The following is a 144179-nucleotide window of genomic DNA, read 5'->3' as shown; positions in this document are numbered from 1 at the left end:
AGTGTTTATCCAAAATCTGTTGATGATATGTGCTACCAATGGTCTTCCATGGTTAAAGGTAAGCAGCAGAATCTCTCATGGCATCTTTTTTTTTTTTTTTTTCTCATGCATTGTTTGGAATCTTTGGCTTCACCGGAATGATGTCATTTTTAATGACCCTGCCCCTAACCTCCAAATCATTTTCTCCATGGTACGCCAAAGTATTGTTTTATATCTGAGGCTTGATTCCAGCTCTTTAGAGCTTAATATAGAAAATGTTCAGTAGGGAGGAGTTCTTTTCTTATGATTTTTTCGTTCCTCTTATTTGTTGCGCTCCCTTGTTTTATGCAACAACTTTTGTGCTTTCCTTTACTCTGCTTGCTCATCAAATATAAGTTAAACTATTATCTTTATAACTTTTTTTTAATAAAACTTTCTACTATTATCAAAAAAAAAAAAAAAAAAAAGGTCCTGGTAGGGGTTTAGTCCGTAGGAAATCACTATAAACCTTATCAAAGTTTAGTTCGTAGGAAATCACTATGAACCTTATCAAAGACATCATCTAAACCTGCAAGAAAGTAAAAGATACGATCTTTCACGATCTCCTCTTGACGGACTTTGATATCTTGAGCACACACCGTTTTAATTGGACGTTGGTGATCAAGTTCCTGCCAAAGATGTTTCAATTCAGCGAAGTATACTAGAATCACTCTACCTCATCGTTTAATATTAGTTGCTTGACAACGCAATATTCATAGATTTGGGCCTCACCAAATACATCAAAAAAACATTTGAGATACCATGTAGAGGTATAAAAAACTTCCTTGTATTATTCTGTACAACTAGGATGCACATATATACAAAGTTCCTATACCATCTAGGAAATTAGTTAAAAATGTATTTTGTTTTGAAAAATATTATGTTATTTGTTAATTATATCAAATTTGATCAACAAACTTTTGATTGTTATATATTTTGTTTTAATTTTTTTTTTTTCAATTTCATCTCTTAAAATTTGATTTAATTTGATTTTTATATCAACTTCAATCCTTATTTTTATAATTGTTATTTGCTTTTTTCTTATTATTTTTTTAATTGAATTTTTTTATTTATCAGATTTGATCCTCATTCTTTTTGCTGATAAGAATCATTCCCTTTTGAGAAAACAAACTTCTGATTTTGTAATTTTTTGAAACGAAATGATATCATCTTTGACATAACCATTCCATTTAAGCAAGACTGATATAAGATGAACTTTTGAAATTTTTATATTGCAAATAGAATGAACTTGGAATACAGGTTAATTTATAAGTCCACAATTGGTGATGAAATTTTAGGATGCCTGGGTGTCGGTACGCGGGTAGAATGGTTCCTTATCTAGGACTGAAGGAGAAGATGTTGGAGGAAGGTCAGAATTTTGTTGGAAGAGAGTAATAAAGGGATAAGATTAATCTATACTTGATTGATTGATATTCTCACAGAAGCTTCTTTTCTTCCCTGTAGGCTGAAGACATATCAGGTTTCCACGCCAATACACACATCCCTATCATTATTGGTGCACAGATGAGATATGAAATTACTGGAGATCCACTTTATAAGGTTAATTGCTTTATATTAATCATATACTGTCTGAACAGCATTTTCGATGAAGTTTTGTATCATTTTGATTGAGCCATAGCTGTTCATGTTAGATTAGTCATGCATGAATGATCTCTGATCTTAAAACTGCCTAAAATAGATTTGTGTCTTCCAGGATATAGGGACATTCTTCATGGATATAGTCACCTCTTCTCACAGCTATGCAACTGTTAGCGAGTTCTGGTACTGATTGTCATTTTTAGTTAAATTCTGGCAGTGATTTTCGAAGTAAAATTTCTATGCATTCATATGGATGATTCCAAGTTCATAGAAATGGTTGCTAAGTTCCTTTCCTGTCATTTACCTGATTATCTGGTTGCTCGTACTGTCCACACTGTTATCATACCCTGTGTTATTTTGACACCTTTGCCTGATGTATGAGTAGGTCAGATCCAAAGCGACTGGCTAGCACATTACAGACTGAAAATGAGGAATCATGCACAACTTACAATATGCTGAAGGTATGTCTCCATTCTTATCTCTTTCTTACTGATATAGAATTTTGTGTATGTGTACCTTGATGTATAGAATTTATTTCAATCTTTTTGAAACTTATTTTGATAGTAACTTGGTTAGGGCTGTACTTCGCATCCATTCAACACTTGCCTTGTAGTTTTTTTTTTTTTTTTTTTTCATATTACATAAATTTTCCTGCTAAAACACTCTACACATTTACTGGAACCTTTAGGTCTCCCGCCACCTGTTCAGATGGACCAAAGAAATGGCTTATGCAGATTATTATGAGCGTGCTCTGACAAATGGTGTGCTAGGCATCCAAAGAGGAACAGAGCCTGGAGTGATGATTTACATGCTTCCACAACATCCTGGAAGTTCCAAGGCAAAAGCTATCATGGATGGGGGACATTGTACGATACTTTTTGGTGCTGCTATGGAACAGGTGTGGAATCTGTTACCCGCTTTATCCTTTCTTACCTGCTAATTCATTCACCATTTTTAATCATTTTTTACTGCTAATAAACCACATTGTTTTATTCCACACAATGCATTTTTAATCCAATGCGGATTATTCCTTCCTTTGTTGCATCTGAAGTTTTCAAATATTTTTAAACTGATGCAGTTTATTCCACTCGAAGCATGTAGGATTCTTTTCAAATGATTTTTAATCTGATGCAGATTAATCCTCTATTCATTGTGTTTGAAGTTTCCAAATGTTTTTAAACCAATGGGATTAATGTCAATTGATGCATGTGGATTTCTTTTCAAATGATTTTTAATCCGATGCAGATCATTCCACCATTCCTCTGCTTCTGTGCTCACAATTTGATATTATTTTTTGTTTCTGACTCTAAAGGAATTGAATCATTTTCAAAGCTGGGAGATTCCATATATTTTGAAGAGGAAGGAGAAGTCCCAGGTCTTTACATTATTCAGTATATATCAAGCTCTCTTGATTGGAAATCTGGACAGATCATGATCAATCAGAAAGTTGATCCTGTTGTTTCTTCAGATCCTTATCTTCGGGTGACTTTCACCTTTTCTCCAAACGAGGTATTTGCTACAATTGATCTATCACAGAAGCATACAGAAGTTAGTGTTACTCTTTAAAGGAGGTCCTTGCTATATATAAAAAAATTCAACCTGGATCCTCCTTGATTAGGAAAAGGAGAGAAAAACACTGCTAAATCTCCTGTAAACTTATTATTATGTTCTTTGCGCAAGAGCTCATAGAATCAAAAGTTTAATAAGGGCTGAGAAAAGGGTAACTGATGATCATAATGGATCAGATTTGTGCAAGGGTCAAGCCAAGCATCTACCTTGAATTTGAGGATACCAGTTTGGACACATTTAGATGGTGCTACCGCAACAATAAACTCTCAGAGTTTGGCTATACCGGCTCCAGGTGTGAAGTATGCTCATGAATCATGACTGTTTATTTCTTAATCTACATGTTTCTCATATTTGATTTAATTTGTTTCGTAAGAGCTAATGGGAGAGCTCGATTGGAACCACCTTTCGATTGGCATCTTCGGAGGAAATCCTGGTGTTGCCTTTAATATTCTGCTTCTAATGCAGGTAGTTTCTTATCAGTCAATAGAAAATGGAGCAGTGGTGACAAATTAAGCCTACAGCTTCCCATTAGTTTGAGAACAGAGGCCATACAAGGTATTTTCACTCGATTCTTGCTTGAAATGTAAAATATTTTTATAATTTCTATAATGATGATGGTCATATAACTGACAAAGTCCTCTGACAACATTCAGATGACCGGCACCAGTATGCTTCTATTCAGGCAATACTCTATGGTCCTTACCTGCTTGCTGGTCATACCAGTGGTGCCTGGAACCTCGCCGGGTCTGTTGATTCTCTTTCAGACTCTATAACACCAATCCCTGCCTCTTACAATGAACAACTAGTATCTTTTTCCCAAGACTCTGGAAATTCAACTTTTGTGTTAACAAATTCAAACCAGTCAATTACAATGGAAGAGAACCCGAAATCTGGCACTGACGCTTGTCTTCAAGCCACATTTAAAATTGTCTTTAATGACTCTACGTCCTCCAAAGTCCTCGGAATTAATGATGTTATTGACAAATCAGTGATGCTTGAATGCTTTAGTGCAGCAAGGAAAAGACAGCAGCCTTGCCGTCACAAATTCTGCTGCAGATGATGGTTCATCTATCTTCCGTGTAGTTTTGGGACTGGATGGAAAAGATGGAACTGTATCCCTGGAATCAGGAAGCCAGGAGGGTTGCTATATATACAGTGGTGTCAATTACAAGTCAGGCCAGAGCATGAAGCTTAGCAGCAAGTTAGGGTCATCAGATCCAGGATTTAATCAGGGAGCCAGCTTTGTAATGAACAAAGGACTAAGTGAATATCATCCAATCAGCTTTGTGGCACAGGGGGACAAAAGGAATTTTCTTCTTGCACCATTACATAGTTTGAGGGATGAATTTTACACCATTTATTTTAACTTTCAAGCTTAAAATGTGTGGATAGAGCTATTGTTTCCATGATTGGAAAATAAAGTAAAGCTCATATTTATTAACAAAAGCTGGCAGTTGTTATCAGTGCTATGCTCTTAGATAAATTGAATGCAACGCAAGTTTGGCCAAGGAAGATGTTAAAACCTATTGCATAGATCTGCTCTTCTCAAGATTTTCATTTTGACATTTAGATCAAAATTTTGGATTTGGAGGAAAATTCAGATGACAGGACTGAGTATGCTTTCAGTTCAGGCAATCCTTTATGGCCCTTGTCTCCTTGCTGGTCGTACTATTAAGCGTGTTTGAGAGTGTAGTTGCTGTTATTTTTTAAAGTGTTTTTTACTCAGAAAAGCATGTTAATAATATTTTTTTAATTTTTAAAAATTATTTTTGAGATTAACATGTCAAAATAATTTGAAAACATCAAAAACATATTATTTTAAAACAAAAAAAAAATTTAATTTTTTAAAAAGTATTTTTTCACCGCAATGCCAAACTTAAAAAATATAGCAGCTGATTCTCTTTCAGAATGGATAACTCCAATATCTCCTGCTCACAATGATCATCTGGTTACTTTTACACAACGATCTAGACACTCCACCTCTTTATGGATCAATTCAAACACTGGGTCTGGCAACAATTCTCCTCTCCATTCATTATTTATTGTGTTTTTGAAAAAAATTGATATTTTTTAATTTTGAAATTTTTTATTTTTATTTTCAAATAGTATTGATGTCAATAATAAAAAAAAGTTTAAAAAAATTATTTTGATATATTTCTAAATAAAAATATTTTAAAAAACAATTTTTTCCAATTACTCATTTTTGCTAACAAATCTTCCTCGAAACCTTCAACAAGTATGGATGTTATTGGCAAATCAGTGATGCTAGAACCGTTTGACCATCCTGGCATGCTTGTAGTTTATCAAGAAACGGACAGCAACCTTAATCTTCAAGTTGCAAAACACGACCGCTCTGTTTTCTGCTTGGTTGCGGGGTTGGATTCAAGAACTCTGTATCCTTGGAGGCTGAAAGACATAAAGGTTGCTTTGTGTACGGTGGGGTGAAGAAACATACAGGTGAAAGCTTGAAGCTCAAGTGCAATTTGGATAAAACAAATCAAATAGAAAGCCAGCTTTGAAATGAGAGCAGGAATGAGCAAATATCACCCAATGAGCTTTGTAGCGAAAGGGGCAAAGAAATTTCTTCTGGGACCATTACTGGACTACAGAAAGGAAACATGCACTGTTTATTTCAACAATGAAGCTAAATTAGTAAGGGTATGCAACTGTACAGGTAAGTAATGTTTTCTGATAGGACTTTCCAAGAAGCAGGAAATACAATTAGTTAGTTTCGGCTCAATCTTTCCTGTCCCTTCCGCGTGATTTTACTTCTATTTTGACAAATTGCTTGCAGTTCGATTATGTACTAACTACGTTGCAGAGAAGAAAAAACAAGACATAGAAGAAACTAACATTGGTTTAAACATCAAGCATGGCCTCTATAGAACAATGGCATGCAAACCTGCTTAAGACAACTGAAAAAAATGACTGCAGGCGTTTTATGAACAGGATTGTTTGAAAAAGAAATAAATTGCACAAGAAAAAAAGATGTCACAATATTACGCAGATGTCAGAGTAATTCATCTCAACTTAGTTTTTGGGATTTCAGTTTCAGAGAAAGTGGCATTCATAGATGACAATCCAACAGTATCAGGACTGTTGAGCTGCTCAAGCTGCTTCTTACCACGGCGAAGCAAATACTCAATGTAGATGAAATTCTTGCGATCTACTTGTTTGGAGTTGCGGCGAAACTCAGCTGAAACAAAGGATTCAATCTGCCGTCGATCTTCAGTGGACTTTGAACGAGCTGCTCGTAAGAAGCCTCGGTACAGAGTAAGCACTTGCTTCTGCATTCCAGAGAGTCTTGTTCTTCCTCCTGTTGATGGTCCCATTGCATATTTTCAATGCACTTCACTGATCAGATTTTGGTCTTCTAAAGCACTAATCAACAAGGAAAACAACATCAGTCAGTTATGCTCGTATTGGCATTTTATCAAACACCATATGGCCATTCGGAGCAGGAAGAAAAAATACTAACGTAGTGAAGAAAAAAAATTGCAGAAGGAACCTTAGACCAGATCAATGAACTGGGTCCTTGTCCTTTTTACCAAGGAACTTGGAAAGCACCTGTGAACACGTATTGTAAGAGAATGATTGCCTCTCGTTTTGATCAACAGTACATAGAATTCTTAGAGAGAGGGATTATTTCTTCACGTAATTCAATCGAGAAAGAAGTGAAAACCGATCACCGGAATTAGATGAATCTGAAACAAATTCCAAACCATTGATAATGGAGCAAGAGTGTAGGAAATGAAGAACAGATTCAGCTAGGATGCGAGAAAGAATAGTGACTTTTTGGTTATAGATTCAGCTAGAGAGGGTGGGGGGATGGTAAGTTTTGGGCAAACCTCGAATGACTCCCCAATGCACCGTACATTTCTGGAATAAATTATTGACAAACCTGGACAAAGGACTCGACATTGGGTCTCAATAATTTTAATTGAAACAGACAATAATTTTGCACTGAATAGGTTTATTGCAATTTAATTCTATAAGAAACCAGACTGCAAACAAAATCTGCATCATGTAAATGCACATTACTCTCTTGGACTTGAAAATCTTGAGTTTAATTAAAATTATTGAGACCCAATGTCGGTCCATCTAAGATTCGTTGAAGGCAAGAATCAGACTTACCAATAATTTAAGCCACGGGCCCAATGGACTCTATGCATTATTATACATGAGGTTCAGGTTCTAAATTAATTGGATATAGATTTATTATATTCGAGTCACGTGAATTAATAGTCTAACAAAAATATATTTGGGGAAGATGAATGGGTCCAAGTCCAAGAAGGTTACTCTCTTTCCCTCTAGTTATGTGGATAATAAAATGAGAGTCAATCAATGCATCGTGAGAACTACAAGGAAAGATGAGAGGTGATTCATCAAATTAAGAGAGAGGATTGAAAATTATAAATGAGAGTCCTTATCCTTCTTATCGGATAAAAGATGCAACATATTAGAATGGACATAAAGAATTCTTGTTTGTTGGAGACAAGATCATATACCATTCTTAAACCCTCCTTCAAGCATGCCGAGTACTACATCATTTGAGTGTGTTTCATTACTAGTCGAGTAATTTATTTTGAATGTAAGAATATAAATATTTAGATGTTGTTAATATTTTTTTAATATAAAAAAATAAATTTAGGGGTTGATTTGATAGATTTGATGGGTCCAAAAATAATTTGAATAATAAATAAAAATATAATTTGATTATAAAAAATCAAGACAATATTTTTTATAAAAATATATCAAAATGACAATATATTAGATTGATTCATGTTTAACCTGTCAAATCAACAACCTTGGTTATGAGATCATGATAGCCTTGTAAAAAAAAAAAAACTGAAACAAACTATGAAATCAAGTTCCTAATCAACTCAATATTTAAAGATGAAATTAAAAAACAAATCTAAAAAACATTTTAAGCCAACGTGAATTTACTTGCCAAACTAAAAATCTAGGTTATGAAACCGTGATAACCTCATAGAAAAAAAATAAAAAACAAATTATGAAATCCAATTTGCAATCAATCTAATGTTGAAGGATAAAATTTAAAAAATAAATCAATTAAAAAAAATGATCCACTTCAACATGGATTAACCCATCAAACTCAACAAATAAAAATAATAAGAAGACTAATTTCCAATAAATAAAAAATTGAAAGATGAAATTAAAAAAAATCAATTAAAAAAAAACATGAATCAACTAAATTAACTCGCCAAACTCATGATTTAGGTCATAAAGCTCAAATAACCTTATAGAAAGTAAATCAAAATAAAATCATGAAGGTCAATCCTCAATAAGCTAAATATTAAAAGATAAAATTAAAATTAAAAAAAAAAAAACAAGTTAACCCACTAAACTTATAACCTAAGCTATTAAAGGCAGAGGTAGAGGGTGGCTAGTAGGGGCCAAGGCCCATGCAAAATTTCCCCCTTGTCTCCCCCCTTGAAAAATTATAAATTTTAGTTGTACAATTAGTAAAATTTAGCTTTAGCCCCTTAATTTTGTTTTTGATTTAGCCCTCCAAATCTAATGTCCTGGCTTCATCCTTGTGGGTCATAGAAAGTAAAATAAAATAAATTATAAAATTTAATCCGAATAAAGTAAATATTAAAAGATAAAATTAAAATTAATAAAAAATAAAAAAGGAAAGCATTATTAAAATGATTAATGTTTTGCTTGTTAGGCGGTGTAGAGTAAACACATCATTTTTTTTTTTTAATATTGTGCTAAACAAGAATTCTATTCCATCGGAGAAATATCATATACCATTCTTAAACACTCCATCAAGCATATCATATTTTGTGTAAAGATAATATATATGTATATGTTTTGAAGCAAATCTAAGCATGCAAGTTGTAATTTGGAGAAGCTACATATGTTGTAATAATTCAGATTCGTTTCCTTCCAAATATTTGTGTGATTGTTTGACAATATTTTGTGTGATATTTTCATTTCCTTTTTACATTTGTGTTGGAATTTGTTTACGCATCCGTGTATTTAGTAAACCTTGGATGATCAGTGATGTATCCAAGGACATAACTTTCTTGAAAATCAGCTTCCATTCTTCATTTTAGATACATCACAAATGTGGCGTTGCGGTAATTTTTTACTCTTTTAGGTATTTGGAAATCAAAAAATAGAGAAGACAAATTTTTTTTGTTTTTTTATTAGTGAAATGATGGAATGAAAGTCGTTACCTAATATTTTAGTCACTAGAAACCGTAATTGATTTTAAAGATTGAGTACGGGGACTGATTGCGTAAAAAAAAGATATTAGCATTCCAAATACGCTCTACTTAAAGTAAGTTGCATTGTTTAATTGTCTCATATATGCTAAGGTGTTATTGTATTTCTAATTGTTGGTCCATCTATGGTTTAAGAAAAGTCCTTCTCGATAAGGAAATTCTTATTTTATCAAGTAAAACCTAACCATTCTAATATTAACAAAAGAGTTTAATATTCATAATATATCTTATGTATAAGGTTGCAACCCCGGATACTAAAAGAAAATAAAATGATTTTTTTTGAAAATCTTAAAATATTGGCTTAGTTCTCGTGACTTTAATAAACTGGTTGTTAAAGTTAAAATGCATGCTAACATATATTTTTAAATTTTTATTGTATGAAAATACAATATGATTTTTTTTTAGACATGACAATAAGCATGAAAACAAGATATATATATGGAAAAAAAAATTTACAACATTTCAGAGATAACTCAAATATTTTAATATCATATTTGTATCCTTATGATATAAAAATACAAATCAATATTAATTAAAATAGTATTAAAAATACGTGCCAAAAATCACAAATTTTTTTGAAAGGATTTATGGGATTTGTTTTTAAAATATACAATATATAACATTATTGGGTTTGGGCCCAAAATAAAACTGGGTTGAGATTGGCCCCAAACAAAAACCAACTTCTTTCTACAAGACTGGACTCAACCCAGCCGAGTGGGCTGGGCTGATGGTCTAGCCCAAAACTACCAATGGACTAGTTAATTAGTGTGCTTGTACAAGATAAACGTGTCCATGTCCAAAAAGATAGCTCTTCCATCTAGTTATGTGAATAATAAAAGAAGGAAAATATGAGAGTCAGTTAATGCATCTTGAGAGTTACAAAGAAAAGGAAAGATGAGAGGTAATTCATCAAGTTAAAGAGGATTGAAAATTATAAATGAGAGTATTTGAGAGTCCTTATCCTTCTTAATTTTATCCTTTTTATCAAATAAAAAGATGCAATATATTAGAACAACAAAGTAATAAAAGATGGACATAAAGATTTCTTGTTTGTTGGAGAAAATATCATTTGCTCGTGCTTTATTATTAGTCGGATAATTTATTTTGAACATAAAAATATAAATGTTTAGAGGTTGCTAAAGGTTTGTTTTTTCCTTTAGCAGAAAAAAATTAAATATAGGGGCTAACTCGATGAAATTGATGGATTCAAAGATAACCTAAATAATCAGTAAAACGTAGTTTCCTATAAAAAATTAAGACAATATTTTTTTTTAAAAAAAATATTGAAATAACAATATATTAGATCGACATGTGTCTAACTTGTCAAATCCACAATCCTTGTAATGAGACCATGATAACCCTATAAAAAATAAATCGAAACAAACTATGAAGTCAAGTTCTTAATCAACTCAATATTCAAGGAAGAAATAAAAAAACAAATCTAAAAAACATTTTAAGCCAATGTGAATTTACTTGCCAAATTAAAAATCTAGGTTATAAAACTGTGATAACCTCATAAAAAAAAATAAAAAACAAATTATGAAATCCAATTTGCAATCAATCCAATGTTGAAGGATAAAATTTTAAGAATAAAACAATTTAAAAACAATGATCCACTTCGACATGGATTAACCCATCAAACTCAACAAATAAAAATAATAGGAAGCCTAATTTTCAATAAATAAAATATTTAAAGATGAAATTTTAAAAAAAACATGAATCAACTAAATTAATTCGCCAAACTCGTGACTTAGGTCATAAAGCTCAGATAATCTTATAGAAAGTAAATCAAAATAAAATCATGAAGGTCAATCATCAACAAGCTAAATATTACAGGATAAAATTAAAATTAAAAGAAAACAAGTTAACCCACTAAACTTATAACCTGAGTTATCAAGGGCTAAGGTAAAGGGTGGCTAGTAGGGGTAAGGCCCATGCAAAAATTTCCCCTTGTCTCCCCCCTTGAAAAATTATAAATTTTAGCTTTACAATTAGTAAATTTAGCTTTAGCCTGCTAATTTTGTTTTTAATCTAGCCATTCAAATCTAATGTCTTGGCTTCATCCCTGTGAATCATAGAAAATAAAATAAAATAAATTATGAAATTTAATCTGAACAAAGTAAATATTAAAAAATAAAATTAAAATTAATAAAAAAAATAAAAAAGCAAAGCATTATTAAAATGATTAATGTTTTGCTTGTTAGGCGGTGTAGAGTAAACACATCATTTTTTTTTTTTAATATTTTGTGAAAAATGAATTCTATTCCATCGGAGAAATATCATATACCATTCTTAAACACTCCATCAAGCATAGCATAGTTTGTGTAAAGATAATATATATGGATATGTTTTGAAGCAAATCTAAGCATGTAAGTTGTAATTTGGAGAAGCTACATATGTTGTAATAATTCAGATTCGTTTCCTTCCAAATATTTTTGTGATTGTGTGACAATATTTTGTGTGATATTTTCATTTCCTTTTTACATTTGTGTTGGAATTTGTTTACGCATCCGTGTATTTAGTAAACCTTGGATGATCAGTGTTGTATCCAAGGACATAACTTTCTTGAAAATCAGCTTCCATTCTTCATTTTAGATACAGCACGAATGTGGCATTGCGGTAATTTTTTACTCTTTTAGGTATTTGGAAATCAAAAAATAAAGACAAGAATTTTTTGTTTTTTTATTAGTGAAATGAGGAAATGAAAGTCGCTATTTAGTATTTTGATAACTAAAAACTGTAATTGATTTCAAAAATTGGGTATAGGAACTAATTGCATAAATAAAAGATATTAGCACTCCAAATACGTTCTATCTAAAGTAAGCTGTATGTTTAATTAACTCATATATGCTAAGGTGTTATTGTATTTTTAATTATTGACCCGTCTATGGTTTAAAAATTTTTTTTTTCAGTAAAGAAATCTTTATGTATTGATAATATGTCTTATGTATAAAGTTGTAACCTCAGATACTAAAAGAAAATAAAATATATTTTTTTTTGAAAATATATGAGAAAGTCATGTTTTGGTCAGATACAACGTTAACAAAAGAATAATAATATTGATTACATGTCTTATGTATAAAGTTGTAACCCCAGATATTAAAAGAAAAGAAAATGATTTTTTTTTTGAAAATATAATGGAAGGTCATGTTTCCAGTTTCGGAGGGAGAGGGGTTGGGAGCAAGGTTGTTAAAATCGCGTTTTGACTCGTAAAATCGTATGATTTTACGAGTCAAAACATGCATTACAGGTTGAATCGCTTGAAAAAATTGAAAATGGATAAAATCGGGTTTAAATCGAGTAAAATCGCAAAAATCAGATGAAATCGAGCAAAATCACGATTTCAGGACCAATTTTGCGATTTTGACAAAATAAAGCCCCGAAACAAAATCCCCCTCTTAAACAGCTGTCAGATTCCTATTGGATTATTCCTGCACAGTCACGGACTATTACCCCTCATTTTACACCCAAAAAAGATAGAAAGAAAAAGACTGAGAGAGACTAGCAGAAAAAGAGGGGCTTGATGAATTTACCGAGATCGGAGGATTCGAGGACTGAAGGTTTAAGATGAGAGTGGAACCAGCAGAGAGAGAATTTGGAGCATCGGCGATTCGGGCTCCCATTGATTAGAGTAAAAACAAAAAACCCCAAGATGATCAGACAGTGAGGAGAAGAGCAAAAGCTTCGTGGGCACGATTTGCTTTCCCTCGCGGCAATGGCCTGGTTGAGCCCTTGTTTGGGTCCACGACCAAGAGAACAGCAACACGACAGCGAAAAGCAGCAGAGCACGCCATTCTTCCAAGGGCTACAAGTCTTCACTGCTCATGGAAGCTTAAGCGGCTAAGTATAATTTGTTTGATTTCCCATTTCTGTAGCTGTCACTAAATTTTAATTCTGATTATGATGCTATAGATTGTGTAGAAGCCTTAACTTTCTTTGAAGATCAAAACCCATCAATCAATCAGCCTTTAGTTTTGTTATCTGGATTTTGATATCAATCCATCATGATGAGAGACGGCAAGTTAAAACAATCTTGCTATGTCCTTCTTCATCAGCAGAAGTAATAGGGAACAACCTAGACCTCGTTACTGAAATCTTGCTCCGTGTACCGGCAAAACCACTCCTTAAGTTCAAGTGCGTGTCAAAGCAATGGCTTTCTTTAATTTCAGACCCTAAATTCTGTGTCTCTCATACTCACCACCAACCACCAACAGCACCCTCTGCTCTCTTCCTGCTCAACTACTTGGCTTCCAGCCCTCAGCTAATTGTCCCTTTAAAAAATGAGCCTATGCCTATCACTATACCCTAGTAGCAACTTCGCTTGATGTTGTGCTGTGTTTGCGCAACAAAGTGCAGAGGGTCTTTTTACTCTCCTTTCTGGTTCAGTTTTCTGGTTTTAAAATTAATTGGATTGAATTAATAGGGTAAAAATTGGACTGAAAATTGTTGAATTTGATTGAATTTAATGCCATTTCAGTATTATAGAACTGAATTAATTAGATGAATTATTATGTATGAATTTTTATTTAAAGCATGAATTTTTTTTTATGTATTTTAAAATTTCTTATGATTTTACGATCTGTTTTTACGATCCGAGTTTGTAAACGGCTTTCCGTGCCGTGTTAAAATCGCGATTTTAACAACCTTGGTTGGTAGCCTCTACAAGGAAATGCCCATTTCTTTATAAATATTTATAAATTTTTTTTCTTGCCTCTATTAAATTATAATTTGCCCCCTAATTTTTTTTCCTTGCTCGGCCCCTGCATGTTTCGGTCAGATACTTATATAGTAATGGCAGCGATTTGTAATTTTTATCTGTCTGGTTACTGTTATTGTTTTTACAAATAAAAAGACTCTGCAAAACCCAAGGCCTCACACCCAACACGTGGCCCGGGATTTGAGCTGCCATTTCCATCCTAACAGACAACAGCTGGAAAAGACCCCGCTTATTGTTTGTGGTCCAGCTGGAAGACTCTAAAAGTTGACGAAGACTTTTAGAAATTAATTCATTCACTTTTATAGCTAGCATTTTATTAAAAATTATTTTTAAGATTTTCTTTTTAACGTGATTAAATAAAGGTAACATTCTAATTCATTAATTCATCAATCCAGATGCAAAACATCAATAAAAAAAAGATAAATAGGGTTGGATTAATTACCTTAGAGCAGGTAATCATACGAACCTCCCACTGCATAAACCTTGCCATGTTCTCCAGCTCGTTAATTTTCACAGATAGAGCCACCAAAGCATACCCTCAAGAGAATGACGAAACTCAGTCAAGTTTTAGCTTTGTAAGAGCGAAAAGTATCTGAAAAGATCATGTGCTAAATAATATAATTTGAGAAGTCTATCCACGTTTTTTTTTTATTCTAACATCTGATCAATTGATATTTGCGTCACGGGATGGAGACTGTTGGGGGGCCACAAATGAGAAGATGACATGTTTCGCTTTATATTGACAAAAAAAATAAAAAAATATTAATATATATTTTAATACGAAAAATTATTTAAAAAATAATTATAATTATATTGTCAAACAAGCTTTATGTGTAGAAGAAGAAGTGACGGTGAATTGTAAATTGTAGCTATGTATGTTGTCTTAATTCAGATTCGGTTCCTTCCAAATATTTTTGTGATTGTTTGATAATAATTTGTGTGATATTTTCATTTCCTTTTTACATTTGTGTTGGAATTTGTTTAAGCATCCGTATTAACTAAGTGATTTGGTAATTTTGACAGGAGAGATCATTCAATTCAACGAGTCACAGGACACGCCGAGATTGTTGGAATAGTAACTTAGCTAGGAATATCTTGTTTGTTTTTATATTTTAAAAATAATTTTTTTAAAATATTAAATTTTTTTATTAATATATATTTTAATATAAAAAATTATTTAAAAAACAATCATATCTATATTTTCATACAATCTTAAAAAAGAAAGGTCATGTTTTGGTCAGATACTTATACGATAATGTCAACTATTTGTAATTTTTATCTATCCGGTTATTGTTATTATTTTTACAAATAAAAAGATTATAAGTGTGTTTGGTATTACAATTGCTATTGTGATTATGATTTTAAAAAAGTTATTTTATAAAATGTACTTTTAGTTGAGGTTAGTTTGAAAAAATATATGTTTGGTTAAAAATTATGGTTGAAATTGAGGTTGAACAAAAAGTAGTTTAATATGTTTGGTTAAAAAAATACTTTTCAAATTAAAGTTATAAAATAATTAAAAAAAATACTTTTAATTTAAATATTGTAGATTTAACTATTATTATTATATCATGAAATAAATAATATTGATATCCAATATTTTTTATTATTCCATTAAACTATATAAAATGTTATCACATACGAAATCTATCTATCAATAACTATATTTTTCATGATTTCTTAAGCACGCAACAACAAAAACTGGATTTTTTGTTACGTCATTAAGCGATTTCCTTCTAATTTTTTGAATAGAACATAATTAAAATAAAAATAAAAACTGAATTTTTTTTAACTGGGTCGGACGCAGCAAGAACATAATTGGAATTGCGATCAAATTCCTCAAATGCTACGTCATCATGTTATATCCTTCTAATTTATGTAGTGTTAGTAAATAATATTAAATACTAGTTTTTCAACTAAAACTCAATTTAAAAAAAAAAATTACAATTTCATTACGTACAAAATTCATTCGACAAAAACTATAATTTTCATGATTTTTTGAGCATGCAATAAAATTAGGTAAAATATTATCAGGAATAAAATTAATATTACAATATGAGTAAATTTAATTTATTTTAAATTAATTTTTTTTAAAAAAATTATATATTATTAACGTTCGCATAAATAGTGGGAGTGAATGAGTTTCTAAAAAGAGAATGACGAAACTCAGTCAAGTTTTAGCTTTGTAAGAGCGAAAAGTATCTGAAATAATTGTTTTAGCATGCGCATTCTTATTCTCAATCATGTGCTAAATAATATAATTTGAGAAGTCTATCCACGTTTTTTTTTATTCTAACATCTGATCAATTGAGATTTGCGTCACGGGATGGAGACTGCTGTGGGGCCACAACTGAGAAGATGAAGAGGAATAATATAATCATGTTTCGCTTTACATTGACAAAAAAAAATTATTTTTAATAAAATTATTTTTAAAAAATATTATTCAATATAATACTAAATATAATTTTTTTTAAAAAAATGTTTTTGAAATCATATTTTTAAATTTTTTTAATGTGTTGAAGTAAGAAATTATTTTTAAAAATAAAAAGATATTATTTTAATATATAACAGCCGTAGTCAACCCCACATGATAATAATACTGATTGGTTGTTTAGCTGCAAAAGTCTACATTGACGAAGACTTTGTGTAGAATAAGAACTGATGGAGAAATGCAGGAACAGAACATTCAAGAAGATTCTGATCAGAAACACTTCAGACCATAGTTTGTGAAAGAACCTAGAGCTACTGAGTGAGTTTTTTGTTTCCGCCAGAAGACCGCTGAGTGTTTTCTCTATATATGTTTTGAAGCAAATCTAAGTATGCAAGTTGTAGTTTAGAGAAGCTATGTATGCTGTAATAATATTTTTTTGAATGTTTGACAATATTTTGTGTGATATTTTCATTTCCTCTTTACATTTGTGTTGGAATTTGTTTAAGCATCCGTATTAAATAAATGATTTGGTAATCTTGACTGTAGAGATCATTTGAATGATTGATCTGATGATTCTCTGTGATTCCGGCAAACATCTGATCAATTGAGATTTGTGTCACAGGATGGAGATTGTCGGAACATCAACGGAGCAGATGAAAAGGAATGATCATGTTTCGCTTGACATTGACAAATTAACAGCGTCTGTGGAAGGGGAGTTGAAAACCTTGCATGCCTTCTCTGATGAGTGTTCCATCTACAGAGTTCCTAAAAGACTACGCGACTCGAAGGAATATGCCTACACGCCTCAACTAGTCTCCATTGGGCCCATTCACCATGGAAAAGAAGAGCTGAAAGAAATGGAAGAGCAAAAAAAAATATACCTGCAAAAGTTTCTTAAACAGAGTAAGTTAAGTGTCAAGGAATGTATTGCAGGGAGCGAGACAAGATCGCGCAACTGTTATGCAGATAATTTTGAAAATATTAGTAAAGAGGACTTTGTGAAAATGATGTTGCTAGATAGCTCCTTCATCATTATGGTCTTCCTGATACGGTTTGACTCTAGCTTCCGAAGCAACAACGACCGTATATTCGGTAAACCATTTATGATAGAAGACATAACGTTTGACACGTGCTTGCTTGAAAATCAGATTCCGTTCTTCATTCTTGAAGACTTGCTTAAGCTTTCCAGAACACTGGACAGATATTCCATGATTGAGCTTACTCGTCATTTCTTATCAGGCGCATTTGGGGGTTCATGGGTGCCACGGGTCATTTCGGAGCAAATCAATTCCTCTGAAGTAGAGCATTTTGTTGACTTTCTAAGAAAGTGTCAGCAGCCAGCAAAACAGCCACAGGCTCTTCAAACTCGAACCACACCAAGTGCAATGGAGCTCCATCAATCTGGAGTCAAGTTTAAGTTGGGGTCCAGGGAAAAAATATTTGACATGAACTTTGATTTACATAAAGGGATACTGGAAATACCACCACTATTTTTAGAGGATGATACAGAGAAGTTATTTAGAAACCTCCACGCCTTTGAGCAATGCCAATGCAGAGGTGGATACGTAAGTGACTATATAGCTATCATCAAAGACCTTGTTCGTGGTACTAATGATGTAGAAATACTTGCTAAGAAAGGAATTATACATAATTGGCTCTGTGATAATGATGCAGTTATGAGGATCTTATTGCATTTATTGCAGAGAAGGAAACTGAATTGCAAAACTGTTATGCAGCAATCTTTGCAAAGCTTAACAGTGAACAATTTGTGAAAATGATGCTTCTCGATTGCTCCTTCGTCATTATGGTCTTACTGAGGACTTCCTTCGAAATTACTGGATGCAGAAATGACCGTATATTCAGTAAACCTTGGATGTTCAATGATGTATCCAAGGACATGTGCTTGCTTGAAAATCAGCTTCCATTCTTCATTCTAGAAGAGTTGATTAAGCTATCCAAAATACGGGGCCTTAGTTCCTTGAAGGAGCTTACCTTTGTATTCTTAACAAGGAGATGGTCTTCATGGGTGCCAGAGGACATTTTGGAGAAAATCAATTTCTGTGAAGCAGAGCATTTTGTTGCTTTTCTGACAATCTGTCAGCAGCCAACAGAGCAAAAACAGCTAAATGAAAGGGAAATCGATACTCTAAGCACACCCAGTGCAATGGATCTCCATCAAGCTGGAGTCAGGTTTAAGTTGGGGTCCAGCAAGAAACTACTAGACATAAAATTCGACGCTGATAAAGGGACACTGGAAATTCCATGTTTAAAGATTATGGATAGCACAGAAACGTTATTCAGGAATGTCCAAGCCTTTGAGCAATGCCATTTCGATTCTGGTTTTATAGGTAATTATATCACGATGATCAATTTGGTTGTTCATGCTTCCAAGGACTTAGAAATACTCGCCAGAAAAGGAATTATAGAGAATTGGCTACGTGATAACGATGCCCTCTTAAGACTTCTCCACAATCTTGCCACTGAAAATCTTGTCGATAGCTACGATTTCTATTTTTCTGATGTCGTTGAACATCTGGAGAAGTATTACAAAAGGCGTAGGCACAAATGGAAGGCAGCTCTGAAACATAAGTATTTCGACAATCCGTGGACCATAATCTCTGTTATTGCAGCTGGAATTCTCCTCCTACTTACTGTCATACAAGCAGTGTGTTCTATCATTCAAGTTGTTTAGATTCTGCCATTTCAATTGTTCTTTTGTTTCTTTTTTTCTGTAAATAAACAGTGTGCTCTGTGATTTCCTCTTCTGAAATTGCAATGTATTTCCTTCAGTAACTAATCCATGTTGGTTTCTTCCACTTCTTGTTTATCCTTCAGTAACACATTAGAACAAACAAAACAAAAGGTAATGATTCGGAACATAATCGACATAAGAAATTCTTAAAGCATGGTGAGTATAAAGAATCCTTGTCCGTTGGAGAAAGATCCGATACCATTCTTAAACCCTCCATCAAGCACAGTGAGTGTAAAGATCATTTACATACTTTACTCGTTGAGTGGATCTTTATCCAATACATGCACTCCGAAATTATTTCAAAAAGAAACTAATTTAAAACTGAAAATGTCAATTTTTTAAGAGTTACAAAAGAGGGAATCATTATAAGTATAACCTTCGTCAACTTAGCCGTCATATGCCCACGAAAAATAAAGGCATTTAATTTTTGTAACCAAATATCCATGGTTGGAACCGACCCCAATTAGGCTCTGCAACTACGGTTGTGTTTTATTTAAAATGTAGAGTGTATTTGGCATTGCGGTAGCTGTTGTGGTTGTGGTTTGAAAAAAGTTGTTTTATAAAAAGTACTTTTAGTTGAGGTTGATTTGAAAAAATGAGTGTTTGGTTAAAACTGTGGTTGAAATTGAGGTTGAAGAAAAAGTAGTTTAATGTGTTTGGTTTAAAAAATGCTTTTCAAATTGAGGTTATAAAATAATTTTAAAAAATATATATTAATATTGATGGTTTTAAATTTAAATATTGTAAAATTAATTACTCCTATTATATCATGAAAAAAATAATACTTTATATAAAATATTTTTTATTATTCTATTAAACTATTTATAATTTCATTACATACAAAATTCATTTGATAAAAACTACAAAATTGATATTACTATGCGAGTGAATTTAATTCACTCTATACTAGTTTTTCAAGAAAAAATTTCGAGAAAAAAAATATTATTCACGTCGCGAACGAATTTAATTCTGAAAACTAGTTTTTTTTTTTTTTAAAAAAAATATAATACAATTAACACATTAAAAAAAAAAAAAAAAACACCAACCCTGCGTACAGTGCAAGTGAATTGCACTGTTCACGTGAACAGTGCAATTCACTTGTGAACAGTGCAATTCATTGCACTGTTCCTTGTTTTTTATTAGCCGCAGAGAACGAAAAGCATGTTTTTGTTGCTTTTCCGTTTCAGCGTTTCAAACGCAAAATTCATGTGGATCCTATGCACGGTAAATCACTTTTCTTAATTACCAAACGGCTGCGGACTGCGTTTTAAATAAAACGCAGCCGCAGCTGCGTAGACAAACGAACTCGTAGTGCGCAACTGTTTGGTAACATATAAAATCAATTTACTGTTCACTAGGCCCCACTTAATTTCTGCGTTAGAAATACAAGAAAAGAAAAGCAGTCATTTCATGCTTTTTCACTGTTCATATTAATTGCACTGTTCAATGAACAGTGCAATTAACATGAACACTGTATTGTGTACACTGTTCACTTAAAAATAGTGAACAGTGCAAGTCTCTTTCACTGTTCACTTTCCTGCGGGAGCTCTTTTTTTTTTTTTAGTGTGTTATTTTTTTAATATATTTTTTTAAAAAACTAGTTTAAAGTGAATTTTATACCTGATAATATTTTATCCAATTTTATTACATGCTAAAAATATTATGAAAATTGTAGTTTTTGTTGGATATATTTCATATGTAATGGAATTATAAATGGTTTCATGGAATAATAAAAAATATTTTATATAAAGTATGATTTATTTCATGATATAATAACAATAATTAAATTCACAATATTTAAATTAAAAATCATCATTATTAATATATATTTTTAAAATTATTTTATAACCTCAATTTTAAAAGCACTCTTAACCAAACACATTAAACTTTTTTTTTCAACTTCAAATTCAACCACAGTTTTAACCAAACACCTATTTTTTCAAACCAACCTCAACTAAAAGTATTTTTTATAAAATAACTTTTTTAAAACCACAACCACAACAGCTACCGCAATACCAAACACACTCTAGTATTACTGCTGATTTTTACTCAACAAGACGACAGCTGGAACCGACCCCTCTTATTAATGTTGATTTGGGGTGCGGCTCTAAATTGACGAAGACTTAGTTTATGTTTTTTTAAAAAATTAATTTTTTTATATTTTAAATTAATATATTTTTAATATTTTCAAATTATTTTAGTATACTAATTTTAAAAATTATTTTTTAAAAATAAAAAAATATTAACATATATTTTAATACCAAAAATTATTTAAAAAATAATTATAATTATATTGTCAAACAAGCTTTATGTGTAGAAGAAGAAGTGACGGTGAATTGTAAATTATAGCTATGTATGTTGTATTAATTCAGATTCGGTTCCTTCCAAATATTTTTGTGATTGTTTGATAATAATTTGTGTGATATTTTCATTTTCTTTTTACATTTGTGTTGGAATTTGTTTAAGCATCCGTATTAATTAAGTGATTTGGTAATTTTGACTGGAGAGATCATTCAATTCAACGAGTCACAGGACGCGCCGAGATTGTTGGAATATTAACTTAGCTAGGAATAGCTTATTTATTTTTGTATTTTAAAAGTATTTTTTAAAAATATTAAATTTTTTTTATTAATATATATTTTAATATAAAAAAATTATTTAAAAGACAATCATATTTACATTTTTATACAATCTTAAAAAAGAAAGGTCATGTTTTGGTCAGATACTTATACAATAATGTCAACTATTTGTAGTTTTTATCAATCTGGTTATTGTTATTGTTTTTACAAATAAAAAGACTATAAGTGTGTTTGGTATTACAGTTGCTGTTGTGATTGTGGTTTTACAAAAAATTATTTTATAAAATGTACTTTTAATTGAGGTTAGTTTGAAAAAATATATGTTTGGTTAAAATTGAGGTTGAACAAAAAATAGTTTAATGTGTTTGGTTAAAAAAATACTTTTCAAATTAAGGTTATAAAATAATTTAAAAAATACTTTTAATTTAAATATTGTAGATTTAACTACTATTATTACATCATGAAATAAATAATATTGATATCCAATATTTTTTATTATTCTATTAAACTATATGCAATGTTATCACATACGAAATCTATCTAACAATAACTATATTTTTTATGGTTTCTTAAGCACGCAACAACAAAAACTGAATTTTTTTGTTATGTCATCAAGCGATCTCCTTCTAATTTTTTGAATAGAACACAATTAAAATAAAAATAAAAACTGATTTTTTTTTAACTGGGTCGGACACAGCAAGAACATAATTGGAATTGCGATCAAATTCCACAAATGCTACATCATCATGCTATATCCTTCTAATTTATGTAGTGTTATTAAATAATATTAAATACCAGTTTTTTAACTAAAACTCAATTTTTTTAAAAAAATTACAATTTCATTACGTACAAAATTCATTCGACAAAAACTACAGTTTTCATGATTTTTTGAGCATGTAATAAAATTAGGTAAAATATTATCAGGAATAAAATTAATATTACAGTACGAGTAAATTTAATTCACCTTAAACTAATATTTTTAAAATATATAAATATATATATATATATATATATATATATATATATATATATATATATATATATATATATATATTGTTCACATTCGCATAAATAGTGCGATTGAAATCACTTAACTGCACTAGTTTTTCAAGAAAAAAAACTAAACTTTTCCTGATTTTTTAAAATAATAATTAAAAAAAATTGATTTAAGTTTAGTGAAGAGTGAGAGTGAATTTTAATTCACTCGCACTTTACAGTGGAGCATGGCTCCATTCTTCAGTGAACATTGGAGTTATTGTTACAGCTTTCTTCTTTCCAAAACCTCCGTTTCATTTTAAATTTTAGTGGATCCTACTAATAAAAAACATTTTTTTCTTTATAAAATAAAAATATATATAGCTATTGGTGAACCTCATCCACAATAACATTATCAAACGACCTTTGTGTGCCAAACTCAAGGCCTCACACCCAACATGTGGCCCGGGATTCGAGCTGCCATTTCCATCCAAATAGACAACAGCTGGAACAGTCCCCGCTTATTGCTTGGGGTCCAGCTGGAAGACTCTAAAAGTTGACGAAGACTTTTAGAAATTAACTAGTTATATACCCCGCACGATACCGCGGGTCAATTATTTTTTGCATTTCAAAAATAGCCAAGATCTAAAAGTGTTAGGTTTTTTTGTAAAGTTATACCCAAGAGTCTCAGTTTGGTTACATCGTCTGATCCAAGAGTAATGTTTATAATATTAATAATAACATTAAACTTGGGTTAACCCTTAGCATAAAAGTGTTTGGACTACAATACCAGATCCAATAGCATTGGACGTGGGTCTGGCTGCAAGGTCGTGTCATAAAAGTGTGATAATTAAATAGATTAGTTAAAAAAAACCAACAGGAAGAAAAAAACTAATGAGAAAAAAGAAAAAAAATATGAATTAATTGGGTTAACCCTTCAAACCAGATTAACTTGTCATACCTTGAATTCACATCATGAAAGTTTGATAATTAAAAAAAACTCGTCAAACCAGGTTAACATGTCAAACCCGGAATCCGTGTAATGAAAGTTTGATAACTAAATAGAAAAAAATTTAACATTAACAATTTAAATTAAATGAAAAAAATTAATTAAAAAAAACAAAAGGCATCAGCCTTTTCACTGTAAACTCCACTGTGCAGTCCACAGTCAAAGGCATAAAAAAAAAAAAAAAACTAATGGCATCAACCGAAAACTACTTAGAAACAAATTTAATATTAATAAACTAAATTAATTAAGAAAAGAAAAAAAACCTCTAAGAAGAAAAAAAAACTAAATATAAAGAAATTTAACATTAACAAACTAAACTAAACGAAAAAAATAATTAAAAAAGAAAAAAAAAAGCAAAAACAATTTCAGGTTAACTTGTCAAACCAAGTTAACCCGAGATCCATGTCATGAATGTCTGGTAACTAAATGAAAAAAAGAGAACATTAACAAACTAAACTAAACAAAAATTAATTAATTAAAAAGAAAAAAATTCCGGGTTACCTCGTCAAACCATACTAACCCGTTAAACCCAGGATCTGTGTCATGAAAGTCTGATAACTAAATAAAAAAAATTTAACATTAACAAACTAAATTAAAAAAAAAAACATTTATGAAAATAATAAAAAAAAAATTGACGGGTCAACCCCGAATTAACTGGGTTCACCCGTGAAACCAGGTTAACCCATGAAACTCGGGATATGTGTCATGAAAGTCTAATAACTAAATAGAAAGAAATTTAACATTAACAAACTAAACTAAACGAAAAAAATTAATTAAAAAGCAAAAAAAAAAATTCTATTAATTCTATTTTAATTAAAAATTAAATCCGGTAAACGTGTCATAAAAATCTGACAACTAAATAAAAAATTAAACATTAATAAACTAAATTAAACAAAAAAATTTTGTTAAAAAAAAAACAAAGGAAGAAGCAAAAAAAAAATCCCAAAAAACATAAAAAAAAAAAAAGCTAAAAAAACTAAGACAACTTAAAAAAAAATGCCTAAGAAATCAATGTTTTACTGTGGAAATAAAAAAATTAATTAAAAAGAAAAATCAGAAAAAAAAAATTGAGTTAACCCGTTAAACCTGGAATGCGTATTATAAAAGTTTGAGATAGAAAAAAAGTTAACATTAACAAAAAAAATTTTAAAAAAATATCCATTAAAAAAACAAATGAAAAATGAAAAAAAAAAAAGAAAAAAGTAAAAAAAAAAAATCTGAATTAATTGGGTTAACCCTCAAACCAAGTTAACCCGTCAAACCTGGGATTCGCGTTATGAAAGTTTGATAACTGCATAGAAAAAAAATTCTGATCAGAAACACTTCAGACCATAGTTTGTGAAAAAACCTAGAGCTACTGAGTGAGTTTTTTGTTTCTGCCAGAAGGCCGCTGAGTGCTTTTTCTATATATGTTTTGAAGCAAATCTAAGTATGCAAGTTGTAGTTTAGAGAAGCTACGTATGCTGTAATAATATTTTGTGTGATATTTTCTTTTCCTCTTTACATTTGTGTTGGAATTTGTTTAAGCATCCGTATTAAATAAATGATTTGGTAATCTTGACTGTAGAGATCATTTCAAAGATTGATCTGATGATTCTCTGTGATTCCGGCAAACATCTGATCAATTGAGATTTGTGTCACAGGATGGAGATTGTTGGAACATCAACTGAGCAGATGAATAGGAATGATCATGTTTCGCTTGACATTGACAAATTAACAGCGTCTGTGGAAGGGGAGTTGGAAACCTTGCATGCCTTCTCTGATGAGTGTTCCATCTACAGAGTTCCTAAAAGACTACGCGACTCGAAGGATCATGCCTACACGCCTCAACTAGTCTCCATTGGGCCCATTCACCATGGAAAAGAAGAGCTGAAAGTAATGGAAGAGCATAAAAAAATATTCCTGCAAGAGTTTCTTAATCTGAGTGAGTTAAGTGTCAAGGAATGCATTGCAGCTATTGCAGAGAGGGAGACAAGATTGCGCAACTGTTACGCAGATAATTTTGAAAATATTAGTTCAGAGGACTTTGTGAAAATGATGTTGCTAGATAGCTCCTTCATCATTGTGGTCTTCCTGAAACAGTTTTCCTCTTTCTTCCGAAGCAACAACGACCGTATATTCCGAAGCAACAACGACCGTATTTATGATAGAAGACATAACGTTTGACACGTGCTTGCTTGAAAATCAGATTCCGTTCTTCATTCTTGACGACTTGCTTAAGCTTTCCAAAACACTGGACAGATATTCCATGATTGAGCTTACTCGTCATTTCTTATCAGGCGCATTTGGGGGTTCATGGGTGCCACAGGTCATTTCGGAGTAAATCAATTCCTCTGAAGTAGAGCATTTTGTTGACTTTCTAAGAAAGTGTCACCAGCCAGCAAAACAGCCACAGGTTCTTCAAACTCGAACCACACCAAGTGCAATGGAGCTCCATGAATCTGGAGTCAAGTTTAAGTTGGGGTCCACGGAAAAAATATTTGACATGAACTTTGATTTACATAAAGGGATACTGGAAATACCACCACTATTTTTAGAGGATGATACAGAGAAGTTATTTAGAAACCTCCACGCCTTTGAGCAATGCCAATGCAGAGGTGGATACGTAAGTGACTATATAGCTATCATCAAAGACCTTGTTCGTGGTACTAATGATGTAGAAATACTTGCTAAGAAAGGAATTATAGATAATTGGCTCAGTGATAATGATGCAGTTATGAGTCTTCTCCATGATCTTGACAGAGGAAATGTTGTTAGCAGTAGACGATTCTATTTTGCTGATGTCGTTCGAGGTCTGAATACGTACTGCAGAAAGCGGACGCGCAAATGGATTGCAGCCCTGAGACACAATTATTTCCATAATCCATGGGTTTCCATCTCCGTTGTTGCAGCTGGTGCTCTTCTAATACTCACTGTCATACAAACAGTGTGTTCTGTCTTTCAAGTGAAATAGGTTCTACCATTTCGATCGTGTGCTACAAATAAAAGTGTGTTCTGTTTGTGTTTCCTGTGCGATTGCTATAATGTACTTCATTAAATGATCAGTGCTAGTTTCTTCCTCGTCTTGTTTTCTCTGCAAAATGGTTTGTATCAATCAACATGCTATCAATTAGTCAGAAAAGGATCATGTAATGAATGGCATTCAAGTGCATTTCAGTATTGCAATAACTTACTTCTAACAAATCAATTAATAAATTTTTATTTTTAACAATACATTAAAAATCAATCACTTAACCTTAAACTCATAATAATCATGAATTAATTTTAACAACATATACTTCAAATCTTTATAAATCTTAATCTTTTCTTTAATCATTTTATAAACAAACCATAATGAAAAGTAATATAAAAAAATCACTTTCTCTCTATTTCCATCTTTCTTTAACTAAAAAACTCAAGATTGAAAATTGAAATCCTTGATTTGATGAGAAAAAGGTCACAACAACCACAATAATTAGAAGAGAGAAAAAAAATTCTCTTACAACTTTTCTTTATATACCTAGGTTATTTTAAGTTGGGTTTGGACTGACTTGAGCTTGAGTTTGGATAAAAAATTTAGGTTTTACACAATTACTTTGACCTAGTTTTATTAATTTAATTAGTTAAAATAAAAATGGTAAAATTCAAACCAATCCCTATTTTTTAAAACTCTAATATTAATTATATCAAAAAACCATAATGTCTCCCTATATAATATCTAATTATAAATTAAAACATGAACTACTTCAAAATATCAATTACTAGACAGTTTCTTATGAAGTCAATAAAATTTTCTTCTTCAGAAGAATTCATTTCCTCTATAAACCATGTAATTTATTTTTAGTTTGAAGAAAAATTTAACTCGTTTCACAACATAATACGTGTTAATGATCTAGTTTATTACTATATTAAAAAATATGTATAATTTTAGTGAGGATTTTCTTGACAAGAAAAGGAATTGAAAATTAAGAAAATATTAATTAACCAAGGATTGAAAATTAAAAAAAATTAATATTGCATTACTTTTTATGATTAGTTAAGAGTAGATGAATCAAAGATATAGAAAAAAAAAGGTTAAAAACAAAATACAAAATGTCACTATTAATTTGGGCCAGGTTTTTTTTTTTCCCTCATCAAAGCCTGCTGAAAGATTTGTTCAGCCTTAAGCTCGTGCCCATCTGCTTCACGAAGCACATAAGTTAATCTCAAATATTCTCAGTTGGTCAAGGCCTAGTCTACTCCAGCCAGCTTTCTAATACTAGAGGTGGCAGTCCATGGATTTTTTAAATAAACATCCTTCAACTTTGCCTTCCCTTATGGCCCAACTAAAACTTGTTCCAGGCTAGAATCGAACTGCTAAATAATCTGAGGCCCAACCCTTTGAGGTCTAATTTTGGGGCAAAGGATTGTGCAGCCTGGTATTGTTTTCTTGGATTTGACTCCATTGAAGTTATTGATAACATAATGTATCGTATTATATTCGTGAAATTCCATTTCTAATTGGACTCAGGCAGGGAATGCTTTAATTTCTAGGGAAAAAGCTACTCTACTCTTTGAATGATGTTCAGTCTTTAAAAATATTATCAAAATGAGATTTTAAATTGAAATAAAAAATACATTAACCCAGTAAAACTCGATTAATCTGACATGGTTTTCTCCTAGCTATCTGTATGTACACTTGATAGCCAGGAGAAAACAACACAGAATTTCCATCTTTATTCTACATTATAGCTTTCTACAGGAAATGAAGCAGTTGAAAGGGTAGACTCTAAACGATTTGAATAATAGAACACACCGCTTGGATGATGGTGAGTAGGAGGAGAAAAGCAGCTGCAATATTAATAACGGAGATTATGGACCATGGATTTTGGAAATAATTTTGTCTCAAGTTTGCCTTCCATCTCGGCCAATCTCTTCCGCAGTAATTATTCAAATCTTCCAGGACATCGGAAAAGTAGAAGTTCTTCCGGGAGACAATATTTTCTCTGGAAAAAATAATGTAAAAAAGAGTAGCCACTGCTTCATTATTAGACAACCAGTTTCCTATAATTCCATTTCGAACAAGAATTTCGACATCCTAAGGTTTCCAAATTCTTTTTCACATTTGCTGCTAATCTGTAAACATGATCTCCCTTATCATTTTTCTCGCTTGATTCTTCGCCAGTCTTCATACTGTGAATGAACTGGGATAATTTCTATCTGTCAGACTCAACAAATTATTTGATGATATTGATAATGAAACAGATACAAAACAAATGTAAAGAACAGATGAAAACTCCATGGATTCTCACACAAAAGAGTCTCGAATAACTATATAAAGCAGGAAATCTTGTTGAACTTTATCATACCCGAATAAAGTCCCCAATAACAGAGTAGTTAGTTTCAAAACGATATTGTTTTAGTGGTTTTTTTGATATAGTAACCAGGTTAAAGGTTGATTTATTGGTTCAAAAAGAAATCAAGCCTGGGTGGCTAGACTTCAAGTCGACTTACCGGCTAGAATAGGTTTGATAATTATACCTTAAATCATATTTATTAAAAAATAATATAAATTATATTTTAAAATTCAGGAATAATTACTAGATATGACGTGGAAAAAAAAAGCATTTGTCCGCGAGGGGTATAGCGTGATGGCAAAGGATTTGAGATTTGCACAGCAGGTCTCGAGTTCAAGTCAGGGCATGCATCTCTTGTAAGAGCATGAGACAGCCGAGGTTTTACTCGTTTACCTATCTCAAAGAACCTCTGCTGCAAAATACAGTACGCTGTCTTATCTACAAGCAAACTTGCGTAGTTTTCATATGCACTCTTTCTTAGGGGCTGTTTGGGATTGCGTTTGAAAAGCGCTTTTCATAAAATTTGAAATTTTTTTTTTTTTTTTAGCTTGGAAGTAATATGTTTTTGATGTTTTCAAATCATTTTGATGTGCTGATCTCAAAAATGATTTTTAAAAAATAAAAAAATATTATTGGCATGCTTTTCTAAGTGAAAAGCACTTTGAAAAGCAACAGCAACCACACTCCCAAACACCCTCTTACTAACCAGAAAAGCGAACTCGGAGATCTTACCGTTTCATTTTCTACAGAACTTTTTTTTATTATTATTCTAACATCTGATCAATTGAGATTTGCGTCACGGGATGGATACTGTTGGGGGGCAACAACTGAGCAGATGAAGAGGAATAATATAATCCAGGATCAAAACCTAGGTTGCTCATGTGATGGTCACTGGAGGATTATATGGTTGTTAATTTCAGGGCCCGCGAGATTAGTTGAGGTGCGCGCAAGCTGGCCCGAACACCCACGTTAATCAAATAAATAAAAAAAGAAATAATATAATCATGTTTCGCTTAACATTGACAAAAAAAAATTATTTTTAAAAAATATTATACATCATAATACTAAATATAAATTTTTTTTTAAAAAAAATGTTTTTGAAATCATATTTTTTTTAAAATTTAATTTTTATTTTATTTTTTTAAATCATTTTAATGTGTCAAAGCAAGAAATTATTTTTTAAAATAAAAAGATATTATTTTAATATATTTTTAAATAAAAATTACTTTAAAAAATTAACAGCTGTAGTTTTTTTTGTAGCTTCAAATGTTAGTTTTTTTATTTTAATATATTAGTTTAGCTTCAAATGTTGATTTGTTGATTTGATAATAATGTTGATTTGTTGTCTAGCTTCAAATGTCTACATTGACGAAGACTTTGTGCACAATAAGAAATGATGGAGAAATGCAGGAACAGAACATTCAAGAAGATTCTGATCAGAAACACTTCAGACCATAGTTTGTGAAAAAGCCTAGAGCTACTGAGTGAGTTTTTTTGTTTCTGCCAGAAGGCCGCTGAGTGTTTTCTCTATGTATGTTTTGAAGCAAATCTTATTATGCAAGTTATAATTTAGAGAAGCTACGTATGTTGTAATAATTCAGATTTGATTCCTTCCAAATATTTTTGTGAACGTTTGACAATATTTTGTGTGAAATTTTCATTTTCTCTTTACATTTGTGTTGGAATTTGTTTAAGCATCCGTATTAATTAAATGATTTGGTAATCTTGACTGTCGAGATCATTTCAATGATTGATCTGATGATTCTCTGTGATTCCGGCAAACATCTGATCAATTGAGATTTGTGTCACAGGATGGAGATTGTCGGAACATCAACTGAGCAGATGAATAGGAATGATCATGTTTCGCTTGACATTGACAAATTAACAGCGTCTGTGGAAGGGGAGTTGGAAACCTTGCATGCCTTCTCTGATGAGTGTTCCATCTACAGAGTTCCTAAAAGACTACGCGACTCGAAGGAATATGCCTACACGCCTCAACTAGTCTCCATTGGGCCCATTCACCATGGAAAAGAAGAGCTGAAAGAAATGGAAGAGCATAAAAAAATATACCTGCAAGAGTTTCTTAAACAGAGTGAGTTAAGTGTCAAGGAATGCATTGCAGCTATTGCAGCGAGGGAGACAAGTTTGCGCAACTGTTACGCAGATAATTTTGAAAATATGAGTACAGAGGACTTTGTGAAAATGATGTTGCTAGATAGCTCCTTCATCATTATGGTCTTCCTGATACAGTTTTCCCCTGCCTTCCGAAGAAACAACGACCGTATATTCGGTAAATCGTGGATGATAGAAGACATAAAGATGGACACGTGCTTGCTTGAAAATCAGATTCCGTTCTTCATTCTAGACGACTTGCTTAAGCTTTCCAAAAGACAGGGCGGATATTGCATGATTGAGCTTACTCGTGATTTCTTATCAAGCACATTTGGGGATTCATGGGTGGCAAAGGACATTTTGGAGCAAATCAATTCCTCTGAAGTAGAGCATTTTGTTGACTTTCTAAGAAAGTGTCAGCGGCCAGCAAAGCCGAAACAGCCACAGTCTCTTGAAAATCGAACCACACCGAGAGCAATGGAGCTCCATCAATCTGGAGTCAAGTTTAAGTTGGGGTCCACGGAAAAAATATTTGACATGAACTTTGATTTTCATAAAGGGATACTGGAAATACCACCACTACTTTTAGAGGATGATACAGAGAAGTTATTTAGAAACCTCCACGCCTTTGAGCAATGTCATTGCGGAGGTGGATACGTAAGTGACTATATAGCTACCATCAATTTCCTTGTTCGTGCTACTAATGATGTAGAAATACTTGCTAAGAAAGGAATTATACATAATTGGCTCTGTGATAATGATGCAGTTATCAGTGCTCTCCATGATCTTGACAGAGGAAATGTTGTTGACAGTAAACGATTTTGTTTTGCTGATGTCGTTGAAGGTCTGAATAACTACTGCAGAAAGCGGAGGCACAAATGGATAGCAGCCTTGAAACAAAATTATTTCCATAATCCATGGGTTTCCATCTCTGTTGTTGCAGCTGGGGCTCTTCTAATACTCACTGTCATACAAACAGTGTGTTCTGCCATTCAAGTGAAATAGGTTCTACCCTTTCGATCGTGTCCTACAAATAAAAGTGTGTTCTGTTTGTTTCCTGTGAGATTGCTATAATGTACTTCATTAAATGATCAGTGCTAGTTTCTTCCTCGTCTTGTTTTCTCTGCAAAATGGTTTGTATCAATTAACATGCTATCAATTAGTCAGAAAAGGATCATGTAATGAATGGCATTGAAGTGCATTTCAGTATTGCAATAACTTAGTTCTAAGCTGAATAGATTTGGGCCTTAATCTTAAGGCTGAATAGGCTTCTGTAAAACAATCTAAGCAAAATTTGAGTACGGTCATGCATTACATTTGTGCTGCTGGTATCTAATTATAGGTACTCTTGCACCTTTGTACATAAAAATCAAACCATTTCTTCAGAAATAGCATTGTAACACATAGTGTTAACCTTACAGAAATTCATTATTCGAAAAAATAATCATTACAACGAACAGGCTAACTGATAATTAGAAGCTTAACATTGATTAGCAAGGGAGTGCAAAGCAATCAGAAGTCGAGGAGAATAACTGCTGCAATAACAGAACACACTGCCTGTATAACAGTGAGTCGAGGAGAATAACTGCTGCAATAAGAGATATTATGGCCCGTGGAGCACTGCAATAACCTTGTTTCAAGATTTCCTTCCGTTTTTTCCAAGGTCTCTTGCAGTATGCATTCAGATCTTAAACGAGGCCAGCCAAGATGGAATTGTTCTGAGAGAGATCATTTAGCTTGGAAATATCGTGAAGAACAGTTGACACAGCTTCATTGTCATGTATCCAGTTTTCTATGATTCTATTTTCTACAAGGATTTCCACATCCTTAGGAGAAATGAAGAGGAAATTAATCATCGAAATATAGTCACCTATATGGTCTTGATCCAGACTATCACATTTATCAAATGCCTGGAGATTCCTGAAGTAGATCTCTGTACTATCCTGTACTCTTAATAGTGGGATTTCCAGAATCCCCCTATCGAATTTCATGTCAAGTAAGCTTTTGCTTGGACTAAACTTGAACTTGACCCCAGCTTGCTGGAGCTCTGTAACACTTGGTGCGTTTATAGACTCTAGTGCTTCTGGTGCGTTCGGCTCTGATGGCTTCTGACATTTCTTACAAGGTCAACAAAATGTGCTACTTCGGAGGCTTTCATTTCCTCCAAAATGCCTTCAGTACTCAACAAAGAATTCCAATCATCTTTAAAGAACTTGTAGGCACGCTTAATCACTGAACATTCCTCGTCGAAACGGCTGGCTATTTCGAATGCTTTAAACAAATCCTCAAGAATGAAGAATGGAAGATGATTTTCAATCAAGAACATGTCAAATGCTATATCGCCTAGCATCCATGGTTTATTGAATAAACCGTTGACGTCTTCGTAACCATTTTTCAGGAAGATCACAATGATGAAGACACTATCCATTAACATATTCCTCGCTACTAAGATCAATGATTTCTGCATAACAGCTACGCAATCTTGTCTCCCTCTCCCCTGCAACTTTAACTAACTCCTCCGAGCATGCCTTGCTGAATTTTTGAAAATCTTGAAAATACAATTATCTTATGCCCTTCCATTGTTTTCAGCTCTTCTTTTCCATGGTGAAGTGGTCCGATGGAGACTAATCATTTATACCCATCTTTAAGCCTTCAAGGGCTTTATTATCTTTTCCTACTCATTTATTTCAAAACATCAGAGTTGTACTCTTATTTATTTAATTTATTTCAAATCAAGTACCCATTTTCTTAATTGCTTTTTTTTTTTTGTTCTTGATCCTTTTATGTATTTGATTTTTTTTATTTTTTTATTTGACTTTTGATTTTTTGGGATTTAGGATTCATGGTCTTTTTAGATGTCTTGTTTCTGGTTTAGTGACTAAGGTTATAGGTTTGAAAAATTAACTGAGATTAACATTATTTTTTTGCACTTAATTTGTTTGATATCATCTTTCAACGTTATTCATTTTAAAAAATAGCCTTCATGATTTTCTTAAGTTTTCTTTCCATTAGGTTATTATAATATCATGATTTAAAAAGCAAGTTTGGTTGGGTAGCTCAAGAATTTTTAGGTGGTCACTTTTTTTTAATATTTTTAGTTTTATCTTTTAAAGTTGGGTTTATTTTAAAATTAAACTTCGTTATTTTTCTTGGTTTGCCTTCTATCAAGTTCTCTTGTTTGCATGTTCTAACTTGTGAGTTTTGGCAGCCTTACCCAAGGTTTGTAAGTGTTTTCTTTTTGTAGGCTTTTTTTTATTAATCAATTTTTTTCTCGATTTCATTATTCTACATTTGAACTATTGGGGATTGACTTTTTTTTTTTTTTCAATTTACTTTCTATAAGGTTGGACCAACCTCACAACTTAGTTTGTAAGTTTGTCATGCTAGCCCGAGTTGATTCGAGATGCTTTATTATTTTTTTTTATCATACTTATTTTATTTTTATTTTTTATTTTTTTCAATTTCATCATTTAACATCGAGTTATCTTGAAATTCAACTTTGTAAGTTTTTTCCTTTTAACAAGCGCTCGTTTTCTTCTGATTATAGTTATGGTATTTTCTTTTAAAATTGTGTCCTTTTAACATTTGTGTTTATGACTTAAGTCATGAATTATTTTTTCTTTTTTAAAAATACACTAGTAGCTCTTGAGCATTGTTTTTTTAACTTAACAAAAAAAATCAGTCTAGCCCTCGGTGAAGTGTAGGCCTATCTAGTTTGATTTCTAACAGGACTCATGCAAGGGATATATTAATTTATAGGCAAATAGCTACTCTACCCTTTGAATGATGTCTAGTTATCATAGTTGTTAAACTCGGCTAAGCTCAACAAATTAATTTGAAAAACTTGTGATCAAATCTATAACTAGATCAAATTTTAGTGGTTGTTTTTAAAACGAAACAACAAGATAACTTTTTTTGAAATTCCTTGGAAATAACTAGATCAAATCTCACTCAAGTTTGATATGGTAAAACAGGTTAAAAGTTGACTTATTGCTTCAAAAAGAAGGCCATGCCAAACTACAAGCCAGAATGGGTTTAACAACTACACCTCAATCCATGCCTCATGGCTGCAAGGAACAGGAAGAAAGCAAGATAAACATATGGCTTTTCTAAATTAGGACTTACTTACTATGATTGGCTTCAAAATCCTCGCTCTAATTTTCTCAAAGAACCTCTGCTGCAAAATACAGTACGCTATCTTATCTGCAAGCAAACTTGCGTAGTTTTCATATGCACTCTTTCTTACTAACCAGAAAAACGAACTCGGAGATCTTACAGTTTCATTTTCTACATAACTTTCTTTTGCTTCTGTAATTCTGAAACTTTTCTTACCTTGTGTTCTGCATGTTTCAGTGTCTAAAAATATTTACACTCTAGTTTTAAGTTCCCTTCATATAAAGGCATTTAATTTTTGTGACCAAATATTCATGGCTGGAACCGACTCCACTTAGTATTACTGCTGATTTTTACTCAACAAGACAACAGCTGGAACCGACCCCTCTTATTAATGTTAATTAATAAGAGACAATCCTCTCCACTTTATAGCTAAAGTGGGAGACAATCCTCTCCACTTTAGTCAATTATGGCAACCACTTTTGACGCCACCATTGCAGCCATCTTTGACGCCACCATGCAGCCATGTTTGAGCCACCATGCGGCCAGCAGCCAGCAGCCATCAGCCAGCTTGTGTCCATACATAACATGAGTTTTTGTTTCTGCCAGAAGGCCGCTGAGTGTTTTCTCTATCTATGTTTTGAAGCAAATCTAAGTATGCAAGTTGTAATTTAGAGAAGGTACGTATGATGCAATAATTCAGATTCGATTCCTTCCAAATATTTTTGTGATTGTGTGACAATATTTTGTGTGATATTTTCATTTCCTCTTTACATTTGTGTTGGAATTTGTTTAAGCATCCGTATTAATTAAATGACTTGGTAATCTTGAATGTAGAGATCATTTCAGTGATTGATCTGATGATTCTCTGTGATTCCGGAAAACATCTGATCAATTGAGATTTGCGTCACAGGATGGAGATTGTTGGAGCAGCAACTGAGCAGATGAAGAGTAATGATCATGTTTCTCTTGACATTGACAAACTAACAGCGTCTGTGCAAGAGGAGTTGAAAACCTTGCATGCCTTCTCTAATAAGTGTTCCATCTACAGAGTTCCTAAAAGACTACGCGACTCGAAGGATCATGCCTACACGCCTCAACTAGTCTCCATTGGGCCCATTCACCATGGAAAAGAAGAGCTGAAAGAAATGGAAGAGCATAAAAAAATATTCCTGCAAGAGTTTCTTGAAGTGAGTGAGGTAAGTGTGAAGGAATGTATTGCAGCTATTGCAGAGAGGGAGACAAGATTGCGCAACTGTTACGCAGATAATTTTGAAAATATGAGTACAGAAGACTTTGTGAAAATGATGTTGCTAGATAGCTCCTTCATCATTATGGTCTTCCGGATACAGTTTTCCCGTTTAATCCCAAGCAACTATGACCGTATATTCGGTAGACCGTGGATGATAAGAGAAATCGGTTTTGACATGTGCTTGCTTGAAAATCAGATTCCATTCTTCATTCTTGACGACTTGCTTAAGCTTTCCAAAAGACAGGGCGGATGTTCCATGATTGAGCTTACTGGTGATTTCTTATCATGGTCGTTTGGGGATTCATGGGTGCCACAGGACATTTTGAAGGAAATGAATTCCTCTAAAGTAGAGCATTTTGTTGACTTTCTAAGAAAGTGTCAGCAGCCAGCAAAGCAGAAACAGCCACAGCCTCTTGAAACTCGAACCACACCAACTGCAATGGAGCTCCATCAATCTGGAGTCAAGTTTAAGTTGGGATCCAGGGAAAAAATATTTGACATGAAATTTGATTTTAATAAAGGGATACTGGAAATACCACCACTATTTTTAGAGGATGATATAGAGAAGTTATTTAGAAACCTCCACGCCTTTGAGCAATGCCATTGCAGTGATCTATACGTAAGTGACTATATCGCTACCCTCACAGACCTTGTTCGTGGTACTAACGATGTAGAAATACTTGCTAAGAAAGGAATTATAGATAATTGGCTCAGTGACAATGATGCAGTTATGAGTTTTCTCCATGATCTTGACAGAGGAAATGTGGTCTCCCTTGACAATTTTTACTATACGGATGTCGTTGAAGATCTGAATACGTACTGCAGAAAGCGGAGGCACAAATGGATAGCAGCCTTGAAACAAAATTATTTCCATAATCCATGGGTTTCCATCTCTGTTCTTGCAGCTGGGGCTCTTCTAATACTAACGGTCATACAAACAGTGTGTTCTGTCATTCAAGTGAAATAGGTTCTACCCTTTCAATCGTGTGCTACAAATAAAGTGTGTTCTATTTTTGTTTCCTGTGAGATTGCTATAATGTACTTCATTAAATGATCAGTGCTAGTTTCTTCCTCGTCTTGTTTTCTCTGCAAAATGGTCTGTATCAATCAACATGCTATCAATTAGTCAGAAAAGGATCGTGTAATGAATGGCATTGAAGTGCATTTCAGTATTGCAATAACTTATTTCTAACCAATCAATTAACACATTCTTATTTCTAACATCACATTAAAAATCAATTACTTAACCTTAAACACATAATAATCATGAATTAATTTTAACAACATAAACTTCAAATTTTTATAAATCTTAATCTCTTCTTTAATCATTTTATAAACAAATTATAATAAAAAATAATATAAAAAGGAATCACTTTCTCGCTACTTCCATCTTTCTTTAACTAAAAAACTCAAGATTGAAAACCAAAATCCTTAGTTTGATAAGGAGAGGGTTACAATAATTACAATGATTAGAAGAGAGAAAAACAATTTTCTTATAACTTTTCATTATATATCTAGGTTAATTTAAGTTGGGTTTGGACTGGTTTAAACTTGAGTTTGATCCAAAAGTTTAGGTTTTATAATACTATTTCGACCTAGTTTTATTAATTTAATTAGTTAAAATAGAAATGGTGAATTTCAAATGCATTCGAAGAGTATTGTTTTCTTGGATTTGACTCCATTGAAGTTATTGATAACATAATGTATCGTATTATATTCGTGAAATTCCATTTCTAATTGGACTCAGGCAGGGAATACTTTAATTTCTAGGGAAAAAGTTACTCTACTCTTTGAATGATGTTTAGTCTTGATTAAACGAGTTAATTTGAAAATACTGCAGGTACATTCTTTTATGTTCTACCATTTCTTGCAGCTGCTTTTTGTCACGATGAAATGGACCAATGGGGACTTCTTGAGGTGTGTAGGCCTTGTCGTTTAACACTCGCAGTCGCTTTGGAACTTTATAGATACAACACTCTTCCGATAAAGAATTTGGACCTAAGTTTTCCAAATCCTTTTTCACATTTGCTGCTAACCCGCAAACATGATCTCCCTTATCATTTTTCTCGCTTGATTCTTCGCCAGTCTTCATCCTGTGAATGAACTGGGATAATTTCTATCTGTCAGACTCAACAAATTATTTGATGATACTGATAATGAAACAAATGTAAAGAACAGGTGAAAACTCCATGGATTCTCACACAAAAGAGTCTCAAATAACTATATAAAGCAGAAAATCTTGTTGAACTTTATCATACCCAAATAAAGTCCCTAGTAACAGAGTGGTTAGTTTCAGAACGGTATCGTTTTAGTGGTTTTTTGAAAACAAAACATCGAGATAATTTTTTGTAAAATTCCTTAGAAATAACCTGATTAAATCTCACTCAAGTTTGATATAGTAACCAAGTTAAAGGTTGATTTATTGGTTCAAAAAGAAAACAAGCCTGGGTGGCTAGACTTCAAGTCGACTTACCGGCTAGAATAGGTTTGATAATTATATCTTAAATTATATTTATTAAAAAATAATATAAATTATATTTTAAAATTCCATAATAATTACTAGATATGACGTGAAAAAAAAAAAAAAAAGCATTTGTCACGTCTTCAAGTCACTTGTACATCATTGTGAAAACCTTTGCCAATGAGAAAATGTTGTTGTTCACGTGAAATCATGTGAGCCCCAGGGTCATGTCTTGACTGATTATCCATGTAAAAGTAACCATGTGAGCTGGATGTCTATTGTATTCTGGAATGGTGGGCACGGACCAACTTCTCAGTTGCTATTTTTCTTTTTAATTAATAATTTAAGTTATTAAGATAAATTTTTATATAATATTATAATCTTCCAGATATTTTTGTGATTGTTTGATAATAATTAGTGTGATATTTTCATTTCCTTTTTACAATATTTGTTTTGGAATTTGTTTACGCATCCGTATTAATGAAGTGAATTGGTAATTTTAACAGGAGAGATCATTCAACGAGTCACGGGACACCAGCTGGAACAGACCCTACTTATTGTTTGTGGTCCAGCTGGAAGACTCTAAAAGTTGACGAAGACTTTTAGAAATTAATTCATTCACTTTTATAGCTAGGATTTTATTAAAAAATATTTTTAAGATTTTCTTTTTAACGTGATTAAAATAAAGGTAACATTCTAATTCATTGGAATTCCATGTTTAAACTTTAAAGATTGAGGATGACACAGAAACGTTATTCAGGAATGTCCAAGCCTTTGAGCAATGCCATTTCGGTTCTGGTTTTATAGGTCACTATATCACGATGATCAATTTGGTTGTCCATGCTTCCAAGGACACAGAAGTACTCGTAAGAAAAGGAATTATAGAGAATTGGCTGCGTGATAACGATGCCCTCTTAAGACTTCTCCACAATCTTTCCAAAGAAAATATTGTCGATAGCCACGATTTCTATTTTTCTGATGTTGTTGAACATCTGGAGAAGTATTACAAAAGGCGTAGGCACAAGTTTTTTTTCTTCTATAATACTAAAACTTTCCTTCCTTGTGTCCCGCCTGTTTCTGTGTCTACTGTCTAAAACTATTTACACTCAATTTTTTAGTTCTCTCTCTCTCTCTCTCTCTCTCTCTCTCTCTATATATATATATATATATATATATATATATATATATATATATATATATATATATATATGCTTTTTATTTTCCTTACAAAATCTCCATAGTGAGGCTGAACCCACCACTTACAATAATGTCATCGAAGAAATTATCATTTTTGTGCGGGTTAATAATTGGTGAGAGAGAGCTGTAATTAATTATTTTTTAAAAAAATAAATAATGATTGATTTTAAAAACATGTTTTTTTACTCAAAAATATATATAAATAATTTTTTTATTTTATAAATTTTATTTTTAATATTAACGTATCAAACTCATCTAAAATTATAAATAAAAATATAAAAAATATTTTTAAAAAAACACAAAAACATATCTGCCATAACTTTTGCATTTGGTTATGTTTCAAGAGAATTCTTGTGTACTTAACTGGTCAAAAAATTCGTATTGTTCCATGTGGGCCATTCCATGCATGCCCCGAAGATAAAAAAATATAATCCTTTCATTATTGCCAAAGGTACACACAATTGCATCCTTTCATTAGTTCCCAACTAGTAATTTGTCACGTATTTTGCTGCGACACGGATTATTTTTTCAGTAAAAAACAAATAAATATATAAGCCTTTTAAATGTATTTTCTTTTAATTTCAATTATAAATAAATAAAAAATCTATGCATGCATTTAATTAAATGCATCAAGAACAATCCTTGCTAATAAATATAAAAAACAAAATATTAACTCCATTATTCAACTTATCTTTATGCAAGTTAAATAATTTTTTTCTAATTTAAAAAAATTAATGCTTAGTTTTTATTAGTTTGTTTTTTAACATCGAATAAAAAATATAACCGTAAATAAAAAATTAATGTTTACATAAAATAAAATATAGTAAATATCACATTAATAAAAAAAAAACATATAAAATTTCAAACTAATTTTTAACCTAACAAAAAATTGAACAATGTTAAACTTATTAGAGTGAAACACCATTTATTTATTTTTTGTATTACAATTTTAAAAAAAAAATGCAAATTAAAAAAATTAAAAAAGAATAAAAAAAATAATGATATAAATATTCTAAGTGTAGAGTGATAAATATTTAAAGTGTAAAAAATAAAAATAAAAATAATATTTTTTTCCAAAAAAAGTGTAAAGAAAAAAAAAAGAAAAACTAAAAAATATTTTTTAAAAATAAAGATAAGAAAAAACATTCTTCGACTTTGCCCCCTTTTAGCTCAGAGTCCATTGGCCCAACTAAAATTTGTCCCAGGGATGAATCAAACTGCTAAATAATCTAAGGCCCAACCCATCCTTTGAGGTCTCATTTTGGGGTAAAGGAATTGTAGCCACGTGCTGTTTTCTTCGACTTCACTCCATCGAAGTTAGCGATAACATAATGTATTATATTATATTTGTGATTTAAAAAAAAAAACTAAAAGCAACCATTGTTTTACTGTTCATCAAAACTATTATAGTTAGGAACAATAAAATTATTTTTTTACTCTTCTCAAGAAAGCAAGCAGCATTTGTTTTAGGGCAGAAAAAAATTTTCACAAGGGTTTGTACATCATTTTCAGATTAATCAGGTTTAAAATGATGTTCTCAAATTTTTTATAATAATAAAATCACTTGATTGTCTTTAAAAGTAGAAAATATATTAAACTTGTGGACACAAGTTTTTTTTTTCCATGATTTTAGCACAATAGAATTACATTTAAAAGAAAAATTTATTAAACTTGCTTCCAAGTGTATTTTTATAAATTCAACCTAGTTAATGTGCAGATTACATGCTAATATTCATCCCGAAAGATATTGAACATTTAGTTTAAGTCAAAAGAATTTTGAGATGGTTTACTTTAACTTCAAGTCTTAACATAAACTTCCATAAAAGCTCCATTATTGGTATCAATGTCAACGATCACTTGCGCTTGGCTACATCTATTTTTTGCATATCAAACTCCCTCCCAAGAAAATATCTCGACATGCCACTAGGAGCCAATCCATCTCATATCTTCACATGGAAGCCACTAATAGAAAAGTTTTGTAAAAGGCTTCGTATGTGGAAAGGGAGATTATTAAGCATGGTTGGTCGTCTTTGTCTCATTAAAAGTGTTCTTAATTCTCTGCCTATATATTTTATGTCTGTATTTAAGATGTTGAAAAGCATAGGTAGGCTTCTTTCATCCATCCAAGACGTTTCTTGTGGTGTGGATGTACCAAGCAGAGATTTTTCTACAAGATCCAATGGAGACTAGTGATGTACGATAAAAAACAAGGAGGCCTCGGTGTAGGCTCCTTCATATTAAAAAACAGAGGCCTGCTGCTAAAATGGATTCGGAGACTTTCTTCCCCAGGTACAAGTTTATGGAAAATGATTATTTCTTCGATATACAATCCAGCTTACGAGAATGGGATCCTAATTTTCCTGCAACCAACCCTCCAAGATATGGAAGGATATTATGTCCATTATTCAAACTAATGTTCACCACGTCTTTACGAATCATTGCAAATTCATGGTGGGGAATGGCATAGTAACATTCTTTTGGCTAGACAACTAGATTGGTGACTACCCTATCAAAACAGCCTTCCTTAGGCTATATCTTTTGTCTTCCTCTAAATCTGTTTTGGTGGCTGACATCAGTAGATGGAGCAATGGAATCAGGCTTTGGTCCCTGCAATGGCGCAGACCTCTATTTCATTTTGAACAAGAACAATTATCACTTTTATCATCCTTGCTAGAATCCAAGCCTATGTTCTGCCACAAGATGAATAAGAAAATCTGGACTCTCAACAACGAAGGCCTCTTTAGTGTAAAATTTTGCTCCAAAATGCTGGACCAGCTGCTCTACAGCAATGCCAACCCATTCCAATCTTCTGTTGGGATAAAACTAACCCCATCAAAAGTGCAAATTTTCCTCTGGTTTCTTGTCCAAGACAAAGTAACCACAAGAGATTTTCTATTTCACCAGGACTACCTCACCCTTTAAGAATCAAGATGTGCTTTCTGCAATAAAAGCTTGGAATCTTCAAGCCATCTCTTCATTCACTGCCCCTTCTCTTGGAATATATGGATGAAACTGCTTTCTAATCAAGGATTTTGCAGTGTTTTTTCAAAATCTATTGATGATATGTGTTGCCAATGGTCTTCCATGGTTAAAGGCAAGCAACAGAATCTCTCATGGAAGCTTTTTTTTTTTTTCTCTCATGCATTGTTTGGAATCTTTTTTTTATTATTATTAAAATGTAAGTGTATAAAAAGATCAAAAAATATACAATACTGGAGAGCCAGCGAGCTTAGATACAAGGGTAAACAAAAAGGGAACAGACTCCCTTAGTGAGCTATACAGAAAACCACTGCCCCTAACCTCCAAATCGTTTTCTCTATGATGCGCCAAAGTATTGCTTTATATCTGAGGCTTGATTCCAACTCTTTAGAGCTTAATATAGAGAATGTTCAGTAGGGAGGAGTTGGTTTCTTATGATTTTTTCGTTCCTCTTATTTGTTGCGCTCCCTTGTTTCATGCAACAACTTTTGAACTTTCCTTTCCTCTGCTTGCTCATCTAATGTAAGTTAGGCTATTATCTTTATAACTTTTTTTTTTAGTAAAACTTTCTAATATATATATATATAAAAGTCCTGGTAGGGGTTTAATCCGTAGGAAATCACTATGAACCTTATCAAAGACATCATCTAAACCTGCAAGAAAGTCATAGATATGATCTTTCACGATCTCCTCTTGACGGACTTTGATATCTTGAGCACACACCGTTTGAATTAGACGTTGGTGATCAAGTTCCTGCCAAAGATGTTTCAATTCAGCGAAGTATACTAGAATCACTCTACCTCATCGTTTAATATTAGTTGCTTGACAACGAAATTCATAGATTTGGGCCTCATCAAATACATCAAAAAACATTTGAGATACCATGTAGAGGTATAAAAAACTTCCTTGTATTATTCTGTACAACTAGGATGCACATATATACAAGAGTTCCTATACCATCTAGGAAATTAGTTGAAAATGTATTTTGTTTTGAAAAATATCATATTATTTGTTAATTATATCAAATTTGATATTCAAATATTTTATTGCTATATATTTTGTTTTGAATTTTTTTTTTCAATTCCATCCCTTAAAATTTGATTTAATTTGATTTTTATATCAACTTCAATCCTCATTTTTATGATTGTTATTTGCTTTTCTCTTATCATTTTCTTAATTGAAATTTTTTATTTATCAGATTTGATCCTCATATTTTTTATTGTTATTTATTTTATTTGAAATAATTTATGAAATTGTAATTTTTTTAATTTCATCATCTTTTAACTTTGTTGTCTGTTAGATTTAACCTTTATTATTTTGATTATTATTTATTTTATTTGAGATAATTTATGAAATTATATATATATATATATAATTTTATATTTATTCAACCTTTTAATTTGTAAGAGTTTTTTATTATTATTTTAATAAACTTGAAAAAAAAAAATGCATACCTCTCATTTCCTTGTCTGTGGAGCAAGGTGTTTTTGCAACTTGTAGAACTAATTAAATGGATTTCTATTTGAACATAATTGAAGAACTAATAATAGAAAACACTATCAATCACTGAATGAGGAAATGGTGGCATGAATGAAGTCCTTTACAAGTTATTCAGCATTACTGTAAGTAAACTAATCTATGTAGTCCCCCTAGCCTCTTCCTCATTCTTCACTTTGTGAGTCCTATGAATTGACTCTTGAACTTGCTTCTTACAGCTGAAATATTGTAAATGATTTGGAGCTTCTATTTTAGCATGCTATTTCTGAAAATATCCTTCTTATCGAATAAAAAGATGCAACATATTAGAACAAAAAAGCAATAAAAGTTGGACATAAACATTTCTTGTTTGTTGGAGAAAATATCATTTGCGCGTGCCTTATTATTAGCCGGATAATTTATTTTGAACATAAAAATATTAATGTTTAGAAGTTGCTAAAGGTTTTTTTTCTTTAACAAAAAATAAATAAATATATAGGCTGACTCAATGGAGTTGATGAGTTCAAAGATAACCTGAACGATAAATAAAAGCATAGTTTCATTATAAAATTTCTAAAAAAATATTGAAATAACAATATATTGGATTGAAATATATCTAGCTTGTCAAATCCACAACTCTGGTCATGAGACCATGATAACCCTATAAAAAATAAATCAAAACAAATTATGAAGTCAAATCCTCAATTAACTCAATGTTTAAGGATGAAAATTAAAAAAATATCCAATTAAAAAAAGATCTAAAAAAAGTTCTAAGTTAACCCAGGTTTACTTACCAAACTAAAAACTCAAGTCATGAGATTATGATGACTTTATAGAACAAAAATTAAAACAAATTATGAGATCTAATTTTCAATCAATCCAATGTTGAAATTTAAAAAATGACACAATTCAACATGGATTAACCAATCAAACCCGCGACTTGAATCACGAGACTAGGATAACCTCATAGAAAGCAAATAAAAAAATAGAAAGACTAATTCTTAATAAATAAAATATTAAAGAATGAAATTAAAAAAAAATCAATTAAAAAGAGGAAACAACATAAATCAATCGGATTAACCCGCTAAACCCATGACTTAGGTCATGAGGCTCTGATAACCTCATAGAAAGTAAATCCAAATAAAATTACAAAGGTTAATCCTCAACAAACTAAATGTTAAAGAATGAAATTAAAATTAAAAAAAAGGTTAAATCATTAAGTGGCTGTTTGGTAGTGTGGCTGCGGGTGAGGTTCACCCGCAGCCACACTACCTAGTGTTTGGTTAAAGAAAAAGCAGGGTGTTTTGCTGGTAGGGCCCACTAATATTTGAGGCTGCACCGCCGGTTTTGAGAAGCAGCATTTTGCTGCTTCTCATGCTGTTGACCCAACCTTAACAGTGGAGCCATGCTCCACTGTGCCCTGTTCATGTGAACATTTTTTTTAAAAAAAAAAAAACTAGTGCGCAAAATATTTTTTTTCCTAAAAAACTAGTATAGTCAATTAATTGTACTCGTATTGTTCACGTGAAATATATATATATATATTTAAAAAAAAATAGTTTTAAGGTAAATTAAATTTATTTGTACTGTAATCTCAATTTTATTCCTGATAATATTTTACTTAATTTTATTGCACGCAGGATAAATCATGATAACTGTAGTTATTGTCGAATGAATTTTGTGCATAATGAAATTGTTGATTTTAAAAAAATAAATTGTGTTTTACTCGAAAAACTAGTACTTAATATTATTGAATAACACTATATAAATTAGAAGGATATCGCATAATGACATAGCATTTGTGAAATTTGATCGCAATTCCAATTATGTTATTGCCAAGTCCAGCCCAGTAAAATAAAATTCAGTTTTTATTTTTATTTTTATTTTAATTGTGTTCTATTCAAAAAATTAGAAGGAGATCGTTTGATGACGTAACAAAAGATTCAGTTTTTGTTGTTGCGCGCTTAAGAAACCATGAAAAATATAGTCCTTATTAGATAGATTTCATATGTGATGACATTGCACATAGGTTAATGGAATAATAAAAAAAATTTGATATCAATATTATTTATTTTATGATGTAATAACAGTAATTAAATTTACAATATTTAAATTAAAAATTATTAGTATTAATATATATATATATATATATATTAATTATTTTATAACCTCAATTTGAAAAGTATTTTTTTAACCAAACACATTAAACTACTTTTTCTTCAATCTCAATTTTAACCAAACACCTATTTTTTCAAACCAATCTCAACTAAAAGTACTTTTTATAAAACAATTGTTTTTCAAAACCACAACCACAAAAGCTTCTGCAATACCAAACACACTCTAAATCCATAACTTGGGTCATCAAGGATAGAGGTTGAGGGTGGCAGGCCCCTCCAAATTCTTCCCTAATGTCACCCCCATGAAAAATTATAAATTTTAGCCTTTAAATTAGTAAATTTTAACATTTAGCCCCTCTAAAAGTTTTTTTTTTAATTTGCCCCCATAAATCTAATGTCCTGGCTCCGCCCTTATGGATCATATAAAATAAAATAAAATAAATCAAGAAATTTAATTTTTAATAAAATAAATATTAAAAAAAATTAAGAAAAAAAATATTATTAAAATGAATACTGATTTATGGGTGCTGCAGAGTAAAAGTATCATTTTTTTTAATATTTTGCTAATAAAGAATTCATGTCCATCGCAGAAATATCATATAACATTCTTAAACTCTCTATCAAGCATAGTCAGTGTAAAGATTAAACAGCGCGCGCGCATATATATATATATATATATATATATGTTTTGAAGCAAATCTAAGTATGCAAGTTGTAATTTAGAGAAGCTATGTATGTTGAAATAATTCAGATTCGATTCCTTCCAAATATTTTTGTGATTGTCTGACAATATTTTGTGTGATATTTTCATTTCCTTTTTACATTTGTGTTGGAATTTTTTAACGCATCCGTATTAATAAATGATTTGGTAATTTTGACAGGAGAGATCACTCAATGAGACACAGGACGGAGATTGCTGGAACCTCAACTGATCAGCTGATGAACAAGGGAGATCATGGTTCGGTTAACACTAACAAGTTAGCAACGTCCATGCAAGAGGAGTTCAATAAATTTCGTCCTTTCTCCGATGAGTGTTCAATCTACAGGGTTCCTAAGAGACTACTCAAGTTAAACAGACGAGCTTATACACCTCAAGTAGTCTCCATCGGCCCACTTCACCATGGAAAAAAAGAGCTACAAGAAATGGAAGAGCATAAGAAAATGTACCTTCAAGATTTTCTTAAATTCAGCGAGGTAAACCTTGAGGATTTTATTGCATTTATTGCAGAGAAGGAAACTCCATTGCGAAACTGTTACGCAGCAACCTTTGAAAAGCTTAGCAGTGAAAAATTTGTGAAAATGATGCTTCTCGATTGCTCCTTCGTCATCATGGTCCTACTGAGGATTTGCTTCGGAAATAGTGTCTTCGAAAATATTGGATTCAGAAATGACCGTATATTCGGTAAACCTTGGATGATCAATGATGTATCCAGGGACATGTGCTTGCTTGAAAATCAGCTTCCATTCTTCATTCTAGAAGACTTGATTAAGCTATCCAGAATATGGTGCCCTATTTCCTTGAATGAGCTCACCTTTGAATTCTTAACACACAGATGGCCTTTATTGTTAGAGTATTGAATAGCATAACAACGTCAACAAAATCAGGAGCAGAATCAAGCATGGGAGAAAGATCAGATGAAGATCAGAAGAAGATGAATAAAGATAATCTGTTATAGTTTCAAATCTGTTATAGTTTCAAAATTCAAATACTTGCACTTATCCTATCTTTAAGATTGTACGCATATATATATGCACACTGTAAATAAAATAGTATGCAGAGAATATAGTTCTTCTTCATCTTCTGTCAACGTCCATTGTTAGTTTCTTTAATTCTTTCATGGTATCAGAGCAAATATAGGTTAACACCTGATTTGCCACAGCTTCCGCACATTAAACACAAACACAACTCTTTCTTTTTCATCAACCATGACTTCATCTGATTCTACAACTCTTCCCCTGTTCTCTTCACCCCAAAAGATTCAATCCAATTCACAACCAGTCAGTCAAAGACTTGAAGGACATAATTACCTGCCATGGAGTGTTCAATTTCAAGTCTTTCTTCGTAGCCATGATCTCAATGGTATGATTGATGGTTCTGCAGAGCCACCAACCAGAACTCTTTTAGATAATTCTTCTAATCCAGCTTACGCAATTTGGTTCAAACAAGATAATTGTGTTCTTAGCTGGCTACTAGCTTCCATTTCTGAGAAGTTAGTTTCTACTGTCTTTAATCTAAAGACTTCCAGACAAGTTTGGGACTCTCTTCAGGCAAGATTTTCATCTACCTCAAGGTCCCGTATTGCTCTTCTTAAAAGGCAACTTTAGACTCTTGTTCAAGGCAACCGACCATGTTCTGCATTTCTTGAAGATGCTAAACTGTTGGCTGATCAACTTGCTGCTGCAGGCAAACCTGTCGACGATCAAGACTTCATTACATTTCTAATTGGAGGTCTTCGTCCCCACTTTACACCCTTTATCACGTCCTATAATTTTGCTTGCAGAGATAAAGATCTATCTTTGGATGAATTTCAATCTGAACTTCTCAGTTTTGAAACATTACTTGAAGCCTCCAATCCCATCCAAACTCATAATTTTGTTTTTGCTGCAAAAACATCTCATTATCAAAAACGGAAACCTGCAATGATTCCTGCCAAATTCCAGCCACATTCTGCACTACCTCGAGGCCCTTCCAGAATTCAGCCTCATAGTGATCGTGTTCCTTCATATGACATACCACAATGTCAAATATGTGACAAATCTGGTCATGCTGCATTGGATTGTTTTCAGCGGTTTAACTTTTCTTTTCAGGGCAGACGACCTCCTTCTGAATTGGCAGCCATGGCTGCTGAAGCCAATAATACTTTTGAGCAACAAACTTGGTATGCTGACAGTGGGGCTAATGCTCACATTACTGCTAATGTAGCAGATTTAACAACCCTGCAGCCTTATGATGGTATGGATACTGTCCAAGTTGGAAATGGTTCAGGTTTGATGATTCAAAATATTGGTTCCTCCTTGTTAAATACATCACATAATTCTTTCCGTCTGAATAATGTTTTGTATTGTCCTCAAGCTGCATCTAATCTCTTGTCCATTAATCAATTCTGCCTTGACAATAATTGTTACTTCATACTTACTGGAACTTCTTTTTTTGTCAAGGAAAACACGACCAACCGACTGCTGCTCCAAGGGCTGGTTGAGAATGGCCTTTATCCAATCAATGGGAATAAAAATTGCACCAAGCAATTTCGTTGTTTTACTTCTAAATTAGGGACAAAGGCAACTAGAGATCAATGGCATAAACACCTTGGTCATCCTTCCAATTCCATTTTAAATTATTTATCTTCTTTCCTACCAATAAAAGAGTCACCTAGCAAATCAAGTATTTGTTCTCCTTGTCAGTTAGGAAAAGCTAAAAAACTACCCTTTAGTGATTCTCAAAGACAATCGGCCAGACCTTTAGCCTTGATTCACACTGATGTCTGGATATCTCCTGTTACTTCAGTAGGGGGATGTCGATATTATGTTTTATTCATTGATGATTTTAGTCGCTTTACATGGATGTATCCTATGCGTTTTAAAAGTGACGTTTTTTCCATATTTCAACAATATAAAGTTCTTGTTGAAAATTTATTCTCCTGCACGATTCAACAACTACAATCTGATAATGGTGGAGAATACTTATCAACAGAATTTCAGAATTTTTTAGCTAAACATGGAATATTTCATCGCTTGACATGTCCCTATACATCCCCACAAAATGGAATTGCTGAACGTAAACATCGCCATATTCAAGAAATGGGATTGACTTTATTAGCACAAGCTTGTCTTCCAAACTGTTATTGGGTAGATGCCTTCTTTACTTCAGTATACCTGATCAATCGTTTACCAACGAAAGTCCTTAATAATATCACACCTTACTTTGTTCTCCATAAAACTATGCCTCGCTACTCTGACTTGCGCACCTTTGGTTATGCATGTTATCCTTATCTCAGACCATATGAAAAACATAAGTTGGCTTTTAGAAGCAAACAATGTATTTTCTTAGGATATTCCAGTCAGCACAAAGGTTATCGGTGTTTAGATTTTGCTACAGGCAGGGTGTTTATTTCCAGGCATGTTGTTTTTGATGAAGACACTTTCCCTCACTTGGATAAAAGTCATTCTTCTGCCACTCCTACGAGCAACCAGTCGCCAGGTATTACTCTTCCTTCCAAATTAATTCCTTTAATTTCTCATGCTCAGCATTTCAATTCTACTCCACTAGTTATAATTTTCAATTCTACTGCAACCGAAAGTCCTCCTTCTACTGCAGGTCCATCCTTACCACCTTCCACAATTGCAACTCCAATTCCTACACCTTATTCCACCGAACATGTGTCATTATCTGATTCTAGCTTTTGTCCTGCCATATCCCCTGTCCTGTCTTCTCCAATATTGCCTTCTCCTACCGCCACTGTGTCCTTAGCTGATCCTGTTTCTTCTCCTGCAATGTCTTTTGAACTGCCTAGACAGATGGTTACCAGATCTCAAACGGGTAGTCTTAAGCCTAAAGAGTTCCCTGGTTTTAAAACTTTTTATTCTACCCGACATCCTCTACGTGTTTTATCTAGTATAGTCATTGAATCTGAACCTACTTGTTTCACAAAGGCAGTATCCAACCCACATTGGAAAGCAGCAATGGGACGTGAATTTGATGCGTTACTGGCAAATAACACATGGTCTCTCTGTCCTAGACCTTCACATACACATGTTGTCAGAAATAAATGGGTGTATAAGCTAAAGAGACATCATGATGGCAGTATTGATCGCTACAAAGCAAGACTTGTAGCCAAAGCATTTTGTTGCTTTTCTGAGATTCTGTCAGCAGCCAACAGAGCAAAAACAGCAAAAAAAAAACCGGGAAATCGATACTCTAAGCACACCCAGTGCAATGGATCTCCATCAAGCTGGAGTCAGGTTTAAGTTGGGGTCCAGCAGGAAATTCCATGTTTAAAGATTGTGGATAGCACAGAAACTTTATTCAGGAATGTCCAAGCCTTTGAGCAATGCCATTTCGGTTCTGGTTTTATAGGTAACTATATCACGATGATCAATTTGGTTGTTCATGCTTCCAAGGACTTAGAAATACTCGCAAGAAAAGGAATTATAGAGAATTGGCTGTGTGATAACGATGCCCTCTTAAGACTTCTCCACAATCTTGGCTGTGTGATTTCTATTTTTCTGATGTCGTTGAACATCTGAACACGTATTACAAAAGGCGTAGGCACAAATGGAAGGCAGACCTGAAACACAAGTATTTCGACAATCCGTGGGCCATAATCTCTGTTATTGCAGCTGGAATGCTCCTCCTACTTACTGTCATACAAACAGTGTGTTCTATCATTCAAGTTGTTTAGATTCTGCCATTTCAATTGTTCTTTTGTTTCTTTTTTACTGTAAATAAACAGTATGCTCTGTGATTTCCTCTTCTGAAATTGCTATGTATTTCCTTCAGTAACTAATCCATGTTGGTTTCTTCCACTTCTTGTTTATCCTTCAGTAACATATTAGAACAAACAAACAAAGAAGTAATAATTAGGAACATGCGACATAAAAAATTATTGTTTATTGGAGAAAAGATCACATGCCATTCTGAACCCTCCTTCAAGCATGATGAGTATAAAGAATCCTTGTCCGTTGGAGAAAGATCCTATACCATTCTTAAACCCTCCATCAAGCACAGTGAGTGTAAAGATCGGTTACATGTTTTACTCGTTGAGTGGATCTTTATCCAGTATATGAACTACGAAATTATTCAAAAAAGAAACTAATTTAAAATTGAAAATGTCAAATTTTTAAGAGAGGGAATCATTATAAGTATAACCTTTGTCAACTTAGCCGTCATATGCCCAGGGAAAACCTAGATTCAATAGAAAATACTATCAACTATAAACTAAATTAAGTAAAGGATTTCACCCTAATTGTTTGGGATTGTGATTGGCGGTGACGGTTCAAAGTGTTTTTCGTTTAGAAATACATCAAAATGAAGTTTTTTTTATTTTTTAAAAATTATTTTTAATATCAATACATCAAAATAATCTGAAAACATAAAAAAAATCATTTTAAGCAAAAAAACAAATTCAAAATTTTTTAGAACACGGTCTGCATCGTATTCCCAAACACACCTTCCCTCCTCACAAAGCATTATTACTATTCATTTGAATAGTATTTTTCTTTTTTTTCAATTAATTTTTTTTTTGTTTAATCTCATCAATTTATTTTTATTGAGTTATTACACGAATCATAGGTTTAGCGAGTTAACCTGATTAACTCATGTTTTTCTTTTTTTAATTAATTTTTTTTCAATTTCATCCTTTAATATTAAATTGATTGAGAATTAGACTTCAAAATTTGTTTTTGTTTTTACTTTATATTATGTTATTTTGTCCTCATGACTCAAGATCAATAGTGCTTAAAGGGTTAATCCGAATTGACTTGGACTGTTTTTTATGTTATTTATTTATTAATTTTTTTAAAAAAATTTCATCATTCAACATAAGGTTGGTTGGGAATTGAGTTTCATAATATGTTTTAATTTGTTTTCAATTAGGATATTTAGTCTCACAATCAAAGTCGTAGGTTTTGGCATTTTAACTCAAGTTAAATTGAATCAATTTTTTTATTTTATTTCTAAAAGGTTATCGCAGCCATATCTCATAATCATGATCCAGGTCACATGTCCTTCAACATTGGATATGTTTTTTATTGGGTTGTCTACGTCTCATAACTCGGGTCACGAGTTTAACAGGTTAACCCAACTGATTCAATTTTTTTTTAATTGGCTTTTTTTTTCTTTCTAATTTCTCATTTTAAGACTGAGAAATGAATTGAAAAACACAAGTAGCATAATGATACTTTCAAATTTATTTGTGAAATACATTTTAGTCCTCCAACATTTCTTGCTATAAGGTGACCGGTGTTGCCGTCTTCTTTTCTTTCTTCTCCTCTCCTCTCCTCTCTCTCTTCATTTTCCTCGATTTTCATGTGTGGCCCTCTCGAAAATAACAAAGTGGCCTGTCATATTTTTTCTTTTTGTCAAATTTGATTCTCGTTATTTTGATTACTATTTGTTTTTTTTTTTTAATTTCATCCTTCAACATTGAAATGGTTAAATGGTTCTGATTTTTCTTTCTTTCCATGGGGTAATCTTAATTTCAAATCCCTAGTCACATGTTTGCAAGTTTAACCATGGATGACTTGGATCATCTTTTATGGTCCTTCCAAAAAAAAAAAATCAAATGTCCTTTAGCATTTAGTTAGTTAGGATGTGAGCTTTGTAAATTTTTTTTCTATAGGTTTTCCTGATCTTATGATCTACGTTATGGGTTTGACAAGTTAATTCGAGTGGACTAGGTTTTTTGTTCTTCTATTTTTTCCTTTATCATTGGTTGTTTAGGATTTGAGCTTTGTAATTTTTTTTACTTATTTTATTTAGGGTTATCTCAATCTCATGATTCAAGTTGTGAGTTTGACAAATTAACCCGGGTTAACTTAGGTTGTCTTTTATTTTATTTTAAATTGATTTTTTCAATTTCTTCCTTTAATATTTAGTTGGTTAGGAATCGAGTTTCAAGATTTTTTTTCATTTGCTTTCTATGAGTTTATACTTTTATTAAATTGGTTAGGAATTGAGCTTTGTAATCTTTTTTCATTTACTTTTTATGGGGTTGTACCATTTTCATGATCGAGATAATAGATTTGATAGGTTTACATTGACTCATGTCATTTTTTTTATTTGACAGGTTATACCATTCTCTTTTTTCTATTTAAAAAAAATGATTTTTTATTTTTATTTTTATAATTCAGCATTGAATTAATTAGGATTTAGACTTTATAAATTATTTTGATTTAATTTTTATATAGTTATCATGATCTCATGATCTTGTTCCTGATCGATATAATATGCTCATACCTTAATATTAAAAAAACCAATTATTCAGTATATCATAATTTTAATATTTAAAAAAATATATCATTACTTGATGATTTAAGTTTTTATTTAGAAATCACAGTAACAACAATTTTATATTTTTTATTATATTTAAAAAAATTGATCCGACTTGATGCATAGCCGAGCCAAACATCTAATATTTAAGTAAAAGAAATTTCACTTTGTGAAAAAAAAAAAAATCTTCACTTTAAACCCAATTTAGCTTTCACTTTGTGAAAAGCTAAAGTATATCTTTCTTGTGTACGGTCAAAGGGATACCTTCTCCTCTATTTAGTTATTTTGAAATAATAATATAAAAAATAAAAAAATATATATTTTTAATAAAAATTATTTTTAACATCATAATACAAAACATAGTTTTTTTAAAAAAAATGACTTTGAAATTGTATTTTTTTAAAAATTTAAATTTTTTTATTTTTTTAAATTATTTTAGTTCTTTGAAGTAAGAAATTATTTTTAAAAATAAAAAAGATATTATTTTAATATATTTTTAAATAAAAATTACTTTAAAAAATGAACAATAGTAAACCCCACCTGATAATGTTGATTTGTTGTTTAGCTGCAAAAGTATACATTGACGAAGACTTTGTGTAGAATAAGAACTGATGGAGAAATGCAGGAACAGAACATTCAAGAAGATTCTGATCAGAAACACTTCAGACCATAGTTTGTGAAAAAACCTAGAGCTACTGAGTGAGTTTTTTGTTTCTGCCAGAAGGCCGCTGAGTGCTTTTTCTATTTATGTTTTGAAGCATATATAAGTATGGAAGTTGTAATTTAGAGAAGCTGCGTATGTTGTAATAATTCAGATTCGATTCCTTCCAAATATTTTTGTGAATGTTTGACAATATTTTGTGTGATATTTTCATTTCCTCTTTACATTTGTGTTGGAATTTGTTAAGCATTTTGTTGACTTTCTAAGAAAGTGTCAGCAGCCAGCAAAACAGCCACAGGCTCTTCAAACTCGAACCACACCAAGTGCAATGGAGCTCCATGAATCTGGAGTCAAGTTTAAGTTGGGGTCCAAGGAAAAAATATTTGACATGAACTTTGATTTACATAAAGGGATACTGGAAATACCACCACTATTTTTAGAGGACGATACAGAGAAGTTATTTAGAAACCTCCACGCCTTTGAGCAATGCCAATGCAGAGGTGGATACGTAAGTTACTATATAGCTACCATCAGAAACCTTGTTCGTGGTACTAATGATGTAGAAATACTTGCTAAGAATGGAATTATAGATTATTGGCTCAGTGATAATGACGCAGTTATGTGTGCTCTCCATGATCTTGACAGAGCAAATGTTGTTGACAGTAATCGATTTTATTTTGCTGATGTCGTTGGAGGTCTGAATAACTACAGCAGAAAGCGGAGGCACCAATGGATTGCATCCTTGAAACACAATTATTTCCATAATCCATGGGTTTCCATCTCCGTTGTTGCAGCTGGGGCTCTTCTAATACTCACGGTCATACAAACAGTGTGTTCATTATCCAGGCCAATGTTGCTGCTCATTATCCAGGTTTGTTGCACGCACCATACAGCCTACCTCAGTTGATTCTTGACAATGGTGCAACCGATCACATTACTTCTTCTCCAAATCTGCTTGTCAATAGTCGTCAGAATTCTATTTTACCACCGGTTACTATGCCTAGTGGAGAACATGCTCCAATTACTTCAACCGGGACTTTGCCTTTAAATTCTGTTATTTCTCTCAAAAATGTGCTTGGTGTTCCGTCCTTTAAAGTGAATTTGATGTCTATAAGTCGAGTTACAAGAAGCCTAAATTGTTCAGTAACATTTTTTCCCTATTGGTGTATTTTGCAGGACTTGGCGACGAAGACGAGGATTGGTTTGGATAAACAACGAGGCGGACTTTATTACTTGGTTGCCTTAGTATCACCAACACCGACACCAAAATTCCAATCCTCATCAGCCATTACTACTGAATCATTTTGTTCTCATGTCATCTCCTCCACCGAGTTGTGGCATCGCCGATTAGGGCATTTATCTTCCTCTAGATTAAATTTTATGGCAAACAATTTACTCAATTTCTCTTTCAAACTCCATGATGCATGTGATATGTGTGCTCTTTCAAAACAATGTTGACTCCCTTTTTCCGCTAGTTCAATTTCATCTATTCGACCATTTGAATTAATTCATTGTGATATTTGGGGCCCTTATAAAATTCATTCCCTGTCCGGTGCTAAATATTTTTTAACAATTGTGGATGATTATTCTAGATTTACGTGGGTATTCTTTATGCATCACAAACATGAAACACAAAAATTACTCACAAATTTTTTTTCCTTTGTCAAAACACAATTCAATGCATCCATCGCAAATATTCGCTTTGATAATGGAGGGGAATTTTTTTCCTTGCAGAATTTTATTCGTCAACATGGCACTACTTATCAACACTCTTGCGTTTATACGCTCAACAAAATGGGGTTGTAGAACATAAACATCTCCATATTCTTGAGTTTGCACGTGCCCTTCGTTTTCAAGCTCATCTCCCTTTGCATTTTTTAGCAGAATGTGTTCTTACCGTTGTGCATTTAATTAATCGCTTACCTACACCACTTCTTTCCCACCAAACTCCTTTTGAGAAACTTTATGGCAAGGTCCCCACATACTCGCATCTTAAAATTTTTGGTTGCCTTGCATATGCCATTGAAGTGCATGCCGCACACAAATTTGCTCCTAGAGCCACACGTTGTGTTTTTCTCGGTTACCCGGTCGGCCAAAAAGCTTACAAGCTATACAACCTTGCCACCCATAAATTTTTCACTAGCTGTGATGTTGTCTTCCACGAACACATTTTCCCTTACAAATCATCTCCACCCATTCCTACACCTCATGCATTAACCCCTGATTCTACAGCTCCCTCACCTATCTTGCCTCTTTCAATACCTGATGCTCCTACTGCAGACTTCCACGTTTTCAATCCTGCTTCTCCTCCTACAGTTCCTCTAAATTTTTCTCCCTTAGTTCCAAGCAATATCACTCAGTCATCTCCTCCTCTAATCCTTGTGCAGCCCTTGCGCCGTTCCCAGCACCATCACAGCCCTCCACCTGCTTTACGTGATTACATCTGCAACCAAGTAACGTCTCCTAAACCATCGTTGGCTTCCTTGTCTGGTTCATCAAAAGGTACACACTATCCTCTTTGTAATTTTCTTTATTACCATCGCTACTCTCCACAACTTTGCTCCTATACTGCCATCATTAACCAAGACATTGAGCCTCGTTCTTACACCGAAGTTGCTTCCCTTCCCCAGTGGCAAGCTGCCATGCAATCTGAATTGGTAGCATTAGAAGCTAATAACACCTGGTCCCTCACTTCTCTCCCTCCTGGCAAAACACCTATTGGATGTCGTTGGATCTACAAAATCAAACGCCATTTAGATGGTACCATTGAACATCACAAAGCCTGATTGGTGGCCAAGGGTTACACACAGCTAGAAGGTATCGATTTCCATGACACTTTCTCTCCTACTGCTAAAATGATCACCGTCTGTTGTTTGTTAGCTCTAGCAGCAGCACAGAATTGGTCCCTTCACCAGCTAGATGTGCACAATGCTTTCCTTCATGGTGATCTTCATGAAGAAATTTATATGTGTCCACCTCCTGGTCTTCGGCGACAGGGGGAGAATTTGGTGTGTCACCTCCACAAGTCATTATATGGATTAAAGCAAGCTTCTCGTCAATGGTTTGCTAAATTCTCTGCAGCTATTCAAGCTGCCGAATATGTTCAGTCTAAAGTAGATTATTCATTATTCACCTGTCGCAACAGTAAATCCTTTACTGCATTGTTGATATATGTTGACGATATTCTGATCACAGGTAATGACCTTAAGGCTATATACACACTCAAGAGATTTTTGCATAGTAGTTTCCGAATTAAAGATTTGGGCAACTTGAAATATTTTCTGGGAATTGAGGTCTCTCAATCACAAAAAGATATTGCTATCTCACAACGGAAGTACACTTTGGAAATTCTGAAGGATGGTGGAATTTTGGGTGCTAAACCTGTGAATTTTCCTATGGAACAAAATACAAAACTCTCAGATGCAGGTGATTTACTAAAAAATCCATCACAATATAGGCAACTTGTGGGTCGTCTAATTTACTTGACTATTACCCGACCAGATATCATGTATTATGTACATGTGCTGAGTCGATTTATGCATGCACCACGCAAACCACACATGGAAGCTGCCTTGCGTGTGTTGCGTTATCTGAAAGGTGCACCTGGACAGGGTTTGTTCATCTCTTCTCAAAATGATTTATCTATGTGGGCCTTTTGTGATTCAGATTGGGCTGGTTGCCCAATGACTTGGAGATCCACTACAGGTTATTGTGTTTTCTTAGGATCTTCACTTGTTTCTTGGCGAACAAAAAGACAGAAAACAGTATCACTCTCCTCAGCAGAAGCCGAATATCGAGCCATGACAGGTACATGCTATGAGTTGTCATGGTTACATTCATTGTTAAAAGATTTACGGATATTGCATCCAAAACCAGCATTGCTACACTGTGACAACAAAGCAGCTTTGCATATAGCGGCTAATCCAGTTTTTCATGAGAGAACCAGACATATAGAAATGGATTGTCATTTTATTCGGGATAAAATACAGGATGGATCCATTATAACCAAATTCGTTATTTCGGCAGATCAACTTGCGGATGTCTTCACTAAAACATTGGGAAAGGAGATTTTCTCTACCATGATTCGCAAGTTGGGAGTTCTCGACATTCACTCTCCAACTTGAGGGGGAGTGTTAAGAAAAAATCAATGAATATCCCAAAGTTTACGTAATTGTCTAGGAAAGAAATATGTAGACCTAATCCTATCAACTGTAATATTCCTATTGTAACTCAAATTCCTAAAATAGTGTATCACAATTATAGGGAAATACTTGTATATAAGCGGCAGATTGCTCATTGAATAATACAAGGCAAATATTTTCTCTTCTCTGATTTACAGAAACGGATCATGCAATGAATGGCATTGAAGTGCCTTTTCAGTTTTGCAATAACTTATTTCTAACAAATCAATTAACGAATTTTTATTTCTAACAACACATTAAAAATCAATCATTTAATATTAAACTCATAATAATCATAAATTAATTTTAACAACATAAACTTTAAATCTTTATAAATCTTAATCTCTTCTTTCATTTTTTTATAAATAAACTATAATTAAAAGTAACATGAGAGAGAATCACTTATTTACTACCTTCACATTTTTGGAACTTAAAAACTCAAGATTAAAAATTAAAATCCTTAATTTGATGAGGGGAGGGTGACCATAGTCACAATAATCAGAAAAGAGAAAAACAATTCTTTTATGACTTTTCCTTGTATACCTAAGTTTATTTAGGTTGAGTTTGGGAAAAAAAATTTAGGTTTTACATTACTACTTTTACCTAGTTTTATTAATTTAATTAGTTAAAATAAAAATGATGAAATTCAAATCCGTCACTATTTAGCCATTAAAACTATGATATTAATTATATCAAAAAACCATCATGTCTCCATATATAATTTATATAACAGATTCATGGTAATATATACAAGGGATTGACATAAAAATCTAAATTAGTGCTGTGAAAATTATAAATAAAAAGTGAACTACTTTAAAATATCAATTACTAAGACAGTTTCTTATGAAGTCAACAAAATGTTCTGCTTCAGAGGAATTCATTTCCTCCAAAATGTCTTCTGTCAACCTTCCTTTAAAGAGCTTGTAGGTAAACGTATGCTGGGGCTTAAACTAAGAACAAGTTAAGAAAAAAAAAATTGCAGCAAGAAGAACATATGCTGTACTTTAAAAGAGAAAAAGAAGAGAAATGCATGTGCTGTTCTTAAGCTGGCTGGCCCCTGTCAAACATAAGGAGATCATAAAGCAAATTCAACATTCTGCCGTACAACAAAAAAGATAAAAGCATACTTCTCGCTTACTTGTCTGTGGAGCAAAGTGTTTTTGCAACTTTTAGAGCTAATTAAATTAAATAGATTTGTATTTAAAAAATAATAATAAATGCATAATAGTAGAATTAATAATAGAAAACTTAGGATTTATCAAAGCTTCCTTCAGAATTCTAGTTTCCTGCTGCCAATCTGAACTCTCCACATAATGAGATCATTGGAGAGATTCCCTTCTCCCAATGTACTCTTAAGTTCCTCCGCATCCAGATGCCATAATAGCAGCATATATTGTATATTCTTAAACCATCACTCAAGCATAGAAAGCATAAAGGTAACTCAATGCCTTGCCATGACCAGAAGACCAGGAGGTTAATGAAGACATTGTAAAGCTAGAATAAGAAGAGGTGTGGAATTGCAGAAAACACCACTAGCTCACCAGGCAAGCCTTGTAAACCAGTCGATCCTACTTCAAACAAGAAAACTCTTCAGAAAAGCTTCATAGCACTTTTTTAAGATAGTGTTTTGCTTTTCAAGAAGGTAAGTTTTTAAGCAAATCTACGAGTGTAAGTTATAATTTAGAGAATCCATATATCTTTTTACCAATCTGCTCGCAAATTGTGTAGTCAAAGACATGACTTTCAGATATTTTCATCTCGTTTTTACATTTGTCTGCACTAATATTTGATCTGATGATTGTTAATAATATAAATTCTCATCTAATAGATTAAGTTTTTCGGTTGAATTGGTCTTTGACATTTGTAATACCGGAAAACATCTGATCAATTGAGATTTGAGTCACGGGATGGAGATTGTTGGAGCAACAACTGAGCAGATGAAGAGGAATGATCATGTTTCGCTTGACATTGACAAATTAAAAGAGTCTGTGGAAGAGGAGTTGAAAACCTTGCATGCCTTCTCCGATAAGTGTTCCATCTACAGAGTTCCTAAGAGACTACGCGACTCGAAGGAATATGCCTACACGCCTCAACTAGCCTCCATTGGGCCCATTCACCATGGAAAAGAAGAGCTGAAAGAAATGGAAGAGCATAAAAAAATATACCTGCAACAGTTTCTTAATCTGAGTGAGTTAAGTGTCAAGGAATGTATTGCAGCTATTGCAGAGAGGGAGACAAGATTGCGCAACTGTTATGCAGATAATTTTGAAAATATTAGTAAAGAGGACTTTGTGAAAATGATGTTGCTAGATAGCTCCTTCATCATTATGGTCTTCCTGAAACAGCTTTCCCCCTCCTTCCGAAGAAACAACGACCGTATATTCGGTAAACCGTGGATGATAAAAGAAATAAAGATTGACACGTGCTTGCTTGAAAATCAGATTCCATTCTTCATTCTTGACGACTTGCTTAAGCTTTCCAAAAGACAGGGCGGATGTTCCATGATTGAGCTTACTCGTGATTTCTATTCACCCAGATTAGGGGATTCATGGGTGCCAAAGGACATTTTGGAGCAAATCAATTCCTCTGAAGTAGAGCATTTTGTTGACTTTCTAAGAAAGTGTCAGCGGCTAGCAAAGCAGAAACAGTCAAAGCCTCTTGAAACTCTCACCGCACCAAGTGCAATGGAGCTCCATCAATCTGGAGTCAAGTTTAAGTTGGGGTCCAGGGAAAAAATATTTGACATGAACTTTGATTTTCATAAAGGGGTACTGGAAATACCACCACTATTTTTAGAGGATGAAACAGAGAAGTTATTTAGAAACCTCCACGCCTTTGAGCAATGCCATTGCGAAGGTGGATACGTAAGTGACTATATCGCTACCATCAATTTCCTTGTTCGTGGTACTAATGATGTAGAAATACTTGCTAAGAAAGGAATTATAGATAACTGGCTCAGTGATAATGATGCAGTTATGAGTGTTCTCCATGATCTTGACAGAGGAAATTTTGTTAGCAGTAGACGATTCTATTTTGCTGATGTCGTTGGAGGTCTGAATAAGTACTGCAGAAAGCGGGCGCACAAATGGATAGCAGCCTTGAAACAAAATTATTTCCATAATCCATGGGTTTCCATCTCTGTTGTTGCAGCTGGGGCTCTTCTAATACTCACTGTCATACAAGCAGTGTGTTCTGTCATACAAGTGAAATAGGTTCTACCCTTTCAATCGTGTGCTACAAATGAAAGTGTGTTCTGTTTGTGTTTCCTGTGAGATTGCTATAATGTACTTCATTAAATGATCAATGATCGTCTTGTTTTCTCTGCAAAATGGTTTGTATCAATCAACATGCTATCAATTAGTCAGAAAAGGATCATGTAATGAATGGCATTGAAGTGCATTTCAGTATTGCAATAACTTATTTCTAACAAATCAATTAACAAAATTTTATTTCTAACAACACATTAAAAATCAAATACTTAACCTTTAACTCGTAATAATCATTAATTTTATCAACATAAACTTTAAATCTTTATAAATCTTAATATCTTCTTTAATCCTTTTATAAACAAATCATAATTGCAAGTAACATAAAAGGAAATCACTTTCTCACTACTTTCATCTTTCTTTAAATAAAAAACTCAAGATCAAAAATTAAAATCCTTGATTTCATGAAAAAAGGTCACATCAGCCACAATAATTAAAAGAAAGAAAAACAATTCTCTTACAGCTTTTCTTAATATACCTAGGCTAATTTAAGTTGGGTTTGGACTAACTTAAACTTGAGTCTGGACCAACTTAAACTTGAGTCTGGATCAAAAGTTTAGGTTTTACACTACTACTTTGACCTAGTTTTATTAATTTAATTAGTTAAAATAAAAATAATAAAATTCAAACTCATCCCTATTTTTTAAAACTCTAATATTAATTATATCAAAAAACCATAATGTCTCCCGATATAATTTACATATCATTCTCTAACAACATTCATGGTAGTATCTAATTATAAATTAAAACATGAACTACTTCAAAATATCAATTGCTAAGACAGTTTCTTATGAAATCAACAAAAGTTTCTACTTCAGAGGAATTCATTTCCTCTAAAATATCTTCTGTAAACCATGTAATTTATTTTTAGATTCAAGAAAAATTTAATTTGTCCTCCAACATAATACGGGTCAATTATCTAATTTGTTACTATATTAGAAAATATGTGTATTTTTGCTGAGGATTTTCTTGACAAGAAAAGGAATTGAAAATCAAGAAAATATAAATTTTAATTAACAAAGGATTGAAAATTAAAAAAAATAATATTGCATTACTTTTTATGATTATGATTAGTTAAGAGTAGATGAATCAAAGATATAGAAAAATAAAAGTTAAAAACAAAATACAAAATGTCACTATTAATTTGCGCCAGGCTTTTTATTTCTCCTCATCAAAGCCTGCTGAAAGATTTGTTAAGCCTTAAAATTTGTTTGATAGTGTGATTGTGGTTGTTTTTTAAATAATTTTTTTTTGTTAAAATACATATTAATAATTTTCTTTTATTTTTAAAAAATTATTTTTGATATTAGCACATTAAAATGATTTAAAAACACTTAAAATATATTAATTTGAAGTTAATAAAATATATAAAAAAAATTAAAAATACTTTTAAAATAAAAAATAAATAGATACTCGTGACGATGTGCTTCACCAAGCACATAAGTTAATCTCAAATATTCTCAGTTGGTCAAGGCCTAGTCTACTCCAGCCAGCTTTCTAATACTAGAGATGGCAGTCCATGGATTTTTTAAATAAACATTCTTCAACTTTGCCTTCCCTTATGGCCCAACTAATACTTGTTCCAGGCAAGAATCGAACTGCTAAATAATCCGAGGCCCAAGCCATCTTTTGAGGTCTAATTTTGGGGCAAAGGATTGTGCAGCCTGGTATTGTTTTCTTGGATTTGACTCCATTGAAGTTATTTATAACATAATGTATCGTATTATATTCGTGAAATTATTAAAGAACTCTAAAAGGCGTGGGGAAAACACTGTAGCTTCCCCACGCCTTTTAATTATACTTACATATATAATAATTATTATTATTATTATTATTATAATTAAGTAATATACTAAAACGCGTAGCTTCCCCTTGCATGATTTTTGTTTGGTTACAGTCTTTCCCCCACATGTTTATTTTTTAAATTATTTTTGTTAAATTTACTTCCCCACGCCTTTTAATTATACTTATATATATAATAATAATTATTATTATTATTATTATAATTAAGTAATATACTAAAACGCGTAGCTTCCCCTTGCATGATTTTTGTTTGGCTGCAGTCTTTCCCCCACATGTTTATTTTTTAAATCATTTTTTTTAAATTTATTTATTTATTAATAAGAACTCTAATTTTATTTTATTTTTGTTTTTTCTTCTGTGGATTTTTTTTTTGGTTTTTTTTTTCTGTAGCAGTTTTTACTCTTTTTTTTTGCTTTTTTTTTAATGTTTTTTCACTGTAGCAGCTTTTTTTTTCCTCGCTTTTGTTTCTTCTGGTTTTTACATATAATGCATCACTGTGCACACAGTTAAACAGTTGACTTCTTTTTTTTTTCCTTTTACCCATGGATTTTTTTTTTTTTGCTTTTTTCTTTGTGTTTTTTTTTTCTTTAATTTAGTTTGTTAATGTGAAAAAAAATTTTAATTTAGTTATCATACTTTCATTACACGGATCTCGGTTTTTTTTTTTCTATATTAAGTTGGTTGAGAACTTAGCTTTGTAGCTTTTTTCAAAAAGATAAAAACCCCTATGGATTACTACAGTGTTTCTCTTGCATGATTTTTGTTTGGCTTCAGTCTTTCCCCCACATGTTTATTTTTTAAATTATCTTTGTTAAATTTATTTTTTTAATATTGAGTTGGTTGGGAATTTAGCTTTCCCCATGTTTTTTCATTATGATTATTATTATATTGTATTATAATATATGACTGTTTTTTTTCTTTTGTTTTTTCTTTTTAATTCTTTTTTAATGAATTTTTTTTGTTTGATTTATTTTGTTAATGTTAAATTTTTTTTTATTTAGTTATTATATTTTCATGATACGAATCTCGGGTTTGATGAGTTAACCTGATTTGACGAGTTATTTTTTTTTATTTAGTTTAGTTTGTTAAAGTTAATTTTCTATTTAATTATCAGATTTTCATGACACGTATCCTAGGCTTGACGGGTTAACTTGGTTTGATGAGTTAACCCGGTTAATTTTGGGTAAACCCGTCATTGTTTTTTTCTATTTAGTTATCAAACTTTCACGACGCAAATCCCAGGTTTTACGGAATAACCTGATTTAAAGGGTTAACCCAATTAATTCAATTTTTTTTCTTTTTCTTCATTAGGTTTTTTCCTTTCTGTTTATTTTTTTCTTTGTTTTTTTTAATTAATCTATTTAATTATCACACTTTGATGACACGACCTTATAGCCAGACCCACATCCAATATTCTTGAGTCTGCTGTTACAGTCAGGCTCACTTAAACTTGGATCATGCAAGTTTAATTTTATTATTAATATTATAAATGTTATTCTTAGGTCAGGCGTTGCAGCCAAACCCAAGATTCTTAAGTATAACTTTGCAGAAAAACCCAAGATTTTTTAATTTTTATTTTTTAAAATATTTTTTATACAAAAAAAAGTTACCAGCGGCATTGCGCGGGTATCAAAGCTAGTATATAGCTAAAAGAGCTCAGAATTTTACTGTGAATTGCACTGTGCAGTGTAAAAGTCTGAGCTGTAATGCTTTTTTCCTTCTTCTTCTTCTTTTTTTTTTTTTTTTTTTTTTTTTTTTTTTTTTTTTTTTACCTTTTGCTTCTTATTTTTTAAGTTTTTTTTTTCATTTTTTTTAATTGAGCTGTCTTTTTTTTTTTTTTTTTTTTTTTACTTTTTTGTTTTTTTTTTTCTTTGTTTTTGTTTAATTGATATTTTTTAAAAAAAAAATTGTTAATGTTAAATTTTTTTTCTATCTCAAACTTTTATAACATGCATTCCGGGTTTATCGGGTTAACCCAGATTTTTTTTCTGGTTTCACAAGTTAACCAAATTAATTATGGGTTAACCCATCAATTTTTTTTTCTATGCAGCTATCAAACTTTCATGACGCGAATCTCTGGTTTGATGGGTTACCTTAGTTTGAGGGTTAACCCAATTAATTCAGATTTTTTTTTATTTTTTGTTTTTCTTTTCTTTTTTATTTTTTCTTCTTTTTTTTAATGGATATTTAAAAAAAAATTATTAATGTTAAAATTTTTTCTATCTCAAACTTTTATAACACATATTTCAGGTTTAATGGGTTAACTCAGATTTTTTTTTTTTGTTTTTCTTTTTAATTAATTTTTTCATTTCCACAAACTTTTACTGTGGACTCACAGTAAAAGCTGAGCTGTCATGCTTTTTTCCTTTTTTTTAAGTCTTTTTTTTCATTTTTTTTTAATTGAGCTGCCTTTTTTTTTCTTTTTTTTTTTTACTTTTTGTTTTTTTTCTTCATTTTTTCTTTGTTTTTGTTTAATTGATATTTTTTTAAAAAAAAAATTGTTAATGTTAAATTTTTTTGTATCTCAGACTTTTATAACATGCATTCCAGGTTTATCGGGTTAACCCAGATTTTTTTTCTGGTTTCATAGGTTAACCAAATTAATTATGGGTTAACCCATCAATTTTTTTCTATGCAGCTATCAAACTTTCATGACGCAAATCCCTGGTTTGATGTGTTAACTTGGTTTGAGGGTTAACCCAATTAATTCAGATTTTTTTTTTTACTTTTTGCTTTTTTTTTCTTTGTTTTTTTAATGGATATTTAAAAAAAATTATTAATGTTAAATTTTTTTCTATCTCAAACTTTTATAACACACATTCCAGGTTTAATAGATTAACTCAAATTTTTTTTTCTTTTTAATTAATTTTTTCATTTCCACAATAAAACACTGATTCCTTAAACGTTTTTTTTTATTAAAGTTGTCTTAGTTTTTTTAGCTGTTTTTTTTTATGTTTTTTGGGATTTTTTTTGGCTTATTTCTTTGTTTTTTTTTAACAAAATTTTTTTGTTTAATTTAGTTTATTAATGTTTAATTTTTTTTATTTAGTTGTCAGACTTTCATGACACGTTTACCAGATTTAAAGGGTTAACTTGGTTTGACAAGTTAAATAGATTTTTTTTTTTGCTTTTTATTCTTTTTAATTAATTTTTTTTGTTTAGTTTAGTTTGTTAATGTTAGATTTCTTTCTATTTAGTTATTAGACTTTCATGACACATATCCCGAGTTTCACGGGTTAACATGGTTTCATGGGTGAACCCAGTTAATTCTGGGTTGACCCGTTAATTTTTATTATTATTTTCATAAATGTTTTTGTTTAATTTAGTTTGTTAATATTAATTTTTTTTATTTGGTTATCAGACTTTCATGACAGAGATTCTGGGTTTAACGGGTTAGCATGGTTTGACGAGTTACCCAGATTTTTTTTTCTTTTTTATTAATTTTTTTTGTTTAGTTTACTTTGTTAATATTCATATTTTTTTTATTTAGTTACCAGACATTCATGACACGGATCCCGGGTTTAACGGGTTAACTTGGTTTGACGAGTTAACCTGAATTTTTTTTAATTATTTTTTTCGTTTCGTTTAGTTTGTTAATGTTAAATTTCTTTCTATTTAGTATTTTTTTTTTCTTTTTAAATGTTTTTTTTCTTTTATTTTTTCTTTTTAATTAATTTTATTTAATTAATTTAGTTTATTGATATTAAATTTTTTTCTAAGTAGTTTTTGGCGGATGCCTTTAGTTTTTTTTTTTTTTTATGCCTTTGACTGTGGACTCCATTGTGCAGTCCACAGTGAAAAGGTTGATGCCTTTTGTTTTTTTTAATTAATTTTTTTCGTTTAATTTAAATTGTTAATGCTAAATTTTTTTCTATTTAGTTATCAAACTTTCATTACACGGATTCCGGGTTTGACAGGTTAACTTGGTTTGACGAGTTAGCCCGGTTAATTCTGGGTTAACCCATTAATTTGTTTTTTTTTTTTAATTATCAAACTTTCATGATGCGAATTCAAGGTATGACGGGTTAACCTGATTGGAAGGGTTAACCCAATTAATTCATTTTTTTTCTTTTTTTCATTAGTTTTTTTCTTCCTATTGGTTTTTGTTTTTACTAATCTATTTAATTATCACACTTTTATGACACGACCTTGCAGCCAGACCCACGTCCAATGCTATTGGATCTGGTATTGTAGTCTAGACACTTTTATACTAAGGGTTAACCCAAGTTTAATGTTATTATTAATATTATAAACATTACTCTTGGATCAGGCGATGTAACCAAAACTCAGACTTTTGGGTATAACTTTACAAAAAAACCCAACACTTTTAGATCTCGGTTATTTTTAAAATGCAAAAAATAATTGACCCGCGGCATCACGCGGGGCATGTAACTAGTTCCAATTCTAATTGGAATCAGGCGGGGAATGCTTTAATTTCTATGGAAAAAGCTACTCTACTCTTTGAATGATGTTTAGTCTTGATTAAACGAGTTAATTTGATCAACTCAACCCAAAATATTATCAAAATGAGATTTTAAATTGAAATAAAAAATACATTAACTCAGTAAAACTCGATTAATCTGACATATCTGTATGTACACAGATGGAAACTTAAAAAACTTTTATTTAAATAAATATATTAAAAAATAATATAAATTGTATTTTAAATTTTTATTTAATAATTTAAATTATTAAATTTAAATGATTATTTGATACCCTCGTAACTACAAGGAACGGGATGATAGCAAAATAAACATATGGATTTTCTAAATTAGGACTTACTTTGATTGCCTTCAAAATCCCCGCTCTAAGCTCCTCAAAGAACCTCTGCAGCAAAATAATTCTGAAACTTGCAAACTTGCGGAGTTTTCATATGCACTCTTTCTTACTAACCAGAAAAACGAACTCGGAGATTTTACAGTTTCATTTTCTACAGAACTTTCTTTTGCTTCTATAATTCTGAACCTTTTGTTACCTTGTGTTCTTCTAGTTTCTGCGTCTAAAAATATTTACACTCTAGTTTTAAGTTCTCTTCATATAAAAAGGTATTTAGTTTTTGTGACCATGTATCTACATAATAAAAAAATGTTTGAGAGTGTAGTTGTAATTATTTTTTAAAATAATTTTTATAAATAATATATATATTTAAATAATATTTTTTTTATTTAAAAAAAATTATTTTTAACATCAGTCTTTTAAAATAATTTAAGAATATAAAACAAATAAATTTAAATCTAAAACAAAAATTAAAATTTTATAGAATGTGATGCCCCGCGTTCCCTATCATTGCCTTGATTTTTACTCAACAAGACAACAGCTGGAACCGGCCCCACTTATTAATGTTGAATTGGAGTCCAGCCGTAAGAGTCTAAATTGACGGACTTTTTGTAGAATAAGAAGAGATGGTGAATTGCAGGAACAAAACAGTCAAGAAAATTCTGATCAGAAAAGTCCACTCAGAGTTTTTTCTATTTGTAGCAAATCTAAGTATGTAAGCTGTAACTTAGAGAAGCTATGTATGTTGAAATAATTCAGATTCGATTCCTTCCAGATATTTTTTGTGATTGTCTGCCAACATTTTGTGTGCTATTTTCATTTCCTTTTTACATTTGTGTTGGAATTTGGTTACGCATCCGTATTAATAATTGTGGATAGCACAGAAACTTTATTCAGGAATGTCCAAGCCTTTGAGCAATGCCATTTCGGTTCTGGTTTTATAGGTAACTATATCACGATGATCAATTTGGTTGTTCATGCTTCCAAGGACTTAGAAATACTCGCAAGAAAAGGAATTATAGAGAATTGGCTGTGTGATAACGATGCCCTCTTAAGACTTCTCCACAATCTTGCCAATGAAAATCTTGTCGATAGCCACGATTTCTATTTTTCTGATGTCGTTGAACATCTGAACACGTATTACAAAAGGCGTAGGCACAAATGGAAGGCAGACCTGAAACACAAGTATTTCGACAATCCGTGGGCCATAATCTCTGTTATTGCAGCTGGAATGCTCCTCCTACTTACTGTCATACAAACAGTGTGTTCTATCATTCAAGTTGTTTAGATTCTGCCATTTCAATTGTTCTTTTGTTTCTTTTTTACTGTAAATAAACAGTATGCTCTGTGATTTCCTCTTCTGAAATTGCTATGTATTTCCTTCAGTAACTAATCCATGTTGGTTTCTTCCACTTCTTGTTTATCCTTCAGTAACATATTAGAACAAAAAAATGTATTTCTATCTCTGTTATTGCAGCTGGAATTCTCCTCCTACTTACTGTCATACAAGCAGTGTGTTCTATCATTCAAGTTGTTTAGATTCTGCCATTTCAATTGTTCTTTTGTTTCTTTTTTTCTGTAAATAAACAGTGTGCTCTGTGATTTCCTCTTCTGAAATTGCTATGTATTTCCTTCAGTAACTAATCCATGTTGGTTTCTTCCACTTCTTGTTTATCCTTCAGTAACATATTAGAACAAACAAACAAAGAAGTAATAATTAGGAACATGCGACATAAAAAATTATTGTTTATTGGAGAAAAGATCACATGCCATTCTGAACCCTCCTTCAAGCATGATGAGTATAAAGAATCCTTGTCCGTTGGAGAAAGATCCTATACCATTCTTAAACCCTCCATCAAGCACAGTGAGTGTAAAGATCGGTTACATGTTTTACTCGTTGAGTGGATCTTTATCCAGTATATGAACTACGAAATTATTCAAAAAAGAAACTAATTTAAAATTGAAAATGTCAAATTTTTAAGAGAGGGAATCATTATAAGTATAACCTTCGTCAACTTAGCCGTCATATGCCCAGGGAAAACCTAGATTCAATAGAAAATACTATCAACTATAAACTAAATTAAGGAAAGGATTTCACCCTAATTGTTTGGAATTGTGATTAGCGGTGACGGTTCAAAATGTTTTTCGTTTAGAAATACATAAAAATAAAGTTTTTTTTTTTAAAAAAAAAAAATTACTTTTAATATCAATACATCAAAACAATCTGAAAACATTAAAAAAAAATTCATTTTAAGCAAAAAAAAATTCAAAATGTTTTAGAACACGGTCTGCATCGTATTCCCAAACACACCTTCCCTCCTCACAAAGCATTATTACAATTCATTTGAATAGTATTTTTCTTTTTTTTCAAATATTTTTTTTTTGTTTAATCTCATCAATTTATTTTTATTGAGTTATTACACTCTCATTATATGAATCATAGGTTTAGCGAGTTAACCTGATTAACTCATGTTTTTCTTTTTTAATTAATTTTTTTTTAACATTTCATCATTTAATATTAAATTGATTGAGAATTAGACTTCAAAATTTGTTTTTCTTTGTACTTTCTATTATGTTATTTTGTCCTCATGACTCAAGATCAATAGTTCTTAAAGGGTTAATCCGAATTGACTTGAGCTGTTTTTTATGTTATTTATTTATTAAATTGTTTTCTTCAAATTTCATCATTCAACACAAGGTTGGTTAGGAATTGAGTTTCATAATATGTTTTGATTTGCTTTCAATTAGGATATTTAGTCTCACAATCAAAGTCATAGGTTTTAGCATTTTAACTCAAGTTAAATTGAATCATTTTTTTATTTTATTTCTAAAAGGTTATCGCAGTCATATCTCAAAATCATGATCCAGGTCACGTGTCCTTCAACATTGAATATGTTTTTTATTGGGTTGTCTACGTCTCATAACCCGGGTCACAAGTTTAACAGGTTAACTCAATTAATTCAATTTTTTTTTAATTGGCTTTTTTTTTTCTAATTTCTCATTTAAGACTGAGAAATGAATTGAAAAACACAAGTAGCATAATGATGCTTTCAAATTTATTTGTGAAATACATTTTAGTCCTCCAACATTTCTTGCTATAAGGTGACCGGTGTTGCCGTCTTCTTTTCTTTCTTCTCCTCTCCTCTCCTCTCTCTCTCCTCTCTCTCTCCACTTTCCTCGATTTTCATGTATGGCCTCTCGAAAATAGCAAAGTGGCCTATCATATTTTCTTTTTGTCAAATTTGATTCTCGTTATTTTGATTACTATTTGTTTTTTTTTTTTAATTTCATCTTTCAACATTAAGATGGTTAAGTGGCTTCTGATTTTTTTTTCTTTCTATGGGGTAATCTTAATTTCAAATCCTTGGTCACAGGTTTGCAAGTTTAACCATGGATGACTTGGATCATCTTTAATGGTCCTTTCAAAAAAAAAAATCAAATGTCCTTTAGCATTTAGTTAGTTAGGATGTGAGCTTGGTAATTTCTTTTTCTTTTTTCTATAGGTTTTCCTGATCTTATGATCTACGTTATGGATTTGACAAGTTAATTCGAGTGGACTAGGTTTTTTTTTCTTCTATTTTTTCCTTTATCATTGGTTGTTTAGGATTTGAGCTTTGTAATTTTTTTTACTTACTTTATTTAGGGTTATCTCAATCTCATGATTCAAGTTGTGAGTTTGACAAATTAACCCGGGTTAACTTAGGTTGTCTTTTATTTTTTTAAAAAAATATTTTTTAAATTTCTTCCTTTAATATTTAGTTGGTTAGGAATCGAGTTTCAAGATTTTTTTTCATTTGCTTTCTATGAGTTTATACTTTTATTAAATTGGTTAGAAATTGAGCTTTGTAATCTTTTTTCATTTACTTTTTATGGGGTTGTACCATTTTCATGATCGAGATAATAGATTTGATAGGTTTACATTGACTCATGTCATTTTTTTTATTTGACAAGTTATACCATTCTCTTTTTTTATTTTAAAAAAATGATTTTTATTTTTATTTTTATCATTCAACATTGAATTAATTAGGATTTAGACTTCATAAATTATTTTGATTTAATTTTTATATAGTTATCATGATCTCATGACCTTGTTCCTGATCGATATAATATGCTCATACCTTAATATTAAAAAACCAATTATTCAATATATCATAATTTTAATATTTTAAAAAAATATCATTACTTGATGATTTAAGTTTTTATTTAGAAAGCACAGTAACAACAATTTTATATTTTTATTATATTTAAAAAAATTGATCCGACTTGATGCATAGCCGAGCCAAACATCTAATATTTAAGTAAAAGAAATTTCACTTTGTGAAAAAAAAAAAAATCTTCACTTTAAACCCAATTTAGCTTTCACTTTGTGAAAAGCTAAAGTATATCTTTCTTGTGTACGGTCAAAGGGATACCTTCTCCTCTATTTAGTTATTTTGAAATAATAATATAAAAAATAAAAAAATATATATTTTTAATAAAAATTATTTTTAACATCATAATACAAATAGTTTTTTTTTAATGACTTTGAAATTGTATTTTTAAAAAATTTAAATTTTTTTATTTTTTTAAATTATTTTAATTCTTTGAAGTAAGAAATTATTTTTAAAAATAAAAAGATATTATTTTAATATATTTTTAAATAAAAATTACTTCAAAAAATGAACAATAGTAAACCCCACCTGATAATGTTGATTTGTTGTTTAGCTGCAAAAGTATACATTGACGAAGACTTTGTGTAGAATAAGAACTGATGGACAAATGCAGGAACAGAGCATTCAAGAAGATTCTGATCAGAAACACTTCAGACCATAGTTTGTGAAAAAACCTAGAGCAACTGAGTGAGTTTTTTGTTTCTGCCAGAAGGCCGCTGAGTGCTTTTTCTATATATGTTTTGAAGCATATCTAAGTATGGAAGTTGTAATTTAGAGAAGCTACGTATGTTGTAATAATTCAGATTCGATTCCTTCCAAATATTTTTGTGAATGTTTGACAATATTTTGTGTGATATTTTCATTTCCTCTTTACATTTGTGTTGGAATTTGTTTAAGCATCCGTATTAATTAAATGATTTGGTAATCTTGACTGTAGAGATCATTTCAATGATTGATCTGATGATTCTCTGTGATTCCGGCAAACATCTGATCAATTGAGATTTGCGTCACAGGATGGAGATTGTTGGAACATCAATTGAGCAGATGAAAAGGAATGATCATGTTTCGCTTGACATTGACAAATTAACAGCGTCTGTGGAAGGGGAATTGAAAACCTTGCATGCCTTCTCTAGTAAGTGTTCCATCTACAGAGTTCCTAAAAGACTACGCGACTCGAAGGAATATGCCTACACGCCTCAACTAGTCTCCATTGGGCCCATTCACCATGGAAAAGAAGAGCTGAAAGAAATGGAAGAGCATAAAAAAATATACCTGCAAGAGTTTCTTAAACTGAGTGAGTTAAGTGTCAAGGAATGCATTGCAGCTATTGCAGAGAGGGAGACAAGTTTGCGCAACTGTTACGCAGATAATTTTGAAAATATGAGTACAGAGGACTTTGTGAAAATGATGTTGCTAGATAGCTCCTTCATCATTATGGTCTTCCTGATACGGTTTGACTCTTTCACCCCAAGCAACTATGACCGTATATTCGGTAAACCGTGGATGATAAGAGGAATCGATTTTGACATGTGCTTGCTTGAAAATCAGATTCCATTCTTCATTCTTGACGACTTGCTTAAGCTTTCCAAAAGACAGGACGAATGTTCCATGATTGAGCTTACTCGTGATTTCTTATCAAACACAATTGGGGATTCATGGGTGCCAAAGGACATTTTGGAGCAAATCAATTCCTCTGAAGTAGAGCATTTTGTTGACTTTCTAAGAAAGTGTCAGCGGCCAGCAAGGCGGGAACAGCGACAGCCTCTTGAAACTCGAACCACACCAAGTGCAATGGAGCTCCATCAATCTGGAGTCAAGTTTAAGTTGGGGTCCAAGGAAAAAATATTTGACATGAACTTTGATTTTCATAAAGGGATACTGGAAATACCACCACTATTTTTAGAGGATGAAACAGAGAAGTTATTTAGAAACCTCCACGCCTTTGAGCAATGCCATTGCAGAGATGTATACGTAAGTGACTATATCGCTACCATCAATTTCCTTGTTCGTGGTACTAATGATGTAGAAATACTTACTAAGAAAGGAATTATAGATTATTGGCTCAGTGATAATGATGCAGTTATGAGTGTTCTCCATGATCTTGACAGAGGAAATCTTGTTGACAGTCAGCAATTTTATTTTGCTGATGTCGTTGAAGATCTGAATAGGTACTGCAGAAAGCGGACGCACAAATGGATTGCAGCCCTGAAACATAATTATTTCCATAATCCATGGGTTTCCATCTCTGTTGTTGCAGCTGGGGCTCTTCTAATACTCACTGTCATACAAACAGTGTGTTCTGTCTTTCAAGTGAAATAGGTTCTACCATTTCGATCGTGTGCTACAAATAAAAGTGTGCTCTGTTTGTGTTTCCTGTGAGATTGCTATAATGTACTTCATTAAATGATCAGTGCTAGTTTCTTCCTCGTCTTGTTTTCTCTGCAAAATGGTTTGCATCAATCAACATGCTATCAATTAGTCAGAAAAGGATCGTGTAATGAATGGCATTGAAGTGCATTTCAGTATTGCAATAACTTAGTTTTAAGCATGGCTGTCAGATCTTGCCCATTGGAATAGATTCGGCGGTCCAAGTACTAGTCAGGAAAGCTAATTTTTTTAAGCAATTATCATCATTACATTGTCTTTTCTTACAATAGGAGAAAATTATTCCATCCATTTCAGTTGATCCATTAACAGACGCCTTAGATATCATGGCAACAGCAGGATCTACAAGGGCGCCAGATGGAGAAGAACCACCCAACATTATGATTTGACTTCGAGTTTCACGTCGAATGTAACCAAATGCTTCATCAAGTCCTGGTAGGGGTTTAGTCTGTAGGAAATCACTATGAACCTTATCAAAGACATCATCTAAACCTGCAAGAAAGTCATGGATATGATCTTTCATGATCTCCCCTTGACGGATTTTGATATCTTGAGCACACACCGTTTTAATTGGACGTCGTTGATCAAGTTCCTGCCAAAGATGTTTCAATTCAGCGAAGTATATTGGAGTCAATCTACCTCATTGTTTAATATTAGCTGCTTGACAACGCTATTCATAGATCTGGGCCTCATCAAAAAACATTTCCTTATGAAATCTGTGGCGAAAAATTCAATCAATTATGGAGAAAATTTGTGGTCTATATACAAGGGACAAGCGTAAACTCTAAATTAGTGGTGTGAAAATTTAATTAAAAAATGAACTACGTCAAAATATCAATTAGTCAGACATTTCCTTGTGGAGTCAACAAAATGTTTTACTTCAGAGGAATACATTTCCTCTAAAATGTCTTCTGTCAACCAACTATACATGCCATCTTCATTTGAAGAGCTTGTAGGTAAACTGAGTACAAGTTTAAAAGAATTCCTGCTAGAAGAACATATGCTATTCTTTAAAAGAGAAAAAGAAAAGAAATACATGGGCTGTTCTTAAGCTGGCCCCTGTCAAACATAAAGAGAGCATAAAGCAAATTCAACATTCTTTCCATACAACAAAAAAGATGAATGCATACCTCTCCCTTGCTTGTCTGTGGAGCAAAGTGTTTTTGCAACTTGTAGAGCTAATTAAATCGATTTCTATTTGAACATAATTGTAGAACTAATAATAGAAAACTTCGGATTTAACAAAGCTTCCTTCAGAATTCTAGTTTTCTGCAGCCTACATCTAACAATCTGACCTATCCACATGACGAGATCATTAGGAGAGATTCCCCTCTCCCCATGTTCTCTTAAGTTCCCCTGCATGCATCCAGATGCCATAATAGCAGCATACATTCTATATTCTTAAACCATCACTCAAGCATTGAAAGCATAAAGGTAACTCAATGCCCTGCCATAACCAAAAAGAAGAAATTCAACCTTTATAACTTGGAGGTTATTGCCCAATTCCTTCAAATCTTCTATTATAATGCATCTTCCTTTGGAAGACATAATTAATTGTATTCTAGTAACATGTGCATGTTTTGTAATGCTATAGGATGTTTTTAAAAAGTATTTTTTAATTAAAAAGTATTAAAATAATATTTTTTTTCATATTTTTTATTTATTTTTAACATTAACACGCTAAAACCATAAAAAAAATCACTTGAAAAAACATTAAAAAAACAAGTTAAATAACTACAAAAACAAAACATCCTACCACTTTCAATGGAAATCATTAATAATGCCGAATTCGTGAGATGACTAGCCTTCTAAAAAGTTATTACATTTAGCTAGCTCTTAAAAGGTATCATCTCACTTTGGGCATTAACCCCTCCTGCAAATGTGGATTATCCTATAATCCAAACAATACAAGAATATAAAAATAAGAAAGTAAAAAAGCTGCACATGCATCCTTTAAGCACAAGAATCTGTCAGCTTTCCATTAATGTAAACATTTCGACAAGTAAAGCATATCAGTGCAATTACCATAGATTAATAATTCTAGATGAACTTCATCTGTAAATTAGGCATGCCTAGTTTGGTGGGTGTGTGTGTACTGTGCGCGATGATGTAGCTATGGTGTGCTAAAATCTGCAGATGCCAGGGAAAATTGCTTGCCTCGACCGTCGCTAGGCCCTCATCTTTGAATGCAAAGCAAAGATGTCATTATCTCACTAAGGCTTCACGTGCACTGTCTTGTTTTATATAGGAATAGGAGCTGTGTATAATTAAATCGCCACTGACAGCAGTTCCCATCCATGTCCCAGAAAAAAGCTTCATCGCACAAGCGTCTGTTTGGCCAGTACTGGTTACTAAATTATTATGCACAACTGTAGCAAAAAGATTTAGATCTTTCAATCCAATTTTCAATGTACTCGATCTAAATTTAAATTTAAACCAATGTTAGGGAGATCCGAATCGTAATCCTAGCCCAGTTTAGCACCTTTGGTTCTTAGCACTAAACGGGCCCACCCAGGAAGGTATCGAGAAAGAAACTGAAAAGAAAAGAACATTAATGTGCTTTTTATCATTTGATTTGAGATAATTTGGTATTAAATTTATGTTTATAGGCACACTCATTGCGTCAAAGCTCCATTTCATGCAAGGTTTACGTGCATGAAACCTTTTAATTAATTCCCACAACAACGCAACTAATTAAACACACTTTTAATTACTGTTACATTACATAATATTCATACAAACATCTATTACCAAACCCGAAAAATCAGACTAATCCCGTTCTCCGCCGATCTGAACATTTTCTTCTCTATTGGCAAGCTCCAAGTGGCTTCCCACAAAGACAGGCATTATAAGCAAACGATGAGGCTTCGAGGTGATCGAACGGAGGCCCTGCTGGAATCCTCCCACATAGCCGGTTATGACTCAAATCCATGTGCCCGATAAATGATGCTTGGGACAAAGATTTGGGTATCGGACCCCGGAAATTGTTGTAAGATAAGTCAAGTACCGTGAAGTATGATCTCGGCCCGAAAACATCCGGTAAGTATCCTTGAAATGAGTTCTTACTCAAGTTCAAGTTACCAATAGCTGAATTAAACAAACTATCAGGTATTTTTCCTGACAATTTGTTGGAATCAAGATTTAGTGTTGCCAAGACTGCCATTTTACCCAAAGAAGCCGGTATTTCGCCCGATAATTTATTCAAGGAAAGATCCAGATCAGCGAGACGATAGATTTTAGAAATTGAATCGGGAATTGTCCCACTGATATAATTTCGGCTCAACAAAGCCCGACTCAACATCCGAAGGCGCCCGAAATCTAGAGGCAACGGACCCCAAATCCGATTGTTACGTAAATCGAGATGCATCAAACTCGACAGATTAGTCAAGGATCTCGGGATCCTACCTGTTACAAGATTGTCGGCGATGTTCAAAACGGTCATCCGCTCCAACCGTCCGATATCTGCCGGAATCTCACCAGAAATCCGATTCCCGATCAAATCAATAATCCTCAAGAACGGCAAAGACGTGATGCAGGCTGGGATCGGACCTGAGATCCCCTTCCAATCAGAAATAGTAAGGCTGGAGAGCCTCTCGAGCTTGCAAACAGAAGGAGAGATCGAACCGGTCATGTACCCAGACCGACCAGCTTTTTGGAAAATGGGGTCTTCAGATTCACCTCGCAGGTTAATGTCAGCAACCCTTTTGGTCTCCATGTCACAACTGACACCATACCAGTTATGGCAGCAGTCGGTGCCAGTCCAAGAATTGAAGATGCCTAAGTAAGGTTCATGAAGAGCTGCTTTGAAAGCTAGCAAAGCTGCCCTATCTGAAGCAGGACAGCTTCGAACTGTAGAAGTTGAGATGAATATTGTTAAGGTTGCTAGAAATGTGATGTAAGAAAACGTTGTCATGGTTTCTTGATTTCTTAGCTTCACTGTGATCTTGCGTTGGGGAGTGAAGTGCGGGCATGGAGGTGAGGGATAACGTTATTGTTTGCGTGTGCGCGCGTGTGTATATATAGGGTGGGATTATTTTGGTGACGATTTTGGCCCTAACGTGGATTGTTACAAGATTTTTTTATTATTATTTATTCGAGATTGTTGGGTGACCAGGTGACGGAGATGATCTCATGGTTCTTGGAAATTTCATGGATGGTTTTTTTTAATGTTATAAAAAAATTTATATCACTGCCACGTCTTACCTTCTTGCATGTTCATTCAAAATTATCAATGGTGATTTTTAGGTACGTACGTGACCTTGAGACTTTAATTCAAACCAGTGAATATTGATTTAACTCAATATTTTTTAAATAATTATTTTTTTTAATAAATAATAAATAAAATATAAATATTATTAAACCCAACTAAAAAATTACTTAAATCTAACTCAAAATATATATTTATATTACATAGATATATTTATAAAATATTTATATTTTTAATACAATTTAATGTATATATATTGTAATATTACATAAAACACGTACGTGCCCCTACACACATACACATGTGTGTGTATTATTTTTTATTGAATAATAAATAATTAATAAATATCTAAATTTTTAATTTGGTGAATAATAAATAGAATATAAATATTAAGAAGAAATCCAATTGGTAAATATGCATTACCATACGAGAATAATTATTTTTCTATAGATCTTATCAACTATTGCTAATATGCATTTGTATATATTATGTTTCGGAAGCTTGATTCAAATTTGTTTTCGATGTATGACATTTTATAATCCAAGTTTAAGGAATGATTTGTTCCGAAAACACTTTCTCATAAATATTCATATTAATGTGAATTAATTTTCCGAAAATTGAAAAGTAAAAAGGAGTTAGTTTTGATATTAGTTACTGTTTTGAGACACTAAAAGTAGAAAAAACATGTTTTCTTGTGCTTTTTATTTTGAAAATATAAAAATTTATTTTAAAACTGTTAAGATATTTATTTTATATATGTTTTTATCTCTTTATATTTCTATAATTTTTGTATGTATTTATCCATCTTAAAACACTAATCAAACACAATCTAGAAATATCATGTAAATGTCATTTCTTCTCGTTAAAAAATAAAATTATTATAAGTGAATTGCAAACTCGATTATGATTATTACCCCTTTCTTTTAAAAAAATATCGAGTTCGAAGAAGTAAAGAATGTAAACATTATCTCTACAAAAGTAACTATGGAATCCAGTCTCTACATAGAATTGAGAATGTATATATGAGTAGTGTTATATAAAATTATTGTAAGGATTGCTTTTTTTATGAAATATCAGTTATTTAGATTAATGAAACTTACACATTTTCATTTATCGGTTAACTAGTCAATTTATATGAAAATCTAGTGTGTGTGTGTGTTTTTGGTCTGATATATACGCAAGGATTGCTTTAAATAAGAAAATGTTAGGATTTTTTAATAATTTGATGTTCATAAATTAATTAATAAACTGTAATAAATTAACAAATAATATCATTATGTTATTAATCATCTCAACATAAAAATTTTAAATGTTATATGAAATGATTCCAAATATAATTTATATTATTTTTTAACGTATTTTTTTAAATAAAAATTTTTAAAACTTGTATATATCTATACACTATCTTGTTATATTAATTAAATTTTAACTAAAAAATAAAATAAAAATGATGAGATTTAAACTCGTGATTATTTAATTGTTAAAATTATAATAATATTCTAAGTAATTATTAGAACTTAAAACATTAAATTGTTAGTTAAAATTTAAGAATAATTTATTCTCTTAAACTTTAAGAATTTATAAGCGAATTAATTAAAGTATGGGTAATCAATACAAACTGACCAGATCAATCAAGTCCGGGCATGAGCTGGAGTACATTGGTGGTCGCATGATAAATGTCTCCCTGCTCTCTCATGGATGGTCTTGAAAGTGTCAATTAATCTTGATTTTTAAATTGACAATGCACCAAACTAATATTCTGAACTTGAAATTTGCAAGGCCACAAGGATGAAGAAGTAGCCTCCAGGCCCTCCACCTACACTACCCCCCTTCCTCAATCCCGATGATGTTCATGTTCCTTGATAATTACATATGCTAATCTCATGATCAAGGTTATGCTTGATTTACCTTTTGTGATAGAAAATATAGGAGACATATAGAGCATGTATATGGTTAAGTGACTGTTTATTTTTATGTTTTAAAGTGTTTTTAAAAAATTTAAATTTTTTTTAACTTTAAATTAATATATTTTTAGTGTTTTCAAATTATTTTAATGTGTTGATGTTAAAAATAATTTTTAAAAAATTAAAAAAATATCATTAATATATATTTTAACACGAAATATTATTTTAAAAGTAATCACAATGACGATCCTAAATAAACTCTAAAACAACAAGAACATAAAAGAAATTTAATTTAAATAATTTTAGAATCAAGTCTCCCTTTGTCTCTGTCTTTCTATCATTGAAAAATAAACAGAGTATTTAAAGAATAAAATGGTGTCGCCAAAGTCTTTGCCCCTCGATCATGAATCATTATGTATGGACAAAACACAGATGGGGCAAATCGGAGGATAGAAATCAAGGGAGCTGAATCTAATAATTGGCTGTGAAGGTGGCTAGCTATGGAGGGTGAGGTAGAGAGCTGTGCTCAACGTGGCACTTCGAGGTCCATCATTTGTTCTTATTGTGAATCGCCACAATAAATCTGTGAAAAGAAATTAATACTTCTATGAAAAGGTAAAGGAGAGTAGAAAATAATACAAAACACTGAAATTACAACTAATTATATTGAAATGAATCCAACAATAAATTTAACTACATAAAATTACAATCATTTAATAAAATAAACTATCTCCTAATAAATTATGTGGATACTGAGTTAAATTCATTGAAACACATATTAATTATTTAAATTTGTATTCTAGCAAATATATCAAATTTAATTTTATGAGATTTCTAGGAATTTGAGATGTTTTAATTACCCGACACAAAAATACCTGGCATCTCAAATGATTTTAAAAAGAAATTTTTAACATTCTTGTACCAAACACCATAGTAAAGTATTGTATGGCATGCTTGATTTCTTAGAGTAAATGTTTTCTGGGGCATCATGAGCTGTTTGCCTCCACTTATGGACATTGATATAGAATGAAATTCCTTATGTAGATGTTATTTATCAAAGAGTGGCATGATAGCAAAGAGTTTGAGATTTGCATAGCAGATCTTAAATTCGAGTCAGAGAGTGTATCTCTTGTAAAAGCCTGAGATAGTCGGGGTTTTATTCGCTCACTTGGACCCATAAAATATGTTTTTTGAGGAGTGAGGTTTCCTCGAATCCAAAAAAAAAATGATTGAATTTATATTGTTTATAAAATAGACGTGAATTTACATTAAAAAAAATTATTTACATAAACATTCTGATACAAGAAAAAAAGGACTTAATCCATTGACTGCAAGTAAATCTCATTGTTATGGACTGATCAAAACATCACACATTGTGGAATTATTTTTCATGATTGTACTCTTTAAATTTTAATCAAGTTAGAGCAAAGAGTTATAAGAACTTAGGATAAATGTAGTTTATAAATCGTTTTTTATTTAAAAATATATTAAAATAATAATATTTTTTTTTGATGTAGCATAAAAATATTAATTTAATTTTTTTCAAAAAAAAATCAAACATTTTTAAAAATAGAATACTATCACCCTTCCAAAACCTTTAAATCTCCGGAATTGGATTCACCGAGTGTGGTGCAAGGTGAGAAATACAATACTCCTTACCCATCACTAAATCTGGATCATCCACGTGGCCTACCTTCTCACCGCTTGAATCGGTCCACGAAGGAGAAGATCGGGTATGTGGGGCATAAAATTTTGGAAGTAGATCAAGAGAGGACAGGCATCATTTGCCCATGTTACTACGTACAAAGATTTCAAACCAACTTGTCAATCTCTCGAATTTCAAGGATATCTTAACGAAAAGTAATCTCATCACCCCACTAGCTAGTAGCTACTGGCCTTTTACTGTTCATGAACGGATAAAACAAATTATTATTATTATTATTTAATCACCTCGATTCTTAATAAATTGCTAATCAAAATCTTATAAGGTTTAGTTGTTGAATATACTCTGTATTTATATCAATGAAGTAAATTTGAATCCTAATTAGTTTAGTTTTCTCACTTGTAACAAATGATTACATCAAAACTTTTAAAAAAACAACTCCACCTCCTATCAATGGATTCCAGGGAGTTTTGTTGGCTAAAAACTATAGTAATTAAACTCAATTTTAATTATGAGTTGGTAGAATTGATGTAGATCAATTATAATATTATTATTTTAATTTTTTAAAATTAAAAAAATAAAACAAGTTTGTAATTTTTTTATTAATATAGGCATTCGGGTTAGCTTGAACGCACTATCCTTAATCTCATAGATTTAGAAATTAACGATTATATAAATTTTTAATAGCTCTAAAAAATCTGATCAGTTGAGCTATATTGATTAAAATAAATTGTATTTTAATTACTTGAATAGTTGGATGAATTAAATTGATCTGGTACTTTTTTTGTTCATTTAAAATCCACTGGGAACAGAATCCACCGTCAAGGGAGACAAAGTTTAATAAATTTGCTATAGATTAATAAAGATCAAAAGACGCTATTCATGGAGCATTTTGAGTTCAAGATCAAATAAATAACTTGGTGGTAATTATTTATTCAATGCAAAGGTCCGACAAGACAAGTGCTCTAGTCAGAAGAACCTTATCCATAAGACTTTTTTTTAAAAAAGGAAATGACTAATTGTTTGTTTGTTTCACCTGATTTTGGACAAGACACGACAACTTACTAATTTATAGTGTAAGGAACCGTCGATGCTTGAAAATGAAATCTCCAAGAAGGATCATTGGCCAATTATGAGGCATTGCTATAACATTAATAACTTTATGATTATATATAAATATCCGTATCTGAATTTCCAAATGACCAGTGGTTGGCATAAAGGATATGGAATATACAATGATGAAAAGAGTTTTGAATTAGAAGTGAAATTAATTCATTCAAGTTAATCAAAATAATATTATTTTAAAAAAATAAATTAAATTTTAATTAAGTTAAGTGAGTCAATCCTGAATGACTTAATTTTTATATTTATTTACAAAATAATGCAGTGCAACCTATCAGGTCTGGGAATGTTTTTTCTTCTTAATTTTATTATTCAAAATTTTGGATGGTTTGTAAAAATTATATTACATGAGAAATTTTCAGCTATAATATATAAAATATTTTGATTGGATTAAAAAAAAACGTAATCAATATAAACATTGTTGGAAAACCTCACACGACCACCCTATAATAAAAATATACAAGTATATATTTGAAATCCCCACTTCCAAAATACTGGCTTTGGAAAGAAAAAAATCATCAATGGTACGGTAATTTAATAATTAAAATGATAGAAAAAAATTAAAATATATATTCCCAAAATCCAAAGTTGGTGCGGCAAATCTACATTTCATAAAAAACATTTAAATATGTTAAAATTTCACTTTCATCGTATCATTTTTCTAGTTATATTAATTATATGACCCGTGCTTTATTATGGGTCAAATATTTTTATTTTTTATAAAAAAAATTATATTTGTAGATTTTTTTCAAGATATTTTTGTAATTTATCTGAATTTTTTTTAAAAAAAAAAATTCATCCATACAAAAGATTAAAAAAAAACTATAGATGAATTATAAAAACTCTTCAAATTTAAATACATAACTAAAAAATAATTTCATTTAAAAAAGGCTTTTCAAACAAAATAAATGAGATAAGGGTTGTGAAATTTAAATATAAATTAAAAAAAAGAAGAGAAAACCATAAAACATAATCATTAATTTTTTTATATAAAAAAAAAAAAACAAGGTCAGGTGTTGGGTCTATCCTGGTAGGCACCCGTGATTGTGCTCTTTAATTTCTTTTGTTAGCAAAATGTTGTCTGAGTTGTCCAAATTTTCAGCTATTGTGGTGAGTAAAGAATCAAAGTTTAAGTTTTTTTTTAAAAAATTGATTTTCAACTTATTTTTTACCAAAAACATCTATAAAACACTATAAAAACTATGATAAATTTATCTCTAACCTTAAAACCGCTCCAAAAACCAAAATAAATCCAAGTTTAGATTTTTTTTCATGAACTTTAAAAAGAAAAAAAAAACACATAATATGAACTCCTCATCAAAAAAAAATTATTTAACACAAATATCGTCTATTTTGGTTGCTCAAATCAATGTCAACAACACTTTTATCTCTTTACCGCTAGAATCTAGTGATTTTTTTTTTTCTCAAACAGGGACTAAAAAATAAGTTTTTATACTAAAATTAAATTGGAAAAATATTGAGATGCTAAAATCGTATAATTTGCATGCGTTTTAGTGTTCAATGACCAAAATATATCTTTTACAAAACTTATATCATATCACTTATGTTTGATGCCTTTTTTATTTCGGTCCCTCTTCTTTCAATCTTGTTTTTTTTTTTTATAAAAAATTAAAATTAATTGGTTTTCATTTAGAAATAAATCACTAAAACAAAATAAACAAACTTAATTAAAACAATATAAAATTTTGAACAGTCCATCAATAATAATAATAATAATATATGAAATATTAATAAGTGTAACCTTTAAAAAAAAATCAATGATTTTTAGAGTAATACAAATGATTAGGTAGAGGACATGTGATGCATGTGCCGGAGCGTCCAGCAAAGAAAAGTCTTACACTATTATTTAGAGATTTTGAGCTTTGAAATTATCATGAATTAATCATGAAAGTTATGATATGAAATCAGCAAGTTCCTCTCTCTTCTTTGATTTTGCCGACCAAAATCTTCTTGTTCTGTTTCTTTCAAGAAAATAGTATGACAAGACAAAATGACCTTTCAACTCCCTGGAAATCCACGCAAATTTGTATGGCACGAATCGTTTGAAAATAATAAGAAGGGGTGGGTGTTCCTCGAATCTTATGTTTCTGTTTTTACATAATTGTTTAAGTGTTTATAACTTGTTAATAATTTTAATATATTAATGTTAAAAACTAAAAAAAAATTAATATATTTTTAAATAAAAAACTATTTTAAAAAGTAGAGTGAGTAATTAAAATCTTGTAAGTAATATTACCTGGGCAATGCCCAACAAACAAAATCTGCTAATTAATTTCTTACTTAAGTAATTAAGTAGCAGAATTTGTTGTATTTATTTAACTCCAGTAATTAACCACACAAATCGATTTCATACGAATAAAAAATGTTTGATTAGTCGGTCTAATGGTCTTCGATATTATTATTATTATTATTATGGGGTGCTACGATAAATCCTCATAATGTAATTGGTTGCGTACATTATTGTAGAGGTCTAATCTTTAGTGCAAAAATGTGCCGACATCACCACATTTATCGCCTCGTAGAACAGCTGTATTTTATCCCCATGTCCATGACCTCCACGGGGTCTTTATCACTTCAACAAGAGCAATTATTTACAAAAGAAAGCTACATAACATATAGGTTTGACTATATCTACACAAAAGCAAACTTTCTCCAACAAATATACTGAAAAATAAATTATAAAATTTGATATATTATTAAACTTAATTTAATAAGATAGATTGACCCAATAATCTGTTAACTCGAAACTCAACAGCTCAACTTAAGTAAATTTTTTTTTTTCAAATTAATTAACGAATGACCTCCTCAAACCTGAGTAATTAAATTGATAAATTCACGATTTAATTTGCTCAGTTAAACCTAAACAAAACCTGACCAATTAACTTGAAGAATTGTTTTTAGTTTTTACCTTAAATGATGGTGTTTCGGGTTTTTTTTATTATTTTTTTCAAAAATTTATCTTTTTATTTTTTAAAAAGAAAAACAACATTGTTTTGGGATTGACCTGCCAATCTTATGGTTAACCCAACTAACCTAGGGTCGAGTCTATAACTAAACCTAACCAGTCAACTTCAAGAATGTTTGTTAAATTTTTTATCTAAAATGATGGTGTTTTAGAATTTTGTTTTTTATTTTTTTGTTTTATTAAAAAAATCAATATTGTTTTGAAATTGCTCTAGAATGATCTACTTACCTAGGATTAACCTAATTATCCCGGGCCTTATGTCTAGTCCATAATTAGGCCCAAACAATGAATGATTTAAACTTTTAATTTAATTCATTATATAAAAGCAGTATTGCTTTTGTCGACCATTACGATCGTGGTTGTCAATGTATAGGTGGTATCTAGGGTAGTCAACAAGGATTAGCCTAATTATCATGGGCCTTAGGTCTAGTCCATAATTAAGCCCAAAAATAAATGATTTAAACTTTTAATTTAATTCATTATATAAAAGCAGTAGTGCTTTTGTCGACCATTACGATCGTGGTTGTCAATGTATAGGTGGTATCTAGGGTAGTCAACAACAGGAAATCTGGAGTTGACCCAGGAAAAAAAAGTCCCATGAGTGAGCAAGAAACCTGGGATTATGCACGTGTAATATACTATATAGCTTGAGACATGGAAATTAACAAATAGATCAGCCAACGCCACCTTTTCTGGTAATGGTCTTTGATACTTGCATCTGAAGTCATGCAGGAAACAAGGTTTGATTCCATCTAGCATGTAGGAAAACCAGGTTGAAATTAAGAAAAAAGAAATCATGTAAAAACATTTTGCTTCAAGATTGCGAAACTCGTGGAATTAATTCTTCGAAGTCTTACTTCAAGAGACCAATTTGGAGTAAAATAAGGCACAACTTATTACAAATGGCCACGCAACGATCAATTTTATATGTTCGGTTGCTTTCACGGTGAAGGTTTTTTGAATTATAAATCGAGCAAGAATAAAAGAGTATGGTCTAAGTGAGTAATGGAAGCAGCCAAGGGAACTTTCAGCATGTTCTAAGAGGACCTTGTCCCCAAAATTATTCCAAGACTAATTACAAGGCATCTCTACAAATTACAATCATTTACATGTGGCTTTGATGCTGAGGGATCCACTAGACATGGTGGTTTTCATTCATTCAAACGACACCCATCTTACCATCTTAAAAAAAAAAACTTGTTTACAATACGCGATTGAACTTGATCAAAACCCTGAGCAATCCCCTGCACATAACCTATGATGAAATGAAATCAAGAAGCAACCTGGAACTAGGCATGTCTATATGAAATGCATATCTCAGCCCAACTCGAATGCTTCTCGGTCCAACTAAAATGACAACCTTGGGCATATTTTATTTGCAACTTTCTAGCATAGTTATCAGATCTTGTTTAAACTTTAAAGGCCTAGGTGATGGTTTTCTGGGTGAACTCGTGGTTCAGCATGCCAACTCTAGTCTATCTTAGGCCATGGGAGCTATTGAAATGATATCGTTTTAGAAGAAGAAAAAAAATCCACGAGAGGGCTTTCTTAGTGTTCTGCTCTGTGACCAGACGGCCATTGTTTCTGTGTAGGGTTGTGGCTCTCTGACTATTGGATTGATGATTTCAGTTCTGCTTTGTGTTAAGCAAACCATGCAGTTTGATGAAGGTGAAGCAATGATATTTTTCCCGGGATATATTTTGCACCTAGAAAGCCACATGGTTCTGCTCTGTGACCAGACAGCCATTGTTTCTGTGTAAGGTAAAGTTTAGTTCCTCATAGATGGCTAAAATGCAGCTGTAACTGATCAGAAGTAATATTCTGATACAGAACAGGATGATTTATAATTATTCTACATACAAGCAGAGATCAGAGCACATCTTGCATGCTTTGGACCAGTGTTCTTCCCTGCAAAACGGTTAATTTCTAGAGCTACAATCCTATGGAAATCAATAGATACAAAATCACACTAACGAGGGAGATTATTATGTGATTGCGTCGACCCCAAGTCAGATATGCCCTGCCATTAAGAATAAGAACACAGAATCATACTTCTCAAAAGGTGAAAGAGATTTTAACTGGGGCATTCAAAACCTGCCTTCGCATCCTTTTCATACCTATCTTCAAGAATCATTTTGTATTGTTCTATAAACTCTCTCATTGATGTTTCTGCATGCACATATTTGTCATATGAAGAGGTCAAGCTTTCAGAGCGTGAGATTGTAGACAATCCAGCTAAAAAAACATCTCTCATAAAGGCAGGCACCCAATATTTGCCATCTTCGAATAACGATTCAACCCATTCAACCTCTCGAAGATGAAATTTGTCAAGCAACTTCCACCATCTCTTTTCAAATTGTTCCTCTGTCCATGATTTAAAAATACATTTATTAAATTTTACCATAAAACTCAGCAGTGCCAAACCCCGCAGACATGGCATATTCTTTGTAAAATGAATAAGCATCTTCATGTGATTCAAATTCCATATCATCACGAGGTTCTGAAATTGTATTGCCAGTGATGACACTGGAATAAATTGAAGAAGATAATTACCTCTAGAACCATTACCTGTGTCTATCTAATCTAATTTAATGGGAGAAAATTGCTAAGCTGATAACAATTACTCGAAAGTCTACATAAAAAAAAGTAATCAAAAGAGGAAGTAATTTTCATCTAGACATGTTGGAGTATCGGGCCTTCACCATTTCTCTGGGAGTGGAAGATGACAGGCCTCATCCAGATGAAGGCCTGTACCATTTTTTTTTATCATACCCAGAAGGCTGCTGTTGCTCATGCCCAAAATCTTGAGGAAGGAATGGGTTCACCTCCTATGGGCTTAGGGACCATTCTCTTCCTTGTTTTGTCTCGAGTTTTCAAGCAATGAAGGATAAATTGACAACACAAAAAAGTGGCTCCACATTATTGAAGAACAATCTCCCTTGGCCACATATTTTTCTTGGTGGAGAAACATAAAACCACGCATACCATTCAAGATTTGTTTCCATGCCAAAGTTACATTGAACGACTTTTTTTACATAGTTTTTATAGGTTTTCAAGATTCTTTCAAATTTTATATTTTTAAAAAAATATTTTTTTTTGGTGATTGGAGAAACATTTCATAAAAGAATGATATGTAAAAGAACGTATGAATATACAAAGACCAAGAAGTTTAAAAGAATTTTTTTTAGTTATATTTCACTACATATATTTAAATTGCTAACCAAGATTTAGATTTATTTATTTTCTTAAAAAAACACAACTAAAACAAATCACACAGCTTAATATATACGTGCAATTAAATTAATAATTAAAGATAAATTCAAATTGTTAAAAAATAACTTTTTTTCCAAAAATAATGTTAAAATATAGGGAATGCATGAGAAAAAACTTATTAATGCATCATTTAATGAATTATAAAATCTAAATTATAAATAAATCTTACTTCTAAATTATTTTCAAAATATTAATTATTCTGTATATATTTATTTTAATTTTTTGTTCTGATCGTCCGGTCTTCTAGTTTGCACCCAAAAAAAAAAAAGGGTTTTAAGCAACACCCACACCCGTCTTAATCTAGCAACGTGAGCATCTACCAGTACCAGTTGCCCAGTGTATTGTTTTATATCCATTGCAATTAAAAGGAATTTTGATTCTTTCTTTCCATTCTATAATCTCAGGAAAATGGGCGAGATAGTTCGATCAAGCATGGGGCTGTCTTGTAGTGCAGACACATCGTTACAGCTTCAAGAGCATGAAACATACAGACAGAGATGTTTATGCTTCTCCTCCTTCATATTTCTCTGTCACCTAGCTATCAACATTGGTCATCTTTTGGTCGACGTACAAAGCTAAGATCATAATCTTTCAGGATCATGATGGAGATATTGATAAGGGATAAGAAGGAGACGATAACATAGTCATTAACCTCCCACGACCTTTGCTTGTGTGGCTCGTTCCTCGATTGATCATTCCATGATCTAGCAAGTTTTTATTATTATTATTATTATTATTATTAATAATAATAATGTGAGTGTCCGGACCAGTTTGTGCATATCTTGACTAACCTCATAAATCCTGAATTTAACAACCTTGTAAATTTTTAGTGATCATTATATTAAAAATTACAAGGTTTGAATCTGAAACCACAGGAAAAGCAAACCCTTAACTATTATATTAACACCTAGATATAGCAAGTTATTAATTTACGATGAAATTGATGTCAATTCTAAATATATCCAAAACAACTTCAATTTATTATTGATTTAGATCATTAACTTGATCATATCTTGGCGGTTGAACCAACAGCACTTTAAACCGGGTGGATAATAGATGATCGCGTTGACAACTATGAAAGAAATTGTAGAGAATGAATAATCTGGACCGTGAATATGTAAGACTTATTGTCAGCATTAGATTAGCTTCGAAGCAGGTGGTCCAAGTTTGCCATTCATAGAGTTATCATGATGTAATTGGGCTGCGTTGACTAATTAGCTCAACCAACTTAACTAGAGTTGTCTTTTCAGAAGTTAAGAGGTGAGTTTCTCATTCAAAGCTCTATTGTATCCATACTCTGCAGATGTAAGGTGAGGATTCAAGGATTCAAAGAGACGAAATTTGTAAGTTCGACAAATTAGTCTTGGGGTGCGCAACTTGGGGAAGAAAGTAGAAGCATAGATAGCAATTCACGACACCCTAGATTGTCATCCAAGCAACTAGGTATTGAGTTTACATGTGTGCTTATTTGCATTTTAAAACACGGGTTTATCTTAAAAAATTATTAAATTAATATTTTTTTATTTTAATATTAAAAATAAAAAAAAATTAATTTGATATATTTCCTAAAAAAAACACTTTTAAAAAGTATCATGCACTACAATATAAAATACTCATGAAGTGTTTAAGACAATTGTTTTTTAAAATATTTTTTGTTTTGAATTATATTAAAATAATTTTTATTTTATTTTTAATATTATTATATCAAAATAATTAAAAATAATTTTAAAAAAATTAGTATATCATGCACTCATGAAGTGCCCGCTTGTGCCATGGCTACCATGTTTTGTCTTCCCTACCACTCAGACAACCCACCGAGCAATATTTGTGGGAATATTTGCCCTAAATTCGATTCCTCTCGTACTAGTCTTGGTACAACCCATCCATTTCTTCCCATATTCAAATCACTTCTTCCTTTTGAGTTTTGCTTTTCCTTGGTCCAGCCCTCCTTTGTGTTTATTCCACACAATCGTGTGGATACCTAGGATTTTCGAGGTCGTTTTTAATTGTGTTTTAAACTTTTCGGGATTCTGTTTTAAATAACATTTTAAATTTATTTTTATTTAAAAAATGTTATATTATTAGATTATTTTGATATATTAATGTCAAAAATAATTTTTAAATAAAAAACACTTATCCGATGTATTATTTAAGCTACTGTCTTGTTCTTGTAAATCATAATGAAAAACTAAGTGATGGTTTCAAGAAGATTATCACATCACCCCAAACATTATCCTTAAAATAATGTCTGTTTCTGGTAAAAAGAGATGGTAAAAATGAGATGCTCTCACTTTAATTAATTGATTTGCATGGATGAATACACACACCAGTAATAGGAGATGATTCTAATTTCTAATAGAAGTGGGGGACCTAACCCTAGTAAGAATATATAGATTTCAATTTCACTTTTTGTGAAATAATTATTTCAATCTAATAACTTAAACTTTTAGATAAGATCATAAGATATAATTTGTATTATTTTCTAAAATACCCTCTCAAATGAAAAACCTTTAAACTTGAAACTTGCACAAACTCACGTTATTTTATGCTTAATTTTTATCAACTAAATGAGAATGGTTAGATTCGAATTCGTGACCGTTTAGTCATCAAGGCTCTGATAGCATGTTAAGGAACCATCTCAACCTACTAGCTTAAGTTGTTAAGTGATATCTCAATATATGATTTATATTATTCTCAAACAAATATGATACACAAAATTGTAGATCTTCTTCAACTTTTTTTTTTATTAAAATAATAAATTGACAAAAAATTCAATATATTAGTGTTTTTATATATAAATATATAGGATGTGTTCAGTAATAGAAGATAATCATCTGATCACCATAAACATTAATTATCTTTAGAATAAAGTTTGTTTGAATTTGAAAGGGAGATAATTTTAATTTTAAAAAAGATATGGGGTACCTAACCCCAAAGGAATTAAAGACTGCTATCCCTCTCCTCCAACACGCATGACCCGCCCAAAATGCAGTAAATCCTCTTCATCATTTTTCTTGAAATAAAAATTAAAAGAAAATGAATATATTAGCTTTTATATAAATATATAACCTTTTTCTTCTTGTCAGATTTCATTTATTACTTGTCTCTTTTTCCTTTTGTAAGAAATAATTTGATTTATTATTTCCTTTTCTTGTCTATTAAAATTATAAAAGAAATGTTAAAAATTAATATAAAAATTTAAATTTAATCACTTTCATTCTAATTAATAAAATTAAATATAAGATTATGTGAGTTTGTATAAATTTTAAGTTTAAAAGATTTTTATTTGAAAAAATATATTAAAAAATAATATAAAATTATTATTAAAACTTTACAAGCTTAAATTTTTATTTGAAATTATTGTTTTTTTGGGAAAAGTTTACAAGTGATAGTCTGTATCTTTCATGTCATAGTCAGGAAAATGGAAAAGTTTACTTGTCCTTAAATAAATTGATTATTTTAAGTAATTTTGAGTTTTACCATCATGACTTCACCGACTAGAGTCAATTGTTGTTTTTATTGAACATTAACTAATCTCAGGGAGGATCTCGTTCACATTACTTCTAAGCATGTTTCTTCAATTTTTTTCAGCAAATGCCAAGTGCCGAAAGTTCTTTCCTTTTTTTACATAAACAATGGATCCATCTATTCTCCTCGAATCAAGGACTTGACTCAAGTTGGATTTTTATTAAGTTTTGTTTTTTTATTTTATTTTAAAAGTATTTTTTTAAAAAAATAAATTTTATTTTATTTTCTTTACTTTAAATTAATATTTTTTTAGATTATTTTAATGTGTTGATGTCAAAAATAATTTTTTAAAAATAAAAAAAATATTATTTTAATATATTTAGATTTTTAATATATTCAGATTAAAAAATATTATTTTAATATAAAAAACAAGCCTATATTCGAAAGAAAAGGTGGGCAGGAGAACATTGAAATCAAGATTTTGTGGTTTGGGAGTGGGGGCAAGGTTTGTGCTTTGATTAGGGATGGATAATATATTTAGATAGAGACAAGCAAGAAAGCAGACATGTATGCTAATTGATTATTCTTCATCTAATCATCTGAAATCTTCACATTTAATTTTCTATTTAATAGGTTAAAACACCATTAACAAATTAAAATTTGATCACTCGTCAAGGAATCTCTAATTATAAACTATTCAATAAAAGGTTGTGAAACTTTGGTCATAAAAAATCCACCCAAATCATATATTATATATAAACAAAAGTCCCAACTGTATACTATTTGCGAGACATAAAAATCTATTAAATTGGAATTGCGATCAAATTTCACAAATGCTACGTCATTATAATTTTTAAAAAAAAAAAAAAATTAAACTCATTTTCATGGTTTTTCAAAAAAAAAAAAACCTATTCACGTGATTTTAAATTTAAAATAATTTTTAAAAATATATATTAATATTGATGATTTTAAATTTAAATATTGTAGAATTAATTACTCCTATTACATCATGAAATAAATAATACTTTATATAAAATATTATTTATTATTCCATTAAACTATTTATAATTCCATTACGTACAAAATTCATCCGATAAGGACTATAGGTTCCATGGTTTTTTGAGCGTGTAATAAAATCAGGTAAAATATCATCAGAAACAAAATTAGAATTGCGATCAAATTTCACAAATACTCCTCATCATGCGATACTCTTTTAATTTATGTAGTGTTATTAAATAATATTAAATATTAGTTTTTTTAGTAAAACATAATTTTAAAAAAATTAATTTTTTTTATCGGATCAGACGCGGCCTAATAAATTTTGCTTATGTGAATAGTGAAAAAAAATTCACCTTGAACAGTGCCAGATGAATGCTTCTCTTCACCTTCTCGCATTGCAGGTGAATTATCACCTTGGTACTGTTCACTTTTTGAGTGAACAGTGCCCAGGTGAATTTAATTCACCTGGCATCACTTGGCATGGGCACTGTTATGAACAGTGCCCAGATAAATAAAGAGAAGCAGCCGGAGAGAAGCAGCTCCCAGCTGCTTTTGCAAAACCATGGTTTGATGGGAAAAATTGTGGGGCCCATCAAATGACAAATCTGCTTTTCTTGCGTTACCAAACACTTGGTTTACGCGGTTAGCTTTAAAAGCAGAAGCTACCGCGTAAACAAACACCCACTTAATTAGCCAAATCTTGACTTGCAAACTTTAATTACATGTACCTAACATCTTACAAAAAAACACCAAATAATTCATGAAGTAAGTCCAAAAATGATAATGTTTTACAATAAAAATGGACGATCGAATAGAACGTTGACAAAATTCTGTAGCTCAATAATAATTAATAACCACATAGCTCTCCAAAAATGATGGAGCGTGGTCCAATGCTATTGCAACAGAACACGTAAGAAGGAGACATTCTTCACATCAAAATGATGGAGGGTGGTCCTATGCCAAGATATGGCTTGACACGTATAAAAAGATTAGCATCATATATATATATATATATATATAGTAGCAAGTATGAATAAAAAATAAAAATAAATACTTTGAGACCGTAGTGCTCCCACTCCACTCAAAATGAGGTCGTCATTTCTTTGGATTATAACAGTTTTTCTTGCTTGTAGAGCTTTATATTAGCATGAAAGAAATTGTTTTATATTTGAATTGGAAATAGTCATATATGAAATGAATTTTTTTATTATAAGAGAAAACCATCGGTGATGATTGAAGGGGAAAAAAAGAAGCAAGGCCTGAAAGAAGATGCAATGACATTGAGATCCTAATTGGTCAAGAACTACGTAGAATAAACTAGTTTATTTTGTAACTTTTTGGGAGAATTAATATATTGTAGTTTAGATTTGGAGTTGATTTCCTCAATGGTATTCTTATTTATGTTTACGAGGAACCGGACCCAAGATCAAGTTGCAATATTTTTTGAGGCCATTCTTCCCCCTCAAAAAATGAAAGGCTAACCTTTACTTGAATAATGAATCATTAACGGCAATCAAGCCAAGGTTGGTAAAGGCATCGATATACTTAACAATTTTATTATTATTATTATTATTATTAATGTAGATGTTTGGGCCGTCTTATGCGTATTTCGACTAATCACACGAGTCTTGAAATTAATGATCATGTAAGTATCAAGTAGCCATCATATTAGCATTTACAGGACTAGAACCTGAGATCATAGAAGGAACAAATTTTTTAGTCTCAAACTCTTACCACTGAACCACATATTAGATGGTTATAATATACTTAACATTACACTTAAAAGACTTGGTTATTAAATTTGAATTGACTCGAAGAGTTGATTTGGGATTTAACTTGATCTAGATTTTATAAAAATAAAAAATGATTGATTTTATGTAATTAAATTAAAAATCTATATTGACTCGCAATCTAATTGACCCGGGTTTAATAAAGTTAGATGTCTATTTACTTAAAAAAAATTAAAACAATATTATTTTAATTAGATTTTAACTTGAGTTAATTTACTTTTAACTTGTAATCTGAATATTTTCCACACTAAGTTTAATAACTATGGTTCAAGAAGGATGCTTTTGTCTTTACAATAACAACTAATGACTCACTCATAAAAAAATAAAATAAAAAACAACCCATAAATTAATAAGAAAAATCCAACTTAACATGCCACATCTAAGCGTGCATCAATAGCATAATCCATATAACGAATAAAAAATCAAGGAGTATGGTCCCAACTTTCATTTTCTATAAAAGAAGCTATTGAACCTTTTAACGCATACTTTATTCTCCCCCCAAAAAAAAAAGTCAGAACATGTCACTCTCCTATTTGGCGAAATCTAATTATATATAGCTAATGCATGGTGATATCGTTTTTCCAGATCTCCCATGGAGTTGGAGGGACTTTCCTTTTTTTCTTTAGGTTGAAAAATGATTTGCTAATTCTTAATTATCACTTGTTTTACTAGATTGCTTGGGTCAGGAGCGGAACTAGAATTTCTTGATTAAAATCTTATCTTTTTATGGTGATAATAGTTTTTTTTAATGTGTTTTTTGTTTGAAAATATATTAAAATAATATTTTTTTTATTTTTTAAAAATTTATTTTTGATATCATCACATCAAAATAATATAAAAAAATTAAAAAATTAATTTAAACCAAATAAATTAATTAAATTTTTCAAGTGTGTTTTTGAAATGAAAAACTAACATGCTATAAGAATAGATTGGGGGTGCCATGACAAGATATATTAAATCAGAGGATCGGATATTTTGTTAGGTTCGGGAAAGTCATTGCACTGTACCTTAAATTGTAGGTCAGCTCATGCTTGAAATAAAATGCAATTTTTAATCTATCATATTTCATAACCTTGTAGATTATGAAATATGCAAGAATCTGGCAGTAAATAATACATGTATGATAAAGTCAAATTAAACAAATTAGTTTTTTTTTGAAAAAAGAAATACAAATGTGAATTTTCAATTAAGCCTAATAATTTTCTTTTTTACTATGTCAATCTAACAAAGTTTAATTAATTTATTTTTATTTTAAGACTATGAGTCTTTTTTGTTGTTCATTTTTAGCAATTAATTACTAGAAAAAGAAAAAATACTGGAACATAAAAGATATATATCTCCATTTACCTTTTATTTTTAAAATATATAAACTGACAGCTTTAAAATAATTCTTTTTATATGTTTCTTAAATCATATATATTAAAATAATTCTTTTTATATGTTTCTTAAATCATATATATATATATATATATATATATATATATATATATCCTCATATACTTATCAAATTTAAAGTTACGATTCAATATATTTATCTTAAAATTTAAATAATAATTATTAAAAAGAGAAAATATTTCTCTAATTGTTATTTGGATCTTCTAAAATAAGCAGATATCCTAATTAAATCACCTTAAAAACTGTGTTAGCTATTAATTTAGTTGAGCTATGATTTATTCATTTGGAAATGTCCAAAACTCAACAAACGACTAACGCCTTCACGAATCACGAGTGTTGAAATTATCAAACCCGCACTTGCCATGACACGCAATCTCATACTCTAAAGTCGTATCCTCGTAGAGATTTCAGCTGGATTTAATTTTTATTATTAAAAAGAAGAAGAACCCTAGAAAGTGGTGGATCAAAATTCTTTGCATCAATATTTTCGTTTACTCGAAAGCCTAATTATTAAACTTGGCTTGGTGTTTAACTTAGAGGGGTTAGGTTTTAGGTCAACGGATTGACCTAAATTAACTCGAAAATTTTAAAATAATATTCGAGATTTTAATATTTTATATAAAAAAAGTTAAGAATAATTTATATAGATGTATGCCATATATTTTGTAAATAATAACATTTAAAAAATTATTTCAAAATGCATTTTATATCACATTAAAAAGATATTATCTTATCATTTTAAATTGAAGTATTCAAATAAAAAAAATTATTTTTTTACATTAAAAAAACACAAATTTCTTCTGATAAACATAGAATGTTTATATAGTTAATTTTAATATGGATTAGTAACTAGCAAGGAAAACGTGGTAGGCTTTCAAGTATAAGGTTAGACCGAGCAAGAAAAAAACATCTTATTGCCCTGCCCATGCTTTCTCAACCGTTTGTCTTCATTAATAATTTGTTTTTATCCCTCAATTAACTAAAACCATTATTTTTTTTCTTGTTGTCCCTCCTTAAACTAAAACCACTTACTTATCTGGTAGTGTTCCATGTAAATAAAGAAATATACATGCATGTAGATTTAATTTTTCAGTTTGTTAAAAAAAATATATAGACATGTAAAAAAATAAGAGGAAAAAAGAAAGTTGTTGCCTCCTAGAAAAAATATGTAAATTTTTAAAAAAATAAAAATAATTTACTGTTAGGTTTTGTCGAGTCATTCAAGTTTCAAGTTGACCCAACAAGTCTAGTAGTTTTTACAAAGTCAATTGTAGGCCCTAGTTTTACCTAATTTAAACCTTATCAGGTTCCTAGTCAACCCATTAAATTAGATTGGATTTAATAGTTATATTCAAAACAAGGAAAAAAAAAAAAAAACAAAGAAAAAAAAGATTGGAAGAGGTGGAGGAGCAGGAACAGGAGGAGGAAACGTTGAGAAGTGGGGACATGTGCAATAATTTGGCACTTGATTTCAAATGTCCATCGTGTCTTTTCTTTTTTCCATTAAATCATGGCTTCATAAGTCGCGCATGTACTAATTTCTCATCATTAATGAAGTACTTTATTGCTCCAAGAATTCCATGACAAATTTCTAGGTGGGAAAGAAAACGTGGCTTGAATGTTGATCATTAACTTTTAGACTGACAAAATTTTAATTATTGCAAGAAAAAAATATTTATAAACAATTTCTTTATAGAAATACTTCCTTAAATCTGTCTCAATTTTCTTTAAAAAAAAAACATTAAATTTACCCAAAAATATATTCTTTGAATCACTTAACTATTAATTATGTTTGAAAAATGTTACATGATAGAAATGATAATTATATATAAAAAAACTTGTTTAATTGAAAAGATAAAGATAAAGATATAAAATAAATTTAGTTCCAAATTTATTTTAAAATAAATTTATATACTTTCAAATCAGGAAGTACATGTAAATATATCATTTTTATATTTATTATCTCTATTTTTTCTATTTCAAAACACTAATTAAATGATATCTTATAAAATTTTAAAAATTCATAAATGTCAAACACTCATATGAATAATGAGATTTTTAAAAAAAATGAGTTAAATTTTTAAATAAAATTAGTTAGTTAATTGAAAATCTTTCTTTGAAATTGTTTTTTTTTTTTTTTTATCATTTTCCAGAACATCATGGCTATGAATCAATGAAGGAAAAAACTCATGGAACCTTAAAAAATATAATTCAACTAATCAAGTTATAAGTTTACTCTTTAAAAATCACTGATTCAAATCTCACAAACCCTAAGGTTATTGAAATCTTACATGATCGTTAATTTTAGGACCCATGAAATTAGTTAAGGTGTACGTAAGCTGACCTAAATATCCATATTAATTATAAAAAAAACTCATAAACAATTTTTTTTGAAAAAGGATGTTTCACTAAAATCAACATTATTCAATTTTCCAAAAGGATATCTAACTTGGATTCTCTCTAAGAGATGTCCTTCTCTTTTTTATTACTAACCAAATGTGCATAGAGACAATTATGGTGTGTTCCTGTTGAAGAAAGGAAAGCATCTTCAGGGCACAAAAGGTTAAATGTCCCTAGACCTATTCTTTTAATGTCAGGGATCCAATAGGCACAGTACTTTTTCTTTATGATATTTTTCAATTAATAATGTATTAAACTATTTTTAAAATTTTTTTTTTTACTTTAACATATAAAAAACATAAATTTAGCATTTTTCAATTAAAAAACATTTTTAAAATACGAGTTGAAATTACAAAAACAAACACATAGTTAGTCTAATAGTTCTCTCATCTCACAACAAAAATAATCAACTATACATGATATTAGATCTTGATTCTCATAGAACAAAAATAAAATAACATTTTCCAATTAAAAAATAAAAAAATCAATAAGTTTTTTTATCAAATTATCTTTGATTTTAGTTTTTTTTTGGTGGATTAGATTTTTTTCACAATCGAGTTTTTTTAAGCATGTTGGATCAAATTATTATATTTATAAAAACAAATATTTTATTTTAACCTTCCAAATTATAGAATAAAAACATTTATGCCTACAAAAATTATTCCTTAGTTTTTCTGGATAAACTTTCCTAATTACCTAATATAATAAAACTATCATTTTTTTATTTTTTTATTAGCAAAATACATCAAGGTTAACAAAACTATCCTTTTATTGTGTTATTCATCAAGATATGAAATTAAACTCAAATAAAAGTTTATATTTGCTAGAAATATTTTTTTTAACCACTGGAACTATTAAGTATCATAAAAAATGATATTCAGTTATCTTGTGTAGCAAAACTGAAGCTATTAAATTCTATCTAATTTATAAACCAATTTGAGACTTGAATCATAATTTTTTAAGAAATTATTAAAATGATATTTCTTTAAAATCTTTTTAAAGTAAAATAAAATTAACTAAATCGTTAATCATCTCTTAACCAATTTAATTTAAAACATATCCTAAGATAGGTTATCGAGATAATCCACCAACTAATCAAGTTTAATAATATTGTCGCGAACCATGCAAATATTTTCTCTCAAAAGTCATGGTTTTTTATTTGTAATAAACAAACAAACCTGAAGGGCATTAAGGTCCGTGAAATTTTATTAGATATTGCGAATTTGATAGTCTAATCTCCTCCGTTGTTGACTCCCATTGGCTATACCCACAGAAGAGGAAAGAAAATAGTTTTCTATTTTTTTTTCTTTACTAGAGAAAAAAAAAAAAAAAAAAAACAAAAAACAATCCAGTCTCTCTATCTTTACTCACTGCATCAACACCACCTCCTCCATCCCTTTGAAGCATCTTAGAGAGAGTGAGGGTTTTGTGCTTGTCCTGTTCTTGTCCTTTTTTGTTCTAGAAAGATTAGTTCTACTTTTTTTTAGTGGCTTCGTTTTGTTGTTAATGCTATCTTCTTGAGTGAAGTTTGCTTAGTTTCACACTTAGAAAAATGGGTTGTTTTCAGATTTGATAGTTACCGTCCTATGATAAAATTCAAGCAGGATTTATCTATCTTATCAAGGTCTCTGTTCTTGCTCTGTTTCCCCCTGTTTCAGGAAAAATCAAATGGGTTTGCCTTGTTCTGTCTCTTGTTACCTTTGTTCACCTTCTTGATTGCTTAATCTTTGTCTTTGATCTGATTTGTAAGGAAAGAAAAGGACTCTTAACAAGCAAGTGGGCTGCTTTTCTTCTTGGAGATCTTAGTCAAGAAACGGGGGACTAAATGGAGCACCAACATCATTTTCTTCATGGTCATAATGAACACCAACAAATCCATCAGAAACAAATGAACCCTGGGTTAACAAGGTATCAATCCGCACCGAGTTCATATTTATCAAATATTTTGGACAGAGACTTCTGTGAAGAGTTTCTCAATAGGCCGGCAAGTCCGGAAACAGAACGAATTCTCGCGAGATTTATAGCCAGTTCTAGTGGTAATACAGAGAATATATCAAGTCAAAATCTTTGTGAGATCAAGCAAGATTCTCCAGAAGCAGTTTCACAAACTAATCAGCAACCCCAGATGGTGGCTGCAATGAATAATCTTGGCAGTGACACAAGACTGCAGCAGCAGCAGCAGCAGCAGCAGAGCAATTACTCTGCCTCACAGGGTTTTTATCAAAATCAATCAAAACCTCCATTAGCAGATCAGAAGTCAGGTTCTGGAATGAATTATAGATCAATGAATTCAATGGGAATGGAGAGGTTGCCTTCCATGAAGACTAGTAGTAGCAATAACTCGAATCTAGTTCGACATAGTAGCTCACCTGCAGGGCTTTTCTCCAACATAAATAGTGAATTTGAAAATGGTATGTTGTTTTTTTATACCCTTTTGTTTGATTTCTTGGAAAGAATGAGAAAAATGAGAAGCCAGTGATTGATTTGATGAATTATTTTAAGGCTTTTGTTTAAATATAGCCAAAGAATAGAATGAAAGGAAAGCAGAAAAAAATAATAGAAACTGCAGATTTTCTGTGTTGTGAATTGACAGTTTCAGTTAAGGGAAGTACTATTAATTTTGATTAAATTCTTTGAGTATTTGCTGATAACCAATCATTTGAACTAGCAAGTGGGGGTTAAAAAAATTTGAAAAGAGGAAATAAAAGTTTTGAAAGCAAAACCAACAGGATTTATTATTTTTAATACACTAAAATGTTTGATTTATGGTCTTATATGCCAATATGAGATTGAGTTTTCTGGTTCTTTCTTTGATGTCACACAGATTCTTGTTTTGAATCCTGATTGACTAGAGTTATGAAAAAGGGACAAAATTAATGTTAGCGTATGGCAGGCTATGCTGTCTTGGGAGGTATGGGAGATCTTGGAGCAGGTAATAGAGACACAAACTATTCTGCAGCCAGCAGGCCACCTCCTTCTTCAGGGAGAATGGGTCCAGTTGCTGAAATGGGAAACAAAAACATCGGAGAAAATAGCCCTGAGAATGGTGGTTATGGTGAAACTCGCAGCAGTAATTATGTCTCAGGTTACCCTATTGGATCTTGGGATGATTCTGCTATGCTATCTGCTGGTTCAAAAAGACACCTTACAGATGATGATACGACGGTGCTTTCTGGTCTAAATGCATCTGAAACTCAGGTAGCGCATTTTTCCGTACCAGCATTTGTTAATTCTTAATCTATCTCAAGTTAATAGGATAACTTTTTTCTTGGAGATTTGGATTTTCTATGAGTTTGGTTGTTTAGCAGAATGAAGAGGCCGGAGGAAATCGCCCTCCGATGTTGGCTCATCACATGAGTTTGCCAAAAACTGCAGCAGAAATTTCAGCCATCGAGAAGTTCTTGCAATTTCAAGATTCCGTGCCTTGCAGGACTAGAGCTAAGCGTGGCTGTGCTACTCATCCAAGAAGCATTGCTGAGAGGGTAAAGTCTCTTTGGTCATCATTTGTTCCTTGAGCTAAGCATGGTTTTGAGATTAATTCTAGATCCCATATGGATTTGAATTGTGTGCAGGTGAGACGAACTAGAATCAGTGAACGAATGAGGAAACTCCAGGATCTTGTACCTAACATGGATAAGGTAGAATTTTTTTCCTTTTTCTATATCTGCTAGTTTTGTTTTAGCCTTAGACAATGATTTTTTTTCCCCATTTGCAGCAAACAAACACATCAGACATGCTGGATTTGGCTGTTGACTACATCAAGGACCTTCAAAGACAAGTCCAGGTCTGTTACACGAACGAATTTGAACCAAAACCCACTAGAAAAAACCCTACAAAGAAGTTCCTTCCTATGTACAAGCATTCATGTTTCATGTTTTTTTTTTCAGACACTTTCAGAGATTCGTGCAAGGTGCGCATGCATAAACAAGCAGAAGCAGCAGCAGCAGCCCTAGTCGAAAAGGTCGAAGTATGGATTAGTTTATGTGTATAGAACCAATAAGAATTTGCAAGAAAAGAGATGAAGGCAAAGCTGGGTTCTCTCTTGCACTGAAAAGGATGAAGATGCTGCTTACAGCCAGGGAGGGCTATATTTATTATGTGGGGATGGGAGTGAAGATCGAATGCCCCAGAAGCTAACTATAAGATTCATCCAACCCCAACCCTATGTTGCTTATTGATTAATGGCATGTTTCTTTATGCGGCTGGACCGTATTTTTTTAACTTAAATTTATATTTTTTAGTGTTTTTTAACGTTTTAATATGTAAATGTTAAAAATAAATAAGTAATATATTATTTTATTGTATTTCCAAATAAAAAAACACTATAAAAATCAACCCAAGAACACCCTCTGGAAGTCTCGAAGGAACAGAAAACTAGCATGGATGCTGTAACGTGTGGTTCTAGTTTTTGGAACTTAACCAAATGAAGGAAAAATTAGGTGCTCAAAGAAAGAAAGAGCTGTGGTGGTGCTGCTGCTCTTTACACATTAACCTTATCTTTTGTTTTAGCTAAAAAAGACTTGCACTTTACACGTTTCTGTCTTGAAGCAAGGAGAGACAGCAATGGTGGCTATCAATGACTCCACCATTCCATTTACGTCTTGAAGCAGGTGGGGACTCCTTTCCTTTTAGTGATGCCATTGATTGAAGTATTTGTGGAGCTTCGTTTTCTCAATTATAGCTCAACGGGATCTAAAAAACGCTTCACGACCCCCTCTGTTTTGTCCTTGTCTGGGCCAATGCTACAGAACGCACTGTGTTCTTTCCTAATCTGGACCTCACCGTTCTTTTGAGTTTTGCCCCACGGCATTTTCCATGTGAGAAGGGAGAGTCCTTTATGAATGTTTCTGCTCCTTCTTCTCCCCTACTGCTTCAGGTCCTAAAAGTCTATAAATTTTACACAAATATTAATTTTAAAAATTATTTTTGATGAAACAAACGGAGTTATCTACAGGTGAGAATAGCTGGATACAATTGGATGAGGAGTCATGGTCTGATCGGGGGCAAGGCAGGAAGAATGTGAGTGCCATGTCACTGCTGACATCAGCATGAGAGTGCATGGATTCCCTGCCCCTTCCTGCACTTGGGGGCAAGGCATGAAGAGGTTATTTTTTAATAAATTATATTTAGCCACGAGTCACCACAGAATATGTTTGGGACAAGCATATTATTTGATTTGTTACATTCAATAATGCATTTTAGTTTATAAATTATATTTTTTTTTAACATGGGAAAGTATTTTATTTTTTTTTATATAAATGCTAAAATAATTTTAAAGATTTTTAATTATGCGAAAGAAAATGCATGTTGGCTGATGTATTTAGTAAAAATCAAGCTTAAAAAAGGCCTATGTCCCGTAACAAAAGAAAATATGAAAAAATAATAATCAACAAGCCCAGCAAACTCCAATGCCCTTGAAGACAAAAACTTGGGCTACACTAAGTTTTGAACTTCAGGAAAGAGCCCAACTAGCGTAGAATTTAGCCCAGAGGGGAAGAAACCTTTGCCGTCGCTCTCTACTGAAACTCCTCCTCCTCCTCCTCCTCCTCCAAAACAACCACGCAAGAAGATATAAAGAAGCTTGACAATCTGTATACAAAGGCAAGTAACTTTAACAGACATCTAAATAATATTATTCCTTCTAAAGCCTCTAGAAGTGCAAGTGTTATAAACATTGTGTTTTTCTTTTCTTTTCATGAATGGTTAATTTGAAGATATTGTGTAGATTGTTAGTTGGTTGCTTTTCAGCGATAGAATTCAAATATTTTTCAAAGGGAATTTTAGAATTTCTTGGGATTCATGAATGGTTAACTTTGTAACATTTTGCTGCTGATTTTGTCTCTGTCAAGTGTCAACGCAGCTAGTAGAAAGGTTTAGAGAACAAATTCTGAGTATTAACAAAGTGCTCATTGATGTAGAAGAGAAGCAGATTACTGAAGCTGATGTGAAAGCTTGGCTTGACGATCTCAATGAGTCTGTTTTGAAGCTGATGACTTCTTGGATGCAGTGGCGTACGAAGCTCTGCGATTGAAATTGGGAGCTGAAACTCAAACCTGTGCAGATCAGCTGCTAAGCCTGTTCTCTTCCTTTATTTCAGGCAATTTTCACAAGTAAACTTGTTTTTTAAACTTTAATATTTCTTTATATTATTCTATTTTTAATATTTTATTAAAATTAATAGGATATTAAAATTAGTTAATATAATTGTACATTTTAATATTTGGTAAAGTGAATGGGGAAAATTAATATGATTTTTATTCCGTTAAATCACTCAAATCATATCAATTTTAATAAAATCGTTAAATTTAAGCAGATGAAGTATAGAATGATGGGAATTCTTGTAATAATTAATAAAGTTTCCCCTTCATTTGGAATGTTAATTGGAGAAAAGAAGGTTTTCTTTTTTTGAAAAAAGAGATTTTTTTAATACGATATTTTAATTGTGTCTAACCTGTTTAAATTCTCATTAAAAAGAAACCTAATTTCTATCCCAAAAATCAACTTATGTGACTGAAAATACAAAATCTTAGTTAATAGGAAAGTAGAGAATAGTGAATTGTGAATTAACATTTATACATCCAAGCACACATTAATTCACTTCTTTTTTAAGGATAACTATTTTTTATTTGATTTGATTTTTATAAAAAAAAAATCATTTAAAAAAAATTAAAACCGGTTCAAACCAATCGGTTTTGGTTCAGTTTAGTTTTTTAAAACAAAAATTGATTCAAATAAGTTTGGTTTGGTTTTTTTATTTGACTTGATTTTGTTCAGTTTAGCTTTTTTTTTTTGTTTTTTTCAGATTTAATTCAATTTGGTTTTTATTTTTTCAAACTTATAGAACCGGTCAATTTTTTTAAAATTTTAATCAATTTTTTTCATAACTTGATTTTTTCAGTTATTTTTTTTATTTTATCAGTTTAATTACTTTTACAATTTTTTTTTTCTCGACCCTACTTATCATATTGCAGGAGATATCCTTAGATTTCTCATATTCAAATTAAGAAGCAAACAAATCTCATTAGTCACTTCAATATTTATCAAAGAAAAAGTTTGAAGGATGCTTATCAAAATCCTAAATATAAAAAAAATTGTAGTTGTTAAATCTAATCAGAAAATCTCCATGATGAATTCATCTAATAATTTCAAGACTTGAAATAACTTTACTTAAATTTTTAATTAAAGTAGATAATATAATAGAATTTAATTAACTTGATTAAAATTGTAATGACATAATTAAACCAGTCTAAAAGAAATAATATTTAAAAGTTCACTTAAAAAAAAAAAAAACAAAGTATTTTTAATAAAAATAGTTGAGTCGAAAGCGTTTTGGGGTTGGTACAACCAGACAGCCAACGTTCAACTTCAATAATTCGAAGAATTCCCTCTCAAATCACAAAATTTGAATTCATACTTAAAAAACCATTCAAAGAAAATAGCAACAAATCTAATGCCACACAATAAATCACAACGTTCGAAAACCACAAACTCCCTGCAATCACGCTCTCTGTTTTTCTTACTTTCTCTTCATGGAACAAGAAGAAACCGATTGCACCCACCAGCCCGGCTCCACCCCCAGCCCGGGTCAAGTACCTCCATCTTCGTCATTTGTGACTCTCTCCCCATTCCCTCCAATCCCATCTCCCTCCTCCCGCCGCCGCCTCTCCAGCCACTTCACGCCGACCCGAGCCATCACGTCGTCTCTGCGGCTGGCCTGGGTGTCTTTGCGAGGGCGGCTTGTGAATGCAGAGGAAGCCAGCTCGGCTAATGCCATTGGGTTGAGACTGGAGGATGGTGTGGCTTGGGAGTTGTTTAGTCCTGCTCAAAGGTTTCTGATTGTTGCTGTTATTGGTGTTGCTGTTTCTGAGTCTAAAAAGAATGGGATCATTAATCAGCTCAAGAAGTCTGTGGAGCTTAGGGTTAGTGATTTTAACTTGATTTTGTGAATGGGTTTTATTTGTTTTTAGATTTTTGGAAATGGGTTTGCTTAAAAATTTAGTCTTTTTTGGTTTTTGAGCGTGAATGGTAGGTTTGTTGCTTGATTTTGTATGAAAGGTAGGAACTTTGGAGGGTGGTTGATGTTATTTTGATGGCTTAATTTGTTTTAATTAATGGCTTTGTTCATTAATTAGCTTTATCTGTAATGATGATTTTTGAATCACCAGGAGTTGAAAGATTCTGCTTTAAGAGCAGTTTCTCATAAATTTTCAGTTTTGATATGATTCAAGTAATAAAAATATGGTTTGATCCTAGATTTGATTAATTGATTCTTAATGTGTGATCCATTTGCAATGTTGTCTTGTGTTTTGATATTTAAGACAGCAGTTACAAAAATTAGACCCCGGATGTCATGTTGGAAATCTTTTTTTGAATTTTGAATCCACTTGTATGAATGTTCATGTCTAATACAGTTCTTTTTAACCCCACCCTTGTCCTGTTGCTGCTTGTTGGTATTACCTTTTGTTTGAACCTGAGCAGGATTCAAATAAATTCAAATTCATGTAAAGAATGAATTGTTCTTGTAGCCATGAGACTTGTCTGATATAATTTTTTTTACCAAATGCTTTTCAGGATCAGGTGCTATCAAGCATGCAGCAGAAGCTTGATAATCTGTGTGATCAGTTGAGTAACATTAACAGCCAGGCAGGAACCAAGGCCAATGCATCATTCAACAACAAGAACGTGGAACCGCCATCTAATGATGTTTTTGGTTGTGATAAAATTAAATTTGTTGACTGTGGTTGTTGGCATTGTGATCAACACCAAGACCTGCTTGCTGGTTTGATGGTGAGAATCAATTTATATAGACGCCAAGTTTGTGTCTTTTGGTGTTTTGAGTAATTATAAACTTAGAGTCAGAGTTGGTGTCCAAATGCTCAAATACTACAGTTTGTTAATTTTGTACCAGGGAAACTCTGTTGTCAAAGTTTCTAGAGGTGATGAGGTGCTGCAGTACAAAATGCCTCTCATAAATGAGGTCGAGCATGAAGAGCGTCGCATGTCAGATTTGTCAGATTGGGCTTCAAGTGTTACATCTGCAGCAGATATGCAGGTGGTGGAAGATTCGGAAACAGAATATACTTTTTACAGATTTTTTCAATGGTATTATAATTTGAAGAGATCAGATTACCACTAAAAACCGAAGTTTAGAAATAGTTCTGTTAAAAGCCCCTTAAATTTTGGTATTTCACAACTGAAATCTTGTGCAATATGATGATTATGGTTTTCCACACTGCAAAGGACAGGTATGATCAGTTCGTCACTGGAATTGGCTAATGGCAAATAATTAATTCTGATTACTTTGTATTAACTTGAGGTCTGGGGTGTGGTTTTAGAGGATGATTTATATCTTTCATGTGTTATCTCTTTGTTCTTTCCTTGGCGAATTATCTACTTACACAAATTTATCAACTTTAAGCGATTGATGCATTTTGTTTATTGGAAACTGTATGAAGTACCAAAGTTATCAATTCTTGAAGTTGATGTTATTAAATAAATTGGCAATAGCTGATTATGATTTCTTTAACGCTTTCACCATTACATATTCATTGAGGTGGAAAGAGAGCGGATCACTCACTAATCTATCAACTATCTAGTTCGCATTTCAGTGACCTCATGCCATGTCTCTATAACAGATGAACGCTTTTGCAATAGACCAAGACATCTGCAATCTCAAGAGAGAGTGTGAAGAGAAGGATGCCACCATAAAAGAGCTGGCTGGTATTCTTCAATCAAATAATATGGCAGGTTCTAAGGTATTTTGACTCATATGAGCAAATTTTTTACTATGTTTCCTTTGCTTCTCTACTCACCATATTTATATCTGACTTGTTCCAACAAATCTTTTTTCCCGTAATAATAGAGAATTGGAGAGTTGGAAGACATTATATGCAGGAAGAACACAATGATTACAAGACTTAGAAAGGACATGATGGTATTAGAACAAAAGGTAAGAAGTCAGTATTAGCAAAATTATTTAGGAAAGAGTTGGAAACAGTGACACTTGATATGACAAGATGTGCATGCTTTGCAACATCACCTTTCTTTCGTTCTCTTTATTATACTGTCTTGGTTATCATATTTCTTTCTTGTTGTGAAAGTGTGAGATTCTGATGTTCTGCACAGGACAAAGTCAGAATACAAAATGTTCTCGGCACATAAGAAATCTAAGCACACAGGCTACAGTTTTGTGCGTTTAATATGGAAAAAGTTAATGGCATATCTCCATAGTAATATTTGTGTTTGTTGGAACTGATTTGGGTGCATATTATTAGGATTGGTATGTAATCAATATTGTGTCTAAGATCATGGTCTAATTTCCAGAACTCGTGAGGTTTTATAGGTGGTGAATCTTACAAGACTTCGTAGACCATCCTCCTCCTCATTTTCTATCTCAGACAGTTCAAAACTTCCTCTCATGGTGAATAACGTAGTTTATGACATGGATAGTTCCACTAGTCCTTCCTCCTCTGATTCAGATTCCTCTCCTGTGAACCGACAAGCTCCCACTGCTAAAATTGAGGTAACCCTTATCAGAATAGTACAATTAGTAGTGCTTTTCCAATTCAACTTCTATCCTGTGAACTTAAAAACAAGCCCCTGTTGTTAAACTTCAGGAGACTCCTGTTCAGAGTACTAAACTTGGTTTAACAAAAAACCAGAAATCAGCACCAGCAAAGGCTTCCAGTTCTCTGGTAGGATTAACCGAGTTTCACATACAGTCTAGATCAGAAAATCCTCTTAAAGAAATATCAGCAAATCAAAAGTCCATTGGACTTCCTACTTCGAGGTCAAAGCAGTTGTCAGCTGAAGGGGACATCAGGAAGATTAGAAGGCGGACTCAAAGTGCAACTAAGAATACATCTTCCAATAAGAGATGGGTCTAGTAAGTAATGCACACCTGTCATGGGTTAATATATATAAGAATGCAGCGTCCATATTTGATTTTCACTTGCTAAAGGTACTTGAGAACCTAAGCATTTTCTCTTTTCAAGTTCCCTAGCACCTTTAAATTTGCTTTCCAGTGGCATGAAGTTTCACACCTCAGAATCTGAAAAATGAGGTGAAGTAAAAAACGAACCTGTTGGTGTCTGGAATGCAGGGAGAACTTTATAATAATGACTCGAAAAATTGACTTGCTCTCAGTTGCAAACTTTGCTTTCTGTGACCATTCAATTCTTTCAGGAATCAACTCTGAAAATCTCCATCCAACCAAAATAGTAATTTTGCAAACTTTAGCTAGATTCTGGGAATGAGTACTAAATTTTAATCCAACAAATGTATTAAATATGCCATTATCGCATCTCGCGGTGCCCTTTGAATGGGATTTTCTCTTACTCTGGAAAAGATACATTCGTTGCTTGATGGTTGATATTATCTAAAACCATATACCGTTGTGTAACGTTATTTTTCGCTGCCACTTCTTTGTAGGTTTATGGGGTAGAAGAAGTATGTAGAGAATGGATAACTCATGTTGCTGTTGTTATATATTATGTTGTTGTTAACGCAGTAGAATTTCAAAACTAGTGAACCTAGTTTTAGGTAGATGTGCAGACCTAATATTTATGTGTTGGTGTAAAAATATCAGCTTTAGTGACTTCCTCCTGTTGATAATCTCTTCTTCTTCTTATTGACTGTGTGAGTTTTCTTCTTCTTTTCGTTCATGCTGGCAAAACATTTGAAATTTCCCTGCTGTGGTTCTTTGATTAATTTCCCTTTGAATATCTCAACTTGTCTTTCAAATAATATGAAAATATTGTCATGCCTTGGTTTATACTGATTGTTAATCACCACCGCGTACCTTACATCAGTCCTGCACAATTGTTAGACTTGGTCTAAGAAATAATCCGGAAAAAGTCTTGGATTAATGTTTTTTCTAGCTCAACTTGAAATAGGTTTTTCATGTCAACTTATAGGCTCACGATGGATTTAAGAACCATTTTTTTTTTTTTAATCTATGTTAAGCTTCTAACAAGTGAGTAGTTGATTTTCTATACCTTATATGAATTGTTTTTTTAAAAAGAAAGAAAGAAAGAAAGAAAAACTTACTACCCTACACTCCAATCCATTTGCTTTTTTTTTTCCTTTTTTTTTCTGGAATATGAAAATACCAAGTTGGCTGCATAGTTTGATTGATATGATGAGAAAAATATGAATTTATTTCCTTGCCAACTATAGGATAAAAGGTTGATAGATACTATTCCTGAACACGAGTCTTTTTGTAGTCTAGTCAAAACTTTTGCCGTGGGACCGTAGCGGTGCTTTTGCTTTTTCCGCATTTTATAAAACATGGCACCGTGTTTCCATGGTCAATTACATGGGACTTTTAGAATTTTCATTTTAGTACATCAGATGTTTGTGTTTGTGAAGTAAAAGATGAAAAGAATCCTCATTAATTATCATCCTCTATTTTATTTATTTTTATAATTACCATCCTTGTTTTGAAAATTTAAACAGTGCGTATAAATTATTTAAATATTACAAATTTATCATTAATAAAGTTTTATAGTTTTTTTTATCTTTATATTTGCCTTATAAGTGAATTTGATCTTAGGAACAAAATTAGCTGTTTGGGAACAACATAGGTTTAAATATTTTCTTCTTCTCACCATTAGTGCTCTTATCTTTTTCTTTTTCTTTTTTTATATTAATATGAGTATCTGAACCAGCTTGCAAGTACCTCGAATAATCTTATGAATTTTAAAATCAATGACCATATAAGTTGCCAGTGGCCCTAAAATTTATAAAACTTGAACGGATGACTTCTAGAAAACAAATTTAAAACCCGATCAATTAAAATACATATCTCAGGATTCACTTTTCTTCTTCTTGAATCCACATGACATATCACAAATTAAATGGTAAAAAACATGTTATGAAGGGAATGATTATTAAATTATAAATATTTTAAAATGATTTTTTATTTCTTTTTGTCTACTGGTGTGAAAATCTTTTTAATAATTTATCTTTTTTAAAAATATAAAAAATTATCTAATGCAAAAAATAATAATTAACTCATTATTAAATGATAAATATAAAAAATAATTAAATTATATGATGTAAATTGTAATATACGTGTGAAAGATGATTCAATCATTGGTGCATGCGTACAATGACAACAATCCCTAAAGTTTAACACCATTTGAAATTAGTCCCTGAACTAATTTTTCTTGATTTACACTTCTAATTTCGGAAGGTAATGTCAAAGCCCAATGGGTTCTAGCTTTTCCTCAACTTGTGAATCGACATGAACTCGGTCTTCAATCCTTGAAATTTATAATTTTTGTGTCGTATGTATATTTTTAAATTCACTTTTTTTTTTTTGGTTACGGTTTCATCAATTAAATTACGTGCCACGTACGAGGGTGTCTGGTTACTTGGATTAGATCCACTTGTTTAATGGTCAAAGCTTTGTTTGTTGAATAGTAAAATCCAACTAGTTCAATAAATATAGATACGTAAGTGAATAAATCTTTATTTTTATTATTAAAAAAAAAAAATCATACTCGTATATGATAGGATGGACTTTTCAAATCAAGCATGAAGTATTTTAGAATTCATAAAAAAGGCAAAATTATAAGGAAAAAAAGAAGCAAAACAAGCATGTTTAATGTAAAGTTATCAAATTTAACTCGGTTCAAGGATTAAATCACGAGTTAAATAAATATGATATTATTTTAATAAAAACCATGCTGATTGGGCCGTACGCTTACTCTCTGAAATAGCACGTAGTTTCTAAAATAGCGCGTGGGGGTGTTTTCCTGCTGTACCGTCAACTTTATCCTGAGAACCTTCTAGGTATTGCATGTCTGCTTGCTTGTGTTCTAAAGAAACCAAAATCTCATTTATTTATTCCTTTTAAAAGGCTTCTTTTGATGTAAGATGTATTTTTTAAAATATTTTTTATTTCTCATTTTTAATATCTAACCTATCAAAATTATTGAATTTCATATTTTTTTAAGATAAATATATTTTTAAAACATAGTTTCAAAAACAATATCAAACCTACCATATTCTAATCAATGAAATACATCAATCTATAAATTTTCATATAACTTTTAGTTAATATTAAACTATGAAAGCCATGCAAAAAAAGTTTCAATTTGCAAATCATGTGGGTTTTGTTTTCTATTTTAAGATCACATGCGGATTAGTTTTATTTTATTTAACAATAAAATGTATGTCTAGATCCGTTTATATGTAAATTAAAATTAAGTTTTAAAAAAAATAATTAAAACTATACATCCCACACATGAACTTGATAAGTTTAGAAAAACAATAAATTAATCTGAATAATCACTGATCTTGAAATTTGAACTAAAAAATCATAGAAAAATTAAAAGCATATATCTTCAAGATCTTGACCATAAAAAAATAAATTAAATCCACCTTTTATTTATAACCATCAAAAAGAAAAATCTAAGTTTTCCATTAAAAACAAATTCAGCACTGAACCATGGATAAAAAATAAAATTGCCATGTGATTAATTCATCTTAGATATGGTAATATATATTTTTTTCGTAGCAGCAACTTCCCATTCCCCTGGTTGTTTTTTTTTTTTTTCATTTTCTGAAGAAAAAAAAAATATCATCAATTAATTAATTCCCATCAATTCCTTTCAGCACTCCCATCGTTAACAGCTTGCACAAATGTTGTATTCTAAGAATATTAAAAGACTTGACCACTGACCAATGACCTCCATACTATTATTGACCAGCAACACTAGCAGGCAGGCAATATCTATTTTAGAATTTTCTAGGGTGAACACTTATCTCTAATCAGAATTTTCTTAACCATGTTGTTTAAATTCTTAATTAATCTGGCCCAAAAGTTAATTTAATTGCTCGTCTTGCCATTTCTTTTCTTAGAAAATTAATATTTCAGTATTGAGAAATGAAAGCAATTCAATTGTTGTCACTTCCATAAAATCATGGACCATTTTCTTGGCAACTACTCATGAAATGTCCTCTGAGTACAATCCATGGATTTAAATAACAATAGAGAGCAAATTTTCACTTGCCATTTAAAACAAATGATACCATAAAATGATATCATAAAAACCATGAGTCCTGCGTCAAGTTATTTTCCTTATGATCATATTTATTAACACTACTTGATTTGAAAAGTTGATATGATAACTTGTTGATAATGATTTTTATCTAAATTAAATTTTATTTTGAATTAATATTAATCATGTTAAATCTAAATAATTTGACAAGTTGACCAATCAAATTTAGATAAAAATCCAACCACATTCTATTGAGATTCATGTAGGTTAACTCTAAAGGATTTTTTTTTCAAAATAAAATAATTATAAGATTTTTTAAAATTTGTATTAAAAAAAACAAAACGTTTTAAAGTTGATTAAAAACCTAAATCGGTCTAATAACCAAATCAATTTACATTTTAGTGTTCATATCAATTAATATACCAAGGTAGTAATAATAATAAATAAATTTAAATATAAATGTGTCATATGGGCATGGTTGTTAATGACGATTTGTCAACATTTATTGACATAGAAATACTAACATATCCTACATTGACACTGTAACATTATATGAATATGATTACTAGCATAGGATCATGGGCAAGTTAATAACAATTCTTTTTTAAATATAAAAAATATTAAAAATAAAAATAATATTTATAGTATTTTGGATATAAAGGGATGACCGACTCAAAAGATTTGGGTTTAGTGATTGTTTTAGACCCAAAAACCTTAGTATTGAAGACTCTTGGATCTGACGGCCATGCTGAACCCATAAAACTTGAGTCGAGTAGTTATGTCGTGATCCAATGCATACTAGTAACTTTTAAAATAAAAAAGATAATAACTCTATAATTCTGTAAACATTTAGTAATTTATAAAAATAAATACTTTATATTTGTAGTGTGATTCATAATACTAGGGGTGTTCAAAAAAACCGACCAACCGATTATTAACCGAAAAAACCGAACCGGTAGAAAAAACCGAATAAACCGATTAAAAAATTACTTAAACCGATTAAAAATTAAATCTAAAAATATATACATCCTAAAATTCCAGCTACCCCTCCCCTTTTCCCTCCCCTTTCCCCTCCCCCCACAAAATAAAACCCAGCACTCCCAATTTTCCCTCTAAACATTTCTAAATCGTGTGATTGCATTGGAATGTCCATCACAAGTGTAGAAGGGGGTCCCACATCCAGGACCATGATGATTGTTATTACCAAAGCTCTAATTTTTTTCACTTAAATAAGAGGAGAGGACAGGACAAGAATAGGACATGTTTTATCTTATTTAATTGATTTCTAGAACGGTTATCGCGGGGGTTAATATTTAAAAACCGCAAATAACCCCTATGAACTCTTTTAAAGAAAAAGTAGTTCAATTTGCTTAACATAACACGTAACTGAGAAAAAAAAAAAGAATCAAAATTCTAATTTACAGTACATTTTTATAAAAATACTTTTTAATAAAAATATATTAAAATAATTTTTACATTTTATAAAAGATGAATCGAATCGCATAAAATCGAAACACACTAACAAACAAAACTTAACAGACGTCCACCACGTATCATTTTCTTACATCTCCAAACACACAAATTAACAAAACAGCCCTCCAAAAATCTAGTCTTATATAACTCCAGTTGTATATAATTAACTCCTAAACCCCTCCCCCTCCTCTCTCATAACCATTTCTAACAACAATTTAAACAACTCCTCCCTCTCCTCCCTCTAATGCAGAACTAGAATCCGAAACCTATCTATAGTTCCTCTCCCTGTTTGCTTTCAAGATCAACTCTTCTTGATCAACCCAACAATGATCACCTTACAAACACCAAGCTAACCTCCTTTACCAGAAAATCATAACCCGACCGGAGAAATGACCATGGACAGAAACTCACGACCAGAAAAACCAGGAAGAGACTCAAATTCAGTTATCGTTCTCTCAGTGGAATGTCTAAAAGGGAGTTCAACAGCTGACGAATGGACAGGAGACATGCTTCAAACAGGAGATATAGTTGAAGAAATTCTGATCGGATCCGGGTCATCATCATCCGGATCCAGGTCTATAAGTTATAAAGCTCCGTTCAAGAACGGAAAAGGTGGGGTTCAAAAGATTCTTCATAAATCGTTCAAAAACAAAGAGACTTCCATTGTTGTTCGAGTTAGACGTGGCAGAGATGAGCTTGCTGAGTTGCATGCCTGTGTTGTGCCCGAGTCGGGTTACAAAAATAAATATGTTTTGAGGTCTATTGAGGATCCGAATTACGCTGTCGGGTTCACGGATCGGTCTGAGGCTGAATGCTTTCAGCTACAAGGTGAGTTAGATGATGAACTTTGCTTGAAAGTTTTGATGTTTCTGAGTATGGTGCTTTGCATTTACTCTGACTTCTTGATGAGTTCCTTTTATCTTAAGAAAAGCAGGGTGGGGGGATTTCATTTTTTTATCTTTAACTGTGGCGGTATAAATTATAGTTTTAATTTAAACTTGGTCCTTGATACGATAAGTTTACTTGTGATTTGAATCTGGCCAGGTTTTAAAAAGGAAAAATAAAAGTTAATTTTATATGAATCAACTTGATAGGTCAATACTTTATTAAAACTTGAATTAATTATTTTTAAAAATATAATATTGTTTTTAATTCTAAAATAATAAAATACTATCGTTTTGATTCCTTGGATTAACCATTCGATTTATCTTGAACAAAATCATGATGTAAGTTGGGTTTAATAACCCTAATATAAAGCCCTTTTCTCTCAAGTTTAATTAAAAAGAAGATTATAGTATTGTTCTTAAAATCTCACAATCAAGCTTAAAAGGGCTTAAAAAGAAAAAATTATCAAAACAACAATATATGAATATTAAAAAGTGGTTGAATATCTTTTAAATATACTGTGTTAATGATAGAAACACAATTAACAAGTAGAAACTGCTATTTTCACTTCTTTTTAACTTGTCTTCCTTTCCCAGCCACTTGCTTTAAAAACATATATTATATCAAATGTGTGATGCATATGTCCAGGTTGGCAGGATCTAGTCGGTATTGGCAGTGGGTTACAAAATTCTCTCTTACATTTTTTTTTTTTTTTTTTTTATGTTTGGAATTATGTTAATGATGGTAGTTTAAAGTATTTTTTATTTAATAATATATTAAAATGATAATTATTTTTTATTTTTTAAAATTTATTTTTAAAATAAAAATATCAAAAAAATTTAAAATTATATATATAAAAATTCTAATAATTTTTTTTAAAAATTTTTAAAAAATATAATTTTAACCACGTGGATACCCGAATTATTTGTTTTCTGGATAATCACAAAAAGTCAGTGGATTTCTTGTATACAGTTTATCTTCGTGCCCCACGTGTCAGGTTCATGAATTCGTCCATCTTCCTATCAGAGTCATTTTCAAGAAAGTGCCATTCGAATGGATGTAGCTAGGTCGTCAGCATAGCTTAAAACAATTTTTATCCTGTTAGAAGAATTCCAATGTTTTAAAGGGCAGGAATTGAATTAGAATAAAAATAAAAGTCCATATTTAGTTTGGATCAATTTTAATTTTGTTTAATCATACATATTCTTAGTTTCTTTTTGTTTGATTTCTCAATTTTTTTTTATTTCTAAAATCTTAAACTAAAATAAATTGAATTAATTTTTTTAAAGATTTTTTACTTGAGATTATCTCAAAAAATCATTTTTTTCCAGTTTTTCATATTGATTTAATTTTATGAATATTCTTGATAATTCAGTTATTTTATCTTTTTAATCCACTGCTGTTTCTAATTTGAGGCAGGGAACATGGCACTGTGACATTCTTTTGGCTTAAAATGGTGTTGGCTTTTATTTATTAATTACAATTTATGTTAGGCCACATGTTTTCTTTCACATCATATTTGATTGATGTCTCCATTTCAACTCTTCAAAATTTAGGTTTTGATGTCTACACACGGGCTAGTGGCCGTGGTTTTGGACTTTACACATTTCAGATTCTAAGCGTGTTTGGCTGTTTTAAAAAAATTTAATTTTTTTTACTTAAAAATATATATTAATTTAATGTTTTTAAATTATTTTAACTTGTTAATTTTAAAAATAATTTTTTAAAAATAAAAAAAATATTATTAATATATTTTTTTAAATAAAAAATATTTTAAAAAATAACTAATGATAAACGAGAAACACTGGTTGCCCACACTCCCAAACACTCTTTGCACATTTCAGATTCTAAGCGTGTTTGGCTGTTTACACATACTTCCAAACACGTAGCACTGGTTGCCCACAAGAATTTCTCCACTACAAGAGTGCTTGTTCAAGTCTCAAAATCAGTCACCACAAGAGTCATATTCTGCTGAAAAGTTCGTCAGTGTTTTTAAATACCAATGGAATAGAAAACCCCACGAGATATTTTTCAATGACGGTTTTTCAGCGGAGATTCTGTCTGTATTTTTCAAAGCCAACAGAATTTTCACTGTCGTAGACGACGTTTTTCAATTTTCTGGTATTGCCTTATTGTTGAAACCTGTTAGTGGTTGGCTGGTTGCAGTTTCCTGCAGCTTTTGTCGAGCACTTAATCCAGCTTCACAAGTGTCAACAAATGCGATGGAATGCTTAAGCATTAGTATACATCCCAAATACCCTTAAGAGCAAGTAGCTGATATGCAGGTCTAGGCAATATATATATGGAATCTCCAGTCCTCTGTACTTGCTGATTTGGTGAACTAGAACGTAATTTGCAACCTGTCTTTTATGTTCTGCTATCGTTTCTATCAATGTGAGACGATTAGTTGCATTTTTTAGCTTCAAGAAGCTCCAGAATTGTTAGTGCATTACAGAGGGCTAAGCTTCAAGATGGGTATGTGGCTTATCCGTGGGAGAAGAAGATGCAGGAGTTGCTGATTCCCACCTCTAGCAGCTTTCTTTCTTTGCTCCTCCTTCCAAAAGCTTCAGACCGAGTTGCTTCTCGATACAATGACTTGGAGGACACTCTTGCCAGGGCAAATGCGTGGCTGTATGCATCCCAGGCTTCTGGAGTTCCAATTGTTTTCATGAATATTCAGACCGAATCCTTGCTTACCAAGGTATGACCATCCTGGCCTCAACAAAGTTGGTTTATTAGTTAAGACAGAAAGCATGAGTACTTTTTTATAATTCTGGCAATCTCCGACTGGCTTGCAACGACGAAAAGTATGTTTCTTTTATATTTTTTGACAGATATCAGGAGAGACAGCTTCCTCGACTGTGAATGCTGGTTCATTTTCCGATTTGTCTAGGCTTGCAAATGTAAGCTTGTATGGTTTTGAGGATTACCATGGGGTTGATCTTGGTGTAGTCAGAGCAGTTCGTCTTTGGTATGCACCTTTATGTGGAGAATTTGCAATTGAGATCAAAATAAAAGAAGATGATACTAAGCTTGGATTTGCCATCAGCCGCACAGAAGAGGTATTCTATACATAACTCTCCAGGTCACAAGTCACAACTCTGATCTTTTTCGTAACTTGTCATTTTGAAGCATAGTCGTCAGACCCGGTTTAGGGCCTGAGTCACTAGTTGTTGGGTCAACCTCCAAGTCATTGGGTTAACTCGAGTCAATTCCTCAAATGGTTCGTAACTAGGTCAATGTCTAAAATGGTTCGTAAGAAACTGGCTCTGAACAGGTTTGGGTTAGCAAGCCAACTGTCAGAATCAACCAATGTTTTGAAGATGTTAATTTCCTCAGCTTTCGTTTCGTGTCGACAGGGCTTTATCTACGTCTCGTCAGTTATGGACGATGATGACAATGTACCATCGACAAGGTCAGGGCTTAGCAATCTATACAAAGAAGCAACAAGCTCATCGAGACTGCTGGTTGTTTCAAGATTATCAAACCAGAAGGTCCTTCCTTGGATGGTTTCATCGACAGGAGCAGTCAGATGTTTTGACACGGTATCACTAAGCCAGAAACTTTCCTTACATCGCCATGCCAAGGTGCCTTTTCTCATCCATGTTCTCTTGTGGGACGGAACATTGCCTTCACGGCCAATTGCAGGCGGCAGTGGTCGGTTTAGGTCTGTGTCCCCTCCTGTTATGCCATTGCCACCTGAAATTCAATTGGCTCGCCAACCTAGTCAGAATCAAATACAGCCCCTGCCAGCGGCTGATATTCCGAGTGATGTAGTCGTGGGGAACGAGGCAGATATTAGGCTTGATCGAGACACTGCCGGAGAAACATCTTTCCGGTTCCATTATTTTTCACTTCCAAACAACTGGGTATAATTTTTTATTCTTCACTGTAACTTGCTTGGTGATTGCTGTGTGTATATAAGGAAAATCTACAGGTCAAGAGCTTCCTTCGATTGATTTCCATTCACATATATAGGTTTTACTTCAGATATTTGTCCTAGAACTACATGTACAGTTGAGTGGGAGGTTACTTGGACAACAAAATGTAGGTTTTTTGTAACACGTGTAAGTGTAACAAACGTTTTGACATTGATTTTGAAAGTTTTTATTGTCAAAGGAGGAGATTTATTGTTTTTTTTTTTCCCTAGTTGTAGGGTTTGCATCATTAAATTATTAGATTAACTCATAGTATTTTAAATTATCAGTTTTGTTTGGATTTTATCATGTTATTAAAAATTTAGTTTTATTAACTAAATTTTATAAGATTAATATTTTTTTTAAATCAATATAAATTTTAAATCAAATTCTAAATTATACATTTCTCGAGTTAACTCATGGATGAATTTTAACAATTTTTTTTATGAAATTAATTAAAAGTATCAAATCACTACTTACTAGTCTAGGAAGTATGAACAATATTGACTCTCTTGTTTTTTAAATTCATTTCTTTGTTTTAAAAATTGGGATAAATGAATTGGATCATGGGAAAAAATATATATGTAATTTGAGAACTCAATTGACCGAGGATGAATTTGCTCAAAAGCTATTGTTTTTTTTTTTTTTTGGTTGAGATTAATCCCAGTAATTAATTAGACTTATATAGTTATATGTATTTACATACTGAATAGTCTAGCAAATCAACGGTCCATATTTACTCTCCCAATGCCTATAAAACGAAGCAAATAAAGCTTTTCTATTGGATACTCAACACAGCACACGGATAGTGATCCTCGTCAGACTTCTCCAAACATTACCCACCGTCGACTCCTTTAAAATCCACCGTCCAAACCCTCTCCCCAAGGAGGGAAGGAGCTCAAAGTTTCAAAAGAGCCCGCCTCCTAGAATCAATCCTATTGGTCACTTTACAGCGCACCCGGATCTCCATCTCCACCGTTCATAACATTACAAATCAACAATGTAGAATACATTTCATCCTCCTCTTCTCCCTCTCGTTTTTTTCCTATAAAAATCGTCAGAGCCTCCATTCGCTTCCCACCAAAACAATCAAAACCCTAATTCCCCCCTCATTTTCTCGATAAACAAACAGATTCCCGATCACCCAATGGCCCGCACAAAGCAGACAGCAAGAAAATCCACCGGAGGGAAAGCCCCAAGGAAGCAACTAGCTACCAAGGCTGCCAGGAAGTCAGCTCCAGCCACCGGAGGAGTGAAGAAGCCCCACCGATTCAGGCCAGGAACGGTGGCGCTGAGAGAAATAAGGAAGTACCAGAAGAGCACAGAGCTGTTGATAAGAAAGCTACCATTTCAGAGGCTGGTGAGAGAAATAGCCCAAGATTTCAAGACAGACTTGAGGTTCCAAAGCAGCGCAGTTGCAGCACTTCAAGAGGCAGCAGAGGCATACCTTGTTGGGCTGTTTGAGGACACCAACTTGTGTGCTATTCATGCTAAGAGGGTCACTATCATGCCTAAGGATATTCAGCTGGCCCGTAGAATTAGAGGGGAGAGAGCTTAATCAATTTAGCTACTGATATTAGGTTTCAGAGTGTCATGTCTGTCTCTGTTTGGATTTCATGTTATGGTAGATTTGGGGTTCGTTTTCGTTGTAAATCTTTTCTGGATTTAAATGAGAGATTGAAATGTTTATTTTGAATCCCATTTGTTCGATGATTTGTCTTGAATTCAAGCAACCTTAGTAGTTAGGAACTCGTGAGACTTGCAAGGGTAACAATAGTTTGAAGCAAGAGATATGGCAGCACAAGTTTAATTCGAAGACTTTTAAGAGGCTTAATTGAAAGAGGTTTATCATTTTATTATTTATTTTTCAGTATGCAAGCAAGTCATTTTGTGAATGAACCAAAATAAAGGGATGTAATTTTATCTTTCCTTAAAATTTTAAGATCGAGAGAATAATGGAAGCGTTGAAAGACTGCAGGGATGAAATTAAAAGATTTGGGAGTGTACAGAGGCTAAATTATAATTTTATCTTTCCTTTAATGCTTATTCACCCGAAGCACCTTACCCGGAGTTGAATTTGGTTTAAGACTCGGGTTTGTGTTTGTTATGTTAATTTGAGATTTAAACCCGAGTGTTAATTTTTAAATTTAAAAAAAAAAATTAAAATTATATTATTTTAAATAAAAAAACTTCATTGAAATTCAACCAATCGAATCCCACCTGGGTCGTCCATTGATCAAGTTAGCATTCAAAATAGTTTGAAAAAAAAAAACTGGCTCGAGCTCGGTTCTGGATCAGCGGTTAGCTGGGCGGACCGGTCAGGTTTGTGAGTTAGCATCAATTCCAATGGCGGGAAATGGAAAAGGCTTCTAAGTACTCTTTTTAGTAATTCTAACAAAAGTCTCCAAATTTTGATTATTTTGTTTTGCTTGTAATGGAGAAGTATTTGGTTCCAGCAGAAGAAAACCCTAGAAGACCTACTCGATTGTATCAATGGAAGAGAAGTTTAATCGAATTGAGTGGCAGATTAGAGTCAAAGTACCGCCATGACCTCTCTGCTCTGCTCTTGCAATCCTACTCTCAGGTCTCAACTTCCCCGCTCTTTTTTACCAAATTTTCAGCTCTTATTTTTGTATTTTTAGGGTTTTTTCCTTTTTGTTCTGTAAAGATTGGAGCTTTTCCGCACTTGTATCATACAATTGGAGGAGGAGATGCAGCAATTCCTTGTCAAACTAATGTATGCTATTATTCTCAATCTCCAATTTTTTTTATTGTTGTGATTATAATTATTTGACCTAATTTTATTTCAGCAGTTGAATTCGAGGGGTTTGGCCTCTGAGTCGACTCGCCAATTCGCTATAAACAAGTCAGTTAGTGTATCTATCTTATCATTTTATTATTTATTTTTCAGAATATTAGTAACTCATTTTGTGATTTTTTTTTCTTTTTTACAGGCAAGGCGTATCTGCCCTGGAGTTTGACAATAAGGTGAATGGTTTAATCACCATGCATATTTTGAATTGTTAAATACTATTTACTGTTTCTTGATTTTTAACTTGTTTACGACTCATAAGTTGTCTGATTTTTGAAACATTATGCACAGTTTCATTTGTTGTTATTTTTTTCCTTTTATTCCTAAGCTTCGTTTGTAATTTTTGTGAATATGTATTCCAGGGAATTTATTTAGTATCAGTGACGAAATCAGGGTGCTTGACAGTGCATGACTTTGAATCACTTTATTGTCAGGCTAATGATTCATTTCCATGTAAGATCCACTTCGAGCTTGCTATGTATTTTTTCTTTTAAATATTCTTTTGGGATATATATTTCTGGAAGTCTGTGATACCTGACAGTTATATGTGTTTGTGGTGAATCATACCCTGTTAGCTCTACTAATAGGGATTAGTTTGGAGTCTTTTATAGCCACGTGTGTATGGTGAGGTGTCATGTTCTTTCCATACTGACTCTTTTTTTATTTAATTTTTCTATCAGGCTTTGGCAAAGATGAAAGAAAGTGTGAAGATGAAAGTAAACATGTCTTGCACAATTCTTTGGGCCGACAACTAGACTCGGTTCGCTGGAATCTTGCCAACCAAGATGAGGTTTGTTGGAATTGTTTATTCATTTCAACAATCATAGCAGGGAATTGTTGCCAGATACTGACCTCTAGAATGTAGTTTGACTTGCGTTCGGAACTTAAAGATCAGTGTCTGTAACTTACTTTCTTTTTTTGTGATAGTTATGTAGGGGGATGAGCTGGAAAATGGCATAGGAATCATTGTGGAAAACATTCAATATTAGTTGGAATTATATTAGGGCATATGAGATATTAAAAGAAGCAGGATATAACACTCACAAAACAAACAAACCTGTGTGATTATTTGGATTTTGCACATTTACAATTTCTAATCATTTTCTCAAGGGTGGATGTGCCAAATGTCATATATTTGCAGTGAACTTTGTATTAAAATATACTTGACTGGGTGATCAATTAAATTAGCATTCACAAAAAGTACCAACACATCTGTATAATGATTCTAGCATGGGAACCATTAATTACTTTGTTGATTGCATCTGCTGTTTCTGCAGTTATAACATTAATTTCGTTATTATTTTTTTGCGTGATAAATTTTTCCTTGTTTTTGTAGGTCGCTTGCACATCTATGAAAACTAATGAAGTACAAATTTTTGATATTGGTTACATTTCTTCTGAACCAGTCGAAGTAAGATCTTTTCCTGTATCATCTCATCTTTTCCATTTCCATATTTCTACCACTATATATTTTTGTGTGTAATAGATAGATGATTCTCAGGTTTCATTTTTTTAACTGTAATAATGAAATTGGAAACACAACAGAGGAAACTTGGTTCCAGGACTGGCAGTTTGGTTTGGCTAGAATTATTTGTAGGAGAATCAGGATTGTTTTGGTAAGAGAAGCTTTGGAAAGTTGAAACTAGAAGAATGAGGTCTTCATTTCTGGCAATAGATGCTTAGAAGTGTTAAAGCATTATTGGTGCTCTTTTGATTAAATTGTTTTAATAAGAGCATAAAAATCAACGTAGGCACCATTGGATGACATGATTAACTAAATTCGGTTTCTGGTACCAAATGGGCCTACCTAATTTGTTTAGCTGAACCAGGTTCCTGGTTCCAAATCAGCCTACCTAGTTTCTTTTCTAACTTTTCTGGGTTGAGGCAGGTTTTGGATTCCTATCATTATTTTTCTTTTTGAATTTTCATACACGTTTTTATTGTTCTGTTAACATCCTATATTTTCAATGCCACGATGATAATTTGATTTATTCTTAATCCAGGTTTTAAAAACAAGGCGTGCTGTCACTGTTCATGGGTCTGACATTCATAAAGGTCTAACAGATATTGCTTTCACTTCAGAATCAAGGTAGGTGCAGAAAAGGGGGGTAACTTTCGGTCAGTAAAACCAATTTTCATGCCAGAATTCAACGCTGGATTTCTGAAAGATAGCATATAATCTACAAAGTATCAATGGGAGACTGCATTAGTCATCTGAGTCTATAAGTAACCAGAAAATGGTTTATTTCTACCTTAAAGTTTGAACCAACTTAGAATTCTTTGATAAAAATGGAGTAAGAATTGTATGTTCTCTGCTCTGGACTCTTTACAGCCAAATAATCTCAATCTCCTGTTTGCCTTCAGTATTGTTTTTCCTTGCTTGGAAGGAATGATGATTTCTTCCTTCTGACTATACGTGTTGTGCTTTAAATGCAGGTTGATTGCTTCTGATACAAATGGTGGAGTCAATGTATGGGATAGAAGAATGAGTGCACTTCCATGTCTTGAGCTTACATCTAATTCCCGTGGTACCCTTAACAGTATCAAGTTAAATGTGGAAAATCAGGTTAGCACCTACTTCAATTGTTTCCTTTGGAAGTGATACGTGCACTTTTTTCCTCCTTGAAATTAAGTTTTACATCACTGCTTAACTTACATAAAAACTAAAATTTTTCCTAGGGCCCTCTGTACATCTAAGTGCTTTTCATAGCAGCATATTTTCAGGACCTCAGTTTGCCTCGAGAGTGGATGAGAAAGACTACCAATTGAGATATTAATTACAATGCTAGCTTATTGTGTGATACCTGCAGTTAAATTTTCATTAGTTCATCAAATATAAGATGTCAAGGAAATCTTTTAATGACTATACTCTTTATGGGATCCAATGGTTTTCCTAGTTTCCTTGTGGTATTCTGCTTCTTGGAGGACACCTTACATTAAAGTTCCCTTTTCAATTGATTTTTGCTTACTGGGGGTCACCTTATTATTCATCCTTACTATTCCTCTATGATAATAAATTCTTGTTTTCATTGAAAAAATGCAAATTACTCGTTGCATGAAACATTTGTTGTACCTGCAAATTTCACCTATCTTTTGGTGGAGCATGATAGAAGCAAATTCTTCACTGCAGATGGTTTTCGGGGCTGGTCGGCATGGAATAGTTTATATGTGGGATCTCCGTGGAGGAAGAGCTCCTTCTGCTTTTCAAATTCATAAAGAGGTTAGTAGCTGGGCTTGTATCTTGACATGGTAACTTGAAACTCAATTTTGTGATGTTGGAACTGGAATGGCTAGTGGACAAATTGCAAATCATGGTTTTTATTTTAGATAATACAAGTATATAACCATGAATCTATACTGTTTTGTCCTGCTAAACAATGTTCAATAGTATTTCTGGCTCCAACAGTTGTTTGTCATTGCAGTTTGTTTGAGCTAGGCATTTGACACAATTCTATGTGGGCATCAAGAAATTATTTAGAACAATAACATGAAAAAATTGAATTATCTTTGGTTTTTGATGTCCATACAACATTGACTTTTTTCTCCAATCAGATGTGCCATCCACCTGTAATGTCTTGGAAGTTATCATCAATGCTTGAGAGAATAGGATCTTTGAAGGTATGTGTGACTGCTCTGGTGTCACTTTTTATCATGTGAATTCACTATTTATGGATTTCAGACCAAAGTGATAATGAATAAAAGTTTGACATAAATGGCATTAACTGTTGAAGAATAGGTTATAAAATAATAATATATTGAACAGGATTCATGCTCACTCGAGTTTTGCTTGTTTATATTGCATTCTTAACTGCTGGTCCCATTCATTTTGCAGGCACAATCAGATATTGTCTCCAAAGAAGTGCACTCCATTGATTTTGATCCATCTTGCCCGTATCAGTTGGCATTCCATCTTGATGATGGTTGGTAGGTCAGAAATGCAAGTGCTTTTCTTGTTCTCCTCACTCTTCCTATGTATCTATTTCTCTCCACTCTGTGAATTTTCAATTCAATCATAGTTTCTCAGTAGTTTGTCCTAAAAATTCTGTTGGTAGAGTCTGCATTTTCATGTGCATATATGCAAATCATCTTAAATCAAATTATGCATTACATATTTTCTCATCCTAATAGTTAAGGTCATTTAAATTGTCATTGTTGTTTTGGAAGTTTGAACCTTAAAATTTCTACTGATGACCTATGGGTGACAAGCAGTCTGCATAACCAATGTGGAGAAAGTGTTCTAATTTAATTTTAACCTTCCAGTTATTCACATGATGCAGGTCGGGCATTTTAGATATTTACAATTTCCAAGTTACGCATGTTCATTGCCCTCCCCCAGCTTGGTTGTAAGTAATTTTGGCACATGCAAAATTGCAGTATATGTTGATAATTAGAATAGCTAATTGCGTTCCCTAATTGAAAATTTGTTGACTTGGAGTGATTAGGAATGGGTCCTTCACTGATCTGTTGTCCTTGAGAAAACCATCATGGCTAGCGACACATTCAGTAAGATGCCTCAACCCTCTGTTTACCTGGTTGCAGTTGGTTTATCTATGTCATTGTGTAATACGTGTGATGTCAGCTTGTGGCCCGCGCCATTATAGCTGCATATTCAGTAAAATATATTCATGTACATTTCATGAAACAGACTTGAATTCCAGTAATGAAGAAACATCCGTTTGAAACTAAAATTGGGAAGGTTATCAGTCTGCACCTTTTGGTGACCATTCCTGTATGCCACTTAAGCAAGCTGTGTCGAGCTAAGCTTTGATCTTAAAAGGATCTGTTTCATCATTCTCACTCCAGGCTTCATTTGTATAGTTTTCCTGATTCGGTTTTTTGAAGTCACATGAGTTCTTAAATTGAGTTTTCTGCTCGTTAATTATTTTGACAACTCGATGCTTGTTTCATCTAGTCATAACCCAAATTTATTCCGCTCAAATCTGGGTTTCAAACTCTTTCAAGCTTGAACTGTGGAATTATTCAAGTTGTATCTTTTAATGCAGATCTATGTGGTTGGATCATCAACCGACAATGGCATCCATCTTTTAGATTTCTATCCTGATCCCAGCTCTCCTTGCCACGTGGACTACAGGTAAAGGGATCCTTTCAAAAGCAAAGTTTTGTGCTTTTCCGAAAAAAAATTAGGGTAACATCTAATCCCTGATCTTTCCTGTCGTGGTGGACTAACATATGTCCAAATATCATCGATGCAATTAAGAATATGTAAATGTAGTCAATACATGTTTTTTGATGTTTCCCTTACATTTATCTGTGCTTGCAAAAACAACAGTCTAGCCATTTTCATTTCCCACCCCAAACGTATCTCTCGCATTTGTCATCCGCTCTGTTTGTATTTTTGGTTTGCTATTATTTCAAATTCTGTTGCCCTAATCATACGCACTGCAGTCCCATTGAGGACGCAGAGAGGACATCCAGGGTGAACAGAAGAAACAAGCAAAACAGGTTTATTCCATTGTCTGAAGGTGTTACTGCGTGCGCCACCCATCCCCTCAACGGCACCATCATAGCTGGAACCCAGGTTTGTAGTTTTGGATCATCTCCCTTGACAGTCTTATTCTATGCATTTTAGAAAATTACTGTAGGGCTGTTTTACATGGCTTTTATTGGCAACTTTTCCCATCACCGTTATATTTCCTACACTGATACTAAATTTTGAAAAATAATTGGTTTCAGCTTTCATCTTTGCTGGTTGTATCCCAACAGAAGCATTCTGAAGTCGATTAGAAGAGATAAAGGGAGTGAAATGGAGAACATCTTCACTCTTTTAGGGGAACTCAAGAATTTATCATCCTTGCATTGCTTGTTTTTTTTTTTTTTTTTTTTTTTTGTTTCCTGGTGTAATTGTAACATTTTTATCTTGAATTTATAAATTTAATATAAATCCAGAATTGAATTCAAAATAAACATCTCAATCTCTCATTTAAATCCAGAAAAGATTTACAACGAAAACGAACCCCTAATCTACCATAACATGAAATCCAAACAGAGACAGACATGACACTCTGAAACCTAATATCAGTAGCTAAGTTAATTAAGCTCTCTCCCCTCTAATTCTACGGGCCAGCTGAATATCCTTAGGCATGATAGTGACCCTCTTAGCATGAATAGCACACAAGTTGGTGTCCTCAAACAACCCAACAAGGTATGCCTCTGCTGCCTCTTGAAGTGCTGCTACTGCGCTGCTTTGGAACCTCAAGTCTGTCTTGAAATCTTGGGCTATTTCTCTCACCAGCCTCTGAAATGGTAGCTTTCTTATCAACAGCTCTGTGCTCTTCTGGTACTTCCTTATTTCTCTCAACGCCACCGTTCCTGGCCTGAATCGGTGGGGCTTCTTCACTCCTCCGGTGGCTGGAGCTGACTTCCTGGCAGCCTTGGTCGCTAGTTGCTTCCTTGGGGCTTTCCCTCCGGTGGATTTTCTTGCTGTCTGCTTTGTGCGGGCCATTGGGTGATCGGGAACCTGTTTGTTTCTCGAGAAAATGAGGGGGAAGTTAGGGTTTTGATTGTTTTGGTGGGAAGCGAATGGAGGCTCTGACGATTTTTATAGGAAAAAAACGAGAGGGAGAGGAGGAGAATGAAATGGGTTTCAGACCGTTGATTTTTAATTTATGGACGGCAAAGATGGAGGTCCGGGTGGAGAGTGTAGTGAACACTAGGCTCCGTTTGTTTGCAGGAAAGTGAATTCCTTTTGGAAAATAAATTCCGGGGAAAGTGAATTCTTGGAAAGTGAATTCCGGGAAAGTATTTTCCGATGTTTGGTAGTGTTATGGAAAACACTTTCCAGTGTTTGGTTGTATTATGGAAAATGAAATGGAAAATAATTTATTAATAAATTATTTTTTAAAAAAATTTATCTAATATATATAAAATATTTAATCACTTACAATAAAAAAAAATGAAATCTAAAATGTATAATGATTAATTTTTTTTTTATTATATCTTATATTCATACATAGCTTATTTTATAAAATATAACTATATATATCATGAAATCATTTATAATTCCATTACATACGAAATAAGGTTGTAAAATATTTTTTATTATTCCATGAAACCATTTATAATTTCATTACATATGAAATACATCCGACAAAAACTATAACTTTAATAATATTTTTAGCATGTAATAAAATTGAATAAAATATTAAGGTATAAAATTTAATCTAAACTATTTTTTTTTAAATGTTAAAAAAAAAAAAAAAAAAAAGTTCCGCAAGCAAGTGAACAGTGCAAGAGAACTGCACTGTTCACTATTTTTTAGTAAACAATATACGTAATTGCACTGTTCATGTTAATTGCACTGTTCATTGAACAGTGCAATTAACATGAACAGTTACAAAAGCACGAGAACGCAGGCTCAGGAAAGTGTTTTCCAAGAATAAAAACCGGAAAACACTTTCCTGAGATTAATGTTAACATTTCCTTTGACCAGAATTTCCTTTTCTTTGACTCACTTTCCATGTATTTGCCAAACATAGGAAAGTGAGGAAAATGGTTTCCAGGAAAGTGAATTCCTGGAAACAAACATGGCCTAGGATTGCTTCTTTTAGGCGGGCTCTCTTGAAATTCAAGAACCTTTTCTTTTCGGGGAAAGATTTTGAACCGTGGAGTTTGAAGAAATCGACGGTGGGGATCGTTTGCAGTAGCTTGACCAGGATCGCGATCCGTGGGCACTGTTTTCACGGCAACAACATTGAACCTGTATGTACTTCACCTAAATAAAAGGTCGAGAAAATAAAAGGAAGAAAAGGCTGAAAGTCACATTGCTAAAAATATATAAGGAGTATCTTTTCACTTTCACGCTGTTATTTTCATTCTCTCACATTTTCCTATGTACCTATTGAACATTGTGATTGTATTATTTTGGGTCAAATTGAAGGACAGGTTCATCAAATTTACAGACTAAAAACAAAATTAAAAGACATTAAATCAAAGTAGAAAATGGGTTACAAATAGATGATGGTTTTTAAGTTAACATAAAAGTCTAATTTAGTCCTTAACTTTTATAAATTATACACAACTAATACCTCAATGTTTTTTCAATTTAATTTTATTACAACAATTTATTTTTGTTATTTTTTAATCTATCATTTAAGAAATGAGAGAAAGGTTATTAAATTCCAGCAATAAAAAAAACAAAAACAATGTTGATACTCATTTTGACCATCAGAATAATAGATCTTAGCATCAAAGAATTCAATTTGGTGATGAGAGTTTTAGTTAGGTGTTTTTTATGCCTTAAAATTATCTAAAAAAACAAATCTGAGCCCGAGAATATTTATTGTTTCAATTTGATTTGATTTTTTGTGTGGTTTTTTTAAGGATATTTATGGGTTTGTCAAGATATATAGGCTATTTTCTAGATGTTTTAAGTAAAAAATAAATTGAAAATAAATTTTTAAATAAAAAAATATAAAATTTATTTTTCCAGACATCACAATAATTAAAATCTAGAAAATACAACAACTTGTCATCTAGTTTATTTAAAAAATAATAATAATGAGGCGAGACGTTGTGGTGGGAGCTTATACGTTCCAACTGCAGACAAGTTTCATTAACCATATTAGATCACTTGTCACTTTACAGATAACAACAATTGATCTTACAGATCTTTAATCGCATGATTGTGTATGTGTCAAACTGATGCTTCTGCCGCTAATTATATGTCTCCTTCTATCCAAGTGATAAACTAATTCCAATGCCCATTCTGCAAGAAACAGCTTGATGAAGTCGACATCAGAATGACAATATCTGAGGAACTCTCCGTTTATGGGAGGCTGCGAAAGATCTCAAAACCATGGGGAAGTATCATTTTGATACTTTTTCAATAAAAATCATTTTAAAAAACACATGAAATTAATGCGATGTCAAGATGGTGTCTAAATGGGTTGATTTGATCCAATTTAAAGTAAAAGGCCTATCTTGAAACAATATAACCACATGAAATTCAATGCTGAATAGTGTCTAAATGGGTTGATCTGATGCAATTTAAAGTAAAAGACCTATATTGTCACAATACAAGAATAGAAGGACCACACATGTTCTTGGTTTGAGCAAGTTTAGAAACATCTAACGACTATATCTGTCTTTAGCAAAGGTAGGGTCTATATTTGTGAAACAAGACGAACTTCATGCATTGATGATTTATTATTACATAAAGATCCCCTCTAGGCCTCTCCAATTGGATTAATATATGTATTAGCTGTACATTTATTCTTCATATTATTGACCAATTAGTAGGTGTTAATTTGATAGAAGAAAACATAATGAAAACCCATGCAAATTTTGTCCGAATATCATGAATCTATCGAGCAAGAACTTATGCCTGATTCATGGGTTTTGTATAGTATCTACCTTCTATTACTTGGGACTGGAACAATTGATTCCTCATATTATGGGCCGAATTTTATTATTATTATTATTATTATTATTATTTGGTTTAATTAATTCAGTGAATTTGTTCATCTAAAAAGATTTTTAACAATATGATCAATCATTTTAATAAAAATAATTCATCATTAATCAGCAGAGTGATCTAGAAAATAATCATCTCAACCCAGTAGCTTAACTTGTTAGGTGAGATTTTAAAATATGATTTATATTATTCTCTAACACATCTCTTTAAGTGAAAGCTATTTAAACTTAAAACTAACACAAACCCATATTATTTTTTACTTAATTTTTATTAAATAAATGAGAATGATGAGATTTAAACTCGTGATTGTTAGTTATTAAGACATTGATATTATTTCAAAGAACCATCTCAACTTAATATTTTAAGCTGTTAGGTGAGATTTCAAGATATAATTTATATTGTTATCTATTATAGTATTACTCTACATGGCAGAATAATGTCGTACCAAAAAGTGAAGGATTTTTTGTAGATCACTAGTGGTGATCTCATAATGAAAAAGGAAGCCATGCTTCCTGCATATTGCTGCTCATGTGCTTGATGGCATCCTTCGAATATTTTAGTTGGTTTCTTTATTCCTTTCAACACAGAGAAAAAGACACCAAAGCCTTCTCTCTCTTGTTGTTTTCTGAAAGGCTAGGCTGTGAATGACTAGGAAATGGAAAAGGAAAGGTACTCTGCATATGTTCACAAGCATGTATCCACAATCAAGTAAACATTTCATATTTTTCTGAATTTCGGGGATTAAAGGCAACAAAATCATTCATGCAGATCCCTCGACTTCTTATATTACTCAAATCAAGCTCTTTTCGAAAAACTTGATCATCACACACACACACACACACACACACACATGTATATATAACTTAAAGAGGAAGTATTTAGGGGTTAAGTGGCATTGATCATTGGGTACTTGCCCTGAAATGATAGAAAATGATGTTCCATTCTCTCATATTTATTGACTGAACCCCTTGCGCATGCATTAAGATATATATATATATATATATATATATATATATATCTTAACAGGAACGAAGCATGGGCAACCATGTTCTCCATCATACAAGCAAAAGAAATGCCAATGGGATCTTCTATTTAAAGGAGCAAAGATCAGATTAGTGTTTTCGTTAGTGTATCGACTATGAGATAAAGAAAACATGATTTTTCATCTTTCTTGTTTTGAAAGAATCATGTAGATATATTTGTTTTATGTTTTTATCACTATTTTTTATATCTCAAAATAAATATGATGATATTTTTTTTAATCTGTCTTTGTATTTTTAAAACACTAAACAAGCATAACTTAAAAAATATTCTGAATAATAACTCATTATTTATTTAAATATAACTTGAAATGTGAGTGATGGGAATTCAACTATATCTCTGTTTTGGTATGAGTTTCACTTGAAAAATATTAAATTTATGTTTTTTAATGATTTTAATATGTTAATATTAAAAATAAAAAAAATACTTTAATATATTTTCAAATAAAAAATATTTTTTACTACCATACTAAACATATATGTAATTGTGATATTTAATACAATGATCTTGGAAATTATTTATATCACTTGCCAAGTCAAGTCGTAAGACTTTTATACATGGTTTTCATGCATGTACAGAATTTTCCAAAACTAATTAATAATGCTGAATGTGATTAATTTCTTTTGATGGGACCTGCCTGCGTGATTTTAATTGCAGATATGAACATAATAGTACAATTTTTATATTTTTGTAACTTTAATTTAATATTTTTTAGATATTTTAATGAGTTCTTTTTCCTTCGCATCGTTACTTGTCAACATTTCTAACTATTTTTCAACATATAGCTTTTTGAATGTTGTGATCATAATTACTTGTCTCCTTGTTTAACAACATGTCACCAACTTCTTTTCTAACTTAGTTATCCGTCAAAACAAAGAAACCTAACTTTTGATTAGGTTCCAAACTTTCTCGTTTCATGGTTTAGGTATGAATGTTTTTCATATCAAATATATTTTTAAAATATACATAAAAACAAATATTTTTTTAAGTGTGTGTTTTTTATTTACAATCTGTTTTTTAAAATTGTTTCCCATCTAAAAAAGTATCAAATTAATGTATTTTTAGATTCTTTTTTAATATTTCTGATATGTTAATTTTAAAAATAAAAAATTATTTTAATATATTTTTAATTAAAAATTATTTTTATAAAATACCCTATACCAAAATACTAAACACGCTAACCTCTTCAAATTTGTGGGCTTTCAATAACTTATTATTTGATCATTGATGTTCATAATCATAATGAAATGGTGTTTGATTAATCAAGAGAAATAATGTTATGCACTTATGGCGGCCTTGATTAAACAAGAAGAACACCTTTTTTTGTGGGCATGTGGGTGGTGACAACCTTGCTAACCTTTTCATGGGGTGGTTGGCTCACAAAAGTTAATTTCAATAAACTAAAGATTTTTATAAACAAAGTGGTTATGGAAAAGAACGAATTCCAAATTTAATTATACTATAGTCCTACTTGGAATTCCATTTACAAAAACACTAAAACCTAAAAGAAAAATATAATATTTTTTAGTCGTTAAACTTTATACAACATGTTACAGGATATATAAATTAAAATACTTTTTTAAAGTAGAAAAAATATTTTTTAAAAAATTAATAATTTTTGATCGGGTATCGAGTTAATCTAAAATTTTAATGAAATCACTTGGAATCAATTTTTTTTTTTCTATAAAAAACTTGACTAATCTAGTCCTAGTTTCATAACACTGCTGTTTAGTCCCAAAAGTTTTCTACTGAAAATAGGGGACTTGCATATTCTGTGGTGGATTTTTTTTTTTTTAAATTTGCTAAGAAATAAAAAAAAGGCTCATTTCTGTCCCCACTGCGGCACCAAACCTCACAAGATTCACTGTTTAAAGGAAAGAGGACAAACATTGTCTGGAAGGTATCGGATATGTCTGTCCCCCACACACCACCCCATGCCCAAAAACTGCATTTGGACAGCTCACAGTACCATTAACCATCAAGGGAAATTAACCCTAACATGATTTTTAGCTCATTTAGTGTTGAAAATGCTATTTCTAAATTTATTTTAATATTTTTAAATTATTTTGATGTCTGATGTTAAAAATAAATTTTAAAAAATAATAAAAAAATATTTTAAAATATTTTAAAATAAAAGATATTTTAAAAAGCAATAACTGTTACAATATTAGACACAATCTAAGTGTGTATTTGGCAGTAGGATGCATAATATTTTTTTAAAATATTTTTTAATTAAAAAAATATTAAAATAATGTATTTTATATTTTTAACATAACATCTCAAAACTATAAAATAAAATATCAATTTAATAGTTTTTAAATAAAAATAATTTTAAAAAGCAATGCGACAATATTAGATATAATCTAAATATGTATTTAATAATATGATGCATAATATTTTTTAAAATATTTTTAATTAAAAAATATTAAAATAATATTTTTATATTTTTAACAAGCATCTCAAAATTATAAAATAAAATATCAATTTAATATTTTTTAAATAAAAATAATTTAAAAAACATAAGTTACAGCACCACTAAAGAAGATAAATTTGTCAATGTAAAGTCTAACTGTAAAAGGTCATAGGCTGTCGTCCTTGGGTGTTCAAAAGGTTGAGAGACAAGAGAAAGAGTACAATACCGAATGATTTCCCTTTGCAAGAAATGATTCCCTCAGATTTCTTTTGCAACACTTACAGGTTATTTGGGAGTGTGGTAGCGGTTGCTTTTCAAATAGCTTTTCGTGCCGAAAAGTATGCCAATAATATTTTTTTATTTTTTAAAAATTATTTTTGACATCAGCACATCAAAACGATCCAAAAATTACAAAACCGCACTCAATTTTAGCAAAAAAAAAAAATTGATTTTTTTTTGAAAAGCTGGTTTGACGCAATGCCAAACAGGTACTCAATGGGTTGGTTTTTCTTCTGTCAAACTACATCAATGATGTTTGAATATTATTTCAATAATAATAATATAAATTATATTTTAAATTTTTTAATAATTTAAATTATTAGAATAAGATAATTTTTTTTATATAATATTATAATTTTAATAATTAATTAGTCACGAGTTTGAATCTCACAATTTTTATTTATTTAATAAAAATTAAATATAAAATAATATGAGTTTATATAAATTTTAAGTTAAAAAACTTTTATTTTAAAAAATATTAAAAAATAATATAAATCATATATTAAGATTTTACATTATAACTTATATTATTAGATTAAATTGATTATTTAACCTCCCTTTTCATCATTTTCTTTTTTCCACATCAAAAACTATTATTTTTTTAAATAATTGGAATAAAAACAACTTTATTAAACTTTGAATCTACAATTTCAAATTTATTAACATTCTTAAGGTTTTTAACAACACCAAATTTCAAATTCTTGCCCATCATTGTTACCATAAACCATGCCTAATCAAAGTAGTTTGAGTTTCTTTTCTTTACTATTTTTTATTTTATTTTATTTTTAGACTGGTTTGGGTGTTAAAAACACAATCTTCATATAATTTTGATGTACTTTTTATTAATAATAGACTTGATTTTCTCAGCGTATATTAAGTAGAAAAACCACGTGTATGATCATTTGTTATAATTACCTAATATTAAAGCAAATGGAATATATGGTATTGATGATAGTCACCTGAAGCTAATCATATTCAAAGTCAAAGTGGTGCCATCATTACACATGAGTATTATTTCACATATAATTTCAGAGCTTGAATCATCATCATCATCAGTCCACCCGAGATTTAGATAATTTCAAGTTAAAAAAAAAAAAAAAACTATACAGGACAATTTAAGCTGATCCGATCAAAATCAAGCTACCAATCTATTTTCTTTTTAGATTTATTCAATTAACCCTTTCAATTTATGATCTAAATATTATCTATGAATTTTTGTTTTAGAAAAATATGGTTTTTTTTTTTTTTTTAAACTGCAGATCCTATTCATGTCATGCTTAAACTGCCACAACTTTCCATATCTCTAAATTCTTCACACGCTCAAATTCTATCTTGAACGAAGACAAAAGCTCCTTGGATTTTAGATACCCCTATCTCCCCCTCCCCCTCCCTCTTGCTATGTTTCTGGTGCTAGCTTCATTAGATATCATATCATCTTCATCTCTGCAAATCCAATCCAACCATTAGATACTGAAATCCCAGTTTGCTCTTTTTGATAACTTCATAGAATTGCTCAAACTTTGTTCTTTTCTTCGGTTTATATGCTCTGTTTTTAACTCTGTTTTTCATGGCTGCTGCTGCTGCTTTGCAAAGCTTACAAAACCATGACAACACCAACCAGGATGTTAGTAGAAAAGAATTGCAGGCTGCCATTTCTAAGGCAGTGGATCTTAGAGCCTTACATGCTGCTTTAATGCAAGGAAACAGCCCTGCTAATCTCAGATTCCCATCTTCTTCCCCTGTTTCACGCTCTGTTCCATACTTTTCTGCTCAAGATTACCCTGTTTTTACCCCTGTAAGTTTCAGCTTACTTTGAATTTTCTTCACTGGTTAATTACTTATTGTTATTCACATTTTAACATCATTTCAAAAGGGTATTTTTTATAATTAATTTTCTTTTGTTGCTTCATTGTTTTCTTGCTATATTTTGCTTCAACATCAAATAGGAGCTTTCACTCTAGTGATTGAACTGGCAAAACAACATGATTTATGAGAATATATATTATGAATGGGACATTATTTGTTACAATCTTATTATATGTATTAGTTATTTTAATCTTTAATAGATTCCTTAATTAGATTTTCCTAATTTTAGATTTTTCTTTCATAGAACAGTTTGATCATTTTTCAGTGGAAAAAAAATCTAAAAACAGAATCTTTATTGTTTAACCAAGATTACAATTTGTAGCCTCTTCATTGTTTCCCTTCATGGATTTTAACTTTGATTTTCATTCCTAATAATTAAAAAAAAATCTCTTAACTCTTGGATAATTGCTACTTTTAATGTATGACAATGGAAGTTTTACAGCAAATGGTAATGAATTCTTTTGTTTTTTCTATAGAGCTATGAGGATGAACGGTTACCGGGACATCATCAGATTCTTACAAAAGCAAGAACATTATCAGAAAGTTGGGATGAGTTTGGCCTAGAAGGAGGAAGTGGCTATGAAACTGTGTTATCAGATTATAAGAAGGATAATTCGTCGTCAAGGAAAGGAATTCCTTCCGACATATCCAATGTTTGTCCAGCTGAAGATAAAAAATCTGTGACTAGTTCATCAGCAAACAACATCACTGTGTATCAGCCTGAAACAGAATCTTACAAGTTTTCTAGGATGAATAGCTTGGCAGACTTCAAATCCATATCATCTTTCAATAGATGCAAGCCGGCTACAATAACTACCGAGTCTGAAAAGGTGACCAAGAATAGCAAGCATTCTAATATTGTTGTGCCATTGACTGATTCTCATTCATCCCTTCAATCACAACCGAAAAATCGAAGAGTGATGTCTTGGTTGTTTCCAAAGTTAAGGAAGAAGCAGAAGAATGATAATTTGTCGAACCAAACCGAATCCGAGGAGGTTTCGCAGACTTTCAAGGACTTGGGGATATTGTCAATTGAATCATTGAAGAGAAAATTGATGGAAGCAAATGAGCATAGAGATGCAGCCTTAACGGAGGTTGCTGAGATGAAATCTTCGTTGGGGGACCTAAGGTACAAGCTTGAGTACTTGGAGAGTTACTGTGAGGAGTTAAAGAAAGCTTTAAGGCACGCAACACAAGCAAAAGACTCACAAGTTGTCGAAAAGCTCGGAAACTTGCCAAATAGAGGGAAATCCATTGATGGAAACGGAGAAAACTTGATGCCGGTAAGTGAAGAGGTGATGGTGGAAGGTTTCTTGCAGATAGTATCGGAAGCAAGACTTTCAGTGAAACAATTCTGCAAGACTTTAGGACAGATTGAGGAAACAGATAGTACTCTCATGGACAGCTTGAACTTGCTTCTTCAACCATATAAACTGTCTCTAAAATCAAAGTATTCAAAGGCAGTTCTATACCATTTGGAAGCCATAATAAACCAATCACTCTACCAAGATTTTGAGAACTGTGTGTTTCAAAAGAATGGCTCACCAAAGAATCTAGACCCAAACCAAGATCGTCAAGCACAGTTTTCGTCGTTCGTTGCATTGCGAAATCTAAGCTGGAATGAAGTTTCAAGGAAAGGGACGAAGTACTACAGTGAAGAGTTTAGCAAGTTTTGTGATCAGAAAATGAGTTGTATTATTACAACAATAAATTGGACTGCAACATGGCCTGAACACCTTCTTGAAGCCTTTTTTGTTGCTGCTAAATGCATATGGTTGCTTCATTTGCTTGCCTTCTCATTCAATCCACCCCTGGGAATTTTGAGGGTTGAAGAAAACAGAAACTTCGATCCACATTTCATGGAAGATATGTTCATGGATAGGCAGAGATCACACCGTCAGAGCCGGGTTAAGATTATGGTGATGCCAGGGTTTTATGTCCAGGATAGGGTCTTAAGATGCAAGGTTCTTTGCAGGTACAAGCCCGTGCCTTAATTGATTTACCATCTGCTGCAATTATGTATCGAGACAGAAGCAATAGAGATCGAGGGGACTCAATGTTTTCTATTTACGAAAATCCACTCTAAAACTATAACAAAGAAAATCATTGTTTCTATCTCCTCAATTAAATATGTTTTTCTCATTTCTGCTTCGGTACTTCTGTTAAATATGCTCTCTCTCTGTCTCATTTAAAGAAGTTTGCGAGTAAGAAATTTATGTGTTAATAAATCATTCAAATGGGCTTTCCCAGTTTCTCCTGAGTGCTCACAGATTATTGGCTAATGGAAAAATATATATTTTTTTGGATGGAAGTAAGTTTCAAAGAGCTAGAGAAGGGATAAGGATGCAATGAGCCATAGACAATGGTGACAAAATTAGGTTAGTGTTTGGTCAAGGATTAGGTAGGGTTTTGAAAGGTTAATTGAGTGATGTAATTGGATCTTATAATATGATTAATTTGGTGTTTGTGAGATGTGATGGCAATATTTTTATATTGAAAAAAAATATAAAAATTAAACCATTACAACAATTAAGTTTGTTGGCTTCAAGCCAGATATTATTAATTTAATTAGCTCAGGGGGGGGGAGTGAAAAAGAATATATTTCTTTATTATTATTATTATTATTCTTAAGAAAATAAGATAAACTATATGTGACATGACGAAAACGTCAAAACTGAAGACAAGAAGTCTCAATGTATGACCATTGAAAAAGAATATTGAAAAAAGAAGGAAAAACTGCTACCATCGACAGGAATAGCTAAGAAAAATCTTACGAGACTACCAAAACTCTAGAGTGAGAGAGATTATATACGGAGAGTATGGTAAATATTATTTTTTAAAATATTTTTTTATTTAAAAATTATACATTATTAAAATATTATTTTTTTAAAAAATATTTTTGAAATCAGTACATTAAAATAATATGAAAATATAAAAAATTTAATTTTAAAATAATTTTTTTTAAAAATATTTGACATTAAATATTTAAGAATTTCATTATGTGGAAACCCGCTTTCAACCTGGAAGCCTGTCATTAATAGAATTCATACAAGGCTGGAGTGTGGAAGGGAGATTATTAAGCATGTCTGATAGGGTTTGTCTCATTAAAATAGTTTTGTCCTCGCTTCCTTTGTATTATACATTTGTTTTTCTAATGCCAAAGGTGTTGCTCAAGTTATTTCTTCTATTCAGCTAAGGTTTTTGTCCTACCCTCCAATCGCTGGGTTGTGATGTTGCGACGATTTTTTTTTTTTCAGGGTAGGGTATATAAATTTTTTTGGTTAGTTTGAGAGTGTCATCTAATATTATAATTATTAAAAAAATTAATTAAATTAATTATAATTTTAAATGAATTATTTATTCATATTTACACGGTATGTTTTTGTGTTATATATATAAATGGTTTTATTTAAATTTTATTGAATAAAACATGCATTTTGCAGAGTTTAATGTAATGTTTAATTATTTGATACGATGATAGTTTTTATTTTAAAATTATTTTTTTAGAAATATCAAATTAATTTTTTTAGATGCTTTTCAATGAATTTGATGTATTGGTATTAAAAATAAAAAAAATTCTAAAAAATATTATTTTAATATATTTTCAATTAAAAAATCACTTTTAAAAAATTTATTGCACCATATTAGCTACAACACATAGGAGTATTTGGGAACGCGGTGCAAACCGCATTTCTAGAAATTTTGAA

At 31.6% G+C, this 144179-nt stretch overlaps 13 protein-coding genes and 2 pseudogenes across 24 annotated transcripts; 13 read left to right on the top strand and 2 right to left on the bottom strand.

Moving 5' to 3' along the window:
- The first annotated feature begins 1344 nt into the window (after positions 1-1344).
- LOC140955835 (uncharacterized) lies at positions 1345-4632 on the top strand (annotated as a pseudogene).
- Positions 4633-16832: 12200 nt separating this feature from the next.
- LOC118061464 (UPF0481 protein At3g47200-like) lies at positions 16833-19403 on the top strand. Its single transcript, XM_035074903.2, has 3 exons — positions 16833-16909; positions 17214-18281; positions 19052-19403. The coding sequence occupies exons 2-3, from the start codon at positions 17215-17217 to the stop codon at positions 19281-19283; spliced, it is 1299 nt and encodes a 432-aa protein (XP_034930794.1). The 5' UTR covers positions 16833-16909; position 17214; the 3' UTR covers positions 19284-19403.
- A 5803-nt stretch (positions 19404-25206) lies between these two features.
- On the top strand, positions 25207-26950 carry LOC118061456 (UPF0481 protein At3g47200-like; annotated as a pseudogene).
- Positions 26951-30608: 3658 nt separating this feature from the next.
- Positions 30609-32556, top strand: LOC118061458 (UPF0481 protein At3g47200-like). Its single transcript, XM_035074897.2, has 2 exons — positions 30609-30705; positions 31033-32556. Exon 2 carries the CDS (start codon positions 31034-31036, stop codon positions 32336-32338), a length of 1305 nt encoding a protein of 434 aa, XP_034930788.1. The 5' UTR covers positions 30609-30705; position 31033; the 3' UTR covers positions 32339-32556.
- Positions 32557-35966: 3410 nt separating this feature from the next.
- LOC118061457 (UPF0481 protein At3g47200-like) lies at positions 35967-37821 on the top strand. Of its 2 annotated transcripts, none has more exons than XM_035074894.2 (2): positions 35967-36126; positions 36360-37821. In XM_035074894.2, exon 2 carries the CDS (start codon positions 36361-36363, stop codon positions 37663-37665), a length of 1305 nt encoding a protein of 434 aa, XP_034930785.1. In that variant the 5' UTR covers positions 35967-36126; position 36360; the 3' UTR covers positions 37666-37821. The 2 variants fall into 2 exon arrangements, with proteins under 2 accessions (XP_034930785.1, XP_034930787.1); XM_035074896.2 differs by having other exon boundaries at positions 36284-37821.
- A 17729-nt stretch (positions 37822-55550) lies between these two features.
- On the top strand, positions 55551-76163 carry LOC118061460 (UPF0481 protein At3g47200-like). 2 transcript variants are annotated; one of them, XM_035074899.2, is made up of 2 exons: positions 55551-55614; positions 74767-76163. In XM_035074899.2, the coding sequence occupies exon 2, from the start codon at positions 74768-74770 to the stop codon at positions 76070-76072; it is 1305 nt and encodes a 434-aa protein (XP_034930790.1). In that variant the 5' UTR covers positions 55551-55614; position 74767; the 3' UTR covers positions 76073-76163. The 2 variants fall into 2 exon arrangements, with proteins under 2 accessions (XP_034930790.1, XP_034930791.1); XM_035074900.2 differs by lacking the exon at positions 55551-55614 and adding an exon at positions 74326-74440.
- LOC118061462 (UPF0481 protein At3g47200-like) lies at positions 61305-63054 on the top strand. Its single transcript, XM_035074902.2, has one exon. It carries the CDS (start codon positions 61665-61667, stop codon positions 62967-62969), a length of 1305 nt encoding a protein of 434 aa, XP_034930793.1. The 5' UTR covers positions 61305-61664; the 3' UTR covers positions 62970-63054.
- Positions 76164-78756: 2593 nt separating the features above from the next.
- Positions 78757-80138, bottom strand: LOC118061468 (uncharacterized). The gene has a single exon (XM_035074904.2). The coding sequence runs from the start codon at positions 80049-80051 to the stop codon at positions 78945-78947; it is 1107 nt and encodes a 368-aa protein (XP_034930795.1). The 5' UTR covers positions 80052-80138; the 3' UTR covers positions 78757-78944.
- A 22469-nt stretch (positions 80139-102607) lies between these two features.
- LOC118061469 (transcription factor bHLH122) lies at positions 102608-105649 on the top strand. 6 transcript variants are annotated; one of them, XM_035074906.2, is made up of 7 exons: positions 102608-102762; positions 103096-103756; positions 104239-104543; positions 104651-104827; positions 104918-104983; positions 105061-105129; positions 105233-105649. In XM_035074906.2, exons 2-7 carry the CDS (start codon positions 103171-103173, stop codon positions 105296-105298), a joined length of 1269 nt encoding a protein of 422 aa, XP_034930797.1. In that variant the 5' UTR covers positions 102608-102762; positions 103096-103170; the 3' UTR covers positions 105299-105649. The 6 variants fall into 6 exon arrangements, with proteins under 6 accessions (XP_034930797.1, XP_034930799.1, XP_034930798.1 ...); XM_035074908.2 differs by having other exon boundaries at positions 102617-102762; positions 103101-103756; XM_035074907.2 differs by having other exon boundaries at positions 102639-102969; positions 103101-103756.
- Positions 105650-108594: 2945 nt separating this feature from the next.
- Positions 108595-113019, top strand: LOC118061471 (uncharacterized). The gene is made up of 8 exons (XM_035074910.2): positions 108595-109264; positions 109917-110132; positions 110254-110397; positions 110981-111100; positions 111208-111294; positions 111688-111867; positions 111962-112230; positions 112776-113019. Coding segments are annotated over exons 1-8 (1407 nt in total). The 5' UTR covers positions 108595-108874; the 3' UTR covers positions 112777-113019.
- A 4964-nt stretch (positions 113020-117983) lies between these two features.
- On the top strand, positions 117984-122846 carry LOC118061473 (uncharacterized). The gene is made up of 4 exons (XM_035074913.2): positions 117984-118654; positions 121132-121412; positions 121546-121773; positions 122071-122846. The coding sequence occupies exons 1-4, from the start codon at positions 118216-118218 to the stop codon at positions 122584-122586; spliced, it is 1464 nt and encodes a 487-aa protein (XP_034930804.1). The 5' UTR covers positions 117984-118215; the 3' UTR covers positions 122587-122846.
- A 670-nt stretch (positions 122847-123516) lies between these two features.
- Positions 123517-124324, top strand: LOC118061474 (histone H3.2). The gene has a single exon (XM_035074914.2). The coding sequence runs from the start codon at positions 123776-123778 to the stop codon at positions 124184-124186; it is 411 nt and encodes a 136-aa protein (XP_034930805.1). The 5' UTR covers positions 123517-123775; the 3' UTR covers positions 124187-124324.
- A 689-nt stretch (positions 124325-125013) lies between these two features.
- LOC118061475 (uncharacterized) lies at positions 125014-131317 on the top strand. Of its 5 annotated transcripts, none has more exons than XM_035074916.2 (17): positions 125014-125212; positions 125297-125365; positions 125442-125494; positions 125583-125616; positions 125803-125893; positions 126121-126230; positions 126777-126851; positions 127444-127529; positions 127877-128006; positions 128571-128660; positions 128993-129058; positions 129273-129364; positions 129718-129783; positions 129883-129943; positions 130444-130532; positions 130847-130979; positions 131135-131317. In XM_035074916.2, exons 1-17 carry the CDS (start codon positions 125063-125065, stop codon positions 131183-131185), a joined length of 1446 nt encoding a protein of 481 aa, XP_034930807.1. In that variant the 5' UTR covers positions 125014-125062; the 3' UTR covers positions 131186-131317. The 5 variants fall into 5 exon arrangements, 4 of the variants coding, with proteins under 4 accessions (XP_034930807.1, XP_034930806.1, XP_073263491.1 ...); XM_035074915.2 differs by having other exon boundaries at positions 125439-125494; XM_073407390.1 differs by having other exon boundaries at positions 125014-125365.
- Positions 131318-131349: 32 nt separating this feature from the next.
- Positions 131350-132076, bottom strand: LOC118061476 (histone H3.2). Its single transcript, XM_035074918.2, has one exon. It carries the CDS (start codon positions 131901-131903, stop codon positions 131493-131495), a length of 411 nt encoding a protein of 136 aa, XP_034930809.1. The 5' UTR covers positions 131904-132076; the 3' UTR covers positions 131350-131492.
- Positions 132077-139870: 7794 nt separating this feature from the next.
- Positions 139871-142624, top strand: LOC118061477 (IRK-interacting protein). Its single transcript, XM_035074919.2, has 2 exons — positions 139871-140401; positions 140949-142624. Exons 1-2 carry the CDS (start codon positions 140174-140176, stop codon positions 142464-142466), a joined length of 1746 nt encoding a protein of 581 aa, XP_034930810.1. The 5' UTR covers positions 139871-140173; the 3' UTR covers positions 142467-142624.
- Positions 142625-144179: the final 1555 nt, after the last annotated feature.

The sequence above is a fragment of the Populus alba genome, chromosome 1, assembly GCF_005239225.2.
Source record: "Populus alba chromosome 1, ASM523922v2, whole genome shotgun sequence".
NCBI classification, from domain to species: domain Eukaryota; kingdom Viridiplantae; phylum Streptophyta; class Magnoliopsida; order Malpighiales; family Salicaceae; genus Populus; species Populus alba.
This window is presented reverse-complemented; position numbering and strand designations above follow the sequence as displayed.

Coding starts and splice junctions, on each gene's coding strand:
- LOC118061458 (XM_035074897.2), top strand. CDS start 31,034: ATGGAGATTGTCGGAACATCAACTGAGCAGATGAATAGGAATGATCAT.
- LOC118061476 (XM_035074918.2), bottom strand. CDS start 131,903: ATGGCCCGCACAAAGCAGACAGCAAGAAAATCCACCGGAGGGAAAGCC.
- LOC118061475 (XM_073407371.1), top strand. CDS start 125,063: ATGGAGAAGTATTTGGTTCCAGCAGAAGAAAACCCTAGAAGACCTACT. Junction 125,366..125,438: donor CAATTCCTTGTCAAACTAAT/GTATGCTATTAT, acceptor ATTTTATTTCAG/CAGTTGAATTCGAGGGGTTT. Junction 126,852..127,443: donor TTTCTTCTGAACCAGTCGAA/GTAAGATCTTTT, acceptor TTCTTAATCCAG/GTTTTAAAAACAAGGCGTGC.
- LOC118061462 (XM_035074902.2), top strand. CDS start 61,665: ATGGAGATTGTTGGAGCAACAACTGAGCAGATGAAGAGGAATGATCAT.
- LOC118061473 (XM_035074913.2), top strand. CDS start 118,216: ATGACCATGGACAGAAACTCACGACCAGAAAAACCAGGAAGAGACTCA. Junction 118,655..121,131: donor TGAATGCTTTCAGCTACAAG/GTGAGTTAGATG, acceptor TGCATTTTTTAG/CTTCAAGAAGCTCCAGAATT. Junction 121,413..121,545: donor CCGAATCCTTGCTTACCAAG/GTATGACCATCC, acceptor ATTTTTTGACAG/ATATCAGGAGAGACAGCTTC.
- LOC118061464 (XM_035074903.2), top strand. CDS start 17,215: ATGGAGATTGTCGGAACATCAACGGAGCAGATGAAAAGGAATGATCAT. Junction 18,282..19,051: donor GCAGTTATGAGGATCTTATT/GCATTTATTGCA, acceptor TGCCCTCTTAAG/ACTTCTCCACAATCTTGCCA.
- LOC118061477 (XM_035074919.2), top strand. CDS start 140,174: ATGGCTGCTGCTGCTGCTTTGCAAAGCTTACAAAACCATGACAACACC. Junction 140,402..140,948: donor ATTACCCTGTTTTTACCCCT/GTAAGTTTCAGC, acceptor TTTTTTCTATAG/AGCTATGAGGATGAACGGTT.
- LOC118061471 (XM_035074910.2), top strand. CDS start 108,875: ATGGAACAAGAAGAAACCGATTGCACCCACCAGCCCGGCTCCACCCCC. Junction 110,398..110,980: donor CATCTGCAGCAGATATGCAG/GTGGTGGAAGAT, acceptor TCTCTATAACAG/ATGAACGCTTTTGCAATAGA. Junction 111,101..111,207: donor ATAATATGGCAGGTTCTAAG/GTATTTTGACTC, acceptor CCGTAATAATAG/AGAATTGGAGAGTTGGAAGA.
- LOC118061460 (XM_035074899.2), top strand. CDS start 74,768: ATGGAGATTGTTGGAACATCAATTGAGCAGATGAAAAGGAATGATCAT.
- LOC118061474 (XM_035074914.2), top strand. CDS start 123,776: ATGGCCCGCACAAAGCAGACAGCAAGAAAATCCACCGGAGGGAAAGCC.
- LOC118061457 (XM_035074894.2), top strand. CDS start 36,361: ATGGAGATTGTTGGAGCAGCAACTGAGCAGATGAAGAGTAATGATCAT.
- LOC118061469 (XM_035074906.2), top strand. CDS start 103,171: ATGGAGCACCAACATCATTTTCTTCATGGTCATAATGAACACCAACAA. Junction 103,757..104,238: donor AAATAGTGAATTTGAAAATG/GTATGTTGTTTT, acceptor AGCGTATGGCAG/GCTATGCTGTCTTGGGAGGT. Junction 105,130..105,232: donor ACCTTCAAAGACAAGTCCAG/GTCTGTTACACG, acceptor TTTTTTTTTCAG/ACACTTTCAGAGATTCGTGC.
- LOC118061468 (XM_035074904.2), bottom strand. CDS start 80,051: ATGACAACGTTTTCTTACATCACATTTCTAGCAACCTTAACAATATTC.